At 40.0% G+C, this 125,195-nt stretch overlaps 1 protein-coding gene and 2 pseudogenes across 1 annotated transcript; 2 read left to right on the top strand and 1 right to left on the bottom strand.

Moving 5' to 3' along the window:
* Positions 1-5,924: 5,924 nt before the first annotated feature.
* Positions 5,925-114,026, bottom strand: tgfbr2l (transforming growth factor beta receptor-like). Its single transcript, XM_072579588.1, has 7 exons — positions 113,783-114,026; positions 56,341-56,494; positions 55,380-55,582; positions 41,554-42,374; positions 25,538-25,679; positions 16,593-16,720; positions 5,925-11,780 (listed from the first exon to the last, which is right to left on the bottom strand). The coding sequence occupies exons 1-7, from the start codon at positions 113,832-113,834 to the stop codon at positions 11,550-11,552; spliced, it is 1,731 nt and encodes a 576-aa protein (XP_072435689.1). The 5' UTR covers positions 113,835-114,026; the 3' UTR covers positions 5,925-11,549.
* LOC140481800 (ribonuclease P protein subunit p14 pseudogene) lies at positions 107,405-107,788 on the top strand (annotated as a pseudogene).
* LOC140481742 (hydroxyacyl-thioester dehydratase type 2, mitochondrial-like) lies at positions 107,834-108,351 on the top strand (annotated as a pseudogene).
* Positions 114,027-125,195: the final 11,169 nt, after the last annotated feature.

Below are 125,195 nucleotides of genomic sequence, written 5' to 3'. Positions count from 1 at the left end.
AGAATTAACATGGTGATAAATATGGCTTAAGAGTCCCATAGACTTCTCAGCAGTCCCCTTGGATGTTAGTGAAATTTTAGATTATGAAATCTCGACAACAATTTCTTGTTTATGATTGAAATATTCCAATTCTTCATCTTCAAAGATCAAGTATTGAAATTCCCTCAAAGCCATTCCCCCTCACACATTCAACAACTGCTTATGTTCTGGTAATTCAATCTTTTCCCCCAAGATTGTGTTTCATTGAATTCCAAAGGTTGCGATGTAGCATCTACGTCTGCACAACTCGAGCTCTTCCACAGACAACTAGCTTTATCAGACTGACATTGCTCCAAGGCTTCTCTGAGCTACAATACTTCTCAGCTGCACTAAGCAAATTCACCCTGTGGTCTTCTTTCACCCACACTCTCGGCTGCAGTGCATGATCAATAGTTTCCATAGCTCCACCCAAGCACTAATTACATGGAGAAATAAAATGGCTCCTAGGACAGCTTCCTAACCCTAGTGCCCAGAGCCCATGACACTCCTCTCAGCAGCACCTTTTTTGAATGGGGCCTATTCCTCTGCTGTGCTTCATGTGACTAACATTTCACAGAATTTGCTATTTATTGCCATCTTGGGCCCCATACCAGGCAGGTTCACTACTCTGAATGATCAAGCACTGCCTGATTTTTGCAGTAATGGAGAGAATTGAGAATGCTGGGCATTGTATGCACAGCCTGTCTTACTATTCATATGCGCTGGAACACCCGGCACGTGGTGGGAATTATAGCACTTGGCCTCTGCTAGTTCCAAATAAAGATAAGTTTCGGTTTCTTTAAATTTAGGTTGATGCTGGATGATAAGTGGTTTTATTATTTTTATTTTTTTATTCCTATTTCATATAATTGAATGGTTTTCTCAGGGATCATTTAAGAGCCAGCTTTAATGCAGTTATATGTGGCATTCTGGAAAATGTATCAACTTAATGACGGTAGCAAGCAGCACTACATGAATGCCAAACAGCATAAGTGACAGACCAAGTTAAGCAACCCCATGACCAACAGATGAGATCTAACTCTGCAGTCCTGCCACATCCAGTCATGAATGGTGGTGGACAATTAAACAACTCACTGAAGTAGGAGGCTCCACAAATATCCCAGCTTCCATAATGGAAAAGCCCAGTACATCAGTGCATAAGATAAGGCTAAAGCTTTCGCAGCAATCTTCAATCAGAAGTGCTGAGAAGATGATCCATCTCTGCTTCCTGTAGTGGCCCCAGGCATTACAGATACAAGTCTTCAGCCAATTTGATTCACTCCATGTCATATCAGAAAACAATTAGAGACTTTGGGTTTGCAAACCCAGAGCCTTGACAACATTATGGCAATAGTACTGAAGGTTTGTGTTTGAAAACTTTCCACTCTCCTAGCCAAGCTTTTGCAGTATAGTTTCAACACTGGCATCTACCCAATAATGTAGAAAATTTCCTTAGTATCTCTTGTCCACATTAAACAGGACCAATCCATCCCAGCCAATTACTGCCCCATCCATCTACTCTCGATCAACAGTAAAGTGATAGAAGGTTTCATCAACACTGCTATTAAGCAGCATACACTCAGCAATAACCTGATCAGTGATGTCCAGTTTGGCTTCCACCAGGGCCAGTGTGCTCCTAACCTAATTACAGCCTTGATACAAACATGGACAAAAAGAGCTGAATTCCAGAGGTGAGGTGAGAATGATAACCCTTGACATCAAGGCTGCTTTGAAACCGAATGTAGTGTCAAAAAGCCCCAGCAAAACTGAAATTAGAGGGTTAAAGGCTGGTGGGAATCATACTGGCATATAGGATGAGGTCGTGTTTATTGGAGTCCAACATTTCAAAACCTTGATGTCTCGTAGGAGTTCCTTGGGTAGTGTCCTAGGCCCAACCATCTTCAGCTGCTTCCCTCCCTCATAAGGTTCGAAGTGGGGACGTTTGCCAATGTTCAACGTCATTCACAGTTCCTCCAAAATGATGAAATCCATGTTCAAAATGCAACAAGATCTGGACAATATTCAGACTTGGACTGATAAGTGACAAATAATATTAAAGCCCACAATTACCAAGCTATGACCATTAGCAATAAGAGAGAATCTGACCATTGACCTTCACTGGTATTACCATCATTTAATCCCCCAGAATCACCATTTTGAGGCTTAGTGTTGACCAGCAATGCAATTGGACTTGCAGCATAAACACAGTAGCTGTAAGAGTAGGTCAGAGATAAGGAATACTTTGTCAAGTAACTCATCTGATTCCCAAAGCCTGTCCATCATCCACAAGGTAGAGGTCAGGTGTGTGATGGAATACTCTCCACATTCCTGGATGAGTGCAGCTCCAACAACACTTAAGAAGCTTGAAACTATCCTGCTTGATGGGCACTGCAACCACAAGCATCCACTCCCTCCACCACCAATGCTCAGTAGCAGCAGTGTGTACTAACCACAAGATGAACTGCAGAAATTCAGCAAAGATCCTTCCACAACCATTCCATCTAGATGGACAAGGACAGCAGATACATGGGAACACCACCACCTTCAGGTTCCCCTCCAAGCCACTCACCATCCTGACTTGAAAATATATCACTGTTGCTGGGTCAAAATCCTGGAGTTTCCTCCCTAATGGCATTGTGGGTCAACCCACAGCAGATGGAATGGTTCAAGAAAGCAGCTCTGCATCACCTTCTCAAGGGCATCTAGGGATGAACAATAAGTGCTGGCCAGGCAGTGATGGCCATAACCCTAAAATAAGTTTTTTTTTTAAAAAAAGGGAGGGGGGGGGGGGTGGAATTTGAGAGAGCTTTAGCAGATAAGGTTAAGGAGAATCCAAGGAGGTTCTGCATGTGGATGGCAAAAGAGCAACTGGGAGAAAATAAGGTCAATTAAAGATAGAGGATGTATATGTATGGAACCACAGGAGATGGGTGAGAAACCAAATGACTATTTTGTCAGTATTTACTGTGCATAAAAACATGGGGGAATAATTAGTGATATCTTGAAACCAGTCCACATTACAAAGAAGAGGTGCTGGAGTTCTTAAAATGCATAAAGGTAAATAAATTCCTATGTCCTGATCAAGTGTATTCTAGAACATTGTGGGATGCTAGCAAAGAAACTGCATAGTTTTGATCAGAGATATTTGTGTCATCCAGCACCTCACCTGTGGCTGTAGAAGACAGGGAAGGTGGCTAATGTTGTACCTTTATTTATAAAAGACTACAAAGAAAAATCAGGGAACTATAGACTGGTGAGTCGCACATCAGTTGTTAGGGGGAAGTCTACATGAACTTTAGCAAGGCTTTCAACAACGTTCTGCACGTTAGACTCATTAATATAATTAGATCATATGGGATCCAAGGAGAGTTAACCAGTTGGATACAAAATTGGCTTGATGGTAGGATACAGATGATTATTTTACAGACTGGAGGCCTATGACCAATAGTATTCCACAGGGATCAGTGTTGGGTCATAGAACATAGAAGAATACAGCGCAGTACAGGCCCTTCGGCCCTCGATGTTGCGCCGATCAAAGCCCACCTAACCTACACTAACCCACTATCCTCCATATACCTATCCAATGCCCGCTTAAATACCCATAAAGAGGGAGAGTCCACTACTGCTACTGGCAGGGCATTCCATGAACTTACGACTCGCTGAGTGAAGAACCTACCCCTAACATCAGTCCTATATCTACCCCCCCTTAATTTAAAGCTATGCCCCCTTGTAATAGCTGACTCCATACGTGGAAAAAGGTTCTCACTGTCAACCCTATCTAACCCCCTAATCATCTTGTACACCTCTATCAAGTCACCCCTAAACCTTCTTTTCTCCAATGAAAACAACCCCAAGTGCCTCAGCCTTTCCTCCATAGGATCTTCCTACCATACCAGGCAACATCCTGGTAAACTTCCTCTGCACCCGTTCCAGTGCCTCCACATCCTTCCTATAGTATGGCGACCAAAACTGCACACAATATTCCAGATGCGGCCGCACCAGAGTCTTATACACTGTCCACTGTTGTTTGTCATTTAAATAAATAATTTGAATGAGAATATAGGAAACATGATTCATAAGTTTTCAGATGACTCCAACATTTTTGGAATATTGGACGGTGAAGAAGGTTATCGCAGAGTACCACAGGATCTTGATCAGCTGGGCTAATGGGCTGAGGAGTGGCAAGTGAAGTTTAATTTAGATAAATGTGAAGTGCTAAATTTTGGCAAGACAAATCAGGGCAGGGCTTACACAGTTAATAGTGGGGCCCAGAGAGACCTAAGGGTTCGGTTACATAGCCTTGAAAGTGGCTTCACAGGCAGAAAGGGTGGTGAAGGTGTTTGGTATTTTTTCCTTTATTGCTCAGAGCACTGAGTATATGAATTGGGACATCATTTGCAGCTTACAGGATACTGATGAGGCCACCTTTGGAGTACTGTATACAGTTCTATTTGCCCTGCTGTTGGAAAGATATTATTAAATTGGAAAGGGTACAGTAAAGATTTACAAGGATGTTACAGGGACTGGAGCATTTCAGTTCTAAGGGGAGGCTGAATAGGTTGGGACTTTTTTCCTAGAGTGTAAGAGATTGAAGGATGACATAGAGATTCATGAAGGGCATAGATAAGGTAAAGAGCAGAGGCCTTCTCCCTCAGGTAGGGGAGTTAAAAACTAGAGGGCATAGGTTTGGAAGAGAGGAAAGGTTGAAAAGGGACCTGAGAGGCAAGTTTTTCACACAGGGAATGTTTATGGAATGAACTGCCAGAGGAAGTGTTACTTTCAGGTACAATGACATTTCAAAGACATTTGAACAGGTACGTGAATAGGAAAGATTGAGGTAAATGGGCCAAATGCAGTCAATTGGGGCTGGTTTAGCTTGGTAAACTTGGTCAGCATGGATGGGTTGGACTAAAGGGTTTGCTTCCATGCTCAATGAGTCTTGATTTGATTTATGACTCTGCTGTCATTATTGCTTGAATGTATCATTTGTTTGTAGGTAATCAGAGCTGGATGTGCTTTAAACAAAATTACTTTGTGCACCATTATACAGTTTGACCAGGACTTCCTCCAATTTGTTACTTCCACCACTAAAAGTGGACAGAGGTAATGACTAGATGACCACTTTATGGAACACCTTTTGCTTTGTGCGTAAAAATGACCCTGAGCCTCCAGTTGCCTGCCACTTCATACACTGCTGTGTTCTCTGGCCAGCACTTCTGAGGGCTGTTGCAGTGCTCCAGCAGAGCTCACTGCAAGCTGGAGGAACAAAATCTCTTCATCAACATGTAGTTTAACAATTTCAGTTGTTGTATATGTTGCTTCCAGCATAGCTAACCCATTTTCAACAAAGCACGCTTTCCATTAGCATCCATTCAGCGTTTATTTGTCCCCTTGCTTATCAACAGCTATCATTTTGTCTGCTTTCCTCTTTCTTTTTTCCTCTCTCTGGACTCTATCTCTTAGACTCACTCTGTTCCACTGTCACCTGCAGCCTGTAATCAGCATGAGTTTCACCATTTAAGTACTACTACTACTTTGTTTTCAGTTCTGATGAAGGGTCATTAGAATCGAAACGTTAACTGTGTTGCTCTCTCCATGGATGCTGCCAGACCTGCTGAGTTTCTCCAGCACTTTTTGTTTGTGTCTTTCATTTTAATGGTTTTATTGGTTTAGCGATGTTAATTATTTTTGTTAAAGCACATTGGAAGTTAATTATTTTTATTAATGCATCACTAGAAACTAAACTTGTCTATTCATCTATTATGGCTACATGCTGAAATGTATTTATTGCATTAAAATCTCAGCAGCAATTAAAACCAACAAAAAAAGTTTAAACTGTACACAAATGAAAATATTACACCCTGAGGCACTGAAGATCTTTCCATTTCAATCACACATGTTTTATTATTAATCCAAAAAAACTCATGTGATGTGAATTTCAAAAAGGAATAGTTCATAGAGTTCAAAGCAACAGTTAGCTTTGACTTTCCATTACATCATTTTAAAATATAAAACAGATGGAGTAAAGTAAATCTCAGGATTCAGATAACAGCAAGGCATACAAGCCATGATTTCCATGGTTTATCACTTAATTGTGATTCCTCTAATTATGTTGGTTACTCAAAGAATCAACATATAAGACAACATGTATACAAACAATGGTCTGAATAATATTTATGAATCACATAATGGTAATAATAGTACACTAATGCCTCTCAGCCCAAAGATCTTTGATTACTGTTTAAATCATTATTTTTTTTCCAATTTTTATGCCACTGTATAGATTATAAACAGACAACCCTGTACGGATTGAACAAATTCTCCTGGTTAGACTCAGAATCCAGATAAACTACTTGAACTATTTTTAATGCTGTAGTCCTCAGACTATTTAACTAAATTATAACCGTGACTGTTCCTTAGCCACCCACAACTACATTTATAGTGTAGTATATGTACTATAATGAAGCTATCATATCATTGGCAAAATAAAAATTGTAGAACCTTGCAGTTGTTACATAATGCAATCCTACTGAATTTGGGTTTTGCTTCCAGATCGTGCTTTATCACCTAACTAAGCCAACTCCTTTAAAAACTTGACTTGAATAAGGAACCAAGTACAAAAAGGTAATTGCTTCTGAATTTGAAAAGTATTTTCAAATGTAGCATAATTCCAGTGAATGACTTTGTATTGATGAATGAAATACAATGAAGACCCATGCTAGCAGATAAATCGACATACTGCAGGGTAGGTAAGTAAATTACATCATGAGATGTGAGGCACAGGCTTGCATCTGATTTCTCTGATGTGTTAGATCATCACAGTGGGAAAGGAAATTCATCACAAGCCAGTATTAAATCTTCCCACAGAAAAACAAGCTAGGTACACTGAAACCCCATATATTTTCAGCAACAAATCTATTTTGGAGGCCTGAAGAAATTTGCCAACTGCCATGTCCTCTATATGGAGTACAGAAGGCAAATGTGCACATCGAAATAAAACAACAAAGCGATGCACAAGCACTGTTAAATTCAAAAATCAAAATTCAATCACAAACAATTGTTTGTGTTTCATACACTATAAAAGAGAGTTCTAAATCACATTTTCACACTCAGCTGTGTTGCACCTTTTGCAGGAGTACCAGGTCTCTGTTCCCATAGGTACAATTTAGTTTTTATGTTATAAAATCTTTTGCTTTAGAACCACTGTTGCTTGGCTGTAACATTTTTCTTCATGCATGCCTCCAATCCAATCCCATCCCATCCCACAACCTAAAACACTCCTGCCAGCAGAGCTTGGTATAATTTGAAGAGAACACAACAGTGCTCTAGCTAGCCTGTAATTATGTTGTGACATGCAGCTTAGTGTTTAAGTTAATCTATTATTAATTGTTTCATTCTAAGTGCCATATGTTCTAAAGTTATTCAGATTGCTGCATTAGGCACTAATTTGAAGAATGTGCAGTCTTTGTACTCCTACTGCTGATACTTGCCCTGCATCCCTAAACTCCTCCAAATCACAGAGCCAGAAATCAAGGTGAAAGGTGGAGAATGGCAAGATTATACAATGTGCTGTTCTTTGAAACTAAACTTGTGGAAACCACAATCTCCATAACAGCTGGTACACAGTGCAAGAATCTTTTAAAGTTTTATTTTAATAATTGAAATTTAAAGTTTGAGAACATCTCAAGCAAAAAATAAATTCATTTTAAAATCAAGTAACCAAGGGGCATTCCCATAATTAATGTTTATTCTGAAAGCAATGACTCATACTTGGGTGTGGCAAACATTTTAAATCTTCCTTTTTTTAATTCCTTAAGTGGCCATTGTTAGCATGTCATTCATTACATTGGGATAGCATTATACCTGAGCCAATTCTGACTTCACCCACACCCACTCCTTCCAATAGGTTTGATGGGATGATGATGAAAAGTTGAGTGTCTTGCATCTCTCCCAATTTCCTTTTCCTGTTCCTCTACGATCTTGAAGTCAATTAACAGGATTCCCTAGGACCAATACTTTAACTAGCTAAGACAAATTATGAATTGAAAGTGGCATCTCCCTAGTTTGTATTGTTCAGTCATACATCACCCAGTGCACTGTTGAACTGGATACATAAGAAATAGGAATGGGAGTAGGCCATTCAGCCCTTCAAGTCTGCAACACTATTCCACATAAGATAGCAGTTCATCCCAGAAAACCACTAACAGCCTTCTTTGAACAGTCTCCAATTCAAGTACACCTATCCTTCAATAAGCAGACTAAAATGTAGTCAGTACTCTAATTGTTATCTCATACTGACATCCTTTACAGTAACTGGGCTTCTATAATATTCTATCCCTTTGTGATGAAGGCCAACATTCCATTTGCCATCTTAATTATTTACTGTACCTGTATGCTAACGTTTCATGGTTCATTTACAAGGGTACACAGATCTCTCTATACACAGCATTCTGCAGTTTCTTTACATTTAACAATTTCCTACTTTTCTACTCTTCCTGCTGCAGTAATTGACTTTACATTTCTCACATGATACTTGATCTGCCAATCTTTTGCCCCTTTACCTATCCAAACCCCTTTACAGACTCTGTCCTCCTTACAACTTCCTTTCCCATCTGTTGTCTTAGCTTTAACAAACCTGACCACAATGCAAATCTGTCCCTGCATCCTAGCAATTAATATCCTGTAAATAGTTGAATTTCAAGCACAGATATTTACAATACCCTAGTAGGTATAGTTTGCCAACTTGAAAATTACTTTTATTCTGACTTTCTATCTCCCTGTTGTTAGACAATTCTGTATGCTTGCTAATATGTTAAACACAAAAACATGATCTCGTTTATTTAACTTTTAAGTGGTACTTTATTAAATGTCCTTTGAAAGCCAGTTATGCTGCATCTACCAGTTCCCTTTATTCACTACATTTGTTCCATCCTCAAAGAGCTCCAAGAAATTTGTCAAATATTACTTCCCTTTTCAATAATCTATGTTAAGTCTGTATATTTTGTTTTGTCAATATTAAATGACTGCTACTATTATCTGAAAAATATATTCTAGCATTTTCCTCATTATAGATTTTTGGCTAACTGGCATAGTTTCATGCTTTCTGCCTCCCTACTTTCTTGAATGGGGTTGTTGTATTTGTGGATTTCCAGAATACTGAGACTTTTCCAGAAACCATATAATTTTGCAAGATTACAATCAATGCATCATGGTGGTATTGGAGTCGCAGAGGGCCCAAAAGCTTCTCTTAATTTCAGCTTTAAACTGTATTGATCACAAATGATCTTATGACTCCCTCAGCAACCTATTAAAAAGTTTTATTTTTTGAAAAAAAACTTTGAATTAGTCACTGGTATATTTTAGCAGAATGTTGAGTCAAACTCAGTATTTGAGACAAGGTTGGCAAATGCCAACCATAGTGAAAATAACATATTTCTGACATGGAGCCAGAGTCACTCCCACAGGGAATAAATGCAGGGAATTTATCAGCTTGAAATGGAGAAATTATGTTTCAACAGAGAAGCAACTTTGAAGAGAAGATTTGGAATCTCCTGATCTCTCCAGATGACCAAGCTCATTTCTGCATTTTCAATGTAATTTGCCTTTTTCGGTTGTATGCTTTTTGAAATAAACACTTATTGTATAGGCTTGAAGGAAAATATTGGATTAGTGGTGCTGGAAGAGCACAGCAGTTCAGGCAGCATCCAACGAGCAGCGAAATCGACGTTTCGGGCAAAAGCCCTTCATCAGGAATAGCATCGATTTTGCTGCTCGTTGGATGCTGCCTGAACTGCTGTGCTCTTCCAGCACCACTAATCCAGTATTTGGTTTTCAGCATCTGCAGTCATTGTTTTTACCTTGAAGGAAAATATACAGAGTCATGTAGTCATGGAGTAGTACAGCACGGAAACAGACCCTTTGGTCCAACTCGTCCAGGCTGACCAGATATCCTAAATTAATCTAGTTCCATTATCCAGCATTTTGTCCATATGCCTTTGAGTCCTTCCTATTCATATAATCATGCTGATGCCTTTTAAATTTAATTGTACCAGCCTCCAACACTTCCTCTGGCAGCTCATTCCATATACCTTGGATATGGGGAGCAAACTGGTGCACAGTTTGGTCTCCCCAAAGTACACACAACTGTAGCAAAACATCCTTACCCTAACTCCAATCCCTTTGCAATAAAGGCCTACGTGCTATTTGCTTTCTGATTGCTTGCTAAACACATCTTAACTTTGTATTTCTTTTCCAAGTGTACCTAAATCTCTCTCTCAATGAACATTTGAGGTTCACGCCTTTTTTAAAAAAAAATTCATCATTTCTTCTTCCTAGCAAAAAGAATAAAATGCCATTCTGATGCCTATTCCTGTAAACTGTTAATAACATTTTGCAGCCTCTGGGTCCTCCTCACAACTAGTGTTCCTACTTGCTTCATGTTGTCAGCAAACTTGGATCAATTATTCTGTCTCTACTTCAAAGTGATTATTATTATTAATTGCAAACAGCTGAGGCTACAGTTGTAGCACTCCACTAGTTACAACGTGTCACCCTGAAATGTCCAGTTTATGTCCACTCTCTGCTCATCTTTTGTTAACCATTCCTCCATCCCTGCTAAAATGTTACCCTCAACTCTATCTTTTTGTATATCATTTGGTAATATAATGGTTATGTCCTCAAAAAATGCATGTTTATCAAAACATGATTTCCCTTTCGTAAATCCACTATGACTTAGAAACCGTAGCATTATCAGACTGTGTTATTAAGACTTCTTTGATGATCAATTCCAGCATTTTGCTGATTTCAGATTAACTGGCCTGTAACTCATCATTTACTCCCTCGCTTCTTTTTTTGAATAGCAAAGTTAGATTTTTACGCTGCTGGAGCCATTATAGATTCTAGGGAAGTTTGAAAAACTATAATCAGTGCATGCACTCTCTTAGTTTCTTTATGAGCACGAGCATGTAGGCTATCAAGTCCTGGGCATTTGATAGATATTAGTTCCTCAAGTTTCTCCAACATTTTTTTTCCTGCTGATGTGAATCGACATATGAAATATCAGGAATTTCATATAATAACTTTCAACAAATGTATTAATCTTTAGTACCACAAAATACCATTATACATATGCAAATTGTAGTATAATCTTTTTCAGCAAATATGAGAAAAAGTTATTAAAATACTGTATTGTCACATTTCCAACAATTTTGTCATGTTGGGATGATTTCCACAATCCACAAAAAATGTCATCACACTTTATCAAAACAATTATACAGATATTCTGATTCAGTCATAATGTTATGTAGTTGTAGTTCAATGCACTGCCTGAAGTTCTGTTTAGATAAAGTGTGCACTTATCTGCAGTCCTCTGTAAAACAGATTGTCCTCATCAAATAAAGTTATCGATAATGCATCATATCAATGCAGCTTTATTCATAGGACATCCTCTTTTTATTTTGGAATTCAGTCATGTGATTTTTCATGTACAAAAAGACCAAAATATTTGCTCCTCTTGATGCTTGAATTTTTTTTCACTGATCCGTGACTAGTTCGATACTTTTATGTTCAGCAGGGTTTCTGAAATCTGAGACATTAGAACCTCCTTCCTTGCTTGCTTCACTGCTTGTATTGTTATTAAGAAAATCTTCACAGTTCATTTGTACTATCATATTAACTCTCTCAGCCACACAATGTGCAGTAAGACGAGCCTCAGGATCATGATCCCAACATTCTACAATCGTGTCACAAAGGAAATGCATGCCCTAGACAAGGAAGAATAAAAATATATGGCAGTCACTACAATGTAATAAAACTAATAGCAATATATTCACTTATGGCTACTACTTAATTTTAGTTGCATCTGTTTAAAAAAGCAATTGTCATTAATTCTAGATTGTGCAGTTAAATTCATTGATCATATCACAATAATTAGTTATTCAGTTTATGACTCAACAAACTTAAAGCATTTTGCTTACGTTTTACTGACATAAGCTAAATAATTACCATAAAGCAGACTCTTAAAGACAAAACTAAAACAAAGAACTGTAGGCTCTGAAGATCTGAAACAAAGATAGAAAATGTTGGAGAAACTCAGCCGGTCTGACATTATCTGTGGAGAGAAAAACAGTTAATGTTTCGAATCAAATGTGACTTTGTCAGAGTTGAGGATTGCTGGACTTGAAACATTAATTGTCTTTTTCTCTCCACAAATACTGAGAGATCTGTTGAGGTGCTAAAGCATTTTCTGTCTTATTCAAAAACACTTGAATAGTTCCGATCCCAGTGTTTTGAAGCCAACTACCCACATTTAAATGTTATTAAAATGCTTCCTTATTTTTACATTGAAATCACGGATCAATGAAATTATGAACCTGTTTTTCTGCCATTGGACGAAGGAAGCCAGTTTTAATATAGGAACCTTCCGGTGAATGTCAGTACCTGGATTCAAAAGTTAAAATTTTGAAATAAGTGTCTTAAAGAAGGAAGAATCATGTGAGGGAACACTTCCTTCATATATTTTTGGCAGAAGAAAATTATTATTCATTTTATCTGTTTTATAACCCCAAGGAGATAGTCTTTTAAGTCATATTTTCATGCAGGGAATTGTTTGAAACAATAGGAACCACACCTCTCCCAATATGGCAAACTAGCCAATCAGGTACCCTCGTGCTGCAGAATATGAATGTAATCATTATAATATGTGGAAGTCACTCCCTCTGAATATTATTCTCTCGTGAGTTCTTAAGCTTTTTTGGAAAGCATGTGGAGCCTCATCTCTCTGATATTAAAAGAATGAAATGGAGAAAATGAACATTAATGTAATTGATCCTATTCTTCTCACTGAAGTATAGGCTGAGTACTTTTTTAGAATTTCATTCCTTGTTAAATAATAACCATGACAGCTATTGTGATTGTAATGAGGTCAGCCAGATGGACCTCACAGAATATGCATTGCCAGATTGGCACTGTTAATCTAGTCCAATCAGGGAGTCCTGGCTGACAGATAAGAAAAGGACTGTGGTGGAAATTGAATAAAGATTCATGCACTTTGTGTCTTTCACTGTGTCTCACACCTGCACACACACTAAGGGTGCTGGGGAAAAAATAAGCACTACCGCGGTTAGGCAGTAGTGTGGGGGATAAAGAAAAAATGTAGCAGGAATCCCTGCAGAAGGAGCACGCGGTGTCCACCAACACCCTGGAAAGAAAAAGAAAGAAAAGGACTGTGGTGGAAATTGAATAAAGATTCATGCACTTTGTGTCTCTCACTGTGTTTCACCGCTGTACACACGCACACCATGGGTGCTGGGGAAAGATAAGCACTACTGCAGTTAGGCGGTAGTGTGGGGGTTAAAAAAAAGGAAAAAGGAAAAGAAAAGAGAAAAAAAAAGAAAAGGACTATGGAAATTGAATAAAGATTCGTGCACTTTGTGTCTTTCACTATGTCTCACACCTGCACACACACACCATGGGTGCTGGGGGAAAAAATAAGCACTACCGCGGTTAGGTGATAGTGTGGGGGTTAAAAAAGAGAGAAAGGGAAAAAAAAGAAAAAAAATAAATAGGAGATTCACACAGCATTGCCCATTAAGAAAAAAAAGATAAACAGCAATGTGAAGGGCAGTGCTTGTCACTGGCCACTCAGGTAAAAAAAAGATAAGTACTGTGGAAATTGAATAAAGATTCGTACACCTTATGTGTCTCACATCTGCACACACACACCATGGGTGCTGGGGAAAAAAATAAGCACTACCACAGTGAGGCGGTAGTGTGGGAGTTATTAAAAAAAACAGGAGACAAGGGCACTGCAAAAAAAAGAAAAGTCTGTTCACTCTAAGAGCAAAAACAAACAGGGCTGTCAGATATCCCATTCATTCTGAGCTGAAGTAAAAAAATGAAAAAAAAAAGGACTGTCAGATGTCCTCTTTACACTGGGGGAGCTGGATCAGTGTCAAGGACTCTCCATGTTTGAATAAAAGTTGACTTGGTGAAAGAATACTGGATTCTGTTAAGTTATTTCAAAAACACTTCATATTTTTAGAGTCATAGAAATGTACAGTACAGAAATAGATCCTTTGGTCCAACTCGTCCATGCTGACCAGATATCCTAACCTAATCTAGTTCCATTTGCCAACACCTGGTCCATATCCCTCTAAACCCTTCCTATTCATATACTCATCCAGATGCCTTTTAAATGCTGCAATTACACCACTTCCCCTAGCAGCTCATTCCATACATGCACATCTCTCTGCTTGCCCTTTTATATCCTTTCCCTTTCACCCTAAACCTATGCCCTCTAGTTCTGGACTCCCTGACCCCAGGGAAAAGACTTTGTCTATTTATCCTATCCATGTTCCACATAATTTTGTAAACCTCTATAAGGTCACCCCTCAGCCTCCGACACTCCAGGAAAAACAGCTGTCTGTGTGTGTGAGTGAGGGGGGGGGCGGGGTTAGTGTCAGGTGCTCTTTGAGACTATTAACTTTGGAAACAATTGTGTTCAAAAGGTACCTAAATGCCTTGAACTCTCTATAGTCTTCAACCTGCCGAGCACTGTCAAAAAATGACTATTTTTTATGAATGTGTTGTTTTTTTCCAATAGTGGGGTCTGCAATAGCACTGTTTGTTACTCCAATGTGTTGGCATGGCAGGTAAGGAGGAGGGAAAGATGGTGAGTGGAACTAAGCACTAAGATATCATATGTGTATGAGGAGCACTGGGATAGGTATGGGACATTGACTAGCATAGCAGATATATGGAGCTGTGGAAGAGGGTAGAGGGCATATAGGTTAGCATATATATGGGAGTAAGAAGGATAAGCAGGGATAAGGGCTGGGAAAAGATTTTATATCTTTCCTCTTTCGGAGTAAGGTATTCCTTTAAATCTGGTGTTGGGACACCTTTGGTCAAGATAAGACACACTTTGGATTATTGCAAAATGTATGCTGGAGTTAAAAAGTGCATAAATTCATTGGAATAACCAAAACTTCTTTTCAAATTTCTTCAAACATGTTTTTAAAGGGTACTAGGTAATTCAAACTGTCTATTCCCACATTCATTACAGGAGTTGCGCTGCAGTGATTGATTTCTATATCATTTTCATTTTGGGGTGCCTCGTGAGGGAGGATTTTGATGGATAGCTCCAACCGTTCATAGAATAGAAATGTTTCTCTACATATGGGATTAAGTAATTAGGCACTGAAGTGAAATGTTTATTTTCATGAGAGATTAGTTGAAGGAGTGTTGATTGTTTTCCCCCAATAATGGAAACATCAATAGACACAGTCAGCATTCCCCCTGAGTCTTGCAAATGGTGGATACTTAATGAGTTGTCATGGAGAAGAAAGGGCAAATGTTGGTGGGGAGAGATTATGATTTGGTATTGTGTCTATGAAGGGCCTTGGCGATGTTTAGAGGCGGAGAGCCCTGCAAGGGATATGAGGAATCATGGGGGATGGGCAGATGGGCATGTTTTATGCTTCTAGGAGAAAGTGAGGACTGCAGATGCTGGAGATCAGAGCTGAAAAATGTGTTGCTGGAAAAGCGCAGCAGGTCAGGCAGCATCCAAGGAGCAGGAGAATCGACATTTCGGGCATAAGCCCTTCGAGATGTGGCTGTGGTCGCGAGTCTGTTTGAGGACGTGGCTGAAGAGCTTCAGGGCAGAGGAGATGACCTGGGGGGTGCAGTGAGAGAGGGACTCACTGAAATCCTTGTAGAGGGAGGAAGAGAGCTTCTTCAAGGAAGGCATCCTTGCTTATGCCCGAAACGTCAATTCTCCTGCTCTTTGGATGCTGCCTGACCTGCTACGCTTTTCCAGCAACACATTTTTCATGTTTTATGCTTCATCTTTTATACTTTCATCACAGTATTAGAGCCCAGAGGTAGGATTTCCATCCATCCCATCTCAACCTGCACTCCCCATCCCTGGGCCAAAAATGGGAATATCTGGAAGGTCAGGTCTGCAGATCTAGGATTTCTGCCTGCTCTGTGCATCTGACCTGCGAGCGAAAGTCAGGGCCTGCATTTCAATTGTTTAAAGTCTGCTTCCTCAAATAGGATTCTTTTCAATGTGTTAGATAAATTTACCCAGTTATTTCTGGTGGATTGTGATCCAAAGAGTGGTCTTTAGTTTATCACCATCAGAAAGCACTCTAAACTGAATAATACCGAGCAACAACCTGTATAGTAAATGGCAATCAGTTAGGGATTTTACCATTTAGCAGGTCCTCGACTTTAAAAACATAACAGTAAAAAAAGGAAAAGCATTGATTTTATAGAGAATAATTTTAACAAATTTGTTTAGTGGTGGTCTGCGATTATCATGTTTTCTGAATGAGAAAGAAACCTAATGAATTAGTTAAATAGTGAAATTGTCTGTGTAAGAAGAAGCATATTGATTCTAAAAAGGTATAATTAATATTGTCCTTTCCTTGATATAAAGAAAAACAATGCTCTCAGTTAGCGAATGATACTGCTATTTGTTCTGTAGTTGTTAAATCACTAAAATGCTATGTTATATTAACAAAGACAGCTTATATTATCAGAGCTAACACTCAATTCTATTTCATACTTACTTTGTGTACCAGCCAGTTGCTGGGGATTTCAGGACGACCTCTGTCCCTTAATACAATGTCCCTCATGCTTTCAACACATGCATGATCACGAACTTTTGATCCAAAAGGCGATTCATAACTTTTTACCTCTGTAAGAAAATTAAAGACATATTATTTTCAATGTATTTTTTAATTTACTTGCTGGACTTGGGTGTTGCATGCTAGGCCAGCATTCATTGCCTGTCCTTATTTGCCCTTGAGAAGGTAGTGGTAAGCTACTTTCTTGAACTGCTGCAGTCCATATGCTGTATACAGACCCATAATGCCCTTAGGGAGAAAATTATATATAATTTTAATTCTAACACTTCAACATTCAGACATGTTGGATGTTCCTATGTTTTAGCAAAACATATTTATTGTATTATAATTAAGAGTGCCGTATTAGTCATCAGTAGTTAAAATATTAAGCTTAAGCAGCTGGGTAAGTTTAACTGCTTGATAAACATTATGATGGTAATTTTCACTTCCACCAATGGGGCAATAAAGTGGATGAGTGGAGTGTTTATTTGGTTTAGAACCTGTGACTTCATTCGGAGTTTTACCTTCAAAATGATGATAGCCAATTCATTATTTAAAAATAAAAAAAGACAACATTTTCAGTCCCCTCAGCAAATTCTGTAGCCCCTTGCTCAATTTGTATCTGACTACCTTCCTTAACCCCCACATTGTAAAAGTGATGTGATTGCACTAGAGAGGATACAGAGGGATTTACCAGGAAGTCATCTGGACTGGAGAGTTTTTAAAATTAGTTCATGGGGTATGGACATCGCTGGCAAGCCAGCATTTATAGCCCACCTAGTGGCGCTTGAGAAGGTGGTGGTGAGCTTCTTTCTTGAACTGCTGTAGGTCAACCCACAAAGCTCTTAGGGAGGAAATTCCAGGATTTTGACCCAATGACAGTGAAGAAACAATGATATATTTCCAAGTCAGGGTGGTGAGTGGCTTGGAGGGAAACTTGAAGGTGGTGGTGTTGCCATGTATTTGCTGCCCTTGTCCATCTAGATGAAGTGGTTGGCGGTTTAGAAGGTGCTGTCTAAGGATGTTTGGTGAATTTCTGCAGTGCACCTTATAGATAGTATACACTGCTGATAGTGAACATCAGTGGTGAAGGGAATGAATGCTCATGGATGTAATGCCAAACAATTGAGCTGCTTTGCCCTGGATAGTGTCAAGCTTCTTGAGTATTATTGAAGCTACAATTATCCAGGCAAGTTGGGGAGTATTCCATCAAACTCCTTGCAGATGGTGGGCAGGCTCTGGGGAGTAAGGAGATGAGTTACTGACTACATTCCTAGTTTCTGACCTGCACTTGTAGCTACTGTGTTTATGCAATGAGTCCAGTTGCATTTTTGGTTAAAAATAAGCCCCAATAAATTAATAGTGGGGATTCAGTGATGGTAATACCATTGAATGTCAAAGGGCAGTAGTCAGATCATCTTGTTGGTAATGGAAATAACCTGCCATTTGACAGCCCAAGCCTGGCTATTGTCCATAACTTACTGCATTTGAACATGTTCAGTATCTGAGGAGTTGTGAATGGTGCTGAACATTGTGCAATCATTGGCAAACATCCCCACTTCTGACATTATGAAGGTCATTAGTGATGCAGCTGAAGATGGCTGGGCCTAGGACAATACCCCGAGGAACTCCTGCAGAGATGTCCTGGAGTTGAGATCTCAATAACCGCAATCATTTTCCTATGTGCCCGATATGTCTCCCACCGGCAGGGAGTTTGCTCCTGACACCCATTGATTCCAGTTTTCCTTGGGCTCCTTGATGTCACACATAGTTGAATGCAGCCTTGATGACAAGGGCTGTCACTCTCACCTCACCTCTGGAATTCAGCTCTTTTGTCTATATATGAACCAAGACTGTGATGAGGCCAGGAGCTGAATGGCCATGCCATAGTTATGCTGAGCAGGTGCTGCTTGATAACACTCTGTTGACACCTTCCATCACCTTACGAATTATTGAAACTAGACTGGTGTGGGTGGTAGTTGACTGATTTGGATTTGTCCCGCTTTTTTGTGTACAGGACACACCTGGGCAATTTTCCACATTGTAGGGTAGATGCCAGTGTTGTAACTGTGCTGGAGGAGCTTGGCGAGGGAAGTGGCATGTTCTGAAGCAAAAGCCTTCAGTATTATTGCTGGAATCTTAATAGGGCCCATAGCTTTTCCAGTATCCAGTGTCTCCAACCATTCCTTACTATCATGTGGAGTGAATCAAATTGGGTGAAGACTGGTATCTGTGATGCTGGGGACCACTGGAGGAGGATGAGATAGATCATCCACTCAACACTTCTGGCTGAGTATTACCTGAAAATTTTCAGGCTTATCTTTTGCACTAATGTGCTGGCTCTTCCATCATTAACAATAGGGATATTTGTGAAGCCTTCTCCTCCAGTGTGTTGTTTAATTGTTCACCACCATTCTTGATGGGATGTGGCAGGATGGCAGAGCCTAGATTTAATCCAGTGGCTGTGGGATCGCTTAGCTTTGTCTATCATTTGCTGCTTATGCAGTTTGACTTGCTGGTAGTCCTGTTTGGTAGCTTCAGCAGGTTGACTCTTCATCCTTAGGTGTGCCTGGTTCTGCTCCTGGCATTCCCTCTTATACTCTGAATCAAAGCAAGGTTGATCCCCTGATTTGATGGTAAGGGTTGAGTGGGGGAATCTGCCAGGATACAAGGTTACAGATCAAAGGGCAATGGGGAGCAGTTGTACAGCTGTTGATGACCTGCAATCTTGAGTTTCTAGGTCTGTATGAAGTCTGTCCCATTTAGCATGGTAATAATGCCACACAACACAATGGGGAATACTCTCAATGTGAAGGAGAGACTTCAGCTCCACAAGGACTATACGGTGGTCACTCTTACCAATATTCTTGGTAAGGATGTATGTCATGTATGTTTCTCTCCTTTGTTGGCTCCCTCATTGCTGCAGACCCAGTCTAGGGGCTCTGTCCTTGAGGATCCAACCAGCTAAATCAGTAGTGCTACTGCCGAGCCACTCTTGGTGATGGACATTGGAAACCCCACCCAGAGTACATTTTACATCTTTGTTACCCTTGATTCCAACTCCAAATGTTGTTCATCATGGAGGAATACTGATTCATCAGCTGAAGAACAAAGGAATAAGGACCAGGAGTAAGGAATTCAACTGTTCATGTCAATCAGCATGTAACATGATCATGGCTTATCCTGGTCTCAAATCTACTTTCCTGCCTGCTCCCCATTGCCATTTATCCTGGTTTTCATCAGAATCTTCTGCCTCCTCTGCATTCTGGGGTTGTAAGTTCCACAGATTCACAATCCTCTGAGAGAAGGAGATTCTCCTCATCTCAGTTTTGAACCTACCTCCACTTACTCTATATTTATGACCTCTTGTTCTAGACTGTCTCACAATGGGGAACATCTGTTCATCAGTCCCCTGCAGCAATTTATAAACCTCAAGGTACCGTCCAGGAAGGATGATACTTGATAATCAACAGGAGATTTCCTTGCCTGTGTTTAACCTGAAGCCATGAGAGTTTATCAGGTCCACCGTCAATGTTGAGGAAGCCTGGGGCAGCTCCCTTCCATATGTGTACCACTGTGCTGCCACACTTGCTGAGTCTGTCCAGCTAGTGGGACAGCACATGTCCAGGGATGGTGGTATCTGGGGCATTGTCTGTAACGTGTGATTCTGTGAATATGAGTATGTCAGGCTGTTGCTTTACTAGTCTTTGAGACAGCTCTCGATTCCCATGTGTTAGTAAGGAGGACTTTGCAGGATTGAAAGGGCTAATTTCTTTTTCCTTTATCATGTGATGCATTGTGCAAGGGAGCCTTCATTTTGAGGGCTAAGTGTGGGTGAGTTAAGGGAAGACATCAACATTTAATTGTTCAACAAGTTTGTACAAATTAAATTGCATTATGATCATTCTGAAATACAAGGCTAGTGGCTTTTTTTTTGTTTTCTGCATTGCTGGTTAATTTTAAACATAAGTTGCTTGCTATTTGTGAAAGTATTAGCTTGGGAGGATGGACATCTGGAAATTTGAAAGATCAATAGTTGTCAGCTCTTAAAGAAGTGTGGAAAATAAGGAACAGATTGAGTCTGTTGTTACTAAAGCTTCTAGAAAAATAAAACTGTCGAGTGGAAAATGAGTTCATTGTTGATTCTGAACATTAATAAGATTGCAGACGAAGAATTTTGGCTCACATTCTAAAATGGTTGTTCTTCCAAATCTGGCCAGATATACTGTAGTCAATGTTTGTAAAATTTTAAATTATCTTTTGCCATAACTTTATTGAGAACCTATTAAGTAGGATTATGATACCACAACCTTCAACATCCATCACTCACGATTAATTATCATAAATAATAGCCATTTGCCCAAGCATCTGTGAATCCATCTCCTACCATAATGATTAATCTCCCATTGTTTATTGCTTAGCTTGTAATAAATTTACTACTGCTGGGTTTTTAATGGATACAGTATTTTCTAAAATATTTAGTAAAATGTGATGTCTTTTGATAAGGTACCGCATATTAGGCTACTTAATAAGAGCCATTGGTGCCAGGGCAATATGTTAGCATGGTTAAAGGATTGGCTATCTAATAGAAGACAGGTTTAAGCTCTTCCCGATATTTCCTGGATGGAATCTTTTAATTAGTGGTGTCATAGGGATCAGTGTTGGGCCACAATGATTCACTATATATTAATATCTTGAATGTATGTACTATTGCCAAGTTTGCCCATGACATGAAATAGATGAGAAGGCAATTGATAAGAATGACACATACAGTCTGCAGAGGGATACAGACAGCTTAAGTGAATTGACAAAAACTTGGTAGTTGGATTATAATGTAGGGAAATGTGAGGTTGTGTACTTTAGCAGGAAGAATAAAGGCACCGAATAGTACTTAAATGGAGAAAGACTGCTGAAAGATATGGAGAAAACAGATTTAGGAGTCCTCATCCATGAATCACTGAAAGCTAGAATCCAAGTTCAGCAAGTAATAGTAATAGGACAGGCAAATGGAATGTTGGCCTTTCTTTCAAAGGAGATAGAGTATAAAAGTAGGGATCTTTGCTAAAACTATAAAAGGCATCAGTCAGACCACAGCTGAAATACTCTGGACAGTTTTGGGCCCTAATTTAAGGAAAGATATAGTCACATTGGAGACAGTCCAAGGAAAATTCACTTGGCTGACGCAAGTTTTGGAAGGATTGCCTTCTGAAGAAAGGTTGAATAGAGTGGGTCTGTATTTGTTAGAATAAAGAAGAAATGAAAGGCGACCTTATTGAAACATGCAAGTTTCTTAGAGGACTTCACAGGGTAGATGTGGAAAGATGGTTCCCCACATGGGAGAGTCTAGGATCAGAAGGCATAATGTCAGCATAAGGGGTCACTCCTTTAAAACAGAGGTGAGGAGGCATTTCTTCTCTGAGTGTGGTGAACCTGTGGAATTCTTTAAAGTAGAGGGCCATTAAGTATATACGAGGCTGAAATGGAGTTTTTAAATAAGTAAGGCTCTGAAATAAGATAGGGAAGTGGATTTGAGGATTATTTGATCAGTCATGATCTCATCGAATAGTAGAGCAGATACAATGGACTGACTGATCTTTTGCTCTTACATTTTATGGCTGGAGCAGATTCATCGTATCCTCATTTTTTGGTGTGTTTCTATCCATGAAAATTTGGGAAATATACAAAATAAAATGTTTAGTAAGCAAAACAGTTCTGATGATGATCCTTGAACAATGTAATTGTATATAATGTAGAATTTTAAATGGTGTAGAATTCTCCCATAGACATAAATTAGGTATCAGAATCAAAAAACTAAATTACAAATGATAAATTTCAAAAACTCGAGCTAACTTTATATTTAAGTATTAAAGAAGTTAAATATAGTTTAATACAATGAGAAATCATAGTGGCTAATAATTGTGTTTATTACTTGTATACCATTTTGCACAAGAAATACAGCTTTACGTTACTGTGCTGTTCTAACATTATATTGCCTAGAGATGTCACCAAAGAGCTGCAGCACCTCCCATTCAATTGTAGTTCAGGTATAAATAACTTGGCATGACAATGGGATCCAGATGGATCCAATACATTGGCAGAGCAATATGATCACACCAGTCTGAATGAGTCTGCTCTCATTTGGTCTCAGAAGCTTAGCAGACTCAGGCCAAGTTAGTACTTGGATGGGAGATTACCTGGGACTACTAGCTGCAGGAAAACATGCCCTCTTGTGGTGCAATTTAGTGCCCCAGCCCTGCACTGAGAGGCCTGGGTTCAACTCCCACCTGCTTCAGAGGTGTGTAATAACATCTATCAACAAGTTGATTAGAAAAATAACATATGCTAACTAAATAATGACTAACTAAAAGACATGGTTATGGTGATTTTGGTGGAGGGAAGGTTACTCAGTTGTGACACTTCAGGGTAGATATTTTTAAAAGGGGGCTAGTTACTACATGGGAGTCATTAGCAAAGAAACATGTAGTGCTTTTGATGCCTTTAGAGAGTAGTGAACACTGCAGGAGATACAGTGCCTTATTTCTCCATTCAATTCCATGTTGATTTAGTCCCTGATCCACTTCCACTTTTGATGGTTTGCATTGTCGATAATGGGCTTTGCTTGTAAATATTGAATTGACGATACAGGTGTTTTTCCTCATAGTGGACAGTAGTTTAAAAAAAAAGCAAAAAAAAGTCATGGTGGTTTTGGTGGTGGGAAGGTCCCTCAGCTGTGTGTGATAACACTTCTGAGTATAAAAAAAAGGGAACTAACTAGCAGTTAATAGTATTCAAAACATTCACGGGAATTTGGTGTGGCGAACACCATTCGGTAATGTGTGTGATAACACTTCTGGATATGGAATAAATAAAAGGACAAGTCACATGTTGCAACATTGGCATTTGCATAATAAGATTCCATGTTAATAATACTTAAATTAACATTAACTACACAGGCCTTTCTAATATAATGCAACAGTTGGGTTCCTCTGCAACCCTGCACCGTAGAAAATCCTGCTGTGGAAAACTACAATTGAAAATTACACTGTAGAAGAATGCAATAAAAAATTGCTTTACTCTTTCAGTAGAAATTTTGTGTTATCCAAACAGCATTCACAACTCATCAATTGCGTTAATAGCTGATGCGTGTTGACAAAACATGCGTATACCACAATGACCTGCATCATCACTTACTACTTAAGGAAAGAACTGATTAATATTGTTTGAAAACTGTCTCAAATTTGGCTGCAGTAGGATAGGAATATTTAATTAGAAATCTAATCAATCAAAACTACTTGTTCTTTACGATCCAACTTTTTCTGTGGGTTATTTCCTTTCAGTCTTTCCTGGAATGAGAACTGCAGTGTTTATCAGAACAGTTTGTAAGAAGTGGAGTAGCATTTTTACTTATTTGAGGTGGAAATTTGTGGTAGCAGATGTATGTCCCACCTGATTTTATTTTCCATTGATTTTTGGAAAATAAATAAAAACCTCAATCTCAGGATGTTAACAAGTTAAATAGCATACAATAGGAAACCCATTACATGGTATAAAGGAACAGCTTGATGAGGGAATGGAAAATCCTAAATTTGACTAAAGCATACGGCTAAGATGACGTAATGAAATAAGAAAGATGAAAAATTAGAGGGTAACAGGAAGAAAGAAATGCCAGTCCATTACATTCGGGCCTCTGCCTTGCCAAGTGCTGAATTCAAGTTCCAAATTGTCAACCGACCTCCTGGATATTTACAGATCCATCCACATTATCATCACCCCAGACTGTAATGAAAATTAACTGGTTAAGCAAGGAAGTCAAAGTTGGGGAAAATAAAAATCAAGGTGTAGGACCAAATTCTGATTGGTTATCACCCACATTGTGCTATGACTAAGACCAATTTTAGTCCTTGTGATTTGGAGAGGTTTAGTCACATCACTTTGTTCTCAGTAAGTGCTCAATAAAGTCCTGTTTCCAATCAAGGAAAGATTTTAAAAAATGGAACATTTGACCTTTGTTTCATCAGGTAAGTTAAAATAAGTGATCAGAAACAGAATTTACTTCTCCTGGGAATATGTCTGCAATGGAAAAGCAGCTGCCTACAGTTGCGTGGGAACGTCTAAGACAACAAAACTAGCTGTATGGCTCTTACTTTCTTGTTGCATTTATTGTGAAGCAAATTAAATATATCTTGCTTGGTCTCCATTGTGACAGGATTTGAGCTGCTTTAGTGTAATTTGTAACAGAGCAGATTTGTAGATGTTAACCAAATAAAAAAGTCACAGTTGAGATAAATGCAAGTTCAGAAAGGATAACAATGAGATAGATACGTGAAAACATATCGCTGTAACACAACTGGGATCCTCTTCTCATGAAATGATAAGAGATACAGGGGGCAATACGATAGCTGTCTCAGGAGAATTTACAATAAAAAGCCAGTAGAACAAATATTCATAGTAATAAATAGTCATAGAGTCATAGAGATATACAGTACAGATACAGACCCTTTGGTCTAACTCATCCATGTTGGTCTGATATCCTAGATAAATCTAATCCCATTTGCCAGGATTTGGCCCAAATCTCTCTAAACCATTCCTATTCATATACCCATCCATATGCCTTTGAAATGTTGTAATTGTACCAGCCTCCACCACTTTCTCTGGACATTCATTCCATACACGCGCCATCCTCTGTGGGAAAAGTTGCCCTTTACATCCTTATAAATCATTCCCCTCTCACTTTAAACCTATGCCCTCTAGTTTTGGACTTCCTCAACCTGTTCTATACTTCAGAACATTTTTCTAAGAATTATACGTTTTTATTAGTTTAGGTAGCAATAGAATTTTCTCTGTATCATTTAAAAACTAAATATTTGATGATCTGATGTTGATCTTACCTCCAATGACCTCACATCGAGAAGCCATTTCCCATAGAACCAGGGCCATTGAGTATATATCCATCTGTTTAAATGACTCGAGATCTTCCAGGTTTACACGAGATTCTAGGACTTCAGGTGCCATATACCTGGCAGTGCCAACCTGTGCAACAAGACAACAATTTCTGTTTGTTTACATAGTGGCAAATTATGTTTATTCAACTCTGAATATTGAATGTAGTAAGAATATGCAACAAGAATGGTATATACTCGAAAATCAAACATGCAGTCTTCAGAAACGAAATGCTTTTAAAATAACACTTAAAGATAAACTTTCATTCCTGGTCAAATATATATATTCTCTCATCTTAGGTCACTTGACATCACATTGTATTGCCTTATTATAGTTCCTAACTGATCAAATGATAATTTCAGCAAGATTATAGCTGCATAACAATATTAAGATTTTTTAGATGAAGAATTGTTTTGTGTGAATTAATCTTAACTTTATCTCATAAGCATCCTGTTTTATTCTAAAATTAGAGTAATTAAGAGGAGACTTAAAGTGGCATAGTGGTAAATTCGCTCACCCGGGAATTTAGGGGAGGGGAGGGCCTAGTGGTATTATCACTGGACTGTTACTCCAGAATCTCAGGTAATGTTCTAGGGACCTGCGTTCAAATCCTATCCCAGCAGAATGTGAATAAAAAGAATCTGGAATTAAGTGTCTAATGATGTGATCATGAAACCATTCTGTAAAATAAAACCCATCTGATTCACATCTGACGGGAACTGGGGAACTGCCATCCTTATCTGGTCTGGCCTCCATGCAACTCCAGGCCTACAGCAATGTAATTGACTATTAACTGCCGTCTGCGCAATTAGGGATGGGCAGCAAATGCTCGCTGAACCAGTGATGCCCTTGTAACATTAACTGGGTCTCTCCAGAGACTCCAGTTAGTTCTGGAAGTATGGGTTTGAATTCCACCATGACAGATGGTGATGTTTGAATTTAATAAGATCTAGAATTAAAAATGCTTGCCTGATGCTTTGCTAAATTAGCTCATTCTGAGTGGTAATGCATTATGTATCAGATACTAAAGACTAGTGGCTACATAAACACTGAAATACTTTTGCACTATAAGCAAATGACTTTCAGCACATTACAACATAAATCACAATGTACACATATATATTATGTGCCACATATCAAACATACAATGATGTGTGTGCAAAAGATTTTGGAAAGGGAAGGAAATATCTATAAACAACAACATAGAATCATAGAATCATTGAATAACAAGAACAATATTGTGCATTCACATTGTTCCTTTAATGCAATGAAATGTTACAAATTGCTTCAGAGAAGCATTGCCAAATAAAACTTGACAAAATAAGATTCACGATCTTGGGGGAGCATCTACTCCTGACAACCTTGGCCTCCCTCATCTAAGAAAAATAAATTGCCTACCACACCTTAAAAATTTTCAATTATCTCACCTCCATTGCATTCTGAGGCAGAGTTTTAAATTTGCACAATCCTCAGAAAAAAATCCTGATCTCTGTCCTTAAAGGGTATCTCTAATTTTAAAATTACCCCTAGTTCTGGACTTCGAGAGTCAACATCATACCCACATCCACCTTGTCCAGACCATTCAGGAGCTAATACGTTTCAATCAAGTCATCCTTCATTCTTCCAATATCCAGTGAAAACATTCTCAGTCTGTGCATTCTACACTCATGCTAAAACCCACTCGTTATTGAACTCCTATTGTGCAGAAAGAAGCTGTTCAGCTCATCAAGTCTGTACTAGCCCTCAAGAGTATCCCACCCAAACCAAAACCCAACCCCCCATCGTATCAATGTGAGCCTGTATTTACAATGGGTAATCCAGCTAGCCTCATAATCCCTGGACACCATGGACAATTTACCATGACAATCCACTTAAACTGTACATCTTTGGACTTTGGGGGTGTGGGGGGGAGGGGAAGCTACAGCACCTGACAGAAACCCATGCAGACATGGAAAGAATGTGCTAACTTCACACGGACAGTCACCCAAGACTGGATTCGAACCTGGGCAGCAGTGCTAACAGCTCTAGGTACCCTCTTGGAATCATCTCCAACATACTTACACATTTCCTTAAATAAGAAGGCCAAAATTGCACACAATATTCAAGATGTGGTATCATAAATGCCTTTCCAACTGGAATGTAATATCTTTACTTTTATGTTCAATTCCTATTGTAATAACGCTAATCATCCAATTAATCACCTTGATTATATGATGTATATCCATATTCAATTTTTTAACTTGTGCTTTAGAACACCTGGACATTTCTGCACCTCTGCTGTCATTCTCCATTTTGGTAATACCCTATTTTATACTTCTTTCCAAAGTGAATATGATGGGTGAAGCAGGAAAGTGAAGTTAATGCAGAAGTTTAGACCTGATTGTATTAAATATCAGTGCACAATAGATGTGTCATGTTGCTTATTCCAGATTTTAGTTTTATCTTCTTATATCCTCTAAAAATATCTTTTACATGCCTTTAAAAATAAGAAAAAGTTGGGGTCTCGGCTATCTTCTTAATATATGTGGTGGGTGGGTGGGATTATTGGTCTGATCCATAACAAATTGGGAGCTATTATTGGAATCAGATCTCTAATTCCAAGTTGGGTTATGGGTTATTCGACTCAAAGACAGTGAGTGGTGAGAGTTTGTGTTCTCTATCTGGGAGTTGTCTTTGGTTTTGCCTTAAGTAGTAATGACTCTTTCAGTCACTCAGAGTTTCCTGGGGGTGGAAGGGAGCTTTACAGAAAGTGAGCGAGGCAAAGCTTTTAATATCCGTAGACCAGCTGGAGTTGGAGTTGAGGTGGGCTTTGTCTGTGCAAAAAGGAGAGGTATTTGGCAGCAATAGCTCAAAATTTACAATTGCCAGAAATGCAATCAGAATTTTTGGAAATGGCTAACATTCCATTGCAAATGAAACTGGTTGAACATGAAAAGGAAATAAAACAGTTTATGATTGAAAGCAGAAGAAAACCAGAAAGAGAGAACAGCTCCAGCAAAGGAAAAAGAAAGGACAAGACGGCCCCAGCAGAAGAAAGGAAGAAAGGAAGTTTTGAACTTCAGAGATTGGAACTGAAAAACTCAAAGTTGTCTTAAAAGGTAGGAGGTAGAAGTGAAAGGTCAGAGTAGTGATCAGGACAGTGATGGAGAGCAATCCCATCATAGCCAAAGGCCTGGTGGGGATCTATTTACATATGTCCAAGCATTGACCAAGTTCAATGAAAAGGATGTAAAAGACTTTTCCGTTTCATTTGAGAAAGTTACTAACCAAATGAATTAGCCTGATCCTAATAAAGTTGGTAGGTTGAGCTAGTGAGCTATTTGCCTCACCATCAGAGGAAGTATCTGGGGAGTATGATGAGGTGAAAAAAGCCAACTTAAGCTCATTTGAACTAATACCAGAAGACTACAGACAACGTTTTAAGAATCTCAGGAGGGAACCTGGCCAGATGTACATAGAGTTTGAAAGGATCAAACAAACTAATTTTGACAGGTGGACAAATACTTTGAAAATAGATGAAATTTTGACGCTCTTAGAGTGACAATTATTTTGGAGGAGATCAAAAATTCACTTCTTGAAGTCGTGAGAGTTGATGTGGAAGAGCACAGAGTCAAGACTGCAAGATTAGCAGTGGAAATGTCAAATGATGATGAATTGATTCCTAAATCAAAGTTTGGCTTCCAACATCAATTTCAATCTGCAAGCGAAAGAAATTGGGGAAAAGAGAAAGTCTCAGGTGGTTACGGAAAAGGAGATGTAATTGAAGATGGTAAAGATGGTTTACCATAGGGTAAAAAGGAAACCTGTGAGGGTGAAAGAGAAGAAACAAAAACATTCAGGTGTTTTCACTGTAACAATGTAGGCACATGAAGTGGCAGTGTTGGTGGTTTGGAAATACATTAAGGACAAAAGGGTAACTAGGGAGAGAACAGAACCCCATAAAGATCTGCAAGGCTACCTATGTGTGGAACTAGGAGATGGGGGAGATACTAAATGAGTATTTTGCATCAGTATTTACTGTGGAGAAGGATATGAAAAATAGAGAACGTGGGGAAATAAATAGCCACATCTTGGAAAATGCCCATATTACAGAGGTGGAGGTGCTGAAAGTCTTAAAATGCATAAAGGTGGATAAATCCCCAGGACCTAGTCAGGTGTACCATAGAACTCTGTGGGAAGCTGAGGAAGTGATTGCTGCGCCCCCTGCTGAGATACTTGTTTCATCGATAGTTGTGGATGAGGTGCTGGAAGACTGAGGGGTGGCTAATGTAGTGCAACTATTAAAGAAAGATGGTAAGAAAAAGCCAGGGAACTATAGACTGGTGAGCCTGACATCGGTGGTGGGCAAGTTGTTGGAGGGAATCCTGAGGGCTTGATTTACATGCATTTGGAAAGGCAAGGACTGATTACGAACAGTCAGCATGGCTTTGTGCAGAGGAAATCATGTCTCATGAACTTGATTGAGGTTTTTGAAGAAGTAACAAAGAGGATTGATGAGAACAGAGCGATAGATGTGATCTATATGGACCTTAGTAAGGTGTTCGACAAGGTTCCTTGTGATAGACTGGTTAGCAAGGTTAGATCACACAGAATGGGGGAGAACTAGCCAATTGGATACAGAACTGGCTTGAAGGTAGAAGGCAGAGGGTGATGGTGGAGAGTTGCTTTTCAGACTGGAGGCCTGTGACCAGAGGTGTGCCACAAGGATTGGTGTTACGTCCACTGCTTTTCATCCTTTTATATAAATGATTTGGATGTGAACATAGGAAGTATAGTTAGCAAGTTTGCAGATGACACCAAAAATGAAGGTTAGTGGACAATGAAGAAGGTTACCTCAGGGTACAATGGGATCTTGATCAGATGGGCCAATAGGTTGAGGAGTGACAGATGGAATTTAAGATTAGATTAGATTAGATTCCCTACAGTGTGGAAACAGGCCCTTTGGCCCTACCAGTCCATACTGACCCTCCAAAGAGTAAACCACCAGACCTATTTCCCTCTGACTGATGCACCTAACACTACGGGCAATTTAGCATGGCCAATTCATCTGACCTGCACATCTTTGGACTGTGGGAGGAAACCAGAGCACCCGGAGGAAACCCACCCAGACACGGGCAGAATGTGCAAACTCTACACAGACAGTTGCCCAAGGCTAGAATCGAACCTAGGACCCTGATGCTGTGAGGCAGCAGTGCTAACCACTGAGCCAGTGTGCCACTGTAGGGAAATAGATGGTGACATCTTGCAAAATGTCCAGATTACAGAGGAGGGAGTACTGGATGTCTTGAAATGGTTAAAGGTGGATAAATCTCCAGGACCTGATCAGGTGCACCAGAGAACTCTGTGGGAAGCTAGAGAAGTGTTTGCTGGGCCTCTTGCTGAGATATTTGTATCATCGATAGTCACAGATGAGGTGCCAGAAGACTGGAGGTTGGAAAACGTGGTGCCACTGTTTAAGAAGAGCAGTAAAGACAAGCCAGGGAACTATAGACTGGTGAGCCTGACCTCAGTGGTGGGCAAGTTGTTGAAGGGAATCCTGAGGGACAGGATGTTCATGTATTTGGAAAGGCAAGGACTGATTAGGGGTAGTCAACATGGCTTTGTGCATGGGAAATCATGTCTTACAAACTTGATTGAGTTTTTTGAAGAAGTAACAATGAAGATTGATGAGGGCAGAGTAGTAGATGTGATCTATATGGACTTCAGTAAGGCGTTCGACAAGGTTCCCCATGGGAGACTGAATAGCAAGGTTAGATCTCATGGAAAACAGGGAGAACTAGCCATTTGGATACAGAACTGGCTCAAAGGTAGAAGACACAGGGTGGTGATGGAGGATTGTTTTTCAGACCGGAGGCCTGTGACCAGTGGAGTGCCACAAGGATCAGTGCTGGGTCCTCTACTTTTTGTCATTTACATAAATGATTTGGATGCGAGCATAAGAGGTACAGTTAGTAAGTTTGCAGATGACACCAAAATTGGAGGTGTGGTGTTCAGCGAAGAGGGTTACCTCAGATTACAACAGGATCTGGACCAGATGGGCCAATGGGCTGAAAAGTGACAGATGGAGTTTAATTCAGATAAATGTGAGGTGCTGCATTTTGGGAAAGCAAATCTTAGCAGGAGATATACACTTAATGGTAAGGTCCTGGGAGTGTTGCTAAACAAAGAGACCTTGGAGTGCAGGTTCATAGCTCCTTGAAAGTGGAGTCGCAGGTAGGTAGGATAGTGAAGAAGGTGTTTGGTATGCTTTCCTTTATTGGTCAGAGTATTGAGTACAGGAGTTGGGAGGTCATGTTGCGACTGTACAGGACATTGGTTAGGCCACTGTTAGCATATTGCGTGCAATTCTGGTCTCCTTCCTATCGGAAAGATGTTGTGAAACTTGAAAGGGTTCAGAAAAGATTTGTAAGGATGTTGCCAGGGTTATAGGGAGAGGCAGAACAGGCTGGGGCTGTTTTCCCTAGAGCATCGGAGGCTGAGGGCTGACCTTATAGAGGTTTACAAAATTATGAGGGGCATGGATAGGATAAATAGACAAAGTATTTTCCCTGGGGTCGGGGAGTCCAGAACTAGAGGGCATAGGTTTAGGGTGAGAGGGGAAAGATATAAAAGAGACCTAAGGGGCAACTTTTTCACGTAGAGGGTGGTGCATGTATAGAATGAGCTACCAGAGGAAGTGGTGGAGGCTGGTACAATTGCAACATTTAAGAGGCATTTGAATGGGTATATGAATAGGAAGGGTTTGTAGGGATATGGGCCGGGTGCTGGCAGGTGGGACTAGATTGGGTTGGGATATCTGGTCGGCGTGGACAGGTTGGACCAAAGGGTCTGTTTCCATGCTGTACCTCTATGACTGGGATTATTTTCCCTGGAACATCAGTGGCTGATGGATGGCCTTATAGAAATTTATAAAATCATGAGGTTCATAGATAGGGTAAATAGACAAGGTATTTTCCCTGAGGTAGGGTAGTCCAAAACTGGAGGGCATAAGTTCAAGAGGAGAGGGTAAAGATTTAAATGGGACATAAGGGGCAACTTTTTTTACACAGAGAGTAGTCCGTGTATGGAATGAGTTGCCAAAAGAAGTGGTGGAGGTTGGTACAATTAGAACATTTATAAGGTATCTGGATGAGTATATGAATAGGAGGGGTTTAGACAGATACGGGTAAATGCAAGTAAATGGGTCTAGATTTATTTAGGATATCTGGTTGGCACCGATGAGTTGGACTGAAGGGACTGTTTCCGTTCTGTATATCTCTATGACCGTATGATTGGGAAGACAGATGTGTTGAAGCAGTAAAGGAAAGCAGTGGATGCTAAAAAGATTCAAAAGAATGCACAACCTGGTTGAGCAGAAAGTGCCCAATCTCTTTAAAGAATTTACTTGCATGGATAAGGTTGACTTAAGTTTGCAGGAGGAGCAGGTCAGGAAATTAAAACTTTCAGAGATACAGAAACAAGTCGATGTTTGATGGTGAAAGATGAGGAAATATGTAATTTGGAAGGAGTACTGGCAGAAAAGGGAGTAATATGTGGAATTCATGGTGAGAAGAGCAATATTCCATTATATAAAGTGAGATTGGAAAAGTGGTGAGGTAGACATAGGAGTAAAAGAGAAATTCTCATTTCTGGAAACTCAGTTTATACCTGGTAACAATATAGCTAGATTTCAGGTGGAAGTGATGCTACTGTGGTTGAAAAGCCAGTGGAAAATCAGATAACTGATGTATCATGGGAAGTATAACCTGTGAACTTTTGCTGGCTATGTGGTAACAAGGTCACAAAGCCACAAGTTGAAACACAAGGACAAATCAAGGAGTAAAGATAAACAAGTTGAAGTTCAATTGTCAGAAACAATGTTTGATCAAATGTTTGACAAAAAAAAATCAATTGAAGGACAAAGTGGATATTTTTAGTTCAGAGAAGCGAACATCAGAAAGCTGAAAAACTAAAGCTGTTGTATCAAAAAGCATACACAGAAGAATAATCTGAGTATATTCCAGAATGTTAATATCTTAAAAATGAAGTCTCAATGAGGAAATGGAGACCATTACATATTCAGGCAGGTGAAAAATGAGCAGAATTCATCAAGTTGTTTACTCAGTGGATTTTAGAAAGGATGCTTTGCAGGTAGCACATGAATTTCAAGTAGGAGATTATTTGGGAGTAATCAAAACTCAAGCCAAAATACAAACACTTTTTTTTTGGCCTGGACTGCATAAAGAAGTGATTGACTTTTGCTGGACATGTCATATGTGTCAGGAAAACCTCAGACAGTGAGAGAACCAGCATCCTTAATATCCCTTCCTGTATTTAAGAAACCTTTCACAAGAGCCTTGATTGCTTGCATAGGATCCATACGTAAAACACTAAGTAGGAATCAGCATTTGTTGACCATAATGGATGTGTCTACTAGATTATCAAAAGCTATTCCATTATTAAAGCAATATTACCACTAAAAAGATTGCAGAAGGGTTATGCAATTTATTTACTAACTATGGACTACACACAGAAATACAATCAGATCAGGGGTCAAATCTTACATCAAAATTATTCAGGAATGTTAAGAATAGCTTGGGAATAAAACAATTCAAATCCACTGTGTACCATCCAGAATCACAGGAAGCATTAAAATGGTGGCATCAAAGTTTAAAGACCATGTTGAAGGCTTTCAGTCAAGACTATCCAGAGAACTGGGATAAAAGAATTCCATTTGTAGTTTTTGTATTTAGGGATACATCAATTAAATCCAGTCCATTTGGATTAGTTTTTGGGCATGACGTGAGAGGACCACTGAAATGAATTGAGGAGAAATTGGTGAGTCAGAGTTCAGAGACTACACGTTTGGACTTTGTGTCAAATTTTAGGGGGAGGTTAACTCGAGCGGGTGAGTTGGCACAGTGTATGATGAAACAGGAAACATAAAAGAAATCAAAAATTTGCAATTTTGGTGGTGGAGGTAAAGTATTTCCATTAGTCCCAGATGTTGGTGAACCTTTAAAAGCAAAGTTTAGTGGGCTTTATCAAATCAAAAGGAAATTGAGTGAGGTGAATATTTCATCAGAATGCCAGATGGGAAGAAACCTCACAAAGTGTGTCATGTGAATATGCTCATAAGGTATTTTGATAGAAAGGAAAGCAGAAAGGAAAGCAAAAGGAGAATGTGTTACTGGTTACAACACAGAGTGAAGAACCATGTTCAGATGATTTGAAATTGGATGTTCCTCAAATTGAATTGGACAATGAAGTTGTTCTCAAAAATTGAGATAAATTATTGAGTTATCCTCCAGAGGAAAGTCAAAATGACCTGAGTTATTACAGTCACATGGGGAGATATGTGGGAATAAGCTGAGTATGTACTAATCTAATTATATATGATGTAGATATAGGGACTGCTGTTCCAATTCAGCAACATCTTTATAATCTTAACGCTCTAAAGTAGGCACAGGTTCAAAAAGGATTGAAAGCATGCTCATAGGATGACATAATCAAAGTGAGTTCCAGTGAATGGAGCATACCCAAAATCATGTTGCCAAAATTAGATGGTACCCTGAGATTTTGTGTGGACTATCACAAAGCCAATGCAGTTACAAAATATGATACATATCCTATTCTATGTTTGTAAGACTGTATTGAGAAGTTAGGAGAAGCAATTTATATTTCTAACAAAAACAGAGATTGCTGGAAAAGCTCAGAAGGTCTGACGGCATCTGTGAAGAGAAATCAAAGTTAACGCTTCGGGTCCAGTGACCCTTCCTCAGAGCTTACATTTCCATGTTGGATTTACTCAGATGACACTGGCAGTCAGCTTTATCCAAAAGAGCGAAGGCACATTCAGCTTGTGTGACACCAAATGGACTGTACCAGTTTGAAGTCACGCCGTTTGATGTAAAGAATATATCAGTTACATTTCAAAAACTAACTAATCAAGTCATTTTGCTATTACCCAATTGTGGTACACATAGTCAATCTGGTGATTTTTAGTCACACATGGAAGGAACATTTGAAGCATCTATCGGAATTGTTCATTCAACTTTGGTAGGCAGGCTTGGTGATAAACTTGGCTAAGAGTGAGTTCGCAAAAGATCAAGTCACATTCCTGGATCATGTTATTGGACACGGATAAATGGCTATATGGGATGTGAAAACAAAGGTTATTGGGGAGTTTCCCATAACATCAATGAAGAGATATTCCTGAAATTGAATGGTTTCTATTGGAAATTCCTACTAATTTCAGCAGCTTCATTACTCCACTGACTGACCTGTTGATGAAGAGCAGAAACTTTCAGTGGATGGAAGAGCACCAGAAGGCATTTGACAATCTGAAAGCTGTGTTAACCACTGTTTCAGTGTTAGCCACACTAACTACTGTTATGAATCTGCTCCTTTAACAAGGTTGTATGTTGTCCTTGTTTTTTTTCACAAGTGTTGCATGATGTAGACTTGCTGAAAGGTCTGGCTTGGATGGGTTTTAGGGCCAATTTAATTATAGATAACAGATACTGCCTCAGATAAAGGGCTTTCAAGTTAAAAAAAAAACATGAACAATGAAACGGGAGTGGCCAGTTCTCCCAGCTCAGCCTTTTTCTGTTTTCTTTTAGCATTTTGGCTGTTCAGAGCAGTCAGTCAGCTTTGAGGCCATCAGTAAAAGAAACAGCTACATTGAAGAAGGTGTTCTATACTGAATCTGTCTGCCATCTCTTTCTCTCCTGTAAGACCCTATGTTTGATTTTTCCTTTTTTGCCAAGAGGTGTTCATGGGGATTGTTGCAAGTAATTGGAACAGCAGCATTAAGTTGGGATAATCTGTTGGGTTTTCAGGTAGGTTAAGTTATTCTATATTCTATATTCTGTTCTCGTTTGTGTTTCATTCAGTAATCTTATTTTAAAACTAAGGGGTTGGGCCAACTGCATCGCTCCTGGAATATCCACTCTACACCTGCTTAAACTGGCAAAGTTAGAGTCTGGGCTACTTTCTTGAAATGTTTTGAGGGGGTCTGGCCTAGTCCATAACACTCTGCAATGTCATTCAAAGTGGCTATGAATGTGAATGATGTGAGTGTTGGTGCTATAAATTTGCAAGACAATGAGGAGAAAGAAAGAGCTATTGGGTACTTTTCCAAAAAGCAGAATATTCATTAACAGAAATATTCCACAATTCAGAAGGAGAGCTTGAGTTTGGTGTTGACATTGCAACACTTATGTTGCCAATGATGTATCTAAGACAATTGTATACATTGATAATAATCCCTTAAAACTTTTGGAACAAATAAGGATAAAAGATACCAGACTGTTTGTTTATATGGATCTTATTATTGCAGCCATTCAATTGGAAAAGTATACATATGGCAGGATGCGAAAACATACTTGCCAATGCATTGTCTCAACTTTAATGAAGGAAAATGAAAGCATTCAATAATGAGAAAAACCAACTGAAATGGACTGTAGTAGTGAATGCTTGCATGCTTATAGACAATGTAATGTATATGTATTATCATGCACTAATAGCATAAAACTTTTTTAAAAAGATGCCATCTTTGTATATTGACTATTCATTTTCTTTAAGAGGGGAGGTTTGTCGACACAATGGCTTTAAAATGTGTATATTGTCCTTTTTTTTTGTGAAGAGGCATTGAAACAGAGGTGTTGAGCACTCTGTTCCAATCCAATAAACAGTTTGTGAAACCTTATAACTTTTAAAAAGTTGGAACAACAGAAGTAGCCTGAAGCTCCCAAAGAACTAAGATATTTGTTTAACTTTCAGCAGTTGTTAGGGTTTAGAAGCTGCTATACATCTCTCCCCACTACAGCAAAATGCTTCAGTTCACTCTGTCTCTCAGAATTTTCTCTTGTTGTTCCTTCCTTCTGGTCTGGAGAAATTTTGCATGTGAGACAATCTATTTTACAGAATTTGCCTCTGTCAAAGGTATTTTTATGGGATGTTACTATCTTGGAACAGCTAATCAGCGGTAATTAGCATACATGTCATCTTGTTAAATATATTGATATAGTTAGTTAAGCTAATCTTTAAACATTTTTATTTTGTTTGTATTTCAACTATAGTGTAAGAAAAAACATTTTGCTTCAAACCTAGAAGTATGACCAATCAAATTGCATCTGGAGCATAATGTCTTACACTTGTCTTTAAAAATAAGAAAAAAGTTGGGGTTCAGGATATCTTCTTAATATATTTTGGGGTGGTTGGTCTCGTACATAACACTCTGCTATGGGAAGGATGTTATTAAATTGGAAAAGGTGCCAAAAAAGATTTTTAAGGAAGTGTATTGAGATGGATAGAAAACTGGTTGGCAGAAAGGAAACATAGAAGAGGAATTAATGGGTCCTTTTCAAATTATTGGGGTGCCACAGGGTTTGGTGCTGGGACCCCAGCAATTCACAATGTATATTAATGATTTGGATGAGGGAACAAAATGTAACATCTCAAAGTTTGCAGATGATATGAAGTTGGGTGGGAGGGAGAACTTTGTGACAAGGATGCAGATATCTTTCAGCATGATCTGGACAGGTTGGGTGAGTGGGCAAATCAATGGCAGATGAAGTGTAATTTGGATAAGTGTGAAGTTTTTGCTTCCAAAGTGAATGACAAGGTGGCAGATTATGACCCGAGTGGCTGTAAATTGGGAGAGGGGAGTGTGCAGTGAGACCTGGGTGTTCTTGTGCACCAGTCACTGAAGGTAGGCATGCAGGTGCAGCATGAGGTAAAGAAGGCAAATGGTGTGTTGGCCTTCATTGCAAGAGGTTTTGAGTACAGGAGCAGGGACATGTTGTTGCAATTATACAGGGCCTTGGTGAGGCCACACCTAGAATATTGTATGCAGTTTTGGTCTCCTTTTCTGAGGAAGGATGCTCTTGCTCTCAAGGGAGTGCAGCGAAGGTTTACCAGGCTGATTCCTGGGATGGTGGGACTGATGTATGAGGAGAGATTGACTAGATGAGGACTGTTTCTGCTGGAGTTCAGTCGAATGAGGGAAGACCTCGTGGAGACTTCTTGAATTCTAACAGGACTCGACAGGGTAGATGTAGGGCAGATGTTCTCAATTTTGGGTGCATCCAGAACCAGGGGTCATAGTCTGAGGATTTGGGGCGGACCATTTAGGACAGAGATGAGGAGACATTTCTTCACCCAAAAAGTGGTGAGACTGTGGAATTCATTACCACAGCAAGAAGTTGATGCCAAAACATTGGATGTATTCAAGAGGTGGTTAGATAAAACACGTGGGGCAGATGAGATTAAAGGTTATAGGGAGAAAGTGGGATTAGGCTGCTGAGTTGGATGAAGAGCCATGAATGTGATGAATGGCAGAACAGGCTCTATTGGCCGAATGGCCTCTTCCTATTCCTATCTTCTATGTTTCCATGTTTCTACATTACTAAGACTGGAGGGTTTGAGTTATAGTGAGTGGCTGGATAGGCTGGGACTTTTATCCCTGGAGCATAGAAGGCTGAGGGGTGACCTCATGGAGATTTATAAAATCATGAGTGGCATAGTTTAGGTGACTAGCCAAGGTCTTTTCTCTCTAGTAGGGGAGTCCAAAGCTAGAGTGCATAGTTCAGGTGGGAGGGAAAAGATTTAAAATGAACCTAGGACCAACCTTTTGACAAAGAGAGCGATGTGTATATGAAACGATCTGCCAGATGAAATGTTAAAGGCGAGTACAATGATAACATTTTAAAGACATTTAGAGAGGTAAATGGATAGGAAAGGTTTAGAGGGATACAGGCCAAATGCTGGCCAAATGAGACTTGTTCAGTTCAGGAAATCTGATTGGCATGGATGAGTTGGACTGAAGGATCTGCTTCCATATTGTATGACTCCATGACTTACATTATTTAGCTAACATATTTAAATTGAGTTTTGCAAAATGTACCAGAAATACAAGCCCTATGCATTTAAGACTTGAAATATCTGATTGCTTCTCCAAATTCTGATATTTCCATTAGTTGCATTTGCTTAAGAGCATCAGGGAAATCTAGAAAATAACACTCACAGAACTGACCTACGATTTTATAAATTTTCAATTCATTCACTGTGATGTTGGAAAATGGTATCTAATATTGGAACAGAATTGATATTAGTTTGTTAAGGATGGCTTTATTACTTCTGAAGAAGGGACACGTTTTTTAGATTTTATGATTAGATTCCCTACAGTGTGGAAACAGGCCCTTCGGCCCAACACGTCTACACCGACTCTCTGAAGAGTAACCCACCAGACCCACTTCCCTCTGACTAATGCATCTAACACTATGGACAATTTAGCATGGCCAATCCACCTGACCTGTGGGAGGAAACCGGAGCACCCGGAGGAAACCCATGCAACACTAAAGGAATAGCAATGTCATTTTCAAGTCAAGGTGGTGAGTGGATTGGAGGCGAACTTGCAGATGGTGGTGTTCCCTTGTGTCTACTACCCTTGTCCAGCTAGATGACAAAGGTAATCAGTTTGCAAGATTGTCTAAGGCACCTTGGTGAATTTTTGCAGTGCATCTTGTAGATGGTACACACTGCTGCTACTGAAAGTCAGTGAAGTGAGGAAATATTTGTGGATGTGGTGCCAATTAAGTGGGCTATTTTGTCCTGGATTGTGTCAAGCTTCTTGAGTCTTGTTTAAGTTACAATTATCCAGGCACTCCTGACTTGTGCCTTGTAGATGGTGGACAGACCCTGGGTCTGGGGAGTTGAATTGAGTTACCCACTGCAGATTTCTTATCCTCTGACCAATTCTTGTATCCACAGTACTTATATGGCTAGTCCAATTCAGTTTCTGGTCATTAGATTCGCTAATGCCTGTTGGTGGAAGTGACACACTGGTTTGCAGGCAGATAAGTTGAACTGGGAGCCCTCAACATTGACTCTGGATTCCATGAAGTCTAATAGCATCAGATCAAACATAGCATAGCAACATAACAATGCCTCTCCCAATGAGAATCCACTTGCTAACCTACACTCTCCTCTTATGCAGTATAAATACTGGTTTTCCCTTTGAATTTGTATTTGCGTGAATTGTCCTGATGAGTGCAGGATGAAAAGCTTCAACAAAACGTATATTTCAGCAATTCTCAGGTTTTGTATGTACAGCAACTACTCGGAAAGATTTAGTATTACATTAATTACCATTCAACAAATAAAGTCATTACATAATTTATGAATGGAAATCCCCTCCTATACTTAAAGAAAAAGAGTATTTTTTGCTGTAATACTGAATTTACAATCCAGGAAGCTCCTGGGTTTATTTCTTCATTTGTTAAAAGGATGGTAATAGTTTCAGCAGCAAGAAGAAGCCACAACCCCAGTATTCTATAAAAAGTAAAAATCAATTCATGGTCTCCATACCTGATAATCAACCAATATCAAATCTTCGCTAGTGTACATGTATGGAAAAAAGGTCAGAATCATGCCTACATTGTTATTCTCCAAAGCTAAATATCACATCAGCATTCTCTGTCAAGATTTGTACATTAAGGTAGCTGTTTTTTTGAGGTTATATGGTAAATTAGTAAAAACAAAAATATTTAGGAGAGAAGGAGAGTCTATAATTGAAATCTGAATGGACTTATCTGTATACATCGTGATAAACGGTTTTGTGTGGAACATTTCTAGCATACCATTAGGCACTTAGGAAAGACATATTAGGTATGCTGTCAACACCTAATTTTCTACAGTTTAGGCACTGTCATTCTATTGAATCCATGTTCAAACTCCTTACAGCTTGCAATGCAGGATTGGAAGCAAAATGACAGAATGGGCGAAAATTCAATTTTGTGCATGGTCAAGTGGAGCCATTGCATTTATATCTACTCATAGGTAAAAATATGTTTAAAAATATCGATTTTTCTGTTGTTTTAATACAATCAAACCATTCTAATTAAATTTAAATGATCAGGCTATGTTACATTAATCAGCTTCATTTTGCAATACAATCTATCAAAAGTCATGATATACTCACCTGGCCACTATTTGCAAAGTCTTCAGCTGTTAGAGATGGATCAAGCCTCAGTGCCAGACCAAAATCACACAACACACATTCCTGTTTGTTTTTAACCAGAATGTTTGTACTTTTAATGTCTCTGTGAGATATAGGAATCTTTGGGGTGCCACAAGCAGTATAGTCACTGTGAAGGTGAGCAACCCCATTTACAAGAGATCCTGTCATCATATACATGTCTGTCCAGGTCAGAATGTGGTTTGTGAGGAAATCCTGTAGATTTCCCACACTGTGATAAGCTGTAATGAGCCAGTATTGTTTTTCCATTCCTCTAACTCTTTCCTCTGCTGTGAGAAACTGGAGCACACTCTCATGTTTGAGATCGACATCTGAGAAGATCTTTTTTTCAGTTCTCCATGATGGATATTCTTCACAAGGAAAGATTTTCACTGCAACAGTTTCATATTGGCCTGAAGCACTATGTTTGAGTTTTGCTCTCCAGACTTCTGCAAATCTACCTTTTCCAACAATGCCATCCAGTTCAATTGGCAACAGTTCATTATTGTGATTGAGGTTGTTGGCACATGTTGCACTGATGTCGGACTGACCATCATCAATTGTAACAGTGCATTTTCCATCGTACTCTCCAGGTTTTCTCATGTCAGTCCTAGTGAGGCTTTGGTGCTCTCTCTGTTTCTGTGGCCAATCCTTGTTCACTTTTCTCTGTTGTCGAGTGCGAAAGAGATAAAATGCCATCGTTATCATGAAAGCAATCAGGATAGGTGGGAGTAGGCTCAACACAGCCACAGGAAATACCTCATTTTTTTGTGGTATTGGATATTCTGGAAAAAAAATGTAATTAAGGTAAAATATTACCTCCTTTACTAGGAATGTTGTGTCATTGTACTCTGAGATACGTACTTTACAAATAACATGGAATGAAAACCAATTAGTATTAAAGGTATTTGAATAGGTGATGTCGGGCAATCACAAATATTTCATCAAACAGAAGGACAGAAGCATTAAATATTAGGTAGACCTTTATGGTCCCTCAGTGGGCTTGAAGTTGGGGCCCATATAATTATTTGAATGACCCTCTCTGCTTGTACTGAACTATCTGCAATTTTACCCATCAAGGGAGGAAGAAAATGATTAAGATTCCATATCTAGGAGAAAGTGAGGACTGCAGATGCTGGAGATCAGAGCTGAAAATGTGTTGCTGGAAAAGCGCAGCAGGTCAGGCAGCATCCAAGGAGCAGGAGAATCGATGTTTCGGGCATGAGCCCTTCCAGAAGACCTGCTGCGCTTTTCCAGCAACACATTTTCAGCCAAGATTCCATATCTACCCTTGGTCAAGTTGAAACACATAAATACTCAGTTGCTGATTATAGTCACATCAGTGGCCATCACTGCTGTTCAGGGTTACAAGTTACCGAGCTAAGAAAAGAAAAACTCTAAATCCTCAATAAATAAGAATAACTTTGGACTGATTCCGCGACTATTGAAAATGTGCTTAAAGAACAGTTAATCTAATATCTGGTAGTGGGATTTATTGGTTTTGCCAAAAATAAAGAGGGGTATTTGTAGTTTAATGCATATCAACAAACATAGTAAGTTGTTTAAAATACTTTAAGTTGTTTTGTTGCAGTAACCGCTTTGACATAAAATCTTCTCATATTCACATTTCTCCATTCAGCTTTTAATTAAAGTTTTTTTGGGAAGAATTTATTGGTCTTCATGGGGATCTTTAAAAACTTGGGCTTTTGCAGGATTTTGAATCCACAAGCTGTGATAAGATTAAAAACAAACTTTCACAGTAAACATTGGAACATTCATTGAAAAGGTGAAAAGGTTTATAACTATTTCTGAAGCTTTCCTTAAAAAGCAGAATATATTTAAAAACATTGTAGCTGTTGACAAAAGGAAATATTAAAACAGAAAAATTAAAATAATTCTAATAATTTTGACTAAGTCGGAAATAGTTGAGGCATTGGTTCAATATTTTTACCTTGTGGAAGAAAAAGGTAATCCAGATGAAATATAAATGGATTTGGCTAAGGTTTATTTGAAAGTGGAATAACGTGAAGTTGAGAAGAAAATTAAAGCAAAATGAAAACTATAGTTTGAAAGAGAAAGAAAGAAAGAAAAGAAAGAAAAGAAAGAAAGAGAGAAAAGAAAGAAAGAAAGAAAGAGAGAAAGAAAGAAAGAAAAAGAAAGAAAGAAAGAAAGAAAGAAAGAAAGGAAGGAAGGAAGAAAGAAAGACCCATTCCCAAGGCTCAAGGATTAAGGAGGCACAAATACTACAAAGTTTACATAGCCATAGGAACTTCAGACAATTCTAGCACAAAGTTTTTTTGCTGGGAAAAGTGTTGTAAATGTAATAACCTCTTTCGTATGAACCATTTGAAGATTCCGATATTATTAAGACTGCTGCGTTTCATGCACATAGTTTTGTCCCAGCAGCCCATGGGCACAAAGTTAAGAAAGTGAATTTGTGGAATTTGCTGGTGATATCAGATAGTTATGATTCAAGGAGATCAATATAACATTGAGGAAATGAAACTTGTGGGCACATCTTGTGTTTCTCCAGGAATGCAGCACCAATGAGTGAAGCTTATGACAAACTGACATTGTCTAATAAGTTAACTTTGATTTACTTCAGATCATTTAAAAAAGTGAATAATTTCTTTAAATAACTCTGGTTTTGTCTGAAAAAAAGGAGCTAAAAGATTGCCATCCCTTGTGATAGAAAATTGGTTCAATCCCTAATGTTAGCAGAATATGTGAAATTTTCTCCATTGAATGTGCTTTAAAGTGTAATAATAATAATGAGTATTTGGTACTAAAGGTAGAATCTCATTGGATTAGGTTTGATTTGGCTACATGGATACAAAATTGGTTCATAGAAGAGAGTGAGTAACTTTGGAATGGCACTTTTCAGAATGGAGATCAGTGACTGGTGGTGTTCCACAGGGATCAGTACTGGGACCTTTGTGGTTTGTAATATATATGGAAATGGTTTGGTGGAAAATGTAGGTGGCTTGATTAGTAAGTTTGCAAATGACACCAAAATTGGCGGAGTTGCAGATAGTGAGGATGATTGTGAAAATGTAGAGCAGGATATAGGTAGATTGTAGATTTGGGCAGAGAAATGGCAGAAAAATGTGAGGTGATGCGTTTTGGAAGATCAAATTCAGGTGCAAATTACAATAAATGTCAAAACCCTTAGGATCATTGACATACAGAGGGATATGGGCATACAAGTCCACAGATCCATGAATGTGACAACACAAATGGATAAGGTGTTCAAGAAGGCATGCAGCATATTTGCCTTCATTGGCTGACATCGGATATAAACTTCTAGGAGAAAGTGAGGACTGCAGATGCTGGAGATCAGAGCGGAAAATGTGTTGCTGGAAAAGCGCAGTAGGTCAGGCAGCATCATGCCCGAAACATCGATTCTCCTGCTCCTTGGATGCTGCCTGACCTGCTGTGCTTTTCCAGCAACACATTTTCAGCATCGGATATAAAAGTTGGCAAGTTATGTTACAGCTGTATAAACTTTAGTTAGGCCACATTTGGAATAATGCATGCAGTTCTGGTCGCCACACTACCAGAAGGATATGAATGCTCTAGAGAGGGTGCAGAGAAGGTTTACCAGGATGTTGCCTGGTCTGGAGGGTTTTAGTTATGAGGAGAGGTTGGATAAAGTCAGATCGTTTTCACTGGAAAGATGAAGGGTGAGGGGCAACTTGCTCGAGGTCTACAAAATTATGAGAGGGATAGATAGGATGCTCTTCCCAGAGGCTCCTCCCAGGTGGAAAGGCCAACTACAAGAGGGCACAGTTAAGGTGAGTTGGGGAAAGTTTAGGGGAGAAGGGCAGGGAAAATTTTCATCCAGAGGATGGTGGGTGCCTGGAACACACCACTGGTGGAGGTGGTGGGAAGCACATTAGCAATGTTTAAGGCATATATTGATAGACACATGAACGTTAGGAAAACAGAGGGATCAAAAACACATATGGGTAATACGTAGTGGGTCTAAATTAGGATTAGGAATTGGCACAGGCTTGGAAGGTGAAGGGCCTGTTCCTGTGTTGTACTGTTTTGGATTATGTTATTATTAATATATTGATGGAAATGGTTTACCTGTTTCATGGTTTAGAATGAATTTGAACTGTGCTTGAGTTAATTGTTGGAATAGTATTAAATTTGTGGAACAATGATATTTTGGTTATCCTGATAGAGTTAATACTGAAGAGTAGCATAAAATAAGCACCTGCCACAAAGAAGTAGTCATATGGATTTGTGGGCAGAAGAGTCTTGTATGTAGTAGGAGTGAGACATCTAGTCCTAGTCAAAGTCTCTGTAAGAATGTCTATCATATCCACATAACCTGTTACTTGTTAGCTTTATTAACTATAAGACACACTTCCAGTTAGACTAGGAATTGGCTTTCCTCTACCACAGTAGACCAAGCAAGCTTTGTAGTTTCCAGCACTTAATAAATGTTGCTGCCACCATCCTCTTTTTTTATGGGCAGCATCTCAAACAGTGTAGTGTCCTGATATAACACCATGGTAGACAGTGGTGTGGATTTTATTTGACTTCTGTTACAATATATGGTAAGCAGCAGTGTGAGATCTTCAGACACAGCTTTAATTCACCTGCTCATACTGCACAGTCAACAGTAGGATACAGGGGAAAAAGATCAACAGGATAGAGCTGAAATTTGAGAACTCTGGAGAAGAAACCCTAATGACAATCCTCAACAAGGAAGAAAACTCCAGTGAAGAGGTAAAAACATTACAGAGATGAGCTGCAACAGGAGAGTTAGCAACTCTATTGAGTTGGAAAACTAGTAACTGCAAAATAGATGCTGGCTGCATTGAGAGGTCATGATTTGTATGAGCAGATCCAACGTGCAGTTCAGTGGCAAGTGAGCAGATATTGGAGATCTACAGGTAAAATGCAAAATTCACAATGGGACGTGATGCAATGAACAAGGCTGGAAAATTAAAAGCTTAAAACTTAAAAACAGAATTTGAAATCAAGAATTGCCAGAGTAAATGGATGCCATGAGAGATTGTTTGAAAATAAAAGTAAATGGTCATGAAAGATGTATTAATCCAAGGTTGCAGAGCTAGGGACATCACAAAGTCAGTAACTAAAACAATAACTTTGGACAGATTAAAAGAAGATCCTGTCTAACTGGGACAGAAAGCTTGGGAGACTCCACTCAGGCAGTAGAAAGTTGGAATCCTTCATTGTAGCTGCAACAAATGAAGAAACCCTCTAGTATAGCTGTAAAGTACAGCACAATTACTATTATTGTGGGGGAAAAAGCCTTTTCAATACCAAAATACTTAATTACATTGGGAAGATATAGCATCAGAAATAATATTTCCAGAAATACTTAACTTCAGAAATGAGCTAAATAGAACATAGAATGAGACATTTTCAAGAAAACAATTTCTGACAAACAGCATAGCTTCCAAACTAGATGCTAATTCAGAAACTGAGAAAGAAAGTACAGTTCTATTCATGGTTGGAAGTATAGCTGATGATGTTAAAGCTTGTCCAAAAGGTTAAAGAAGGAATAGATACTTTTGACAAGTAATGAAATCCTTTGACAACTACTTGAACCTCAGAACTAATGAATTTATTGATAAAACAAAGAAATATAAAAGAAGAGTTCTTCATTTCTGCAGTGGGACTTGTGAGAGCGGAAACCGGGGGTTGTTGGGAAGGTAAACTCTTCATTTAAAAACTTACCAGAATGCAGAGGCTTCTGGGACTTTTTTCCCCTACAGGTGTATAGGTTGATTGTTTGCTAAACCCGAGACCCTACACCTGTAGGGCCTCTTACCCACGCACCCACCTCCTCTAACCTTACATCACTAGGGGGAATTCAGGTAAGCTTTTTTTTTCTCTTTCGTTTCTTAGGAAGGGAAGATAGCAGGGATGGCAGTGCAGGCAGTACAATGTTCCTCCTGTAGGATGTTTGAGGTGAGGGACACTATTAGTGTCCCAGCTCAGTCCACCTGCAGGAAGTGCACCCAACTCTAGCTCCTTGACGACCATGTTAGGGTACTGGAACTGGAACTGCATGAACTCAGGATCATTCAAGGGGCACAGACAATAATAGATAAAAGCAACAGGGAGGTGGTTACTCCTTGAAATGAAGATAGTTGGATGACTGTTATAAGGGATAAGAAGCAGTCAGTGCAGGGATGCCATGTGGCCATTCTCCTATATAACAATCATACTGTTTTGGATAAAGTTGGGGGGGGATGACTTACCAGGGATAAGTCATGGGGTACAGGTCTCTGGCACAGTGTCTGTCCCTGTTGCTCAGAAGGAAAGGGGGGAGAGGAGTAGAGCATTAGTCATTGGGGACTCCATAGTTAGGGGGAAAGATAGGAGATTCTGTGGGAATGAGGGAGACTCGTGGTTGGTGTTTTGCCTCCCAGGTATCAGGGTCCGTGATGTCTTGGATCGTGTTTTCGGGATCCTTGGGGGGAGGGGGAGCAGCCCCCAAGTTGTGGTCTACATAGGCACCAACAACATAGGTAGGAAAAGGGATGGGGATGTAAGGCAGAAATTCAGGGAGCTAGGGTGAACGCTTAAAGCTAGAACGAAGAGGGTTGTTATCTCTGGTTTGTTATCCATGCCACATGTTAGCGAGGTGAGGTATAGGGAGAGAGCAGTTGAACAGGTGGCTAGAGAGATGTGCAGGAGAGAGGGATTCAGATACCTAGATAATTGGGGCTCATTTTGGGGTAGGTGGGAACTCTACAAACTGAATGGTCGACACCTGAACCAGAGGGGTACCAATATCCTAGGGGGGGGCGCGGAGGGGGGAAATTTGCTAATGCTCTTCAGGAGAGTTTAAACTAATTCAGTAAGGGGATGGGAACCTGCATTGTAGCTCCAGTTTACAGGAGGTTGAGAGTAGTGAGGTCTTTGGTAAGGTTTCAAGGTTGCAGGATTGCACCTGCAGGCAAGGGGGGTGGTTTGAAATGTGTCTACTTCAATGCCAGAAGGATCCGGAATAAGGTGGATGAACTTGCACCTGAGACTTTGAAGTTGTGGCCATTTCAGAGACATGGATAGAGAAGGGACAGGAATGGTGGTTGCAGGTTCTGGAGTTTAGATATTTCAGGATCAGGAAGGTAGCAAAAGAGGAGGAGGTGTGGCATTGTTAGTCAAGGACAGGGTTACAGTGGCAGAAAGGACATTTGAGGGCTTGTCTAGTGAGGTAGTTTGGGCTGAGGTTAGAAACAGGAAAGGAGAGGTCACCCTGTTGGCAGTTTTCTATAGGCCTCCAAATAGTTATGTAGGGGAAAGGATTGCAAAGATGATTCTGGATGGGAGCGAAAGTAATAGGGTACTTTTTATGGTGTCTTTAACTTTCCAAATATTGACTGGAAACTTTAGAGGTTAAATACTTTAGATGGGTCAGTTTATGTCTATTGTGTGCGGAAAGGTTTCTTAACACAGTATGTAGATAGACAAACAAGAGGGGAGGCCACATTGGATTTGGTACTGGGTAATGAACCAAACCAGGTGTTCGATTTGGAGGTAGGTGAGCACTTTAGTGATAGTGACCTCAATTCGGTTACGTTTACTTTAGCATTGGAAAGAGATAGGTACATACCTCAGGGCAAGAGTTATAGCTGGGGGAAAAGCAATTATGATGTGATTAGGCAAGATTTAGGATGCATAGGATGGGGAAGGAAAATGCAGGGGATGGGCACAATTGAAATGTGAAGCTTGTTCAAGAAACAGCTACTGCATGTCCTTGATAAGTATGTCCCTGTCAGGCAGGGAGCAAGTTGTCAAGCGAGGGAGCCGTGGTTTACTAAAGGGGTTGAATCTCTTGTCAAGAGGAAGAAAGAGGCTTAAGTAAAGATGAGACATGAAGGGTCAGTTAGGGTGCTTGAGAGTTACAAGTTAGTCAGGAAGGACCTAAAAAGAGAGCTAAGAGGAGCCAGGAGGGGACATGAGAAGTCTTTAGCACGCAGGACCAAGGAAAACCTAAAGCTTTCTATAGGTATGTCAGGAATAAAGGAATAACTAAGGTAAGATTAGGGCCAATCAAAGATAGTGGTCGGACGTTGTGCATGGAGTCCAAAGAGATTGGAGAGATGCTAAATGAATATTTTTCGTCTACATTCACACAGGAAAAAGGTAATGTCGTCAAGGAGAATACTGAGATGCAGGCTACTAGACTAGGTGGGATTGAAGGTAAAAACAATGACTGCAGATGCTGAAAACCAAATATTGGATTAGTGGTGCTGGAAGAGCACAGCAGTTCAGGCAGCATCCAACGAGCAGCGAAATCGACGTTTCAGACAAAAGGCTTTTGTCCGAAACGTCGATTTCGCTGCTTGATGGATGCTGTCTGAACTGCTGTGCTCTTCCAGCACCACTAATCCAGTAGGCGGGATTGAAGTTCACAAGGAGGATGTATTAGCAATTCTGGAAAGTGTGAAAATAGGTAAGCCCTCTGGGTCTGATGGGATTTATCCTGAGATTCTCTGGGAAGCCAGGGAGGAGGTTACAGAGCCTTTGGCTTTGATCTTTATGTCGTTATTGTCTACAGGAATCGTGCCAGAAAACTGGAGGATAGCAAATGTTGCCCACTTATTCAAGAAGACAAGTAGAAACAACCCTGAGAGTTATAGACCAGTGAGCCTTACTTCTGTTGTGGGCAAAGTTTTGGAAAGGATTATGAGAGGTAGGATTTATAATCATCTAGAAAGAAATAATTTGATTAGAGACAATCAACATGGTTTTGTGAAGGGTAGGTATGCCTCACAAACCTTATTGATTTCTTTGAGAAGGTGACCAAACAGGTGGATGAGGGTAAAGCAGTTGATGTGGTGTGCATATGGATTTCAGTAAAGCATTTGATAAGGTTCCCCATGATAGGCTATTGCAGAAAATGTGGAGGCATGGGATCGAGGGTGAGTTAGCGGTTTAGGTCAGAAATTGGATAGCTGAAAGAAGACAGAGGGTGGTGGTTGATGGGAAATGTTCATTCTGGAGTTCAGTTACTGGAGATATACCACAAAGATCTGTTTTGGGGCCACTGCTGTTTGTCATTTTTATAAATGACCTGGATGAGGGCATAGAAGGATGGGTTAGTAGATTTGTGGATGACACTAAAGTCTGTGGAGTTGTAGACAGTGCAGAGGGATGTTGCAGGTTACAGGAGGACATAGATAAGCTGCAGAGCTGGACTGAGAGGTAGCAAATGGAGTTTCATGCGGAAAAGTGAGGTGATTCACTCTGGAATGAGTAACAGGAATACAGCGTATTGGGCTAATGGTAAGATTCTTTTAAATCACACAACACCTGACTGTAGTCCAACAGATTTATTTGGAAGCACTAGCTTTTGAAGCACTAGCGTGTTATGTGTTTTTTAACTTTGTCCACCCCAGTCCAACATTGTCTCCTCCAAATCATGATTAAGGTTCTTAGTAGTGTGGATGAACAAAGAGATCTCGTTATCCATGTGCAATATTCCCTGAAAGTTGCCACCCAGGTTGATAGGGTTGTTAAGAAAGTGTACGGTGTGTTAGTTTTTATTGGTAGAGGGACTGAGTTTCAGAGCTATGAGGTCATGTTGCAGCTGAACAAAACTCGGATGCTGCTGCACTCTGAGTATAGCTTCCAGTTCTGGTTGCCGCATCATATGAAGGATGTGGAAGCATTGGAATGGATGCAGAGGAGATTTACCAGGATGTTGCTGGAAAAGCGCAGCAAGTCAGGCAGCATCCAAGAAGCAGGAGAATCAACGTTTCGGGCATGACCCTTTCATCAGGAATGAGGAGGGTGTGCCAAGCAGGATAAGATAAAAGGTAGGGAGGAGGGACTTGGGGGAGGGGTGTTGGAAATGCGATAGGTGGAAGGAGGTTAAGGTGAGGGTGATAGGCCGGAGTGGGGGTGGGGGCGGAGAGGTCAGGAAGAAGATTGCAGGTTAGGAAGGTGGTGCTGAGTTCGAGGGTTGGGACTGAGACAAGGTGGAGGAGGGGAAATGAGGAAACTGGAGAAATCTGAGTTCATCCCTTGTGGTTGGAGGGTTCCTAGGCGGAAGGTGAGGCGCTCTTCCTCCAGCTGTTGTGTTGCTATGGTCTGGCGATGGAGGAGTCCAAGGACCTGCATGTCCTTGGGGGAGTTGAAGTGTTGAGCCATGGGGTGGTTGGATTGGTTGGTTCGGGTGTCTCAGAGGTGTTCTCTGAAACGTTCCACAAGTAGGCGGTCTGTCTCCCCAACATAGAGGACGTTTCAGAGAACACCTCTGGGACACCCGGACCAACCAATCCAACCACCCCGTGGCTCAACACTTCAACTCCCCCTCCCACTCCACCAAGGACATGCAGGTCCTTGGACTCCTCCATCGCCAGACCGTGGCAACATGACGGTTGGAGGAAGAGCGCCTCATCTTCCGCCTGGGAACCCTCCAACCACAATAGATGAACTCAGATTTCTCCAGTTTCCTCATTTCCCCTCCCCCCACTTTGTCTCAGTCCCAACCCTCGAACTCAGCACCACCTTCCTAACCTGCAATCTTCTTCCTGACCTCTCCGCCCCCACCCCCTCTCCAGCCTATCACCATCACCTTAACTTCCTTCCACCTATCACATTTCCAACGCCCCTCCCCCAAGTCCCTCCTCCCTACCTTTTATCTTAGCCTGCTTGGCACACTCTCCACATTCCTGAAGAAAGGCTCATGCCTGAAACGTCAATTCTCCTGCTCCTTGGATGCTGCCTGACCTACTGCGCTTTTCCAGCAACACATTTTCAGCTCTGATCTCCAGCATCTGCAGTCCTCACTTTCTCCTAGAAGAATTTTACCAGGATGTTGCCTTGTATGCAGGGAAGGTTGTATGAGGAAAGGCTGAGGGACTTGAGGCTATTTTCAAAGAGAAGAAGGTTAAGAGGTGACATAACAGAAGCATACAAGGTGATCAAAGAATTAGATAAGGTGGACAGTGAGAGCCTTTTTCCTTGTCAGCAAAGGCTAGCACAAGAGGACATAGCTTTAAACTGAGGGGTGATAGACATAGGACAGATGTCAGAGGTAGGTTCTTTACTCTGAGTAGTAAGGGTGTGGTTTGCCCTGTCTGCAACAATAGTGGACTCACCAACATTAAATGTTTTTAAATGGTCGTTGGCTAAACATATGGGTGATAATGGAATAGTGTAGGTAAGATGGACTTTCGATTGGTTTCACAAGTTGGCACAACATCGAGGGCTGAAGGGCCTGTACTGCACAGTAATATTCTTTGTTATATGTTCTATGTTCTATTCAAGGGAATTCACATATTAACAATCCTTATGGATTAGTGAAAAATGTGACAATAGTGACTTCAAGTCAGAATTCATAAGAAACAGAATTATTGAGGGACAAATTTAATACTGCTCAAAGAAGATCTGACTCAAGAGTAAGCCATTCAGATGATAAATGAAGCACAAGTCCAGAAACAAAATACATCAATCCTAAGAAGAAAAGATCTACTCAATCCAGGAGATCAGCAGAGTTCATTCGATTCTTCAAGTAGCAAACCACAAACACAAGTGAGAAACCAACACAATGAATAGGGCAGGTACCAGATGCTAAAAGAGCTTGTCAATACTGGTGAACTAAAAGCTATTAACAGGTACAAGTTGGATGTCACATGCTGAAGTGAAATGGAAGAAACAAGTCCAAGCAGAAATTTAACTTCCTTATCTGCTCAGGAAGAATCCTCAGTAATCGTGACAGAGATCCTGCCCAGCCAGAAGTAATCCTTAAATAGCAGGACCGATGAAGTGAAAATACTGGTTTCACCAATAATGAATTTGCTGATGATGATGTTGAAATAAAAAGTTTATTTGCTTCTGCACAAATCTGTCAATGGATTGTGAATAAAAATCTGCTGATGTAGATTGAAGACCTACAATTTCATGAAACTGAAGTACTGTGGATGTTGGAAATCTGAATTCAAAACAGAACATGCTCAAGAAACTCAGCACATTTGACAGCATCTGTGGCGAGAGGAACAGTTCTCTGGTCGGTTATCTTAGTATGCACTGCCTACTATTAGCCTTCCCCATTTATTGAGCTGGGGATGAGTACTGATATGTATCAACTTGCCTGCACAAGTAGCAGTGTTCTTTAATAGCCAACAAAGCTGCAATGGAACTTCAATCCAGGATTTTCCAGCTGAGAGACAGGAAAGCTAATCACTGAGTCACTCCAATTCCCAGCCAGATGCTTTCCCATATGGAAGAATAATAATTGCGAGTTCTGGACCATTTCCCTGTTTTAAACATTGCTACAGCCCATTAACTCCTTAAACTAAAAACATAATAAGCATCAACTTCATTGTAACAGCTTGCCTCAATAGGATGAGAAATTATCACTGTTGTAATTAGTTTTCATAAACACTATCTAACATACAGCAATACACTTTAACTGTTTCTCTCACCACAGATGCTGCCAAATGTGCTGAGTTTCTTCAGCATATTCTATTTTCAATTCATTTTTCCAACATCCACAGTACTTCAGTTTTTTTTTGAGTAATCAACCAGTATTGTGTGATCCAATGTGTAAAAAGCCAAAAGAGAAACCAAGTTATAGAGAACAACCTGGACTCCATAGTTGCTTATAGCACAAATATACCTAAACAAGCTTGAGCTGTGCTTACTTTTTGCATCCACATTGGAAGATAGATTAATTACTTATCCACTTTCATTGTTTCAACCATGATAGAATATTATTTTGTAACGTTTTATTCATGCCTGGGATACAGGCATCACTGTCTGGGCCAACATTTATCAAACATCCTTAGATTGCCTTGAGACGGTGGTGGTGAAACTGTCTCTTTGAATTGCTGCAGTCCAATTGGTGTAGGACACCTACAATGCTTTTGGAAGGGAGAACCAGGACTTTGGCCCAGGACTTTGATCGAGAAATAATGAAGAAACATGGATATATTTTTAAGTTAGGTTGATGAGTGGCTTGGAGGGCAACTTGCTAATAGTCACATCCCATGTATCTGCTGCCCTTGTCATTCTAGTTGGAAGTTGCCATGGGTTTTGAAGGTAACATTGAAGAAGACTTGGTGAATTATTGCAGTCCACCATGTAGATACTACTGAATGTCAATAGTGGAGGGACTGAATGTTTATGGTTATAATGTCAATCAAATGGGTTGCTTTACCCTGGATAGTGCCAAGCTTTTTGAGAGTCATTGGAGCTGCACACTTACAGGCAAGTGGAAAGTATTCTATCACACAACTCACTTGTGCCCTGGAGATGATGGACAGGCTTTCTAGAGTCAGGAAGTGAGTGCTCACTACATGGTTCTCAGCCTCTGATGTGGTCTTCTATTGCAGTATGCCAAAGACAAAAAGCATCTCAAGTTCAAGTCGCAAAATAGATCAAAAAACTTTCCCAGGAATGAAAAATGTACATAGACAGAATTAAACAGAAACAGTATGTAGCAGGAAGAATGGAGACGAAGGGAGCAAGGTTTCAATTTGGTCTTCTTTATGACTTGGTATCAGCTCTGGGTGTTTTGCTAGGAATGTGAATTAACAATATTCTTGAGAGAGAGATTATCACAGGTAGAATGAATGGAAGAAAATGTGAAAGTTTATTTAGTGTGAATGTCGTAACCTAGACCAGAATCTAGTAATGTAGACTTCTTTTAGTGTTTCTATTTCTAATTTGTTGATTTTGAAAAAAACATCTAACTTCCTGAGAAAAGAGGTGTGGTAAACAATGCAAAAAGCATGTAATATACAAAACAAAATTGCCTTAAATTTTTATATAAAAAGATAAATACTCACTATTTTGGTCATTTTGAAATATAAGTTTATCATTACACTCCTGTTCATTGGTACATCCACAGACATACATCCTTCCTTTCCCTGTGGGCTGCTCAGTCATGATACAAACTGTTGTATTGTAAGTTGTGATTATTATGTCTTCCACTGGTAAATTTGGATAATGACACATAGTTTGAACACTTGTGGATTCATTGTCCTTCTTCCTATGTAGAGTCACAAAGGTTAATTGGAATGGCATGTAAAACAAAAATACAAATTTGAAAGTTCAGAAGTATGATTAAAAATTCTTAATCATCAGCATACACAGTAGGTTGTGCAAAGTGCAATTTTTGTTGGAATATGTTAATGTGGAAGATGATTATAAATAGCAACAAGTGGAAGAATATGTGAAATACTTCTGATTGGGATGATTAGATTCCCTACAGTTGCCCAAGATGGGAATCAAACCCAGGTCCTTGGTGCTGCGAGGTAGCAGTGCTAACCAGCGAGCCACCGTGCCATACCACCATGATGTGATGGGAATGCTTTAATGCATTTCCAATGGATGAATATGACACACCAGGTTGGCACACATGTTAGGGGCACACAATGGCGAACACAATGCCAGGGACTAAGGTTCAATTCCAGCCTTGAGTGACTGCCTGAGTGGAGTTTGCACAGTCTCCCTGTGACTGTGTGGGTTTCCTCCGGGTGGTCAGGTTTCATCCCAGGTTCCACAAATGTGCAGTTTAGTTTGATTTGAATGGTGAAATTGCAATTTTTGTCGATTTAAATAAAGGCACTTAGTGTTGATAAACAACTAAACCATCGAGAGGGGACAGAATAAAGTTGTGTTTCCTAACACAATTAGGAACATAGTTGCAACTGAAGAAATAAGAATTCACAGTAAGGTTGTCACCTTCAGAAAGCACGTACAAAAAGAAGGTTAAGCACAAGATCTAAAACTACAATTAATACTTACCATATAGCAACACATATTTCCTCTGAACTTACACAATAGGAATTCAATGTACAATTGCTGTAACATACATTGTCCTCGCATATTGGGTTGGTATAGTCACACCACTTGCATAGGTTTGTCTCCAAGAAACTTGTAAGGACATGGATATTCAATACTGTAACACAAAGAAACAAAAAAAAACAAAATCAAAAATTGGAATTGCTGGGAAAGCTCAGCAGGATCTGGCAGCATCTATGGAGAGAAATCAGAGTTAACATTTTGGGTCTACTGACCCTTTCCTCATAATACAGAAACTTGGATATGCTCATGAAGTGCGGTGACCTTTAAGGTTTTGGATCAAGAGCCGAAAAGTGAGAGTAAACTGGATATTTCATTTTTCATTGGCACAGACACAATGGGCTAAATAACATTTCTCTTTGCTGTAAACTATCTAAAAATAATTGCTGGGTAATACTGAAATTAAATATTGCTAAAAGAAGACATAACGTTGATACTTTTTGTCTTATGTTCGTTGGCCAAAAGACTAAGTATCCCTTTCTCATGCTATTCAAATTGATGTTCCTTTTTAAAAGCTGGATTTTTGTGTCCTAGTTCTGATGAATGCAAAATGTAAAGCTTTGATATTGTGTCCCTTTTTATCAATGTCTGAATTTTCTAGAACCAAATATCCACACATAATGTCTCACACTTGCACACGCGCCACATGGGTGCTGGGGAAAATATAAGCACTACCGCAGTTAGGTGGTAATGTGGGGTAAGGGAGAAAGAAAGGGAAGAAGAAAGAAAATTTTAAAAAAAGAAAAAATACAAACTGGAGAGAAAAATATATTAAAAAACAAAAACAAAATGCAAACTGGAGAGACAAAAGTATATAAAAAACAAAAAAAACAAACTGGACAGAAAAATATTTATAAAAAAAATAAAAAGGCAAACTGGAGAGAAGGAATATGTAAAACACAAAAAAGCAAATTGTAGTGAAAAAAAATTTTAAAATTGCTAACTGGAGAGAAAAATATATAAAAACACAAAAACAAAATGCAACCTGGAGAGTAGAAATTTATTTAAAAAACATTAAAATACAAACTGGAAGAAAAATATACAAAAATAAATTAAACAGCAAACTGGAGAGTAAAATATATATAAAAAAACCAAAAAAAAGCAAACTGGAGAGGACCCAAGGTCCTGTACTTCCCATGGGAGTCTGTGCTCCACAACCTGAGCCACCTCCAGAATTTTAGTTTTGTCCCCTTTAGGGGCATAACCCTCTGTTGACAGTTGCTACACACCGTCCACCTCTTTTCCCTCATCCATCGCTTGGACATGCCATTTGTCACCAGGCAGTGGAGATCCCCAGTGGAGGGCTCTCTGCACGGGTGTCCTGCCCCTTTCTCTCTGGGATCTGGGGTGGAGGGTGCTGTATGCAGCAGTCCCCTACAGCTGCAGATTGTGGTGGTCCACGGACTCCCAGCCGAACTGCTTGTTCTGTGGTGCTGTGGATTCTGTGAGCAGAGGGACCCTTGGCCAGCATACTGTATAACCCCAAAACAAAGCTGAGCCTCGGCCAAGTGGCAAAAACATTCTTCAGAATCTGGGCCGGCAAACCATTGTAGTTGCTGCCAGTATGTGGACTCAAAGACAGCAAGGAGTCCTACAAGGCCTGACTTGAGTATAAAAACTTGTAGGCCAGTACCAGGAGAGTGCGCACCTTGGAAAGTCCTGCTACATGTGGGTTGGAACAATTAAATTGCTTAGCAACATCCAAATCAGAACAGATTAAAATTAATAATTGGTTAAATGGTCATCCAGTTGCCATGGAGGTCGATATTAGCACAGCTGTATCTGTGTTTGCAGAATCCGTCTTTAACAAGATTTGCTCAGAACTCTCTTAAGTTTGAGCAAAAACCTCAGCCAGACTGAGAACATACACTGGGAAACAACTGAAAATTAAGGGTACAACTTCATTTTCGGTCTCCTACAAGGAGCTGTTGGTTCAATTATCGCTGATGGTAGTAAGAGGCTAGGGACCAAACCTATTGGGACTGAATTGTTTGAGATAGATTCACTTAGATTGGTTCAACATTTTTTGATTAGAAAATGGATGACTCAGTGAAGTCCTAGTGAAATAGCCAGGAGATTTTCAGGAAGGGCTTGGGACTATCAAAGATGCCAAAGCCAGTTTCCATATTGACCAGGAAGCAATTCTGAGATTTTGCAAGTCCCACCTGGTGCCGTTTGCCTTGTGATCGAAAGTAGAGACAGAAATCAAGAGGTTGGATGAGCAAAGTAATCATCAAACCAGAGCAGTTTACAGAATGGGCAGCACTGGTCGTACCGATGGTGAAGCCTGACAACTTTTAGGGATTTTCATCAAACGGTAAACTGTTTCTCACAGCTGGATAAATACCCGATCCCTCACAAAGAGCACTTGCATGCAAAGTTGGTGGGGGGGCTGTCCTTTAGGAAGCTGGACATGAGCCACGCCTACTTGCAATTGCAACTGGATGAGGAGCCACAGAAGTATGCTACAATTAATACCCGTAAGATTTATATCAGTACTCAAGACTGACATCCAAGGCATCATCAGCCTGCGCTGTCTTCCAGCGGATCATGGAAAACATTTTACAAGGGCCATTTATCTAGATAATGTACTATTAACAGGGAAGACCAGTAAAGAGCACTTGGAGAGCTTGGACACAGAGCCTAAATGTTTCTCCCAGCTGGACATTCGCCTTAGAAGGGAACAATGTATGTTCCAGGTGCCCCAAGTGACCTATGTGGGCTACAAAGCTGGCAAAACATGGTTACACCCATTGGAAGATAAAGTGACGGCGATCAAAGGTGCCCCGGCTCCCATGTCTGTACCGGAGTTTAGATCTCTCCTCGGGTTAGTGAATTATGGAAAATGCATACATAACCTGGACTCCATTTTGGCACCCTTACACTGACTGTTGAAAAAGGTTCAGCCTTGGAAATGGTTGTGTAGCTAAGAAGTAGCCTTTAGGGAAGTGAAAAAGCAGCTATCATCATCTATGGTGCTGGCCCACAGCAATCCGAAGTGAGAGGTGGTGCTGACATGCAATGCCTCCCTGTGTGGCATTAGGGTAGGGTTGGCTCATCAATGGCCCAACAGGGAGGAACACCTGATAGCATACGCTTTCTAGTCTTTGGCTGATGCTGAATGAAAATATGCCCAGATAGAGAAGTTCTTTGAGAAGGTGACTAAGGAAGTGAATGAGGGTAAAGCAGTAGATGTGGTGTATATGGATTTTAGCAAGGCGTTCGATAAGGTACCCCATGGTAGGCTACTGCAAAAATTACGGAGGTATGGCATTGAGAGTACATTAAAGGTTTGGATTAGGAATTGGCTGGCTGGAAGGAGACAGAGGGTAGTAGTTGATGGTAAAGGTTCATCTTGGAGTGCAGTTACTAGCGGTGTTTCACAAGGATCTGTTTTGGGACCATTGCTGTTTGTCATTTTTATAAATGACCTGGAGGAGGGTCTTGAAGGCTGGGTGAGCAAGTTTGCGGATGATACGAAAGTCGGGGGAGTGGTGGACAGCAAAGAAGGATGTGGCAGTTTACAGCGGGATATAGATAAGTTGCAGAGCTGGGCAGAAAGGTGGCAAATGGAGTTCAACGTAGCTAAGTGTGAAGTCATTCACTTTGGTAGGAGTAACAAGAAGATGGATTACTGGGCTAATGGTAGGCTACTTGGTAGTGTGGATGAGCAGAGGGATCTTGGTGTCCATGTACACAGATCTCTGAAAGTTGCCACGCAGGTAAATAGTGCGGTGAAGAAGGCATATGGTGTCCTGGCCTTATTGGTAGAGGAATTGAGTTCCAGAGTCCTGAGGTCATGTTGCAGTTGTATAAGACTCTGGTGCGGCCACATCTGGAGTATTGTGTACAGTTTTGGTCGCCATACTATAGGAAGGATGTGGAGGCACTGGAACGGGTGCAGAGGAGGTTTACCAGGATGTTGCCTGGCATGGTAGGAAGATCGTATGAGGAGAGGCTGAGGCACTTGGGGCTGTTCTCATTGGAGAAAAGAAGGTTTAGGGGCGATTTGATAGAGGTGTACAAGATGATTAGGGGTTTAGATAGGGTTGACAGTGAGAACCTTTTTCTGCGTATGGAGTCAGCTGTTACTAGGGGACACAGCTTTTAATTAAGGGGAGGTTGGTATAGGACAGATGTTAGGGGTAGATTCTTTACTCAGCGCGTTGTGAGTTCATGGAATGCCCTGCCAGTAGCAGTGGTGGACTCTCCCTCTTTATGGTCATTTAAGCAGGCATTGGATAAGCATATGGACGTTATTGGGCTAGTGTAGGTTAGGTAGGCTTTGGTCGGCGCAACATCGAGGGCCGAAGGGCCTGTACTGCGCTGTATTTTTCTATGTTCTATGTTCTATGTTCTATGAAGGTTGGGAGGTCATCTTTGGTGTAAGGAAGTTCCATCCAGTACCTTTATATACAGGAATTTGTCATTGTAACAGATCGCAAATCCCTGCTTGGGATACTGATGAAAGACAAGCTGCCCATAGCTTCTGGTAGAATTCAGCATTGGGCCGTTATTCTCAGTGCGTACAAGTATAAGACAAAAGTACTGTCCAGGAAGCTAAGTGGCTAATGTGGGTGCCTTGAGCTGCCTCCTACTGTCAGATACCCCACTGGTGGTGCCTCCCCTGGAAGATTCTGTTTTAGTTTTAAACTTCCTTGACACCATTCCAGTCACCGCTGCCAATATCCAACTGTGGACAACAAAAGATCTTGTCCTCGAGAAACTAAAACAGCTGGTGGTAATGGGGGGAGACAGGAGGACATTCACAACCAGGATTGAAACCTTTCCGTACCTGGTGAGACCAGATCACTGTAGAGGATGGCATATTACTATAGGGAAGCAAGGGTGATTGTCCCAAGTAAAGGTCGCTGCCAGATACAGGCTGAACTCCTGCATGTTGAGACGGTGTTGCTGAAAAAGGACAGCAGGTCAGGCAGCATCCGAGAAGTAGGCAAATCGACATTTCAGGCTGGAGCCCTTCATCAGGAACTCCTTCATGGTCATCCAGGGTTTCCAAGATGAAATTGCTAGCAAGAAGGTATGTCTGGTAGTCAGGGTTGGATGCTGACATACCTGCGTTGATGGGCAGTGCCCAGAGTGCCAGCAAAGACAAAGGTTGCCACCAGCACCACCCCCACATTCATGGGAATGGCCACATAAACCCTGGACTCAGTTGCATGTCGATAATGATGGCCCTGGTGATTGTGGACACCTATTCAAAGTGGTTGGACATGCATAAAGTTAGTTTGGCAAACTCAAGGATGACAATTGAGAAGCTGCAAGCATCATACATGATACATAGACTCCTAGAAGTACTGGTCATGGACAATGAGACATCATTTACCAGCAGGGCATTTGAATATGTTCAAAAGTCAAATTGCATTCAGCACATAAGGACAGCTCCAGACCATTCATCGTCCAATTGTCGAATGGAAAGAACAGTCCAAATGTTGAAGGCAGGCTTAAAGAAGCAGCTTCAGAATCACTTGTTACCAAACCGTCCTGGTTCCTGTTTGATTATTGGACCATCCCATGTGCAATAATTGAAATTGCAACACGACCACCAATGCTGGGCATATGCCTCCTCTCAATGAGAGAGACAATTTAATTCAGGGGATGACGTTTGGTGCCGGACCATGGGAATAGCTCTGTATTGGTACAATTAGGCAAAAACAAGGACTGTAGATACTGGAAACCAGAGTCTAGATTAGAGTGGTGCTGGAAAAGCAAAGGTCAGGCAGCATCAGAAGAGCAGGAAAATCGATGTTTCGGGCAAAAGCCCTTTATCAGGAATAGAGGCAGGGTGACTGCAGAGTGGAGAGAGAAATGAGAGGGGAGTGGGGATGGGGAGAAAGAAGCATTGAGTACAATAGGTGAATGGGGGTGGGGATGGAGGTGATAGGTCAGGGAGGAGGGTGGAGTGGATAGCTCTGTATTGGTATAGGTTGACATAAGATTAGGTCCTGTGACCTATTTCACAAGGTAGGTGATATAGTCCTGAACTAACATCGAGCAAAAATGGGGCAGGAGCAAAACATCTTGGCCCCTCAGAATAACCAGAAGGCCTGTCAGAAACTGTTCTCCCCCTCTGTCTAGTGTCAAGGAAACCTTAGAGGCTGAGGTGAGTGTAGCCTTGATACTGTTACTGCTGGAAGAAAAGGAGGAAAATCTCCTGAGACACTCCAGATGCATGAGACAGGTTACAGTCCATTAGATGCCACATGTGTCAGAGGAACTAGACCTGAGGCAAAAATATCACAGGTCTGGTCTTTCTCTTATAGATTTTCCTATGTCTCTGGACCTGGAGGGGAGGGATGTAGTGACTAGAACCAGGTGGATCTTGTGTTCAGTGTGAAATCCTTGATCAGAGTTGTTAACCTGGGCCAATCAGGAAAGCTCTGGCTAACCAGCATAAGCAGGAATTTAGAACCTCCTCAGTTCAGGCAATTGACTCCAATCTGGTTGGCCACAGCCAGTGTACTGTACACAAGTAAATAAAGGGTGACTTGGTGCGAGGATATCTGCCTTTGTGCAATTATTTCAGGTGCTGTAATATTTGGTATGAAATCAAGAATTATCCAAAATGATACACATAAATGTTTTGAGAGAGTTGAAAATATTTTCATAGAGAATTATTGCATTACTGGTTAATTCACCCTTTTAAAGTCACATGTTAAACTAATTAAGAAAATGAACTTTCAATCCATTCAAGCAATAGGATCAATAATGCGCACAGGAGATTCAAGCATCAAAATTAAAAACTGCTTTAAACTACTACACAGCCAAAACCCAATAATTACGCTTGAAATCTATTTTAAACATTTCAGAACTAATTTGCTGTCCTGCATCTGCAATCTTTTAAGGGTGTGAAGCCATTTTGGAGCCAAACTTATCAAGGCCCCAAGATGAATGCTGGGATTATGATATAAAAACAGAAAGTGCTGGGGAAGTATCAGCAGGTTCGGCCACATCTGTGGAGAGTTAAAACAAAGTTCACATTTTGAGTCCAATATAACTCTTCTTCAGAACTGGACTTGAAGCTACACAGTTGTTGCCAGATCTGCCTCAAACCTGCAATATTTTGAATTATTATGATTAATTTGCCCAATACTCATTGCTTCCGATGCAGGCAGGCAACTTTATGTTGCCTGCTGAATTGCATGGTTGCTATGTGACATTCAATACTAAATGCACATTTGTGTGACTGCATACCTCCACTTGTGGCCTATTTTCACCACCTAAAATGGTACGCCATTTTAGTCTGCACCATTTAAAACCAGCCTGCACCTTTTAAAAGGAAGGCATACTCTGCCTGTGGACTATGTCCAGGAATGGTGTGTGGAAAAGGAATAAGAGTAAATTATGGCACAACGGGGAAAAAGCATTAATAAAAGTTCCCTGATGCTATACTAGATACCTTGGCAGAGGAAGGCGAGAGGGGAGATGTGCATTATTCTCACAGCAAATATTGTGGAGACAGTGGACGAAGATAACCTTGGTGGCTAATGCAAGGAATCAGGCCTCAAGGACCTGATTGCAGCACTAACATTACAATGACCTATATAAACATAGGATTGCCAGATCATAAGATACAGGAACAGAAGTAGGCCATTCAGCCCAGCAAGTCTGCTGCACTATTCAAAGGGAGCATGGATGCTCTGAAAATCATAAATTTCAATTTCTTGTTTTATCCCCATATCTTTGATTCCCTTACTGATTATGAGGCTACCTCAGCTTTGAAAATATTTACATTGACTAGCCCCTATTGCTATCTGCGATAAAGAATTCCATAGATTCACTATCTACTAAGAGAAGAAGTTCCTCCATGTTTATTCTAATAGGATGACCCATTATTCTGAGGATTTTGCGGCTAGTCCTAGACACTCCCACAGCTGGAAACAATCTCTCTGCTAACAATATTTTATGTTTCAATACAGTTGCTCCTTATTCTTATAAGCTACAAGGGGAATGAAATTACTCAACTTCTCCTCATAAGACATTCCTCCATACCTGGGCTCAATCTAGTTGGCTGAATTGACCCCCATTGCCAGTATATCTTTCCCTAGGTAAGGGGCCTAAAACTGTTCACAGTATTTCAGGCATGGTCTCATTAGTGTTAGCAAGACTTATCTGTTCTTATAGGAGAAAGTGAGGACTGCAGATGCTGGAGATCAGAGCTGAAAATGTGTTGCTGGAAAAGCGCAGCAGGTCAGGCAGCATCCAAGGAGCTGGAGAATCAACATTTCGGGCATGAGCCTGAAGAAGGGCTCATGCCCGAAACGTCAATTCTCCTGCTCCTTGAATGCTGCCTGACCTGCTGCGCTTTTCCAGCAACACAGTTTCTTCTCTGTTCTTATACTCAATTCTCTTTGACATAAAGACCAGCATTCTATTTGTCTTCTCAATAACTGCTGCACTTATGCTAGCTTATTGTGATTAAAGCAGGATGACTGCCAAATTGTTCTATGCTGTAATTTTCTGCAATATCTCACCATTTAAATAATATTTGGCTCATCTATTCTTCCTGCCAAAGTGATATTTCCCCACATTATATTCCATCTGCAAAGTTTGGCCTATTCACTGTTTATATCCTTTGTAGAGTCTTTGGGTCATCTTCATCACCAGCATTCTGACATATTTTTGTGTCATCCATAAATTTCCCTTAGTAGTGAATAGCATATTTACTTTCCTTGTCTAAGTCATTAATAAATTGCACATACTTGTGGTCCTAGCATTGATCCCTGTAACACACCAATAGTTACAGGTTGCTGTCTTGAAAATGCCCCCTTATCCAAACTCTCTATTTTCTATTAGTTAGCCAATCTTCTGTCCATTCTAACATGCTACCTCCACGACCGAAGGCTCTTATTCCATAAAGTAGCCTTATGTTCAGTACTTCATCAAGCACCTTCTGAAAATCTAAGTAGATTAGTTTACATCTCCTGCTTCCGCTTTAGCTATCCAGCATGTAAACACCTCAAAGAATTCTAAAATATTTGACAGGTATGATTTCTCCTTCATGAGGGCATGCTAACACTGCTCGATTTGTGTATTTCTAAATGCTCTATTTCTTCCTTTGTAATATTTTTAACATTTTTCCCAATCACAGATATTAAGCTAACTGGCCTATAGTTAGTTATTTTTGTCTCCTTCCTATTTTGAATAAAGGTGTTAGGTTGGCATTTTTAATCCTCCGGTACTTTTCCAGAATCTAAGGATTGTCAGAAGGTCATGACCAGTGCATCCACAATCTCTGTAGCTACTAATTTTAATATTCCAGGACACATCCCCTAGATTTAGATGACTTAATGTCAATAGTTTCCTTAATATCTTTTCTCTAGCAAAAAAATATTTTATTTATTCCTTCTCCCCTTTTGCCTCTTAAATAATTAGTATTCTTCAAGTGCCATTAGTGTCTTTACTGTGAAGATGGATGCAAAATCTTTATTCAACTCATCTGCCATTTCCTGGTTCTCCATTATCATGTCCCAAGTTTCATTCTCCTGGGGCTTATGTTTACTTTGGCTTCACTGTACCTTTTTATATAATTAAAGAAGTGTTTATTTTCCACCTTGATATGATTTGCAAATTTACTTTCTCCTTTTCTTTGGTTATCTTTTGTAGTTATTTAAAAGAATCAATAACTAGTGAGAGAATAGGACCTCGAAGGACCAAAGTGCACATTAATGTGTGGAATGGCAGGAGGTGGGCAAGGTCCTCAATGAATATTTCTATTCCACGTTTGCCATGGAGAAAGACATAAAAACTTGGGAACTTGGGGAAGTTAGTAGTCATATCTTGGGGACAGTCCATTTCACAGTAGAGGAGGTGTTTGACATATTAGAATATATGGAAGTGAATAAATTGCCTGGTCCTGACCAGATATATCCAAGAACACAGATGCTAGAGAAGAAATTGTGGGGAACCTGGCTGATAGATGTATTCATCGTTAGCCATGAGGTGAGGTCCCGGAAGACTGGAGGTTGCGAATATTGTGCCCTTATTCAAAAGGGCTGCAAAGAAAAACCTGGGAACTATACACTAGTAAGCTTAATGTCTGTGGTACATAAGTTACTGGAGAAGATTCTGAGGGCTAAGATATACATGCATTTGGAAAGACAGGGTTTGATTAGAAGTAGTCAGCGTGGCTTTGTGAGTGGGAGATCATGTCTCACAAATTTGTTAGAGTTCTTTGATGAAGTGACCAGGAAGGTTGATAAGGGCAGGGCAGTAGATGTAGTCTGTATGGATTTCAGTAAGACCTTTGATAAGGTTCCACATGGTAGGCTGCTCTGCAAGGTTAGATTGTATAGAATCCAGGGGGACCTGGCTAATTGGATATACAGTTGGCTTGATGGTAGGAAGCAGAGGTTAATAGTGGAAGGATGCTTGTTGGACTGAAGGCCTGTAACTAGTGGTGTGCCTCAGGAGTTGGTGTTGGGCCCATTGTTGTTTGTTATCTATATCAATGATTTAAATGAGAATGTATAAGGCATGATTAGTAAGTTTGTAGATGACACTAAAATAAGCAGTCTTATGGACAGTGAAGAAGGTTATCAGAAATTGCAGCAGGACCTTGATCAGCCAGGGAAGTGGCAAAATTGAGAAATGGCAAATTGAGTTTAATATAGATAAATGTGAGGTTTTGTATTTTGGAAATTCAAATCAACGTAGGAGTTTCATGGTGAAGTTTAGGGCCTTAAGGATTGTAGAGGAACAGAAGGACTTTAGAGTTTAGGTGCATGGTTCTTTGAAGGTGGAGTCACATGTAGACAGGACAGTGAAGAAGGATCTTGGCACACTGGCCTTCACCAGTCAGGGCATTGAGTATAGATGTTGGGAAGTTATGTTGCAGTTGTACAGGACATTGATGAGGCTGCTTTTGGAGTATTGTGTTTAGTTTTGGTCATCTTGCTATAGAAATGCTGTTATTAAACTGCAAAGAGAAAATTTACAAGGATGTTGCCAGGACTCAATAGTCTGAGTTATAAGGGAGAAGTTGGACAAGCTAGGATGTTTTTCTTTAGAGTAAGGAGACTGAGAGGGGATCTTGTAGAAGTGTATAAGATCATAGAAACATAGAAGATAGAAGCAAGAGGAAACCATTTGGCTCTTCGAGCCTGCTCCGCCATTCATCAAGATGATGGCTGATCATCCAATTCAATAGACTAATTCTGCTTTCTCCCAATAACCACTGATCTCATTCACCCTAAATGGTATATCGAGCCGCCTCTTGAATATATGCAAAGTTTTGGCTTCAACTACTTCCTGTGGTAATGAATTCCACAGGCTCACCACTCTTTGGGTGAAGAAATGTCTCCTCATCTCCATCCTAAATAGTCCACCCCATATCCTCAGACTGTGACCCCTGATTCTGGATGCACCCACCATTGGGTACATCCTCCCTGTATCTATTCTGTCTCGTCCTGTTAGAATTCTGTAAGTCTCTGTGAGATCTCCTCTCATTCATCTGAACTCCAGTGAAAACAATCCTAACCCAGCCAATATCTCCTCATACATCAGTCCCATCACCCCTGGAACCAACCTGGTAAATCTTCGCTGCACCCCTTGAAGAGCAAGAGTATTATTTCTCAGAAAAGGGGACTAAAACTGCGCACAATATTCTAGATGTGGCCTTACCAAGACCCTGTATAACTACAACAACACATCCCTGCTCCTGTACTCGAAACCTCTCACAATCAAGGCCAACATACCGTTTGCTGTTTTTACCGCCTGCTGCACCTGCATGCCTACCTTCAGCGAGAGGCATGGACGGGGTGAATCCACTCAGTCTTCTTCCGAGGATTGGAGAATCGAGGACTAGAGGGCATCATTTTAAAGTTAGAGGGGAAAGAATAAAAGGGAACTCTGAGGGGCAACTTTTTTACACAGAGGATGGTATGTATATGGAATGAGCTGCCAGCGAAAGTGGTTGAGGCATGTACAATAACAACATTTGGACAAGTACATGGATAAGAAAGGTCTAAAAGGATATGTGCCAAGTTCAGGGAAAATATGGGAGGAAACCAGAGCACCCAGAGGAAACCCACACAGACAGAGGGAAAATGTGCAAACTCCACACAAACAGTCACCCAAGGCAGGAATTGAACCCAGGCCCCTGGTGCTGTGAGCTAGCAGTGCTAATCACTGAGCCACCATGCCACCACCTGCTGTGATGGATGCCTCGACACTGTCTTATTCCCCCTAGTCCAGGAACTCCCCATATACGTTCGAGACACCTCCCATGCCCTTACCTCCTCCAAGACTTTCGTTCCCCCGACCCCCAACGCCTCATTTTCACCATGGACATCCAATCCCTCTACACCTCCATTTGTCATGACCATGACCTCCAAACCCTCCATTTCTTCCTCTCCCAACGTTCCCACCAATACCTTTCCACTGACACTCATTCATTTGGCTGACCTGGCAATTAACAATTATCAATTAACCCTTAACAATTTCTCCTTCGAATCCTCCCACTTCCTTCAGACAAAAGGGGTAGCCATGGGCACCTGCATAGGCCCCAGCTATGCCTGTCTCTTTGTTGTCTACGTAGAAGAGTCCATCTTCCATAGTTACACTGGCATCACTCCCCACCTCTTCCTCCTCTACATTGATGACTGCATTGGCACCACCTCGTGCTCCTGCGAGGAGGATGAGCAGTTCATCAACTTCACCAACACATTCCACCCTGACCTTAAATTCACCTGGATCATTCATCAAGATGATGGCTGATCATCCAATTCAATAGACTAATTCTGCTTTCTCCCAATAACCACTGATCTCATCCACCCTAAATGGCATATCGAGCTGCCTCTTGAATATATGCAAAGTTTTGGCTTCAACTACTTCCTGTGGGGCATCTCTGACACCTCCCTCCCCTTCCGGGACCTCACCATCTCCATCAATGACGACCGACTCAACACTGACATTTTTTACAAACGTACTGACTCCCACAGCTAGAAGAAAGTGAGGACTGCAGATGCTGGAGATCAGAGCTTAAAAATGTGTTGCTGGAAAAGTGCAGCAGGTCAGGCAGCATCCAAGGAGAAGGAGAATCCTGAAGAAGGGCTTATGCCCGAAACATCGATTCTCCTTCTTCTTGGATGCTGCCTGACCTGCTGCGCTTTTCCAGCAACACAGTTTTAAGCTCGGACTCCCACAGCTACCTGGATTACACCTCTTCCCACCCTACCTCCTGCAAAAATGCCATCCCGTATTGCATAGTCCTCAGCCTCTGCCGTATCTGCTCTCAGGAGGACCAGTTCCATCACATAACACACCAGATGGCCTCCTTCTTTAAAGACCGTAATTTACCCTCCCACGTGGTTGAAGATGCCCTCCAACGCATCTCATCCACATCCCGCACCTCCGCCCTCAAACCCCACCCCACCAACTACAACAAGGACGGAACCCTCCTGTCCTCTCCTTCCACCCCACCAAACTCCGCATAAACCGCATCATCCACTGACATTTCTGCCACCTACAAATGGACCCGCACCACCAGGGATATATTTCCCTCCCCACTCCATCCACTTTCCGCAAAGACCATTCCCTCCATGACTACCTGGTCGGGTCCATGTCCCCCAACAACCCACCCTCCCCTCCTGGCATCTACCCCTGCCACCGCAGGAATTGCAAAACCTATGCCCACACCTCCATCCAAGGCCCCAAAGGAGCCTTCTACATCAAAAGTTTCACCTGCATATCCACCAATGTCATTTATTGTATTCGTTGCTCCCAATGCGGTCTCCTTTACATTAGGGAGACTGAACGCCTTCTCGCAGAGTGATTTAGAGAACATCTCCAGGACACCCGCACCAACCAAGCCCCACCACCCATTGGCCAAACATTTCAACTCCCCCTCCTACTCTGCCGAGGACATGCAGGTCCTGGGCCTCCTCCACCACCACTCCCTCACCGCCCAATGCCTGGAGGAAGAAAGCCTCATTTTCCACCTCGGAACACTTCAACTCCAGGGCATCAATGTGGACTTCACCAGTTTCCTCATTTCCCCTCCCCCCACCTTACCCCAGTTCCAACCTTCCTGTTCAGCACCATCCTCATGACCTGTCCTACCTTCCAATCTTCCTTCCCACCTATCCACTCCACCCTCCTATCTGACCTATCACCTTCATCACCCCCTCCATCCACCTGTTGCACTCTTAGCTAGCTTCTCTCCAGCCCCGCACCTCTCCCCTTTATCTCTCCACTCCGGAGGCTCCCAGCCTCATTCCTGATGAAGGGCTTCTGCCCGAAACGTCAATTTTCCTGCTCCTCAGATGCTGCCTGACCTGCTGTGTTTTTCCTACACCACTCTAATCTTGTCTCTGATCTCCAGCATCTGCAGTCCTCACATTCACCATTTTGATCAGCATGGACCAGTTTGGGCTGAAGGCCTGTCTTTGTTCGACTCTGTGACTCTATAACAAGAGGTATAATTTTAAAGTGAAGGGCAGAATGTTCTGAGGGGACTTTAGGGAAGCTATTTCATCCAGAGGGTGGTAGGAATCCGGAATACACTTCATGGGAGAGTGCATTCCATTCAGAGCTGCGGATATAGTATTTATCTCCCTTCTTATACTGTAATTATGTATAATAATGGTTGTTGAATAATGGCTGAATAGTTATCCCATATCATAACCATTTCATAAGTTCATAAGATATGAGCAGAATTAAACCATTCGGCCTATCAAATCTGCTCCACCATTTGATCATGGCTGATATGCTCCTCACCCCCATTTTCCTGCCTTCTTTCCATATCCCTTCAAACTATTACCAATTAAAAATCTGACTAACTCCTCCTTAAAGTTACTCACTGTGCCAGCATCCACCGTACTTTGGTGTAGCAAATTCCACAGATTCACAACCCTTTAGGAGAAGTAGTTTCTCCTAAGACTAAGACCTCTTGTCTTAGAATGCCCCTCAAGAGAAAGCATCTGCTCCATGTCTATTTTATCTAACTTTTTATCATCTTGAATACCTCATTTTGATCTCCCCTCATTCTTCTAAATTCCAGAGAGTAAACTAAACTAAACATTCTTCTAAACTGTTCAATTTCTCTCCATTTGACAAATCCCTCATCTCTGGGATCAATCTGGTGTGTCTCCTCTGAACTGCCTCTAATGCCACTACATCCTTTTGCAAATAAGGGGACCAAAACTGTGCATAATACTCCAGATGCAGTCTCAACAATACCTTGTATAGTTGCAACAATACTTCCCTAGCTTTATATTCTACTTCTTTCATTTTCTTTCATTTCCTTTTAAGTCAACATTCCATTCATTGTCTTTATTATCTACTGTCCATGCATGTTAGTTTTCTGTGATTCATGAATGACTACACCTCCATTTGCACCGGAGCACCTCGAAGTCTCTCTCCCTTAAAATAATAGGGTGCCTTCCCATTTTTCTGACCCAAACGCAATACTTATTCCAACTACATTCCTCTTTCATCCCACAATGGCTCCCTGTACATATCCTCATATACAAGGACCTCTGAATGTATGTTCAAATACCATATCCCAAAATTTCCATGAACTGCACTTCACATGCTTTACTCAACTGCCAGCAATCTTTATCAAACAGGACTTATATTTAAAATACTTAGCAGATGTAGTGTGGCAGTGGTCTTGACACTGGCCTAGAAATCCAGAATCCAGGGTAATGTTCTGGGTACATAGGTTCAATGCCCATTAAAGCAGATGGTGAAATTTGAATTTAATTAGAATTTTGCAATAAAACATTAATGGTGACTATAACAATGGCCATAAAAATAAACATCTTTAGGGAAGGATATCTGCCATCTTTCCCTGGCCTGGCCAACACGTGACTCTAGAGCCACAATAATGATGATGACTCTCAATAGCTCTCTGGACAATTAGGGATTGCCTTTAAGTGCTGGCCTAACCAGTGAGGTCCACATATCATAAACAAATGTTTCTCTAAAAAATAACATAGCTTCATTTCAACATGATACAAGCTGAATTTCATTGATACAGGCTTCTCACCTCTCGCACACTGCCATTAATTCAACCATAACAGCCACATCATCCACACATATTGCACTCATTTACTAATACACTTCTCTCTCTCTTGCATGGTAATTTGACACATAATCAGAGCTAGTTCAGCTAACCAGTGGGGGACCAGATAAGATTGTATTTCAGAACTCTGATGGATGTTTCACTATTTAAATTGACCTTACTGAGGATATAGCCAGGATTCTCTTAAGGTTAACATGCAGGTTTTGTTGGTATTTAGGAAGACAAATGCAATATCAATATTCATTTCAAAAGAGCTAGAACACAAGAGCAAAAATATACTACTGAGGCTGTATAAGGCTGTCATCCGACCGCATTTAGAGCATATTGAGCTGTTTTTGGCCCTGTATCTAAGAAAGGATGTGCTGGCAACAGAGGAGGTTTACAAGGATGATTCCAAAATGAAGGCTTCATTATGTGAGGAACGGTTGAGGACTATTGGTCTATACTCAATGGAATTAAGAAGAATGAGGGGCTTTCTCATTAAAACTTACAGAAGACTGAGAGGCCTGGACAGAGTAGATGTGGAGAAGAAGTTTCCAACAGCAAGAGAGACTAGAACCTGAGGGCACAGCCTCACAATGAAGGGAAAACCCTTTAGGATTGAGGTGAGAAACAATTTCTTCAGCTGGCTAATCTGTGGACCTCATTAGAGCAGAAAACTGCTGAAGGCAAATCATTGAGTATACTTAAGACAAAGTTAAATATATTCATAATTAGTAAGGGGATCATTATGGGGAGAAGGCAGGAGAATGGGGTTGAGAAACATATCAGCCATGATTGAATAACAGAGTAGTCTTGATGGGCCCAATAGTCTAATTCTGTTCCTATATCTCATGGTCTTATGGCCTTACTCTGTCTTTTCACATGCCCTTTTCTCCTATCTCACAAGCTCTTCTGATTTACAAGCTTCAAATGATACAAACATCTGTTTATTCTACCTGTCATGTTATGGTGCAAGAAGAATGGACACTCCTGCAGCCATGCCTGGGAATCCTTGAAACTAGTTCAAAGAGCTTAGTATAGAAACATTACTTGACAGAGCTCTAGCAACCACACGGCAATATGTCAGCAACTAACCTGTACATTGTTGATGATTCCTTTAAATAGCTTGGAGGTTCATTCAGGACAGTGCTAGCTCAAGCATTGAGCTCCAAATGCAGTGCTAGCCTAAAATCAGTGTTGTACACCGATCGGTCTCATGATCTGTTTACTTTTCATAATTCCTTTTGATTTGCCCTGTGTGTAACCTAATGTACTTACCAAAATGACATCTTCCACAAAATGGTGCTCTCCTCCCAAACATCACCCAACAAATGTTGTGCATTAGTAATATACATGTGCGCCATGGGCAGCATTTTGGATGCAAACACTGCTCACAGCACTGATAATATTGATGCTAGGGAGATGAAAATTGCAGCCTTGAACTTTGTGTTTCCCTTTATAGATCCATTTGAATTTGTTTCATTCAATGAATATCTTGTGAGGAAATCAAACACAGTTTTGTGTCAGCAGTTAAATATAAGAGGTAATTTGGAGCAGTATAAGAGACGAAGATTGACCAAGTTAGATTATAATCTTCTATCAGGAGGAACATTAACTTCTTGAAGTTACTACAGCGTCCAATCCCCTCCCCCCAACATCTACATTCTGACTGCCACATCATTCATATTGCCTCTAATTAAATCCAGATGATGAATTGCAAATTAAGCCTTTGGTGATTTAATAAAGCTGCACAAACATTAAAAAAGAAAGATTGTGCTTTATGAAAGAGTTCCAGATGTTACTGAGGCAAATGCAAAACATCAAAATATAAACTTTAGATGAGGCCATACTGGAGTGAAATAAAGCTGATTAAAAACAGTTCATTTTCCCAACTAAAATTGAACCTATGCTGTTTTTTCCTAAGCCAAATATAATCATGGATTAGATTTCTAAACAGAAATATGAAATGGGGATTGCTGCCAAAATCTATGCAAACATACTATTTGCTTAAACTATAAGTGTGAGATTTGATCAGCAGGCATAATGTGTATATGTTAAGTAACAAATATAATAGCAAGGAGTTCCTACAATTCCATTTTCAGAACATGTTATTGATAACTAGCTTCCTAATTGCTACACTATTAAATATAAAGATTACACAACTACATAGAACATAGTACAGATAGTTTAACATTAAGCCAATCTTGGCAGCTTTAATTTCACTCAGTTTTAAAATTTTTCTGCGAAAGATTTCTTTATAATATACACCATGATTCCTGTTTTTTTAAGAAACTGCATTCCAGTTAAATTGAACTTTTATCAATACAACACTACAACAACCCTTGTACAACAATATATTGTCCCTTTTGTATCCATTGTTATAAAACATAGTCAGGAGACCTGTCAATAGTAACTTAAGATAAATCATAGTAAATTTGCTGAAGAGAAACAGGAACAAAATGCAGGCTCAATGTGGTATTTCATTTTTTAAAACATTATTTAAACAAGTAGCAATAATCTTTGAATACATCAGTTGTATTTGCTCTGTAGAAAATGGCAACTGTTTGTACACCAGAAAGGACCAATTAGTGTATAATCCAATAAAGGTTGAATGAATGAAAGCAATATGTTTATCAGTAATAACAGGTTGTAACTGTCTACTGGACCTGGACTTTTCTATCTGTATCTTCATTTGGCCTACAGAGTCCAAATTCTGAAAAATCTTTACAATGTCCTTTCTTCATCTACTTAAACTTCTAAAATCTCCAATCATTCATGCAATTTATCTTAATTTCTGTATTTCTAACTCTGTGAACAGCTTTCTTGAAATTAAATTTCAATGTCTTTAAGCTAGCAGTTGGCAACGTACCACAGAATTGTTTAAATTAGAAAAAAATACAATTAGATTTTGCTGGAAAAAGAGTCAATGGTGCTTTCAGCAGATATTGCTACTCCAGCCTTCAGTACATGAGCAGACTATTCACAATGCAAATTCAGGCCAATCTTAGAAGAAGACCCAGCAATGCAATAAAAGTAGGCACATTTTTGCATTAACTATTTGGCATGCTTTACTTCCAATACTGACATATTTGACTATAGATGTTGAATTAGAAGTAGGATTCAACATAAATAGTATGTTAAGTGTTATCAATAATATACCATTTTACTACTATGCTTCATATTTTTAATGTAAAATGGTAAAGGTAAAATCACCATAGTCATACTGGACTACAGGTCTGCTCAGAAGAGAACTGCCAATGCAGAAAGCCAGGCATTTTAGCTTGCACTATGTTTTACTTGCCCATCATTCTTGTGTTTGTGGGCTGACATCAGCTCCTGCCCATGACATGGTTTCTTGGATCAAGCACTACTCTCAGTATGATGTAGTCTGAGTGTTGCCTGATAAGTTAGCTCATGTAACATATACCACCAAGATAGGTTCTTGTTGAGATAGTTATCTTAAAGTTTATTGACAATACTATTTACATTGCATGATATGTCAGACTTACACATAGCTTGTGTTTTGTTACTCTATATTATATACACATAACTGATGGACTGAACATACTACACTGACTCCGTTGCATTGACAGCCTGATCAAAGGTGAAGCGGGCACCGTTATACCAGAATGTCACATATTGTGAGTCATGTAAATATCTTTAAGTTACACTGCATATTTGGTCCGGATTCTATTCAATAACACAACAGATCTAGCAACATATTAATTTAAAATTCACTTTCTTGATCTCAATTTCCTCCACAGCTTAGCATCTCCATAATCCTGTAACTTCCTCAAGTCCTAAAATACTCCAATATCACTACCATCCACAACTCCGTCCTTTTGCACATCCCTGATTTTAATCACCTCGTTATTGGTGATCATGCATGGTAAATAGCCTGATGCGTAGGCTTTGGAATTCCATCTCTAAGTCCCTTTACCTCTCTCTCTCTTCATTTAAAACATTTCTTAGAACCTACCTGTGTCATATTTTCTCCTTTATTCACACTTTGATCACATGCCATGGAATATCTCCCCACAGTAAAAGTTCTATATAAAATTTGTTGTTGCTGATTTTACAGTGACTTACAATTCATTGGTAATCAAAAATTTAGAATTTTACCCTATTACAGCCTAAAACTGAATGGAAAATCTTAAAAGAAAATCTGAAAAGGAAAATACAATTGGATTTAAACTGAAATTTACAAAATAAAAAATAAAACCAGGGAGTAATGCTATATTTTGTTGGACATTCTATCCTCTCACAATTTAGCAATAAAATGCATTTTAATTTTATGACAGTCAAGTGTCATTTCATTTTCAACTTGCTCAGAGTAACTTATTTAAATGATTCTAGGATTGATTTCTCCATGTGATGCTCTCATTGTGCTACTTAGTACGTGCATATAACTTCCATGTTCTTTGTAGCTTTTAAACTAGATTCTGTCATTAGCATATATGAAAATACTTTTTGGCAATTCATGAGGTTTATGTTTTCTTACCATTTTTAATAAGTTATTACACACATAAAATGGCTTCATTGATAGCCAGATTGCTAAGTTTGTTTTAAATACCCATCATTTTTCATTTTTTCTTTAAATTATAACTGCATTTTGATACCTTTTTGCATTGCTTAATTTACAATAGAACATTTCAATTTCATCCCCATAATTTGATATAATTCACCTTGGAGTTTGAAAGGGCGTAGCTGGAATGAGATGTAATGGTATTACAATTGAGTAAAAGTTACTAAAAAGACATGAGTGAGGAGCTGGCCAGAGTTGATTGGAAGGGGAGTGGGGCCTAGCAGGGAGTAGCAATGGCAGGAGCTTCTGGGGGTAACTCAGGAGGCACAGCAGATGTTCATCCCAAGGAAGAAGAAACAAACTAAGGGAAAGATGAGGCAACCATGGCTGACAAAAGAAGTCAGGGAAGAAATAAAAGCAAAAGAAAAAACATATGATATAGTGAAGATTTGTAGGAATGCCAATGCCAGAGCATTGGAAAGCCTTTTAAAACCAGCAGAGGATAACAAAAAAAGCAAGAAGAGGGGAGAAGATGAAACATGAGTGTAAGCAAGAACTGTTTTTAAAATATCAAAAGGTAAGAAAAAGGCCGAAATGGACATTGGACCGCTGGAAAATTAGGCTAGAGAAGTAGCCATGATGAACGGCAGAGGAACTGAATAGGTACTTTTCATCAGATTTCACAGTGGAAGATACCAGTTGTAGACAAGAATTTTAAGGTATTTGGGGTCAGCGGTGAGTATAGTGGCTCTCACTAAGGAGAAGATGCTGGGGAAGCTGAAAGGTCTGAAGGTGGATAAATCACCCAGACAAGATGGAGTCTACCCCAGACTCTGAAGGAGATAACTGAGGAGTTATAGAGGCATTGGTGGTCTTTTGGGAATCACTGGAGTCAGGGAAGGTTCTAGAGGACTGGAAAATGGTTAATGCAACATTTCTGTTCAAGAGGAAGGGAGGCTGAAGACAAGAAATAGGTCAGTGACTTCAGTCATTTGGAAGGTGTTAGAGTCCATTATTAAGGAGTAGATTGTGGAGTATGTGGAATTACATGGTAAAATAGGGCTGACATAGCACAGCTCTATCAAGGTAGGTCATGCTAGACAAATCTGTTAGAATTCTTTGAGGAGATTATGAGCAATTTAGAAAAAGGAGAGTCAATGGGTGTGACTTATTTGGATTTCCAAATACAAGGTGTTGCATAGGAGGCTGCTAAATAAGAGATTATGGTGTTAGGGGCAAGATAGTAACATGGATATAGGATTGGCTGATTGACAGAAGGCAGAGAGTGGAGATAAAGGGGTAGTTTTCAGGATGACAGCCTGTGAATATTGGAGTTCCGCAGGGTCCATGTTGGGACCACAATTATTCACTTTACACATTAATGATCTGAATGAAGGACCTGAGGGCGTTGTTGCTAAGTTTGTAGATGATACAAAGATAGGTGGAAGAGCAGGTAGTGTTGGGAATTATGGAGGGATCCCCATGTGCAAAAAAGTGGCAGATAAAATACAATGTGGGAAAGCGTGAGGGTTTGCACTTTGGTTGGAAGAATAGAGGCATTGAGTATTCTCTAAACAGGGAAAGGCTTTGTAAACCTGAAGTACAAAGGAACTTGGGAGTCCTAGTTCAGGATTGTCCTGGTTCAGTTTGCAATTAAGGAGGAACATATAATGTTTGCATTAATTTCAAGAGAACTAGAATTCAAGAGCAGAAATGTACTGCTGAGGCAGTATAAAGCTTTGGTCAGAGCACATTGGGAATATTGTGAGAAGTTTTAAGCACCGTACCTGAAAAAGGATGTGGCCGGGGGCAGTTAAGAGTTAACCCATTGCTGTGGATCTGGAGTCACATAGTGGCTGGACCATGTCAGGATATGTCAACTATTAAGAAGGCAAAAGGTTTGTTGGCCTTTATTGGAAAGAGACTTGATTGGAAGAATAAGGAAGTACTGCAATAATTGTATGGGGCTCTAGTGAGATTACACCTAGAATACTGCGCACAGGTTTGTCCTCCTTACTTAACAAAGAATACATGCCTTGGAAACAAAACAAAAATCCTTTGCTAGATTTGTTCCTGGATGAGAAAGTTGTCCTGCGATGAGTAACTGATAAAAGACATATACATTTTGGGGATTAGAAGGAAGAGAGGTGATCTTCTGGAAGAATATGAAAAAGATTGCCAGAGTCGAGAACATAGGGCCATATTCTCAGTGCACCAACTTGATCTTTTAGTACTGAGATGAAGAGAAATTCCTTCAGAGTCATAGAGGTGTACAGCACGGAAACAGACCCTTCGGTCCAACCCGTCCATGCCGACCAGATACCCCAACCCAATCTAGTCCCACCTGCCAACACCAGGCCCATATCCCTCCAAACTCTTCCTATTTATATACCCATCCAAATGCCTTTTAAATGTTGCAATTGTACCAGCCTCCATTCCTTCCTCTGGCAGCTCATTCCATACACATACCACCCTCTGCATGAAAATGTTGCCCCTTCTCTTTTATATCTTGCCCCTCTCACTCTAAACCTATGCCCTCTAGTTCTGGACTCGCCCATCCCAGGGAAAAGACTTTGCCTATTTATCCTATCCATGCACCTCATAATTTTGTAAGCCTCTATAAGGTCACCCCTCAGCCTCCGATGCTCCAGGGAAAACAGTCCCAGCATGTCTAGCCTATCCATATAGCTCAAATCCTCCAACCCTGGCAACAACCTTGTAAATCTTTTCTGAACCCTTTCAAGTTTCACAACATCTTTCCGATAGGAAGGAGACCAGAATTGCATGCAATATTCCAACAGTGGCCTAACCAATGTCCTGCACAGCTGCAACATGACCTTCCAACTCCTGTACTCAATACTCTGACCAATAAAGGAAGCATACCAAACGCCTTCTTCACTATCCTATCTACCTGCGACTCTACTTTTAAGGAGCTATGAACCTGCACTCCAAGGTCTCTTTGTTCAGCAACACTCCTTAGGACCTTACCATTAAGTGTATAAGTCCTGCTCTGATTTGCTTTCCCAAAATGCAGCACCTTGCATTTATCTGATTTAGAATTATGAATCTTCAGAATAGCCTTTCCAAGAGGGTTGCAAATGTTTCACAACTAAATACAGCCAATTGGATATGCTCAGGGGACCAAATGGTCTACTCCTATTTGTTATGTTTTTGTGTGTTTGTTATGTTTTGTTATGTTTCAAGCCCCCAAGTGGGGGTGAACATGATGGAAAAAAAGGAGGACAAAAATAAAACTGCCATCCAATGGGCTAGATGGTCTGCTACATCATTCCTCACAATTTTTCCATAAATGCCCAGAACCATTTAAGGCAGTTTAAAATACCTATTAAAGTTCATTGTAACAAGCTGATTGTAGTAATGTCCAGTGAAACAAATGAGGACAATATAGCCACCTGGAGGTGGATTTCTACTGACATGCCAGGCTATTAATGCTCCAGGCAGGTTGGAAACCCTCCTTGTTTGCATGTTTTTCGCTGCACCTTCTCCACACTAATGGACCACAGCTGAAGGAATGTATTAATTTAATGTAAAAAATGTTATAGAGAAGGCGCCTTCATCTTTTCCTATTCTTGAATGGTGTAACAGGCTGAAGGTTTTTAATGGTCCAACCCTGTTCCTAATTCATATGTGAACATTTCTACACTTGAAACGGCTGCTACTTCTGAACTGGATGGCCTACTGTAGCCCCTCCACCTCAGAAGCAAAGGCTGCCTTTTGGTCTACTATCAACCCTCTTTCCTATCTACCACCCTTAATCAGAAGACCAGCATACCCTCTGGCCATACGTTTACCAATTTGGAAAAACTCTCTGCTGGATAACTGTTTCCTACACAGTGCAAGCTTCAGATCTCTTGATGGTAGGGTCCTAAAGTCCATTAGGAAAATCCTGTCCCTTACATTGTGAAGAAACGCTGCAGTCTAGCTTTCAATGTCAAGTGCCTATTCAAAATTTGTTTGTCAACGTATACAGTACTTACAGAAGCTGTAATTCGATTTTTTGCTGACCCATCCTGAACAATTCCTAGAATTTATGACAGAACAGCCCATGAAACAAATTGTTCTATATTATTAGATAAATACAAACAGCAAACTGAGAACTGAGACTATTGTCAGAAGTACTTTCTAAGGTTCTTGTGACAAGATCTCCTGAGAAGATAAATAAACAAGGGATATGTACTCTCATGTCAAATGCATTATGCTGCAGGACTGTCATCTTAAAGAATCATGAAAGTGGAACTGAAATGCATAATATGACTATAGTTAATCAAATTGTATATCAACAAAGCACCCAACAAAGGGAAAAGGATTGAAGGCCTTGATTCTGTATACCAATTCTTTAACCCTTTCAGAACAGTACATTTCTCTGATTCTGGTCATATGCATCTCTCACTTATTTTACCCAACTGTGGGCACTTTTCTTTCGTCATTTATTAATTCTAAGGTGACTATTTTGTTCAGGATTTAAAATCTGCCAAACATTTTTGAGTCATTTACCTCACAGTTTACATATTGGCTATTTGTTATTTAGGTCCGAAGCTCTTGAATTCTGTCCCCACAACCAATTTCTCTCCTTCACCACCTTTCTTTTCTTGTTTAAACGGCTTTCTGAAATCTTTATAACCTCAAAGGTGAAAAGCTGGCTGGTGAAGAAGAGGTAGAGTTTGCTGGCCAGAATGAGAAACATGGATTTCAGCAATCTAGTAATTTGCAGGGAAGTAGCTTTGAGCAGGGTCTGAGGAAGGGGAGGTTTGACGTTTTTATGGGGGGAAGGAGCAGAAGACTACTTCTGTTGTCCTTGACTTGAAAGTTTTACAATTACTTGGGACAGCTTCTTTTTTCTTGCTGACAATTGCTGATTTGCCTCTGTCTGGTGAGAAGGATATAGTGGCTTTCTTGTTCAAGCCTGTGTTCTTGTATCAGAATCACATTGACAGAAACAAATTTGCCCATACTCTTGACCACCTTCTTAACACCTAACTGTAGTCAGCAACAAAAAAAAAGGCCATCAAATTCCAGTGGGTAAAACACAATTTCTCATTTCAGAAAAATTCCCAACCCTGTTTCTGCTGAGTGCAGCAGGTTAATTTTAACTCCTTTATTCTTGGTAAGGTAGACGAAGATGGCAGCGCAGAAAAGAATGAAATTTGATGCTAATTAGAGAGGTACAGAAAACAATGTAGCAGCAAATGCTTTGGACCACTTCATTATTAGCATTTAGACAGATTCATTTATTAAATAGAGAGTATAAGCTACATGAGTGTCAATATACCAAGTTTGTTGAATGCACCAATGATTCAGGAGTTAAGTTCTCATCTTACTCTTTGCCTTCTTTTCTGTCTTGCTCAGCTCCTTCATAATTGTCCAGCAACTTTAAAATAATGTGCTTTGGTTATTGGTGGGGAGCTTGCTTAGATCTGTAGATCTGTTGGTGGTGAGAGATAGGTCTGGACAGTGCACTACACAACATTGCTGGAATCCTTTTCTTCAACTGCTGATGCTCCTCCAGTAAATGAAGTGAAAAGGAAGCATTGAACATTCTGTTATTTTGACCTCTTTAGAGACTGTTAATATTGAATTAGAAATTCAATTATGGCACTGGTTTACTGAAAGAACTAAACTAGGAGATTCCACAGTTCAAAAGACCATGAGACCATAAGACATAGGAGTGGAAGTAAGGCCATTCGGCCCATCGAGTCCACTCCACCATTCAATTATGGCTGATGGGCATTTCAACTCCACTTACCTGCATTCTCCCCGTAGCCCTTAATTCCTCGAGACAACAAGAATCTATCAATCTCTGCCTTGAAGACATTTAGCGTCCCGGCCTCCACTGCACTCTGCGGCAATGAATTCCACAGGCCCACCACTCTCTGGCTGAAGAAATGTCTCCGCATTTCTGTTCTGAATTGACCCCCTCTAATTTTAAGGCTGTGTCCACGGGTCCTAGTCTCCTCACCTAATGGAAACAATTTCCTAGCGTCCACCCTTTCCAAGCCATGTATTATCCTGTACGTCTCTATTAAGTCTCCCCTTAATCTTCTAAACTCCAATGAATACAATCCCAGGATCCTCAGCCGTTCCTCATATTTTCACTATATAAGAATCAAGTAAATCAAAAATTAATAAATAAACACTGTCTTAGGTAGTTACTCATTGTTACTCCAGAAAGCACAATAAAAAACAATCACATATACTCTAGACTAAAATTCTCAAAGGAAACACCTCTTTTTCATTATGGCATTTCCCACAAAATCTTTGGTGGCTAATGGAGCTCTTGAAGTTATCAACTTTCTTGGGACTGATTCCAAACTTTTCGACAGCTGTCTTGTAAGACCTGGGACTTTTGAACTGAACTTTTGAACTTCACTCATAATTACTGCACAGCAACTTCCACAGAAAATTACTCAGACTCTGCTTTCTCAAAGCTCTATTCAATTGGTCCTCAACTGTTCCACAACTCTTGGTAAATCATTTTTCTTTGTCTTCTGAACTCAGCATTGAAATCCAACAGGTTGGTGCTTCAGATCCAACCCCAAAAACGTTCGGGAAAAGTTGCACAGACAACTTCCCAAAATTCTAATGATTCCCCCACACAACACCTTGAATCATTTATCTCACAGAGGCTAGCTGAGATATTTGATATTTAAATTAATTCAATTTCAGTTTCAAAACCAAATCTTGTAATTCTGAGACCCAGGTTATATTTCTAATGGAGTTCTAAGCCTGGATTTTAGCTCCTGAGACAGATGAGGCAGACCTAGGAAATCTTTCCGCTCACTCTCCTGCATCGGGAAAAAGCACCTTGAATAATTGGGTCTTTGTTTCAGGGGAAGTAGTAGACTAAAGTTGGATCTGCCTTTCTCAAATGCAGATCAGAGGTAGTACGAGGGTTACCTCAGATCACAACAGGATCTTGACCAGATGGGCAAATGGTCTGCGAAGTGGCAGATGGAGTTTAATTCAGATAAATGCGAGGTGCTGCATTTTGGAAAAGCAAACCTTAGCAGGACTTATACACTTAATAGTAAGGTCTTAGGGAGTGTTGCTGAACAAAGAGACCTTGGGGTGCAGGCTCATAGCTCCTTGAAAGTAGAGTCGCAGGTAGATTGGATAGTGAAGAAGGGGTTTGGTATGCTTTCCTTTATTGGTCAGAGTATTGAGTACAGGAGTTGGGAGGTCATGTTGCGGCTGTACTGGACATTGGTTAGGCCACTGTTGGAATATTGCATGCAATTCTGGTCTCCTTCCTATCGGAAAGATGTTGTGAAACTTGAAAGGGTTTAGCAAAGACTTACAAGGGATGTTGCCGGGGTTGGAGGATTTGAGCTATAGGGAGAGGCTGAACAGGCTGGGACTGTTTTCCCTGGAGCGTTGGAGACTGAGGGGTAATCTTGTAGAAGTTTACAAAATTATGAGGGGCATGGATAGGATAAATAGGCAAAGTCTTTTCCCTGGGGTGGGGGAGTCCAGAACTAGAGGGCATAGGTTTAGGGTGAGACGGGAAAGATATAAAAGAGACCTACGGGGCAACTTTTTCATGCAGAGGGTGGCGCGTGTACAGAATGAGCTGCCAGAGGAAGTGGTGGAGGCTGGTACAATTGCAACATTTAAAAGGCATTTGGATGGGTATATGAATAGGAAGGGTTTGGAGGGATATGGGCTGGGTGCTGGCAGGTGGGACTAGATTGGGTTGGGGTATCTGGTCGGCATGGATGGGTTGGACTGAAGGGTCTGTTTCTTTGCTGTACATCTCTATGACTCTATGACTTGGCATGTGAGCAACTGCCTTCACTGTCATTCTCAACTCTCATGTATGGGATTAATGTATATGCCCATTGCATAGAAATTGAACTTGAGATCTTCTCCCTCAAAAAGTCGTAACTTAATAGTTTTAACCATTCCTATCATTCAGTGCAAACATTACTGTTACATATTTATTGCCATTAAGCTATATTCTGCATTAAATCTAGGGTAAACTGATTTTAATTATCTGGTTATGAATATTACAAATATGAAATTTACTTCATAATTTCAGTAATTTTAGAAAGATCTGTTTGTTCGATTTTTGAGATTATGGAAACTTGGTCAGGCATTGATTGCCAAGCATTGACTGTGGGCTATCAATAAATTCATTTTGGGTTAGTATTATTTTCCTTTGTCAGAGCTGAGTTATTTCCTGTGGTTAATTAACTTTTGGTCCTGACAGTGTTGCAACACATTGAGCCAAATGATTTGGATTGTCAACTGATAACAACAGATTATTGCATGCTTCAATAAATAGTTAGAAATATTCACTTCCATCCCTTTCATTTTTTTCAGGTCATTGTAATATGATCTCATCTGCACTCAAGTAGGTGAATATTTGAGTTTATTAAGCAAAACTGTATACAAGGCATGGGAACTGAGGATATCCCTGGAACCTGCCCTAATCCTTATGTTTAACAGCTAAGCTTTGAGGAAACATATGGTATACTCTTTACTCCACAGCTACCATTTTCATTCTTTTCCTTAGGTATTCTTGAGATACGGGCATTGCCATTATTCAGTCCTACTTGATTGAAGAAAATATTGGTGGCTCTTCTTCAAACAACTCTGTAATCTTTCAAGTAGTTGTACTCCCACTAATCTGTTACATAGGGAATTCCAAGAATTAACTGAGTGGAAATGAATTCCAGTCAGCACCATTAATTGAAGGGAAACTTGGAAATAATATTGTTTCATTTGCACACACCCAGCTCAATGATTGAATTAGACGGGAGAAAAGTGCTGTCAAAATGATCTGATTGAATTAGTATGGTCAGTGTTAACTCCAGTGGCAAAAGCATCAGTCAGTGAATGGTCTTGAACAATATTGACCATACGTGTTTTGTTTTATTTATTTCGATGATGTGAACATGCCTGACAAGGACAATATTTATCATCCAAATCTGGTGTCATGGAGTGAATAAAGCTATTCTATCTTGGAAAGGTCCTGGCATGGAAACGATCATAGAACAGCTCTACTCTGATCTGTTGGTTTTCGGACCACTTAGTTCTGCTTTTGGTCTGCTGTTTCTAATGTTTACTGTACAGGTAACCAGCCCTCTGTACTGGCTTCACTAGGTTCATTCCTCATTCCAAGATACGTATGATGCTGCTCCTGGTATGGATTCAAGTAATGAATCAGGGACATCACAGGTTAACTCAGTTCCATCTTCAGCAAATATCAATAGATGGACTTCCAGCAAGGATCAATGGATAACAATCAGAAACATGTCTATTATTGCAATCCTTACTCTTAAAGTGTCCTTGGTGTTGAATCAGCAAAGTTAGCACTACTAGCTGTGAAATCTGGGACCATACCTATCTTTGTGGCTCAGTTATTCACTAAATAAATCCATTGAACTACTTAGGAAGCTCAATGCTATTTGGATATGAAAGTGACATTATAATGCTGTCATGAAATTCCATGAATGGCATTCGAGTAAAAACAAAATACTGCAGATACTGGAAATCTGAAATAAAAACAGAACATGCTCAAAAAACTGAAGAAGAATCTTATCAGAAACAAAAGCAGAAATAGTGCTGGTGAAACTTAGCAGTTTTGGCAGCATCTGTGGGGAGAATGCAGAGTTAAGAAAATCAGTTCCGATGAAGAGTCACCAGACTCAAAACAGCTCTGCTTTCTCCCAACAGATGCTGCCAGAGATACTGTCAGACCTGCTGTGTTTCAGGTTTCTTGTTTTGTTTCAAGTCTGCAAATCACAGTTCTTTATTTTTCTTAAGAATCATATCAGACTTGAGACATTAATTTGTTTCTCTCTCCACAGATTCTGCCATGCTGCTGAGTTTCTCCAGCAATCTTTGTTTTTGTGCCATGAATTTGAGAACCAATGGATGCTTCAGTTCCTTTACTTCCACATCTTCTGGTTTGTACTAAAAAAAAATCAGAAACTCCTGACCTACAATTGAACTTATCTGTTGTTCAGCTCAATGTGTTTATTTTTCCAAGAATTAATTTATAGAATATAAAGCGTTTATACAGCTTTCATGAGAGGACATTATTTGGAAGAAAAGGCCGCTTTGAAAAGTTAAGGGGAAATGGAAGAGGAAAAAAAGAAATACATTAAGAAGAAACAAATTGCATCCACGTTGTTGGTCTTTTCTACACGAGGAACAGCAAAGTGGTTCAGTCTGTTTGTAGACAGCAGACTAAATCATTGTTTCGCAGCACCAGGGGCCATGCATAAATTGTATGTAAGTTGATTGCTATGTGGACATTTCATTCAACTCAACTGGTTCTATCAAAAATCAGATTTTAAAGGCCTTTAGCATTGATGATGCTGCCAATTAGGTTAATTTCAAATTACCCTAGTTTGTACCAGAGTTGTTCAACTGTTTTTGAGTGTGTGGTGCTGGAAGAGCACAGCAAGCCAGGCAGCAACCGAACAGCAGGAGAATGAAGGGCTTATGCCCGAAACATCGATTCTCCTGCTGCTCGGGTGTTGCCTGACTTGCTGCACTTTTCCAGCACCACACTCTCGACTCTGATCTCCAGCATCTTCAGTCCTCACTTTCTCCTCCTTGTCCAATTGTTTTGCATGGTTCCATTCTGGAGCCAATGAGAAAAGTTCAGAAAAATAACTTTTGGCCCAATAGTTAATGAGAATTTCAGAAAAAAAGCAATAAGTCAATGAATTAAATGAGTTTTTAATAATGAATAAAATCACATAAATAGAAGAGCTGGAGCAAGACAGTCTGGGCTCCATGCTCTGGTCATCAGGAAATGGAAAGAAGACCAGAACGGAGTTAAGGTGCTCTCTCCTTCTCCTTCTCACATTTACACACTTTCCCTCTCTCACTCATTCATAATCTGTCCCTCCCCATCACTTACAGAATTCAGTCTCCCTTCCACCCACATACATTCTCCCTTCCTCATACACATCCACTCTTCCCCTCACACACACACACACATTCTCTCTGTCCTTCTCTCACACCACCCTCTCTCACACACACACATTCTCTCCCTCTCTCACACCCACTCTCTCTCACGCACACACTCTCTTTTTGCTTCGTCACTCATCATTCCCTCAAACACTTGCCCTCCTTCCTTCACACATTCTCTCTCTCTCCCTCTCACACAAACTATCTCAGTCCCATTCTCCTTCACACATATTCTCTCTATCTCACTCGCTCATTGACACATGAGTTGTCTCACTCAGCTTCACTCTCATTCTACACCGTCATGCACCCATGCCCACAAGGCTTGAATATTTTTGTGCTATGGATTGAGTGGCGTGCTTTCACTTGACCCTACCTTAAATTCCTGCTGACTCTGACAGGGTCACATATTGATACCACTGCCGTTCCCCAGCCTGTGCAACCATCTTGAGCTCTATCAAGGGCTGGCTGCTATGTGATTGAGCAGATGCAAATTATTATATCTGTAGGAAATAATGCACTCAAGGAGAATTAATGTAGAGTGACAATATAAACTTAAAGGTGCTATTTCAGGCAAATACAAGATAAGAGAGACCTTGAAAAAATATTCACAAATCATTGATAACTTGGTTTAGTAGGCTGTTCGGTCCCTTGAGCTTACTGCACCATTCAGCAGGATTATTATTGATCTAAACCCTGCATGTCTGTTTCCCTGCCCTTTCCAGTAACCCTTGATTCCCCTATTGATCAAAAATATATATATTTCATCCTCAATTATACACAAGGACTTTGGCAAGGAGTTCCAAAGATACTCACCACTCGAAGAGAAGAAATTTTCCACTTCATCTCAGTCTTAAGTTGGCACCCCTTTATTCTGAGGCTATACACACTGGTTCTAGGCTCTCTCATGAGGGCAAACATACCCTCAGCATTTACTCTGTAAAGCCCCTTAATAATCCTAAGTACTTTAATGAGTCACATTTTATTCTTCTAAATTTTTTTTTGTTGCAGCTTTCTGCAGTTTTTTTCTCTCCATGTAAATAATATTCTGTTCTTTTGTTCTTCCTTCCAAAATGAACTACCAAATTTTCCCATATTTGCCAATGTTTTGCCCACTGACTTGTGACCGTGCTATGCCTGTAAGAGGAATTTGTTCTGTGCTGTTTCTCTTCCACTGGTGCGTTGCCAATTGTGCCAAATGTCTGCTCCAGAAGCCTTGGATAAACCGCTTTGAGCTCCCTGAACTCCCAAGACAAAAGAATTCTGAGTAGGTGGAATTGGGTTCACACAGTCCCAGGGCTTTAGTTTTGCTTTCAGTTTAAACTTGGAGTTTAAAGTTGATAGACATAGCTCTCTTTGTCTCTCTCTATGCTGCAGTAGCTGGAGTTCTCTCAATGCTACTAGATTGAATCTTTTAGGGCTCCTTTCTCCTGGACTGGAGATAGGATGTGAGAAAAAATCTGTTTTGCTGAATTTGCCTTTGCCTACGGTCTGTTTATGGGATGTTTATGGGAACAGTTGGTGACAAATATTTAAATAATACATTATTTTTATTAAGTATTTCAATAGAATTAATGTAATGTCAATTCTCTATTCTTACAACACAGTTAAAATAGAAATAAGAAAAAAAAGTGAGTTGTGCTTAAAGCCTAGTTGTGGACCAATCGAATCACATCTGGAACATCACGTCTAACACTTGCCTGTAAATAAGATAAAGGTTAGGGCCTAAGCAGAATCTTGATATATTTTGAGGGGATTTCAATCTGGTCCATAACAGACTTAACCTCTCACTATCTCTCTAAAGTGTTTACATCTCTCTTGTAACTTGCCTTTCACCAATTTTTGTGTTGCATGCAAATTTGATTAATTTGTACATTTGCTTCCATGCTCCAAGTCATTAATATGTATTGTAAACAGTTACAGTCCCAGCACTGATGCCACTGGGGTTTCAGGTTGCCAACCTGAAAAAGAAGCCCCTTGAAAAATAATTCACTCTTTCCTGCTCATGATCCTATCCATGTCAATATATTATCTCCAGCACCATTGGCTCTTATAATATCTTACCTACTCTATTGTGAGGTACCTTGTTAAATGCCTTCTGGAAGACCAAATACAACATATACAACTAGTTCCTCTCTACTCACTTTGGTTGAGACATCCTCGATAAACCCTGATAAATTGGTCAGACACAATTTCCCACTCACGCAGCCATGCTGACTCTACTTGATTAGATTACAACTTTCCAAACCTGCAACTATTACTTCCCTAATAATTGATTAGAAAATCTTCTGACAATACATGTTAGGCTAATTCTTCTCTCATTACCTGCTTTTTGCTTCCCTCCCTTTTTAAAGTAAAGGTATCACATTGGCAGTTTTCTAATCCTCCCATACTTCTCCAGAGTGCAAAGAATTTTGGAAAATTACAACCAATGCATCCACTATGTCTGTAGCTATTTCTTTTAGGATCCTGTGATGCAAGCCATCAGGGGCCAGGGGACTTATCTGCCTTTCGCCCTAATAATTTGTCTAATACTACTCTCATGATGTTACTTAATTCCTTCACTGTATTCTTCAGTTTTAATGGAATGTTCAATGCATCTACAACTGTAAAGACTCTTGCAAAATACTGGTTTAACTCCTGTATCCTTTTGGTGATCCCTTTACCCATCTCCCCAGATTCATTTTCTAAGATCTACAATGCATTTCCTGAAGAGGGTTTTGTGGAAACAGATTCCATATGAATTTTCAAACACTAATTTGCTTTGAAGAGAACTAATATTCAGCGTTCTAGAATTAGACTTCCTACAGTGTGGAAACAGGCTCTTCCGCCCAACAAGTTGACACCAAACCTCCAAAGAGTAACCCAATCAGATCCATTCCCCCACCCTATATTTACCCCCGACTAATAACGTACACTATGGACCAACTTAGTGTGGCTAATTCACCTGTCCTGCACATCTTTGGGTCACGGAAGGAAACCGGAGGACCCGGAGGAAACCCACGCAGACACAGGGAGAATATGCAAACTCCACACAGACAGTTGCCAAAGGCTAGAATTGAACCCAGGTCCCTGGCACTGTAAAGGCAGCAGTTCTGGTGAGAGATGCTGGAATTTAGGGTTAATTTGCATGCTCCTTCAACAAGAATACATAGGGAAATGGGATGAAAGAGCCTTTCTGTGCTGTGCTCTGCATCATTATCTTTGACTTAGTAAGGGTAACTATTATGCTGTTTGATGAACATTTTTGTTTACATAGATCCCATTATTCTACAAGCCAAACTATTCCAATTCTTTCTCCTCTGTTAACCCATATTTGAATGAAATATTCACTGTAGAACTATAGGCATTTACAGAAGTTGATGCAACAGGTTTTATCAAAATCCACTAACCTGTTTCAAAGAACAAAGAAGAACAAAGAAAATTTACAGACCAGAAACAGGCCTTTCAGCCCTCCAAGCCTGAGCCGATCCAAATGTACTGTCTAAACCGGTCAGTCAATTCCTAAGCATCTGTATCCCTCTGCTCCCCACTTACACATGCATCTGTCCAGACGCATCTTAAATGAATCTACTGTGCCTGCCTCTACCACCTCTGCTGGCAATGCATTCTAAACACCCACCACCCTTTCAAATATTTATCTATATTTCTATTAAAATGTGCAAATACCTCTGTTTCAACAACTTCCTGTTGCAAAGCACTGCAAGTTCGAACAACTCTGAAAAAATTTCACAAAACATTTTTGTAGGTTCATTCAAGGCAAATTTAAATTAACGGTCCATCATCACAAACTTTAAGCCTTTTTCATGTGACATTATTAAAGCTTTTTTGAAATTTTAAACTCTGTTCAGTTGCTTATCCCTCTCTATTGAAGTCCAAATAGACCCAATATCTCATCTCATCTCAGTTATAGGGCTGGATTTAATGATCCTGACACAGGTCCCGTCAACCAGTTGGTGAACAATTGGAGAAGTGACGTTGCTTCCACGGGGATGCCTGACCAATTTAAACGTCCATCAGACACCTAACTCACCAGCATCCAGCCTTATCACACCCATCATGAGCTGCCAGCCAATTGGAAACAACACTGGAGAGTGAAGGCAGGATGAAGATCATGAGTGATAAGGACATAGATCTGGTAGACTGACAAGCAGCCTTTCCCACAACTAAACCGACTCAGCTGTTTTGTTCCTTATTGTGGCATCTATATTTACTTATCTTTGGTGTCTTGCTTTTGATGCTTATAAAAATAATGTAATTAAAATTATTTTTGATCCCACCTGTAGATCAATAAGAGCATGTAACTGAGGTAACATTTTAATAACAAAAACAGAAATTGCTAGAGAAACTCAGCAGTTCTGGCAGCATCTGTGGGGAGAAAGCAGAGTTAATGCTCGAGAGTCACCGGACTTTAAATGTTAGCTCTGCTTTCTCCCCACAGATGCTGTTAGACCTGCTGAGTTTCTCTAGCAATTTCTATTTTTGCTTCAGATCCCCTGCAGTTCTTTGTTTATATTACGATTTTAATAATCCGTACTTCACTTACTTTCCTTTCTAATTTTGTTGCAAAATTTCATAGGACAAGAACCAGTGTACAATTTTACTTCATTTCAGAGCTCATAAATATTAACTTCCATCTGCCTAACATAAATCAATCCAAGAGCCCAAGAAAGGTTACAATCATTTATGATATTTATTTTGAACTTAATTTCCACGCATTGATATTACTGGGCCATGTGCACAACATAATGTAAATATTTTCAAAAATCTGTCAGTTTTTGTTTTACATTAACTTAAGGGAGGAAATCTACAATGTTATGGACAATTACACTTCTGTTGGTGATGGATACATTAAGAGACTTTTATTTTTAGCGACTAAATGTAGCCAATTTTAGCTTGCTGCAAATGGTATGAGCATGGCCATTGTAGCCAAAAATTATTTATGTTGGAGCTCTAGTCGGTACCATCTTGTAATGAGGAAATTTTAACTGATCGCAAAATGAGATTTCAAGCAATTATATTAGTTTACAGTTAAAACATTTAACTAATACTGATAAAATATGGTAGTTTTCCTATCTGTAAAATGCAACCAGTCTCAGTGCAGCACAGAGTGAGAATAGGGATGGAAAAATATACTGGATTGCCTTCACTTCTGCATGTGATGTGAGCTCCCTGAGGCCAAACTTGAGAGCCAGAACTCCTGCATGAAACAGGCACAATTATTTACATTCCATTTAGATAATGTGGTGAGGTAATAATGTCTTTCACTCCATCTTTTGGCAGAACATTGAGAATACATCACTGATTGTGGAAAATTACTGCTGAGAATTCGGAGGCTGCTCCTGTATTATCTTGCATTGGAACTTCTTTTTCAAAGTAGCTGTTTGGCATTGGGTGGAACTTTTTTCTTGTAACAGCAGCCTTAAAACCAAAGTTATGCCCCACTCAATTTTTTTTGATACATGCACCAAGTTGAAAGAGAGGGTCTTTTTTGACACTCATCCAACGCATGTAAGTTAGCTGAAACTGAATCTGGGAAAACAACTGGCTTCAGCAAAGTCATGCCAGGTACATGTGGAAAGCATACTGTTTAAGTTGTGCGAGAACAAGGAAAGATGATAAAAATTGATCTGTTACTCAAATTATGCTGGACTGATTGCAGAATTTGTCTCAGGCTTGTTGGTGTATTGAAATCATATTTTGCAATTCCTCCAAAATGTCCCATGAAAACTACAGATCAGTAGCTTTTAAAGGATAACTTTGGAATACCAATATCTGTTTCTAAGTTTTTGATGCTGACATATCAAATATCAGTGATAAACTCTTAATTACTTTGGATGTGAATATAGGAGGTATGGTTAGTAAGTTTGCAGTTAACAGCAAATAGGTGTTGTTGTGGACAGTGAAGAAGGTTATCTCCAAGTACAATAGGACTTTGATCAGATGGGCCAATGGGATGAGGATTGGCAGATGCAGTTTAGATAAATATAAGGTGCATTGTGGTATGGCAAATCAGGGCAAGACTTACAGTTAATAGTAGGGCCCGGGGGCATGTTGCTGAAGAAAGACCTACGGGTGCAGGTGCAAAGTTCCTTGAAAATGAAGTCACAGGTAAACTGGGTGGTAAAGAAAGCATTTGTCACTTTCCTCCATTGGTCAGTGCATCGAGTATAGGAGTTGGGAAGTCATGTTGCCGCTGTACAGGACATTGGATAGGCTACTTTTAAAATACTGCATTCCATTCTCATCTCCATGCTATGGAAGAGATGAGAGAAGAAAAGGGTTCAGAAAAGATTGATAACTATGTTGCTGGAATTGGAGGGCTTCAGCTATAGGGAGAGGCTGAATAGGGTGGGGCTTTTTTCCCTGGAACATTGAAGGCTGAGGGATGACCTTATGGAGATTTATAAAATCATGAGGCATGCATAGGGCAAATAGACAAGGTCTTTTTCCCAGGGTAGGGGGTTCCAAAACTAATGGACATAGATTTGAGCTGAGAGGGGAAAGATTCAAAAGGAACCTGAGGTGTGACTTTAGGCAGACAATAGTGCATGTATGCAAATGAGCTGCCTGAGGAAGTGGTGGAGGCTGGTACAAGTACAACATTTAAAAAGGCATCTGGAGGAGGACATGAATAGAAAGGGTTGGGAGGGATATGGGCCCTATTCTGGCAGATAGGACTAGGTCAGTGAGATATTTCATTGGCATGGATGAGTTGGACCAAAGGTCTGTTTCTATGCTGTATAACTGACTCTTTGGCAGTTATTGCGATGGGTCTGCTCTTCGTCAGTGGCATTGACTAATAGTAGCAGTGTCTGATTTTACGCAACTGGAAGAGATGGGAATATATCCATATATGGACATAATGGGGGACTGGATAATTTGCACAATTAATTAGAAAAGGAACAAATAATGAAAAATAAGTCAGATGCAACTGGATTTAAAAAGGTCAAATAAGACAGATAAGATCAAACTAATGCTTTGAATAAATTGAACATTGATATGGGCAAAAGAAAATTAACAATTTGAGAAAGATAGATGTAAACAGACAGCCTGTCTTTTTGCACATATGCAGCTGCTCATTTCCAGAAACCTGGCTCTGTGTTCATTGTAAGTGAAAGCTGTAAGACGCTCTAATTTATTAAAAAATGCATTCTAAACTTATAAATATAACTTACTAACATTAGTTGGAGGTGCCTACCTTTTCTCCTTGAGATTTTTCAAATCCTGCTGAACTAAAAGGGTTTCCATGCAGTTTGATTGCAGATAGAAATACAACTAATTACTCTCCATACAGATAATTCCCCCAATTAAAATGATAATTTTTAGAATCATTGATCTATTCAAAAGACAGGGGAATTAGATTAAATGTTCACACAGACTGAAAAAGGTCAATGCTGTTGATGCTTGGAAGGGTACCCATTCACCATGTGAACTAATTGTACAGATATCATCTAGTGATAACTGTCTCATGTGTGCGAAGGTATGGGTAAGCTATTCAGCAAACTCGAGAAAGAGAATCCAAAAGGGATAACCCACCCTCTTTGGTAAACTAAACAAGTGAAAGATAGTATCAAGCTTAAGGAACAACATAATTGTGTAAAGTTGAGTGCCAGATCAGAAGATTAAACAGTATAAAAAAAACAGTAAAGAAAAGCTGAAAAATTAATGAGGAAGCAAGATGAAGCATGAGAGATACCTAGCTAGAAATATAAAACATAGTAAAAGTTCCTACAGATATATAAAAATAAAAGAACTCAAAGTGAGGATTGCTCCTATAGAAAAATGAGTCTGGGAAATTAGTAATGGAAAATAAAGAAATGGCAGTTAAAAATTGAACAGGCACTACAGGTCTTCATTGCATGTGTAACATCCTAGAGATGCTATAAACCAGAAATGGAAGTGAGAGGAACTTAAATGACATTAAAATCACTATGGCAATGGTACTGAGCAAATTGTTAGAGATCCCAGATGGAATTCATTCTAAGATCTTAAAAGAAGTGGCATGTGAGATTGTTAATGAGGTGGTTTTAATTTTCTTCAATTCCCTGTATTCAAGGAAAGTTCTATTAGATCAGAAATTAAAACAAATGTAAGAGGAACATAGAAAACAGGAAACTACAGATGGTTTAGATTAATTACAGAGAAATGTTAGAAGCTATTATTAAAGATTTTATAACAGTGTACTATGAAAAAAATCAAGGTAATCAGCTAGAGTGAACATGTTTTGTAAAAGAGAAATCAAGCTTAACAAATTTATTGGAATTCCTTAAAGAAATTTGCTATTGATAAAGGAAACATGGTGGAAGTACTGAGTTGGATTTCTAGAAGGCATTTGAGACAGTGCCTCAAAGATTATTAAAGAAAATAGAAGCTTATGGAGCAGAGTGTAACATTTGGCATGGATAGAAGAGTGGCCAGCTAACAAGAAGCAGAGAATATGTATGTATAAAATAGGTAATTTTCTATTTGGCAGATGTAACAAGTTTTGTGCCTGGGAGACCAGGGTAAGGGCCTCAACATTTTAGAATTTAAATAAATGACTTGGATGAGAGGACCAAAGTTATGGTTGCTACATTTACTAATGATATAAAGATAGGTAGGAAAGTAAGTGTGAAAATCAAATAAGGCGGCAAAATCTGGTAAATGGAATAAAATGTGGGAAAAAAAAGTGTAGGGAAATGTCCATTTCTAGAATAATAATAAAGAAGCATTTTATTTAAATAGTGAGAGATTGCATAGCTCTGATGCAGAGGGTTTCCTGGTGCATGAATCATGAAAGATTACTCTGTAGGTACAGCAAGTAATTGGGGAGGTAAACAGAATGTTAATCTGTTGCAAAGGGAATTTAATTTTAAAAAGTTGTGATTTAGTTATATAGGACATTGGTGACACCACATTTGAAGTACAGTGTACAGCATTGATTTGTATTTAAGGAAGCATTTAAATGCATTTGGAAGTAGTTCAGAGAAAATGAAAGATACTAGACTAATACCTGGAATTGTCTAATGCAAAAAAGGTTGGATATACTCAGTTTGTACTTATTGGAGTTTGGAAGACAGCTGAATTGATTGAAATACATGAGATTGTGAACTAAAAGGGCGAATCCAGATGGGATGATTCCTGTTGGCTTTTTGGGGAACTTAAAAGTAGGAATCACTGCATAAAAATCAGGAGCAGCCCATTTACAAACAGATGAAGTATTTCTTCCACCCCCCCCCCCCCAAAAGGGTCAGGAGTCTTGTAAAGCTCTCATCCTCAAAATGTAGCAGAAGCAGAATCTTTGATTTTAAGGTGGCGGGCAATAGATGTTTGATAAGTACAGTTTGAAAGATTTGCGAGTAGATGGGTTTCTGGAAAAATTAGATCACCTGTGACGTTATTGAATGCTTGAGCAGGCTGAAGGTTCCAAGGGGTCTGCTTATTACTGCTTCTAATTTGTGTTTATATGTAATACCACAAATATATGAAAATCCCAGTGAATTCATAACAATCATCGCCAGAGAAGTAGCTGAGAAGACTAAATCATTTGAGTAGAAATCACCTAAGCTATTTGCCACCTGTAGTCAGATACAAGAGAAAGGCAAAGTGAGGTGTCATAATAAACACCTGCAAGTGCATTGTGTATTACAGATAAATTAGATGTGCATTATAGAAATTCTAATGAATTATACAACAGAAATGGAGTAAACTATGAACCACTCAGCATTTAACATATCACTGACAAAGCAGAGCTGCTCAACATCTACCATATGAAATAAGGAGAAAGTACAATGTTACATGAACATGTCACAGTTTAAGCTCCGTGTATGCTCAGAGTAGCTTGCAGTGAGTATAGAAAAGGGAGCCAGTGGAAGATTTTCAACTTATGCTCAAAGCAGTCATGTCACGATGCATTTATGACAAATGAGGCCATCATTTCCATGGCTGATTTAGAATTGGCAAATAGAATACTATAACTGTTAAAAGGACTTTAAATCCAAGATAATCCATCAAGCAGCTGTCTACATATTGAAAAGAAGTTATGATTGAGACAATTTAGATTTAGAGTAGTGATTGGTAAATACTGCAGGCAATAGGTATCCAGTATGACTTTCCTTGTCTAAATACATGTTTCTTTAAGATAAAAGAGCCATTTCAAATGATTATTCTCCCCATCCCATGAAGGCAGAAGATTCATTTTCTGGAGAATTTGGAACATGCTGCCTTAGAATGTTTGACCCCTTATTTTATGTATTTGCCACTGCTGAAACACTGTGCTTACTTTAATTCTGCTTTTCAAGCCAAAACTTTTTTCTAGCTGCAGTAGAGTTACTACAAATATAAAAGTAAAAGTATGTGTACGAATGCCAATCGGACTTGACAGGCTGATTATAATTATAAAAATTGAGGCAATCAGCTGAAAAAAAACTGAGAAATTACCCCAAAGTTTGATACCAGATTGTGACTTGGAGACAAGACATATCTAGAACTTTTAATAAAGGCAACTAATGGATCTCCCATAGGGCTGCTTCTTATAAATGAGGTATGTTCCCTTCCTTAAATGTTTGTTGTAATGTTGCTGCAATTATCTTCTACTCTTCCCATTTAACTGGGACTTTCCATATCCTCAGTCATGGAGCTATACAGATGAACAGCACAGACATAGACCTTCAGTCCAACTTGTTCGTGCTGACCAGATATCCTAAATAAGTCTGGTCTCATTTGCCAGCATTTGGCCCTATCCTCAACTCATTCATATACTCATACAGATGGGTTTTAAATGTTATTATAACCAGCCTCCACTAGTTTCACTGGCAGTTCATTTCAATACACACACCACCTTCTGTGTGAAAAAGTTGTCCTTTAAGTACCTTTTTAAAAAACTTTCTCCTCTCACCTTAAACCTATGCCCTTTAGTTTTGGACTCCCCACCCTGGGGAAAAGAACTTGTCTACTCACCCAATGCATGTCCCTCAATTATAAGGTTTCCACTCAACCTCCGACGTGAGGGAAAATAGTTCCAGTCTATATAGCTTCACCCTAAAACTCAAACCCTCCAATCCTGGCAACATCTAAATCTTTTCTGAACCCTTTCATGTTTCACAATATCCTTCCTATAACAGGGAGACCAAAATTGCACACAGTTTTCCAAAAATGGCCTAACCAATGTCCCACATTGAGTATAGGAGTTGGGAGGTCATGCTGCAGCAATGTACTGACCAATAAAGGCAAGCACATAAAATGCCTTCTTCACTATCCTATTTACCCTCAACTCCACTTAAGGAAGTATGAACCTGCACTCCAAGATTTCTTTGTTCACCAACACTTCCCCCAGGACCTTACCATTAAGAGTACAAGTCCTTCCCGGACTTGCCTTTCCAAAATCCAGCACCTTACATTTATCTAAATTAAATTCCATCTGCCACCCCTCAGCCCATAGCCCCATCTAATCAAGATCACATTCTACTCGGTTCACTACACTTCCAATTTTGTTGTCATCTGCAAACTTACTAACTATACCTCCTATGTTCACATCCACCTTATTTATACAAATGGTGAAAAAGCAGTGGACCCAGCATCAATCTTTGTGGCACACCCCTTGTCACAGGCCTCCAGTCTTAACAATAACCCTCCAGTCTTAACAATAACCCTCCACCACCATCTGTCTTCTAGCTTTGAGCCAGTTCTGCATCCAAATTGAGATTTCTCCCTGTATGCCATGTGAATACAGTTTATCATGAGGAACCTTGTCAAATGCCTTACTGAAGTCCTTTAGATCACATCCACTGTTCTGCCATCAATCTTCGTTACTTCTTCAAAAGAGTCAGTTAAGTTAGTGAGATATGATTTCCTGTGTTGACTATCCCAAATCAGTCCTTGCCTTCACAAATTCATGTAAATCCTATCAATCAGGGTTCCCTCCAACCATATACCCACCACCGATGGCAGGCTCACTAGTCTATAGTTCCTTGACTTCCTTAAATAGTAGCACCGCTTAGCCAACCTTCAGTCTTCCAGCACTTCACCTGCAACTACTAATGATACAAATATTAGGGTCCAGCATCCAGTTTCCCACAGAATTTTAGGGTATGCCTGATCAGATTCCAAGAATTTATCCACCTTTATTTTAAGCTGTCCAACACCACCTCCTCTAATATGGATATTTTTCAAGATGAAACTATTTATTTCCCTATGTTCTCTATCTTCTATATCCTTCTCCACAGTAAACACTAATGCAAAATACTTTAGTATCTCCATCTCCTCAGGTTCAACATAGATCTTTAAGGGGGTTGAAACATGTAGTGCTGAAAAAACACAGCAGGTCAGGTAGCATCCAAGGAGCAGGAGAGTCTACCTTTTGGGCATACTCCCTTCATCGGGAATATTGGGGAGGGGGGGAAAAAAAAAAGAGAACTAAGACATAAAAAAAGAGGGTGAAGGTTGGTGTGGGGAAAGGGGGAAGTGATGTGTAGATGCAAGGTAGTGATATTGATAGGTCAGTGGGGAGGGTGAGGCAGATAGGTGGGAAGGAAAATGGACAGGTCTGACATTTCAAGGTGGTGCTGAGTTGGAGGGTTGGATGTGGGAACAGGTAGGGTAGGGGAGATACAGAAACTGGTGAAGTCAATGTTGATACCATGGAGTTGGAGGGTTGCAAGGTAAATGGTGAGGCACTCTTCTTCCAGACTTTGGATAGCTTGGATCTGGTGGTGGAGGAGGCCCAAGACTTACATGCCCTTGGTGGAGTGGGATGGGGGAAGTTGAAGTGGTCAGCATGTCTCAGTTGTTCTGAAACGTTCTGCAAGTTTATGGCCTGACTCCCCAATGTACAGGAGACCACATCAAGAGCAACAGACAGTAGATGAGATGTTTGAATGTGCAGAAAAATCTCTGCACCTCAAATCCAAACATTTGATCTACTGTGTCCATTGCTCTTGATGTGGTCACTCTACATTGGGGAGATAGGATGTCAATTTGTGGAACATTTCAGGTAACATCTCTGCCCTATGGCCATCCCACTCCAAGGGAGTGTAACTCCTGGATCTAAATTCCTGAAAGTCCATCAACCCCTACATTTTTACAAAACAGCACATTGTTCAAAATGCAGATAGTTGCAGAAAACTCCTACATGAACTGCCTCCTCTTATCTTTTCTGGAGGTAACTCCTCTATCTGACTGCATTTTTGGTTTTTCACTCTTGCTGCAATTGCTATCCATCACACCTTAGTTCCTGTAAATTGCTTGTTGCCACTCCAGCCAATCCATGTGATATGATAGGAAGTGTTTGGTTGTGAATCCTATAGACAATTAGTAACATGGAAACACTCCCTACTCTCATCCAACAGGAAGAGCACATCACTATTTAAGGTCTCTGTGCACCTTAACCTACAGACCCAGAAAATAGCACAATCTTACTGCTCTAGGCTAACTTAGTACCATAGTTTTATAAGTTTAAAGTTTGAGACAGATCTCAGCTAAACATGTAAAAGACACACTCCTCACCAATAGATTTACAAAAAAATTATACTTTAAAAACTGTTCCTATGCTGTGAAACCCCTCAGAATTTTCCAAGGTCAACTGAATTTCACTGAATTTTTCTTAGATGACTCCAATAGCCAGAGATACTGGAAATCAAACAGCAGAACAGTCAGCTGTGCATACTCATGCTGGGTCAGACAGTAGAGCAGGTTTATTTCTCCATTTGATTCATGTCTCAAGTGGACACTACCTTTGTCTTCCTCCTCTATAAAGTGCCATTGTTTTGATTTCCCCCCCAAAGTTCCAAAATAATATAAAGCAACAAGTATTTCTCCTAGAGTTCAAGGAAATCAGCTCCAATACTGAAATACGTCAAACAACAGCTCAACTTTCTCATCCTCCATTTGGATTACCCAGAATCTTTCTTGGGATTGAAAAAATAAGCTCCAGGGTGGGTGATGGATCCTGTGTTGTAAGCTGATGGGTACAAGTGTCTTTGAATTTTAACTTCATCACGGCATATTAGAGAGAAAACCTATGGATAGGCTGAATTTTCTAGAGGAATGGATGGCATTAACTGGAGCAGACAAGAGATTAATCAAACTATTGCAGTATGAAAGAGAAATGTTTGTTTGTGAAATAACTGCACAGAAGCCATATCTTGTTAGTCACCATTTGTTTACTTGTACACAGGCTATGAGCAGCCAGCTCAGAGTCAGTCCCTAAACCAGGGATATTCTCATCTGCTTATTTCTTCTTTAAGGGGAAAAAGAAGAAACTCCTTTTTAAGCAGCAGGAACACTGGGTGGGCCAGCTCAGTCAGTCCCCTAAAAATGGAGGAGAGTTACATCTCCTAGTTAATATTTTAACAAATTACAAAACAGTTCAAAAACTGTTATATTTACAGCTGTATACAATAGCAATTTTACAAGGGAGAGGAGCAAAGCTAGGCCCCAAACCCTACCATTCAACTAGTTTACAGGGAATGGAGTACAATCCACAAATCCTAGTTTCAAATGTCATTGTTGCTGTCTGTTTATACACAAGAATCTTGTTACATAGTAAAGTTAGACAATACAGACCCAGCAAGCTGCCATCCCTCCCACCTTCTGACCACTTAAGGCAGCCCACCCCTACACACCTTCTGGTTCTGTCCACCCAGACACCTTTCAAACACCTCTAGGACAGCCTGCTGGGTACCTGCCTGGGGTGACAGTGCTGAGGATGGCTACCCACCTTCTGGTAAAGTCTGCCCCTATGTACCATGGGCTCTCACCCACCCCAATGTGCCATTCAGCTAGTGGGCTATACTGGCACACCTTCCAGCCACCTCTAGGACAGCCCATTCCCTTCCCTGGGATGGCAGGTGCAGGGTAGCCCACAAACCTTTGTATCTCAACCTGCCCCTACGCACCTTCTGGTGCTCAGCTGCTGACACATTTTGACCACCTCTAGGACAGCCTGTCCAGATTAACCCTTGGGATGACAGTGCTCCAAACAGCCTACCCACCATCTGGCTTTCAGGACAGCCTACCAACCTTCTGGCTCTCAGGGTGACAGCTTTCAGGATGACCCACAAGCCTCCCAGCTCACAGTAAGGCCTGCCAGACCCAGGGACACAAGCTAGCAAGTGATAGACAAACACCACAATACAGTTAATTACCAAAAAAGCCCTTTTGGTCCACATTCCAAATAGTCTTCAAAATATAGAGTCCATTCCCAGGAATGGGGTCCACTCCAGTTTGAGGTGGATTGTCCAAAATGCAGAGTCCACACCTGAAGGCAGCAAATTTACACCCCACAGCACAGGTGTTCAGTCTCCATGAGTCCTGGTCCAGTCTTGAAAAACCAGGCCGACTCACAGTAACAGTACTTGTACAGGTGCAGTTAACTCAGGGGTTTGATCCACTCCTGAAGGCAAAGTTTGGCCCAAATGCCAGGATACAGCAAGTGCTCACCTCCCAGCACAGGTGCTCAATCTTCAGAGGCCCAGTCCCAGGGCTAGGCCTCCCCACAGGAACCACTCCTCTGGTGAAATGTATGTCTTCCATAAGGGCTCAGTCCAAACACCAAAACAGTGAAGATACATTAAAAAAAGGAAACTAGAGTCCAAGGGCTAAGCCTGATCACAAAATTAGCATTGTTCTTTTCTCAAAGAGAAACAGGCTGTAACCAGCCAGTGAAACAACAATCCCCTAATGAGAACAGAGTTACCTGAAACATTATGTGCACCAGGAGTTTAACAATCAGTCCTCACTAAGAGGAATGGCAGTTAACTTAACTGACTAAATAATTCAGCCAGTTCAGGAATCAAGTTTCCCCCACCCCAAAAGCAGAAACCAACAGGAACACTAACTGTAGCACCAGCCAGCATAGTCAGTCTGAACCAGGGAGATGCTCATCTCCTGGTTACATGTTCTTTTTAGGGGGGGGGGGGGAAGAAAAAGACAACGAAGAAACTTCTTTTTACCAGCAGGAACACTGAGCTGGCCAGCCTGCAGTCAGTCACCTAAACTGAGGGGATGCTACATCTGTTTTTTTGGTTATTTCACTAAACAAATTACAAAACAGTTTAAAAAGTTACATTTACAGCTGTATACAACAGCAATTTTACAAGGGAGAGGAGCAGCAAAGCTAGGCCCCAAAACACTACTGTTCAACCAGTTTAGAGGGAGAAGTGGACAAACCTCAAATCCCAGTTTCACATAAAAGACAGTGACATTGTACATAAAGACAATCCAGTTACATAAAAAGTGCATACAATACAAACCCAGCAAGCCCCTGTTCCTCCCACCTTCCAGCCACTTTAAGGCAGCCCACCCCTATGTACCTTCCAGCTCAGTCCACCCCATGCCCCTTCTAGTTCTATCTGCCCTGACACCTTTGACCACCTCTAGGATAGCCTGCCCCAGTACCCACCTGGGGTGACAGCACTAAGGATGGCTACCCACCTTCTGGCAGAGTCTGCCCCTACATACCATTGACTTCTCACCCACACTGATGCACCATCCAGTCAGTGAGCTGTCCTGGCACACCTTCCAGCCACCATTCCCTTCTTGGGAAGACAGGGTGCAGGGTAGCCCACAAGCCTTCCTGATCTCAGCCTGCCCCTACACACCTTCTGGGTCTCAGCTGCTCAGATACCTTGTGACCACCTGTAGCCCATCCTGATTACCCCTTCTCAGGAAGACAGTGCTCAGAACAGCCTACCCACCATCTGGCTCTCAGGGCAACTGAGATCAGGGTGGCCTACCCACCTTCCAGCTCTCAGGACAACCTACCAACCTTCAGATTCACAGGATGGCCTACCCACCCTCTGGCTCTCAGGATGACAGCTTTCAGGACAGCCCATGAGCCTACCAGCTCATAGCAAAGCCTGCCAGATCCAGGGACACAACGGTGAAGGTGATAGACCCAGGAAACACCACAATACAGTTCATTACCAAAAACAGTCCTTTCAGGTACACAGCCCAAATCCAGTCCTTTCAGGTACACAGCCCAAATCTATGCACAGTCTTCAAAATATAGAATCCATTTTCAGGAAGAGTTCACTCCCGTATACAATGTGCTTTGTCAGAATGAGTCCACTCCAAACAACAGAGTCCATTGCTAAAAACAGAGTCTGCAACCAAGGGCAGAGCCCACTCCTGAAGGCAGCAAATGCACACCCCACAGCACAGGTGCTCAGTCTCCATAGAATCCTGGCCCAGCCTTGAAAAACCAGGCCCACTCACAGGAACAGTACATTGTACAGGTACAGTTAACTCATAGGGGTTTGGGCCACTCCCAAAGGAAAGGTGTTCTCCCAAACTCCAGGATACAGCAAGTGCTCACCTCCCAGCACACACACATTCAATCTTCAGAGGCCCCAGTCCCAGGGCTGGGCTTCCCAAAGGAACAGCTTCTCTGGTAAAAATGTATGTCTTCCACAAGGACTCAGTCCAAACACCAATAAAAAGTGAAGACACATACAAAAAAAACAAAGAAAACTAGAGTCCAAGGGCTAAACCCTACCACAAAATTAATATTATCCTTTTCTCAAAAGGAGAAACACACCAGCTATAACAAGTGAAACAACACTCCCCTAATGAGAACTGAGTCACATTGCACACATCAGAAGTTTAACAATCAGTCCTCACTAAAAGGAATGCCAGTTAACAAACTGGCTAAATAATTCAGCCAGTTCAGAAATCAGGATCCTCCTCCAAAACAAAATACTGACTATAATACCAGCCAGCACAGCATCAGCCCCCTAAACTAAGAGGATACTCCATCTCCTGGTTATATTAGTCAGTCAGGGCTTTCCTGATTGGTCCAGGTTAACAACCCTAATGAATGACCTTGTAGTCAATGAGGTCAACCTTGTCCCAATCATTATAGTTTGTTATTTTCAGTCACTGACAGGATTGTGGGTTTCACAAAATACAGAATCCCAACAGTGTGGAAACAGGCCTTTCAGCCCAACAAGTCTACACCGACCCTCTGAAGACTAACCCACCCAGATCCATTCCCCTTCTACTCTACATTTACCCCAGACTCATGCAGCTAATCTACACATCCCTGAAATTTATGGGGCAAGTTAGCATTGCCAATTCACCTAAACTGCACATCTTTAGAGTGTGGGAGGAAACCAGAGCACTTGAAGGAAACCCACACAGACATGGGAAGAACGTGCAAACTCCACACAGTCATCCGAGGCTGGAATTGAACACAGGCTCCCTGGTGCTGTGAGGCAGCAGTGCTAACCACTGAGCCACCGTGCCACCCCAAATAGTTTATTAACTATTTATTACCCATCCTTGATCAGAGTTCAGAGTCCACCACATTACTGTGGGTCTGGAGCCATTTATAGGCTACGCAGGGTAAGGATGAGATTTCCTTAGTGAACCAACTGAGTTTTTGCCCAGCAATTGGTGGTGGTTTTATGGTCATCATTAGATTCCTAATTCCAGATTATTTTTAAAAATTGATTTCAATACCACCATCTGCCATGACGGGATTCAAACTCAGGTTCCCGGAACATTACCTGAGTCTCTGGATTAATAGTCTAGCAAGAATACCATTAGGCCATTGCCTCCCATTTTAACAAAAACGTTGCAGTGAGAAACAGGTTGGGAAAAGAAGGAAAGTCAGAGAAAATGAGCAAAAAGGCAGTAAGAAATAGGTGATTGCGTAGAAGAAGAATTGAGAGCCTTCAATCCTATTGTTGGCCAGCTGCATTTTCAATAGGCTGGCACTCCACCTGGTGCATAAATATGTCCCTGAGTTAATCAGCCTTAGATTATTTCTAAATTTCAGATGGACTTTCTGCAGCTTTTGTATTGTTTTGAAGTGTAGTAGAAGTGGAAGAATTCAAATAAAATTTCCTCTAAAAATAGCAATCAAATCAGCCACGATTTTACTGAATGGTAGAACAGTTTGGATAGGCCAAAAGGCCTATTTCCATTTCTTATGATGTTAAGATTAACCTTCTCTCCACATAAACTGCCTGGCTTACTGTGTATTACCAGAATTTACTCATTTCTAATTTTTGAACATGACAGGCCAACTTAGCAAACTAGTTCATAAAGCATATGAGATCTGATGCTTTACCAACAGACTTAAGGAGGACATAAACTAGGCAGTTATGTGAGACTTTTATGAAACAGTAGTTTATCCTCAGCTGGATAATTATTAGAATTTTGGGTACTAGGTTTTTGGAGGGGGTTGAAGGTGCATAAGAGATATGTTCAATGGTCCCAGGAATATGCCATTCCAATTACATGGATGGATTTGAGAAGCTGAAGATAAGCTCCTCACAACTGAAAATTTGGTAAATGTGTTCAAAATCATGAAAGGAGTATAAATGTAAACTGTTTTATGAAGAGCACAGATGAAGTGAATTGCCAAGGTCTTTTTCTTCGGGAAGGGGAGTCCAAAAATAGGTTTAAGATGAGATTGGAAAGTTTTAAAAAGGACATGAGGAGTGGTTCCAGTGACTGGCGGTCGCTGGGTGACAAGCTCTGACTGTTTGCTCAAGCTGCCTGTAAGTTTGTAGCTAGCCGTCAGCATGAACCGTCTGGGGAAGGAGCGGGAAACTGCCGCCTATGACCGGCATGTTTCTAGACTCAACTGCCTCTACCACGACCTGAAGGTCGAGCTAGAGTTTGGGGAAATTAGGCCTGCGTTCAAGGTAAGCACTACTCACTTTACGCAGTTGATCATTTCGACGCTCAAAGAGTTTGGAACTGCCTTACTTGTTGCTGTATTGAGGTATGAAGAAGAAACATTGACGGCTATATTAAGAGTTAAAAGGTGTGGCCTTGTGAAGCTATGGCGTGCACTGACCCTGCTGTGATCTTATCAAAATTTGAAGTATGCTTTCAGAGTGATGTGGGTCTCATCATTTCTTCTTGCACTATCAGGCAACAATAGACAATTTGTGTTAAGCTAAGATCATTGACAATTAACAGGTGTTTAAAGTGACCTGCTGTAAGAAATGCCATTTTGTGCTCAAAGAGTTATTCTTAGTATCTTTCAGAGCCCATTAAAGATGAATCACTGGCACACAGACAGCATGCTGATGCTACAAAATGCTTTTCTTCAGACTGTACATCTTCAGGTTGGCAAAAGAGCTAAACTTACCAAAGCTTTTTCACAGTGATGTATTCACCTTTTCAGAGTTAACTGGTGATACTAATCCATTACATCTCAATGAAGATTTCACCAAAGACAAAAAGTTTGGAAAGCTAGTTTGGCATGGTGTACTGGTTTGTAGATTAATGTCCGCTGTTTTGGGAACCAAAATACCTGGATGTGTTCTGTCCCATGATCTCTGGCAACTAGCACCCTTTTATAGCAGGCCTCAGCAATTGCTGATGTTAATAAAATAAGGAGGTCAATAACTTGGATTAAGTTTCATGTACTGTCAAGGAAACTAAGAAGGTTATAATGAAGGGGGAAGTAAAGATCATGTTGCCAGACAGTTGAGGTCAAAGTGTATGTCTTTATAATTGAAACTGAAAAATAACTTGGCAAAGTTATTTGGGCATGCTAGTATTTGTAAAGTAATGTTTATGGAATTGATTGAAAATTCAAGTAATTTGAAAACATATTATTTCAAACAATATTCATTGGCTGATATGTTTGTAATAAATACCAATGTTTGTTAAAAAAAAGGGACCTAAGGGGCAACTTTTTCTGGAGGAAGGTTTCTAATGCAGTTCTTCAGAGGTTTAATTGGGACCCTCACTTTTTTTCTGAAAAGTATTAATGATCCAGATTTTGGTGTGGAGGGTTCAATTTCAAAGTTTGCAGTTGACAAGAAACTTGGAAGAATTGTAAATTGTGAAGAGGACAGTGTGTAATTCCAAAAAGACATTGACAAGTTACTGAAGTGGGTGAATAGATGGCAGATGAGGTTCAATGCAGAGAACTGTGAGGGACTCATTTTGGTTAGAAGAATATTGAAAGATGGGGTATAATTCTAAAGACAGTGCAGGAGTAGAGGACCTTGGTGTACATGAGCACAGATCATTGTAGATGGCAGGACAGGTGGAGGGAACAACTAGGCAAAAGTGAGGACTGCAGATGCTGGAAACCAGAGTTTAGATCAGAGTGGTGCTGGAAAAGCACAGCAAGTCAAACAGCTGGGCTTTTGCCAGAAACGTTGATTTTCCTGTTCCTTGGATGCTGCCTGACCTGATGTGCCTTTCCAGCACTGCTCTGATCTAAACAAAAGGCGGAGGGAACAGCTAATAAACCATACAAGGTTCTCAACTTAATGAAAGGACATGGAGATCAACAGCAAGGGGGTGATGTTGAATTTGTATATGACACTCGTTAGACTTCAGCTAGAGTATTGTGTACAGTTGTGGGCACCACATTAGAGGAAAGGTGTGAATTTATTAAAGAGAGTGCAATGTGATGTACAAGAATGAAAAATTCAGTTAAAGGGATAGATTGAGGAAGTTGGGACAGTTTTCTGTGGAGAGAAGACAACTTTGAACTGGGTTTTGGTCGAGGTTTACAAAATCATGAGCAGGCTGGATAGAGTAGATAGGGAGAAGCCTTTCCCAAGCATAAAAGCTATAAGAACAAGAGGGCATAGATTTAAAGTGATGTACAAAAGAAGCAAGTCTGATCTGAGAAAGATACATTTTCACACAGCGAGCAGTTAGTGTATGGAATGCGCTGCCTGGAAGTGTGACAGAAGCAGGTTCAATTGATGACCAAGAAGGCATTGTATGATTATATAGGTAGAAATACTGTGCCAGCAAGAGATTGGCACTTGGTAATAATGCTCATTTGGGGAGCCAATGCAGGCACGATGCGCCAAATGACCTCTTTCTGTGCCATAATACTTCTGTGATTCTGTGAATTAAAGCCTTCAAGAAGAAATTTAATCAATACTAAAACTAAAAGAGTAATGAGCTAAGGAACAGGATTAACTGGAGAAAGAGACGGAACAATGTTGATAGGCTAAATGGACTCCTTTTGTGCTATAGTATTAAACTATTTTGTAATTTTCCATACAATTGTTGTGATGAAATGGCTAGTAGTAATCCTTGTGACTTGAATGGATCTCAATTTTAAGATGAAACTGAAAACCATACATATTTAATTATGAATGACAAGTCCAAAATTAAAAGTACATTCAGATCTCATGTGAATCATTTTCTTTAGATTTTGTTTATTCATTCCATATCTGCCTTCACTGCTGTGTTCATAATGTTTTGCAGGTTTCTCAAAAAATGGTGTATTACTGCTGGCAAAGGTTCTTAGCTTTGTGCCTGAGTATATTTGGTAAACAGACAACAAATGCTTTTAATAAACATGTACCAAGAATTATCTGCGATTATTTAAACTTGAACCTATTTCAAAGGTACTTCTGGGAAAGACAAAAGGGTTGTTTACTATTGGGGTTTACATTCACAATCTTTGGCTTCAGTTTCACAACATCATTAATTCCATGTCAAAGACAGCATTCAAGTACTCTCCTAGTACTCCACTCAAAGAACTGCAGTGCCGATAGCCAGTCCTCTTGCTATGCCTTACATCAGAGACAGAATTAAATAATTAGAATAGGCCATTATGCTGAACTGGTAGAAATTCTAACCACAAAAAAAACAAATTAGTAGCTGAACTCAGCTGACCTGTAGGACCTTAATTAATTCTTCGTTTGAGCTGGTAATAGTTCCTGAAACACAATTAATTTATAAAATTCATAAAGACTCGTCAAAATGATGTTTAATTTGATAAATAAGCCAAATAAAAACATTCCTTCATCAAAATTCCACTTAACTATAAGTTATGCAGTAATGTGTACCAATCCCATCTCAGCTAAAGATCTGCACCTTATTGAAATAATATTATGTTAAAATCCTTGATTGTCCTACACACTGTTACACTTGCAACAGTTTTGGTTTGGACTATGTTAAAATGCTAACCTCTCCGCATCAACTAAATACAAACCAGAATATGTGTGTATTTATTTATGAATGGAAGAAAGAAATTGAAAAATTCAGCACATAAATGGAAATAAAATGGAGTGATTTTTTTTCCCAAAGAAAACTCACTTTGTTTTAAAGTAAGTTTTTGGTTTCTTCATATTTTTCTGTTATCAGTGTAGTATTTCTAAATGCTAAAAGTTAAATAACATTTCTATCTAACCAGGTACCTTAATTTCAAAAGATCTGATGTTGTATTTTAGTGCCTTCGCAATTCACTTTCATGATGAAGGTAGGGAATGGGTGTGAGCGTGGGATGAAATCTCAAAGCTCTTGTTCCTTCCTTTCAAATCAGGCATTCTTTCTAATTCCACATACCTCCAAAGATGATTCAGTTTTGTATCATTTGTAAATAATAATTCAGTGTTTACAAAAAAGTGTGTACCTTTACTCAAGGAAGACAATATCAATGATGAAAGGAGCATAGAGTGGATGAATTTAACTGTACAGACCAATATGTGGCAGAAACTGTCTACCATAAGACTCAAATCCATATATGAGGCAGGAGATGGACTTTCTGTTGATATTTCTGATAGTGCTATTTCTTCCATCTTTTTGCATCTTGCATCCACACTAAGCAGCATTATAAGTCTAGGCCTTAAATTCTTCTTCCATTTTAGCATACCATTGTTGTCTGTCAATAGCTAGGCTTCCTCAAGAGCCAAAGGCCAGCTGGACTGTGTCAAGTAAATCGCTAAGTCTTGTAACACCTTTATTGTTGATCTACTTTCTTCAGCCTTCACAAATTCTCATAAAAAGTATTTTAGAAACCATATGTTGTCCAACCTAACAATCAATCAATCACCCCACTAAAGGGGAGCATTATATTTTGTGCCTTAATGCTGATGTAGTGGGTAGATTCGAGCATTTGATTGTTACTGATCTTATCCTATTACCCAATGAAAAGGAAGGTGCAAAGCTATCTTTTATGAATTGAAGATCATGACAAACAACTCTTGCTCTCTGAAATAAGTACCTTAACCATTCTGATACATTTTAGTGTAAATCCCACAGAATTTAGTCGCTATTTGTAGAAGTGTTACTGAATTATGTGAAAATAATGTTATTTGTCTACGGATAGATTGAATGAAAAGTAATTGGAAAAAAAGGCAAAGATTTCTCTAACGTCGCTAAGTTTATTTCCTAGTTCAATGTTATTTCAGTCCAAAAGGAAATAGGCAATCTTAGATCTAGTCCTGGGAAATGAAGTGGAGAAGTTGTGTTAGAACTGTGAAAAAAACTTCGGTGCCAGTGAAGATAACAGTTCGATACGGAAATTGTAAAGGAGAGGAAATTGGTGAAACAGAAACATCCATCTGGTCGAAGCAAAATCCAAGAAATTGAAAAGAAAATTAATTCGTAAAGAGTGTATTCTGTGCGCAACTCCCGTACTTCCCGTACCAAGACTTTGAATACTCCTCTGTATGTCAACATTTATAGTGCTAAATAGATACATTAGGACTGTTTTATGTTAGCATTTGTAACACAAATATAAGTGGAGTTATTGGTACGACATCAAGATACTGAGAATATGGAGGAAATGGTTGAGTTGTATGAGGAACACTAATTTAGCTCAGTGAACTGGAGCTGAATTAAAGCGTCTGGAGATAAAGTCACAGTTCCATTTTACTAGAAATCAAGAATTTTGGACGCTTGTCACGGAGGCAAGATGGATTTTGTTTATTCTTATTCGGTAAAGCCTAAAGCCACAAAGACTGAGGTGATATATTTGTTAAATGTTTTCTGCTTTCGATCGTAATTGCGGCAAGATCCATACTGTAAGTCTTTTCCAAATCCTAAGGAGCTGGCCAACGATAGTACATTTTAATTGCAGAAAGTCTCAAAATCATGGTTTTGGCTAGTGTCTTCAATAAGTGATTTGAGCAGTTCATTTTCTGTCATTTCGGTGCCCCGGTTGAAACAGTGACCACTAGCGTGCGGAAAAACTCGCGGAATCTGCTTCCCATCCGAATTCCACACAAAGCTCAATCTACTGGAAAATGGTAAAACTGGCTCTTCTAAAGACCCGCTGAGGCCTTTAAATCGTGAACCAAATGTAATACTCTTAATAGTTTACACCATGACATTAATTTAGCGAATATGAAAACAGGATGGCAGTCCAAAGAAGGGCCATATTATATTCGAAACGTTAACTCTGCTTTCTCTCCATGGATGCTGCCAGACCTGCGGAGTTTCTCCAGCACTTTCTGTTTTCCTTTCAGAACTCCAGCACTGGCAGCATTTTTCATTTGAAAAACAAACGGTGTTGTCTGGAATTTATTTCGAAATATATTACTTTCGATTGAGGTGCACTGGGATCTCGCAACATGCTTTCAGCAATTTGGGGTTTGTCAGGAAGCAAATTATCCCGAGCTCATGCCTGAGAGAGATTACCAGCTCGGTAATGAAACTGTCTTCTTCCCTTGTCACTAAGATTTAAGACGCACTTAAACATGGTTTGTCCTTTCATATTATTCGGAACTTACAGAATTCCCGGCAAAATGAGCAAACCCAATGCAGGCTAAGTGGTCCTATACTTCGGCAAAACGTGGTCATTGGAATTATTTTGTGAATACAAAAAATAATTGAATGGCTAGACTTGCTTTAAACGAACATCTGTTCCTCGTTTTCTTTGCTTCTGCAAACGGGCCGATTGAACGTGTGTAAAAGACAATCACCTTTGGAGTCTGTTCCGTATACAAAGCTCTGTTGGGAATAGTTGACGCGCTGGAAATATTGCATTTGTGAACAAACATATCTGTTAAATAACGTGCTCAAAAACTGATACCTACGTTAGTGAAGTTGTGAATCTGGGATTGCAGCTAAAATCGTATCTATTGTTCAAATGAAACAGTGGCTAGAGCTGGAAAAAGCCCAGTGGCTGATATGATTTATGATCCCCACACTAAGTTCTGGCAGTGTTTAATTTCTTCACTTACCGGAAGCCAGGATCAAGGCAGATGTTGAGGTTAAGACACTCCAGCAGCCCATTCTTTTGCAGGTAACCGAACATGAAAACCCCGGAACTATCAATTGGTGCTTTTTACTTCCATGGTGTGATTTTGGTACAGTATAAGGATCATAGCAGGAGGGAAAGAGTGAGCTGAGTGCTAGTCATGTTGGCGGGGGGAGGGAGAGGGGGTGGATCTTGGATGGATTTTACTGTGGGCGGATCTGCATGCCAGCTGGTCTGAACTTGCCTTTAAACTCCAGCCGCAAGGCTCAATGTGGGGCCGCCCAGAAGGAAGCTGTTGAAACGTCAAAAAAAAAGAACTGACTTTCCACAGGCTAAACCAAACGGAGCCAGATAACAGTACTATTTTTAAACTCGAAATGTTCATTTAACTAACCAGCAATTTATGGCAATGAAACTAAGCCCACAAGGAACTGCATCATTAAGCCCCAAATGCTCGTGCAGTTCCATTGAAGTAACCAGCAAAGATTTAGCATTTAAACACGTTATTAAAAAAAAAGTTATAGAAGCATTCCGCCTCATTGTGGCTCATAGATGAAAAACAGCAAACTAAAATTAAAACGAACATCTTTGTGATTAATACACTTCATTTAGTATTTACGTTCTCACCCTACATTTTTACTTGTTTAGTATTCTTGTACTTAATGCTATGAAGAAAGTTTAAAACTTCTATTTTTGTTAGCTTATTGGAGAAGATTTAAGAAAATTGGGGATTTTTTTTCTTTTAATGGGAAGAAACGTCTGTCTATGATCTCTATTTGGAAAATTTGAAATAAAATACTTTTTTAAAAAGTCAAAGAACTTGGATCAACTATTATTTAATCAAAGCTTTAGATCAAAAATTGGAAGGTACTTTATGTTCCCGAATTTGTGCCAAAAGTGGCCACTTCTATTCGCTGTTGAGCAGATGTAATCCGTTCTAAATAGACGATTGACGATTGTTCAGCGCAGTCATGTGCGAAAGGATTCTATGTTTAGTATTATTGTGAATTTTATATTTCATTGTTTGTGTGTTGCTTAAAATTAAAACATCACCCAAGAAAAGTGGACCAGATGGGTCATGTCATCTGCTTCCTATCTCGTCAGATGATTGGTTGTTGTCACCTCCTCAATTTAGCGGAACACAGATGCTGCCTGTATAATTCCATTATTTCTGTTTCCCAGTACGAACAAAATGTATCAATTTCATTGGCATAATTCTGCTTATTGCTGCAATTCTACAGTAAATTAGTTCCAGTTGCTTGTTTTTTTTACCCTCCTTGATTTTCTTTGTTTCCTAGCTAATCTACAAAGTCAGGGAGCAAACTTGCAGGCTTCACAAAAACAGAAATTGCTGGACAAACTCAACACATCTGGCAGCGTTAACATTTCAAATAGTGAAACTGAAGAAGGGTCGCTGAGCTTGAAACGTTAACTTTGTTTCCCTCTCCACAGATGCTGCCAGACGTGCTGAGTTTCTTCAGCAATGTCTTTGTTTCAGATCTTCAGCATCCGCAGTTCTTTTTTTCAATTTAGTTAAGCGTTCAGCTTTCTCTCTCAGAAATGTTTATTTAAATATTTTTTTAAAAAACAACTTCATCTGGCCCCTGTTCCATCCCCTAAAATGTAACGGGAAATAATTAGATTGACTGACGGGAGGTGGGCATCAGTGCATGCCTTGTCCATTTCCAGTTTTGTTTGAGAATGTGGGGTTCATCCATTTTGTGGAACAACACTTTTGCGGTTCTCTGGGCTATTGTAAGAAGACAATTAAGAATTAACCAGGTTGCCGCGAGTCCGCAGTTATGTGTAGACCAGGTCCAGTCAGGGTGGCCGACTTCCTCCCCTGGGGTGAACCAATCGACTTTTTTGGCCAATCCCTTTGTACAATTTTGAAACAAAAACAGGAAGTGCTGGAGACACTCAACACGTCAGGTAGCATCAGTGGAGAGAAAAAATAAAGTTAACTTTCGGGTCTAGTGAGCCTTGGTCAGATCTGAAAATAGCTGGGCAACGGTTTTTATGCTGATGACCGGTGGGGGTCTGGGGAAGGGGCAGTGAATCCAATTAATGGGCCCAGAGTGAGGGAGAGAGAAGAAACAAAGGGGTTACTGAGGATAACTGAGGAGGGTACTGAATGCTGGGAGCAACTTGTACAGGACAGGACCTGGGGGTGTGGGGAGTGGGTAACCAACATCAGAGAAGAGGTTCATGCTCTGAAATTGTTAAACTCGATATTGAGTCCTGAGAGCTACAAGACGCCTAGGCAGAAGATGAGGTTTTACAGTCTGACCATGCTGATGTTAGTTCCTTAAATCTAGATTCATTTACTTAATCTAATTATCTTAATTTAAATTCCCCGTCAATTTTGGTTTAATTTACAAAGTACACTTTCTACATAGGTATGTAGTAAAGACTGATAGTCACCAGCCTTTGCAGTTAATTTGACCAATTTACAGCGAATGTAAACGAGAATGTGCTGGTGAGAGCACATCTTGAGTATTGTGAGCAGTTTTGGTCCCCCTTTTTAAAGGAAGATTAATTATTTCGTTGGAGCCAGTTCAAACAAGGTTCACTAGGATCATCCCTGGTATAGAGGGATTGTCTTACGAGCAAAGGTTAAACAGTTTGGGACCCTAATAAATCGAATTTAGAAGAATAAGAGGTGATCTCACTAAACATAGAGGACTCTTAATGGGCCTGACGGGGAAAATGTTCGGGATATTTCCCCACACAGGAGAGTCTAGAACCAGATGACATAGTCTCAGAATTAAGGGGCACCAGTGTAAGTCTGCAATGAAGAAGAATTTCTTGTCTCAGAGGATCCTAAGTCTTTGTACCTCCTTGTTACAGAGAGCTGGGGGCAGAGTCCTTGTGTGTATTTCAGGTTGAGATAGCTTCTTGATCAATGGGGGGTTACAAAGAAAAGGCAAGAAAGTGGACGTGAGGACTGTTGGATAGGCCATGATCCTATTGAATGGCAGAGCATGCTTATGTTCCTCTGCTTTATGGAATTGTTACATGCATGTTTATGTGTTGATGAAGATGGTGTTTAAACACAAAACAGAACTATCTTCCTGTCTAATTAAACTTGGCTGCTTGAAACGCTTTAAACCTTGTATGGAGTATTTTCTTTACTATTTATCAATACGTTGATAAAAACGAGGAATTATAATACCCTGAAGTCCACCGTTGCTCCACCCCTCAGAAATCCACTCGATCTTTTAAAGGCTAATTTTTTGCCACTCCTAAAATTGATAATAGTATTCCTAGGAGAAAGTGAGGACTGCAGATGTTGGAGATCAGAGCTGAAAATGTGTTGCTGGAAAAGCGCAGCAGGTCAGGCAGCATCCAAGGAGCAGGAGAATCGACGTTTCGGGCATGAGCCCGAAGAAGGGCTGATTCCGGAAGAAGGGCTCATGCCCGAAACGTCGATTCTCCTGCTCCTTGGATGCTGCCTGACCTGCTGCGCTTTTCCACCAATAGTATTCCTACCATCATATTATTGCAGATCTTAAAATCATTAAATCAATATTTCGCGCTAGAGTCATACCGTACGGTGTAGTAATAATCCGATAGTTTATATTTTATGGTCAAAGTTGCTTTATTAAAAAACCATCAAGTCTTCACTTAAAACGATTTGCTTTCCTACTACCGTTAAATAATTCGCGCAGCTTTTGTTTTGGGAGCAGAGTTTTTAAAGTTTTAGTTGATCTGTGCAATCTTTTACGATCCCTCTTTATAAGGTGAACGAAGAAAATCGATGCCATACACTGAGTGAATTTACAGCGCAACCTCGAACCTGGGACCGGCAGTGCACAGTTCAGATTTCAGTGAGTCCAAACCGCAGCTTTACATTGGCTGGCTCCGGACTGGCTGAGTCTGCAACAAAGTTGCCCAAGGGAGCGCTTGCTGGGATGTGGTCGTGGGCGAAGTCTCTCAACATTTAAAGAAAACAACGAACTTGCAATTTCACGAGCTCGTGACGTCCCAGGGGTTCGCAGCCAATAGAGAACTTTTAAAATGTAATCACTGCTTTAGTGTAGACAAATCCGGTCGGCAACTTGAGCACATCAGAATTTCCCAAACAGACTTGTGAAAAAAGATCGGAAAACTTGTTTTGCTCACTAATGGATAAGCATTTACCAGGAATCGCCATTCTGCTGTTCTTTAATGTGGGATGCAAGTGTTGGACTGGGGTGGATAAAATCAGAAGTCACCCTACACCAGGTTATAATCTAACAGTTTGTTTAAAACCACAAGCTTTTGTAGCGGGACTCCTTTGTCAGGTGGGGTGAAGAGAAGCACACAGGCACACAATTTCTAGGCAGAGAGATTAAAAGATGGTGCAAATGGTGTGAATACAATGTTCACAGGCTGAATAATAAGTCTCTGCAGATGATCAAAAGTGTCAGACAACATGGACCACAACACCACACAACCCTGCCATGGCAACCTCTGCAAGACATGTCAGATCATCAACATGAATACTACCAGCACACATTATGTACATGGAAGATACTCATGTGACTCACCAATATTGTATACCTCATGCCCTGCAGGCAGAGAGGCCCTGAAGCATGGTGTATTGGGAACACTTCAGTGGTCAAAGACATTCAGCCTCCAAACTTCGGGTAAGCATCCTCTAAGGCAACCTTAAAGATACACATCAACAGAGAATCACCGAGCAGAAACTGATAGCCAAGTTCTGTACCCATGAAAATGGCCTCAGCCATGATCTTGTGTTTATGTTCCGCTACATGTGACCCCACCATATTATTTTGTACCTGTAAAATCTTCCTTACTGTCCTGTTTTGGCACCACCACCTTGATAACTTGTTGTGATCTCTTTACCTTAACTAATTTGTACAATTTTAGATTACTTGTTAGACCCTCAGCATGAAACTTTTATACCTATCATGTTATTCCAGCCATTTGGTTGGTTTCCAGCAAAACCTTATTTTTAATTGTTTGTAATTATCTCTCTGCCTCAATTAATCAGATTATAGGTCACCCTTGCACTTGCTATTCAACTGTTGAGATTTTACTCACACAGTCTGACACTTTGATTGCCTGCAGAGACTTACTACTCAGCCTGTGGATGCTCCACTCACACCATTTGTATGAACTTTTGATCTCTCTGCCTATAAATTATGGCCTGTGTGCTCCTTTTTACTCCATCTGATGAAGAAGGAGTGCTCCAAAAGCTTGTGATTTCAAATAAACATGTTGAATTATAACTTGGTGTCATGTGACTCCTGTTCTTTAAATGGTACTATTGAATACTTTTGTTGTTGTTGCGTACCTTAAAGTTACCAGATTTTAACACCTCATGGAAAACATAGTGCTCAAACAGTATAGCCTTTGTCAGTACTGCACTAAAGCAAAAACAGAAATTGCTGCAGAATCTCAGCAGGTCTGAAAGCATCTGTAGAGAGAAAAACAGAGTTAACAGAAACATTAACACCATCTATTAGTTTTCTCTTTCTCTCCACAAATGCTGCCAGACCAGCTGTGTTTATTCTGCACTTTCTGTTTTTATTTCAGATCTCCAGCATCAGCAGTAGTTTGCTTCTTCTGAACTGGCGTGTCTGAATTCAAATTAGTGCAATGTTATGAAATTGGTGAAATGAGCTATTGATAGCATGACTAAACAATGGGCAACCTTTTTTACACAGAGTGGTTTATGTGTGGAATGAACTTCAAGAGGAAGTGGTGAATACAGACAGTTGGGACTAGTTTAGTTTGAGATTAAGGACGGCATGAACTGGTTGGACCAAAGGGTCTGTTTATATACTGAATGACTTCTATGACTCCATAACGCTATCCCTTGAATCATAAATTTCTAGGTTCATATCCTGCAGGGCATACTGCGTTGCTAGACTTGTATCTGCCTCTTGGGATGGATATGAAAAATCCCATAGTACTATGTTAAGGAAGAGCAAGTGATTTATCCCCAGTGATGGTACCTTGGCTAATATTACCTCTCAATCAACATTAGAAACTGATTATCTGTATATTAACCTATTTCAATTTTGCTGTATGCAAATCAGCTGCTGCATTTCTTGCATTATAATAGCGACGATATGTTTAAAAAATTCCATTGATGTTTTCTACTCAGTGCTTGTTACAACAGAATCTGATAACTTTGGAGCTCACTTCGGCAGAAGGCAGCTAATTTAAAATAGAATGCTTGCCATAGAGGGTTACTGTTGACCAGAAACTGAATTGGACTAGCCATATGAGTAGAGTGACTACAAGAGTTAGTCAGAGGCTAGGAACTTTGCACTGAGTAACTGACCTTCTGACTCATCAAAACCTGTCCAAGACAAGTCAAGAGTGTAACAGAATATTCCCCACTCCCCATCACCCAGGACAATGCAGCCTGTTTGATTGACACCACAACCATAAACTTCTTCTCTCTTCACCATTGATACTCAGTGGCAGCAGTGTGTACCATCTACAACATGCACTGCAGAACTCCTCCAAGGCTTATAGGCAGTGCCTTCCAAACTCATAACTACAGCCATCTAGAGAGACAATGCTAGCAGATACATGGGAACACCACCAGCTGCAAGTTCCTTCTTCAAGCCACTCACTATCCTGACTTGGAAATATATCCTTCAATACTGCTGAGTCAAAATCCTGGAACTTCTTCCCCAATGGCACAGAGCATAGAACATAGAACACTACAATGCAGTAGAAGCCTTTCTCCCCTTGATGTTGCGTGGACCTGTGACACCCATCTGATGCCCATCTAACCTACACTATTCCAATATCATCCATATATTTATCCAAAGACCAATTAAATTCCATTAAAGCTGATGAGTTTACTATTGTTACAGGCAGGGAATTCCATGCCCTTACTACTCTCTGACTAAAGAACCTATCTTTGACATCTGTCCTATATCTGTCACCCCTCAGTTTAAAGCTATATCCCCTCGTGCTAGCCATCGCCATCCAAGGAAAAAGGCTCTCACTATCCTCTGATCATCTTGTATGTCTATATTAAGTCACCTCTTAACTTTCTTCTCTCTGATGAAAACAGCCTCAAGTCCCTCAGCCTTTCCTCATAACACATTACTTCCTGGTAAATCTTCTCTGCACCCTTTCCAATGCTTCCACGTCCCTCCTATAAGGCGGTGACCAGAACTGTATGCAATACTCCAAGTGTGGCTGCAGTAGAGTTTTGCACAGCTGCATCATGACCTCATGACTCCGAAACCCAATCCCTCTACTAATAAAAGCTATCACACCATACATCCTCTTAACAACCCTATCAACCTGGGTGGCAACTTTCAGCGATCTATGCAGCTGGATACCGAGATCTCTCTGCTCATCCACACTACCAAGAATCTTATCATTAGCCTAGTACTCTGTATTCCTGTTACTTCTTTCAAAGTGAATCACCTCACACATTTCTGCATTAAATTCCATTTGCCACTTCTCAGCCCAGCTCTGCAGCTTATCTATGTCTCTCCGTAACCTGCAACATCCTTCCTCACTGTCCACAACTCCATCGACTTTAGTATCATCTGCAAATTTACTAACCCATCCTTCTATGCTCTCATCCAGGTCATTTATAAAAATGACTATCAGCAGTGGCCCCTAAACAGGTCCTTGCGGTACTCCACTAGTAACTGAACTCCGGGATGAACATTTCCTATCAACTCCCACCCTCTGTCTTCTGTCAGCTAGCCAATTTTTGATCCAAACCGCTAAATCACCCTCAATCCCAAGCATTGTGGGTCTACCTACACCAAATGGACAGCAATAGTTCAAGAAGGCAGCTGACACCACCTTCCCAATGGCAACCAGAGATGGGCAATCAATGCTGGCCCAGCCAACAATCCCCACATCCCTTAAATGATTACAAACCTCACAAATCTTGATTGAAAGAATTGATTTTATTTTGGAGAACAACCTGATTGGTGAAACAATATTAGCCTCATAGAGAGTGTTGGAATAATTCTGCAGAAATGAAGCAATCAGGACATCCTCTATGTCTTCACGACTGTGTTGTGACTAGACCTCATGTCTATAGATTTAGGTAGGTAGAGGAAGAATCAATGTAAAAGAGAGACGATATGAAATTCAATTATACAATGCTACTTTCAAAACAAAAATAGGAAAAAAAGAATAAAGTAAAGAAAGTAAACCCTATTTGCCCCACCTTCCTTAGCAGAAAAAAAATTATTGGATTCAGATTTGAGAGAGTGGAATGGAACAGTATACTCACAAACTGAATCAAAGCCAATCCGTGAATGTTAATTTTTAAAATTCAAATTGCTAATGAGGAAATCAAGACTATCTGATAAAACTGCCAATGTGGAATGAGCAGTAGTCTATCAGGAACAAATTCCAACTGGGTATTATCATGAAATTTTCTGAATGGCTCAGAAAAGTCCAATGCAAGGCTGTGTAAGTATTAGAAAAGTGTATGCAAAATCACTAAAACATTTTTATTACCCAGGATTGTATAAAGACATATTTAAATTTTACCAGACATGTTTGACATGTTAGGCAGTGGGGAAACCCCAACCTTCAATTAAATGTGTGTACTTAATTCTGATACTAGCTTTTGAAGAACCATTCAACAGAGTCTTAATAGATTGTGTAGGATCCCTACCTAACACAATTACGAAGTTAAAAATCACACAATACCAGGTTATAGTCCAACAGGTTTAACTGGAAGTGCACTAGCTCTCGGAGCGCCGCTCCTTCATCAGGTGATTGTGGAGGACACAATTGTAAGGCACAGAATTTATCGCAAAAGTTTACAGTGTGATGTAACTGAAATTATACATTGAAAAATACTTTGATTGTCTGTTGTCATATTGTTTAGCTAACACTAATTGTTACAGTTAACCTGAGAATGCAACTTTTAAAAAAATGCTTTGTGATTTACACATGAAAGAAGTGAAACTATCATGGTATTCAAACAGATGAAAGACTCAACAGACAATCAAAGTATTTTTCAACGTATAATTTCAGTTACATCACACTGTAAACTTTTGCTATAAATTCTGTGCCTTACAATTGTGTCCTCCACAATCACCTGATGAAGGAGCAGCGCTCCGAAAGCTAGTGCTTCCAATTAAACCTGTTGGACTATAACCTGGTGTTGTGTGATTTTTAACTTTGTACACCCCAGTCCAACACCGGCATTTCCAAATCATAAGACAATTGCAGATGTCTCAATCACATATCATGAAGGACTACTGTCTTTGGAGAAAATTATTTCAAGACGTTATTTCAGTTTTTTTTACAAGATATGGATTACCCAAAGAAATACAAGCAGATCAAGGTTTAACATTTATGTTATCAATATCCAAAGCAATAATGAAAAGTGCTCAATAATAAGGAGCATTAGAAAGATGGTATCAACTTTGAAAGTCAACAGTTAGCATCTAGTATCAGGAATGCAATAATTCATTGGGATAAAGGAATTCCCTTGTCACTGTTTGCCATTAGAGAGGCCCCAAATGAGTTGATTGGGGTTCATCCCTTTTGAATCTAGATATGCACATTAGGTGTTCATAAATTAATTAACAACAAATTTAAAAAGCAAAACTGAAATGTGTCACATTTTTAGAAAAAAAACAAGATGAAAGTTGAACAAAACAAAATTTCAAAAAATTACCAACAAGCAAAGAAAACCACATCAGCTAAAAATACAAAGCACAAACTAATGTTACTGGAGATGAGATGCTAGGATTGTTAACTGTCTCTGATGAACCATTGAAAGCAAGGCTCAGTGGATCTTATTAAATCAAAAATCAACTCAATGATGTGAATTATGCAATGAATACTCTAGATAGGAGGAAAATTCATGAATGTGTCATTTAGTACATTATACTGATACTGTGATGGGAAAGACAGGAGATAATAATGTTTGTAGTAATGAAATGAGTAGATAGTGAAATTTTTAAAAAGTCAGAATGATTTGGAATGAATTAGAAATTAAAACTTTTGAAGTTGCTCTTCAGTTATCAGTTTGATTAACAGAGAGATGCTTAAAGTTAGATGCAATTATCTTCCAGAAAAATATCAAGATGATTTATAAAAGTTATTATAGCCTCTTAAATTGATTTTTGTGTGAATAAACTAGGAAGAATATATTTGATCATGCATAATGTTAATGTAAGGGATACAACATCCATAAAGCAATATTGTAACAGACTCAACCCTGAGAAGTTAGCCCAGCTGAGGAAACAGATCTAGTTAATGTTGGAAAATAACATTATTTATCCAAGTAATAGTAGCTGAAACTCACCAATTGTAATGGTACCATAACCAAATGAATCACAAAGATTACGTGTAAATTATTGACAAGTCAATGCAGCAATTAAGGTAAATTCAGAACGTTTCTGAAGAAGGGTCAGTGGACCTGAAACATTAACTCTACTTTTGGTCCACAGATGCTGCCAGATCTGATGAGTTTTTCCAGCAATTTCTGCTTTTGGTTTGGATTTCCAGCTTTGGCAGATCTTTCAGTTCTTTTTTTGCTAAAGGTAGATTCATATTCAGTATCGCAATTGGAGGATAGAGAGGATTGGACAAACGAGGTCCAGGGCAACAACTAGTTTGCAAAAGGGACATTGACAATTTGTATTCACCAATATGGCCAAACTAATTTCCAATTTTTAACCCAAGATTGACCTTACAATGTAAAATAATACTTTTAAGGATAAAAGATACATTAGCATGGTTAAGTTGTGTTCAGCAACATGATTCCAAAATCCAATTTAACTTAAATTGAAAGTCTCAAATGAGACTACTCCAGGTACAAGTATGTTTTGACAAGGTTTGGCAGTTTATTAAGTTATCAAAACAAGTAGAACAGAAATGAAACTGGATCAGCCATTCCATAATGGAATTGTGATTCTCTGTTGACTGGGGTTGACTCTTTTTTTTTGTTCTTCTTCCTTTTGCTGAAGTGGGCCTTATTAACTCTTTCCAAACCACAAACCATATCTTGCTCGGAGATGTCTCTTGAAATCTGACTGGTCCAGACTTTGGATGGTTAGATTCTTGCCTTGGTGATGCAAGCACAGTGCATGAATATATCAAGGTCAATCTTAGTTTGGCTAGGTAGTGCAAGTCCAATTTCTGATTGGTTTCTTTAAAAGTAATGGTCACCAACTGACATCACTTTATTTTATCCATTTCTATTACCAGTGAGACAGCAAAACATTTTTTTGATTCCTTGTTGCACATTTATTTAGAAAAGGGGAGTTTTTGCTGTTGCGTCCTCATGGGTGATAATACATTGAGCTCGTCACCTCAGACCTTGCTTAACTGATACAAATTCCTTATTTCCACCAATCAAGCACTATTTATTTAAAAATAATTTGCTCTATGTGTTTTTCCTGTCCCTTTCTCTCCTTGTTGGTGTT

The sequence above is a fragment of the Chiloscyllium punctatum genome, chromosome 10 (assembly GCF_047496795.1).
Source record: "Chiloscyllium punctatum isolate Juve2018m chromosome 10, sChiPun1.3, whole genome shotgun sequence".
NCBI classification, from domain to species: Eukaryota; Metazoa; Chordata; class Chondrichthyes; order Orectolobiformes; family Hemiscylliidae; genus Chiloscyllium; species Chiloscyllium punctatum.
Note: the sequence above shows the minus strand (reverse complement) of the source record. Positions and strands in the feature narration are given on the sequence as shown.

Coding starts and splice junctions, on each gene's coding strand:
- tgfbr2l (XM_072579588.1), bottom strand. CDS start 113,834: ATGGGCTGCTGGAGTGTCTTAACCTCAACATCTGCCTTGATCCTGGCT. Junction 25,680..41,553: donor ACTTTGCAAATAGTGGCCAG/GTGAGTATATCA, acceptor CTTGTTGCACAG/GTTGGCACTGCCAGGTATAT. Junction 16,721..25,537: donor TCGATGTGAGGTCATTGGAG/GTAAGATCAACA, acceptor ATTTTCTTACAG/AGGTAAAAAGTTATGAATCG.